The 142803-nt window shown below is 38.2% G+C and overlaps 9 protein-coding genes and 1 long non-coding RNA gene across 32 annotated transcripts; 4 read left to right on the top strand and 6 right to left on the bottom strand.

Moving 5' to 3' along the window:
- Positions 1–9471: 9471 nt before the first annotated feature.
- Positions 9472–10638, bottom strand: LOC103720142 (agamous-like MADS-box protein AGL80). The gene has a single exon (XM_008809719.2). It carries the CDS (start codon positions 10555–10557, stop codon positions 9766–9768), a length of 792 nt encoding a protein of 263 aa, XP_008807941.1. The 5' UTR covers positions 10558–10638; the 3' UTR covers positions 9472–9765.
- A 5060-nt stretch (positions 10639–15698) lies between these two features.
- LOC103720126 lies at positions 15699–28331 on the top strand. Of its 14 annotated transcripts, none has more exons than XR_005510699.1 (6): positions 15699–15972; positions 16279–16381; positions 16484–16494; positions 21686–22414; positions 23234–23292; positions 23413–23685. It is a non-coding gene; the product is annotated as an uncharacterized LOC103720126 (long non-coding RNA). The 14 variants fall into 14 exon arrangements; XR_005510693.1 differs by having other exon boundaries at positions 15700–15972; positions 16312–16381; XR_005510687.1 differs by having other exon boundaries at positions 15701–15972; positions 16316–16381.
- On the bottom strand, positions 28169–31243 carry LOC103720127 (auxin-responsive protein IAA31). Of its 2 annotated transcripts, none has more exons than XM_008809696.4 (4): positions 29690–31243; positions 28729–28940; positions 28524–28620; positions 28169–28418 (listed from the first exon to the last, which is right to left on the bottom strand). In XM_008809696.4, exons 1-4 carry the CDS (start codon positions 29899–29901, stop codon positions 28364–28366), a joined length of 576 nt encoding a protein of 191 aa, XP_008807918.2. In that variant the 5' UTR covers positions 29902–31243; the 3' UTR covers positions 28169–28363. The 2 variants fall into 2 exon arrangements, with proteins under 2 accessions (XP_008807918.2, XP_008807919.2); XM_008809697.4 differs by having other exon boundaries at positions 28729–28937; positions 29690–31242.
- Positions 31244–56503: 25260 nt separating this feature from the next.
- On the top strand, positions 56504–60639 carry LOC103720128 (transcription factor PHYTOCHROME INTERACTING FACTOR-LIKE 15-like). Of its 5 annotated transcripts, none has more exons than XM_008809700.4 (9): positions 56507–56800; positions 57162–57462; positions 57632–58802; positions 58888–58989; positions 59094–59159; positions 59257–59322; positions 59415–59930; positions 60084–60198; positions 60273–60639. In XM_008809700.4, exons 2-8 carry the CDS (start codon positions 57368–57370, stop codon positions 60102–60104), a joined length of 2037 nt encoding a protein of 678 aa, XP_008807922.2. In that variant the 5' UTR covers positions 56507–56800; positions 57162–57367; the 3' UTR covers positions 60105–60198; positions 60273–60639. The 5 variants fall into 5 exon arrangements, with proteins under 5 accessions (XP_026665428.2, XP_008807922.2, XP_008807921.2 ...); XM_008809699.4 differs by having other exon boundaries at positions 56980–57462; XM_026809626.2 differs by having other exon boundaries at positions 56507–57462.
- Positions 60640–63979: 3340 nt separating this feature from the next.
- Positions 63980–69128, bottom strand: LOC103720130 (A-kinase anchor protein 12-like). Of its 2 annotated transcripts, none has more exons than XM_026809625.2 (2): positions 69038–69128; positions 63980–66613 (listed from the first exon to the last, which is right to left on the bottom strand). In XM_026809625.2, the coding sequence occupies exons 1-2, from the start codon at positions 69104–69106 to the stop codon at positions 64421–64423; spliced, it is 2262 nt and encodes a 753-aa protein (XP_026665426.2). In that variant the 5' UTR covers positions 69107–69128; the 3' UTR covers positions 63980–64420. The 2 variants fall into 2 exon arrangements, with proteins under 2 accessions (XP_026665426.2, XP_008807927.2); XM_008809705.4 differs by lacking the exon at positions 69038–69128 and adding an exon at positions 68540–68900.
- Positions 69129–79839: 10711 nt separating this feature from the next.
- Positions 79840–83051, top strand: LOC103720133 (transcription factor HY5-like). The gene is made up of 4 exons (XM_008809709.4): positions 79840–80050; positions 80163–80343; positions 82518–82674; positions 82777–83051. The coding sequence occupies exons 1-4, from the start codon at positions 79975–79977 to the stop codon at positions 82846–82848; spliced, it is 486 nt and encodes a 161-aa protein (XP_008807931.2). The 5' UTR covers positions 79840–79974; the 3' UTR covers positions 82849–83051.
- Positions 83052–101242: 18191 nt separating this feature from the next.
- LOC103720134 (transcription factor MYB61-like) lies at positions 101243–103398 on the top strand. The gene is made up of 3 exons (XM_008809710.4): positions 101243–101793; positions 101902–102031; positions 102102–103398. The coding sequence occupies exons 1-3, from the start codon at positions 101661–101663 to the stop codon at positions 103066–103068; spliced, it is 1230 nt and encodes a 409-aa protein (XP_008807932.1). The 5' UTR covers positions 101243–101660; the 3' UTR covers positions 103069–103398.
- A 3307-nt stretch (positions 103399–106705) lies between these two features.
- Positions 106706–116592, bottom strand: LOC103720135 (pectin acetylesterase 12). The gene is made up of 12 exons (XM_008809711.4): positions 116231–116592; positions 114816–114898; positions 114505–114634; positions 114303–114376; positions 114015–114101; positions 113806–113930; positions 113521–113581; positions 113221–113274; positions 113057–113134; positions 112691–112796; positions 112461–112606; positions 106706–107065 (listed from the first exon to the last, which is right to left on the bottom strand). The coding sequence occupies exons 1-12, from the start codon at positions 116379–116381 to the stop codon at positions 106958–106960; spliced, it is 1203 nt and encodes a 400-aa protein (XP_008807933.1). The 5' UTR covers positions 116382–116592; the 3' UTR covers positions 106706–106957.
- A 2873-nt stretch (positions 116593–119465) lies between these two features.
- LOC103720137 (pectin acetylesterase 12-like) lies at positions 119466–127842 on the bottom strand. 4 transcript variants are annotated; one of them, XR_606082.4, is made up of 13 exons: positions 127506–127842; positions 126113–126195; positions 125803–125932; positions 125600–125673; positions 125312–125398; positions 125114–125238; positions 124928–124988; positions 124628–124681; positions 124464–124541; positions 124115–124217; positions 123885–124030; positions 122616–122816; positions 119466–120361 (listed from the first exon to the last, which is right to left on the bottom strand). XR_606082.4 is itself a non-coding variant. In XM_026809629.2 (13 exons), the coding sequence occupies exons 2-13, from the start codon at positions 127654–127656 to the stop codon at positions 120254–120256; spliced, it is 1200 nt and encodes a 399-aa protein (XP_026665430.1). In that variant the 5' UTR covers positions 127657–127708; positions 127765–127837; the 3' UTR covers positions 119637–120253. The 4 variants fall into 4 exon arrangements, 3 of the variants coding, with proteins under 3 accessions (XP_026665430.1, XP_017701426.1, XP_026665432.1); XM_026809629.2 differs by lacking the exon at positions 122616–122816 and having other exon boundaries at positions 119637–120361; positions 127506–127708; positions 127765–127837; XM_017845937.3 differs by lacking the exon at positions 122616–122816 and having other exon boundaries at positions 119637–120361; positions 124473–124541.
- Positions 127843–131083: 3241 nt separating this feature from the next.
- Positions 131084–136787, bottom strand: LOC120103825 (pectin acetylesterase 10-like). Its single transcript, XM_008809712.4, has 12 exons — positions 136498–136787; positions 135066–135148; positions 134757–134886; positions 134554–134627; positions 134261–134347; positions 134052–134176; positions 133771–133831; positions 133461–133514; positions 133292–133369; positions 132897–133002; positions 132667–132812; positions 131084–131483 (listed from the first exon to the last, which is right to left on the bottom strand). Exons 1-12 carry the CDS (start codon positions 136646–136648, stop codon positions 131376–131378), a joined length of 1203 nt encoding a protein of 400 aa, XP_008807934.3. The 5' UTR covers positions 136649–136787; the 3' UTR covers positions 131084–131375.
- Between the last annotated feature and the right edge of the window lie 6016 nt (positions 136788–142803).

Genomic DNA, 142803 nt, shown 5'->3' with positions numbered 1-142803 from the left:
CATTCTCCTTTTCTTTCCACAAGAAAGGTTCACATCATTTGGTCAATCCGATACAAAACCTACCTGAGAAGCTTAGAGACAGACATGCAGTAAGAAGAAAGAGCAGTCAACACAAGAATTGATAAAGGCGACCCTGCCCCTATAGAGCAATTGATTCATCCTTGCAAGCAGCTTCATGTTTCATCACTTCCAATTAACCAAAAAAAAAATAACCCATAGGATATAAACAAGTAGGGATCTTTTAAGCTCTAAATTAGGTCAAACTAGGTCTTCTCAAGTCACAAGCATGGTCAACAGAAGTAACGCTAGCAAGATATTGAAATCCATTCTAGGGAGATTTCAAAAGGCAGCATCACCATCACATTAATTGGAAAAAATGTGATTGAAGTCCTCGACATCCAATTGACAACCTAACAAACAAGAGATGGCATGCCTTGGTGATGAAGGAGTTCAAGGTACTAGAGTACAAGTCCTTGGCTGATGGTATCCTATAGGGAACCAAACCAACATGTCTTAGTCCAAAGAATGAATATGAGGGAAAGAAAGGAAACACCGGGAGATTTGTCTAGGGAGGGATGAACTAGAGGATAGAAACAATCGTTAGCATTTTTTTATACAAAGCGACTGTTCCAAAACTTAACTTGTGTTATTGCACTTGCCAATCCAAGCTTTTACTATTGCACCAAACAATGGCTCCTTTATGCCACAACCTTGAAGCTTGATGAACTCATGGTAAGCAACTCATAATTGTCCTAGTCACCTATAAAACTATATCTGGCCTGCCTCAATTAGCTCCACAAACTATCGTTGTCAAGAATAATGTTAGCTAAGACCTTATTCAACAAAGATAATCTCCATGCATTAACTTGTGGAAGATCAAACCTGCAACGAGATTCTTAGGTTGACAAACATCCTTCCAAGCTACTAAATGCACTCCTCTACCACCTAAATTTTTTCTTTTATTTAAGATCTCAATTTTTTCAAGATGTCGCCTAAAAGTTGGCAATGGTAGAGGCCGAAAAACATCCACCTCGCATGTAGTTGTAATAATTTTCCAAATATGTGAAGGAAAATGATGATGAATGAGAATGTGGTTGATCGATGTTTGTGTTGCAAGTGTGGAAAGGGTAGCCAATCCAATGGTCTATCATTTTTAGCATGCACTTTTCCTATCAAGCAATACAAAAATCTTGGTTTTTTTTTTTCAAATATTTTACACGACCAAAGACCATTGGAGTATAGATCATCCTACTATTGTTGAACAATTTGCAGAAAGGATTTCATAGAACACCAAAGGTTTTCCACTAGCTATCATTTGACTCAATGATCAGGTGGGCTTGCAAAGTTGGATTAGATCATGAAGAAGATTTTTCAAGATTTGTAGTTCTTGCATTTAAGTCATCCCAAGAGGAAGGGGCAATGTTGCATTCTATGTATTAGACCACTAGCTATCACCACATTGTAGCTACTGGTGGTAGATCACAAGCAGTAGACTTTGTATAAGGTGGGGAAGAGGGAAACCAAAGAGTGTTCACCCATCTAGTAGTCATGCCAGAATCAAATATTGTTGTCATTACCAGAAGCAAAGGAAATATCGAGCTTGACTGGGTCAAAGAGTTTAGCATACCTTCCCAAAACCAAGTGCAATTATAAACGAGGCTCTGATCGCTGAAATGTCTATTGGGCAGCAAAAGCTTCTTTACCCAAGGAAAAGGAGGTCAAAGGGTTGCCGGCCAACAATACCATAACTATGTATTCGATCTAATTTGAGATTTCATCTTCACTACGATGCCACAAATTATCTTTTCATCCATGAATTTTCATTTTAAACATATAGTAATATCTATAATTGTTGCATAGAGAATATGTTTATTAAGAACCTTGTTTGGATGTCCGAACTCCGAAGGCCCATACAACGGATCTCAAAGAGAGAGAAAACCAACCATGATGAGGAAAAATAGTGGAATCTAGGACATTGAAGAGCATACAATCCTTAAAATCTATGGTATGGCGGAATCCTTCTAAATGTTATCTCCATTAAAATTAGGCTAGGATTCTCCTTCCTTAGGTATGAAACCACCATTAGATCACCTATAGCATAGATCTCAATATTCTCCGAACTCTATCATTCATCCATTGGCATAGATCTCAAAGTGAGTAGCTGATGATCCAATAGCGCATTCGCCCAAAGGATGGTGAATACTTTTTTTGCGTGAAAGATATACCCATGTCCGATCTCTAATACCCTAATTTTAGAAAATCTACAAAATAGAGTTTCCTTAATTAGAAATTTTTATCTCCCGCACTAAATAGTCCGCCAAACTGTTTCCAGCCACCACCATATATAGAATATCTAGATGATTTAATGCATGAGTTGGGATCTTTTGTTGTGCTGTTTTGCACCACCAAAGGTTGTGCAATTTTGAATAGCCACCATGTCTTTCATCTTGGATGTAAATAGCCATGGCTCATTTCTCATATGCTTATATCTGGCACTAAGCATGAGGCAACTATTTAGAGCTATATAGCTCTCTGCGTCGCAAAACATGCACCATAAAGGATGCAAGATCTTTATCGCACATCCAAACATGCTCTAAAACCTAAGCTTTTCTCTTGTAGGCTGATATTTGTTTTCGATGCAAATAAAATATAAGTGCTATCTTTATAAGTCTCTTCCTCCAGCTCATAGGATATCTTCGCAAAACTTTGTTTTTCCACATCCAGAAGTTAAATATATTATTTTCCCATTCATGCTGCAACTTATCAGAGTTAAAAAAAAAACCCAAAATCTCAATTAGCTCCACGATTTATCGTTGTCAAGAACAACGTTAGCTGAGAACTTATTCAATGGAGATAATCTCCATGCATTAACTTGTGGAAGATCAAGCCTGTAACGAGATTTTTAGGTTGACAAACATCCTTTCAAGCTACTAAATGCACTCCACTACCACCTAAATTTTTTCTTTTATTTAAGATCTCAATTTTTCCAAGATGTCGCCTAAAGGTTGGCAATGGTAGAGGTCGAAAAACATCCACCTCGCATATAGTTGTAATAATTTTCCAAATATGTGAAGGAAAATGATGACGAAGGAGAATGTGGTTGATCGATGTTTGTGTTGCAAGTGTGGAAAGGGTAGCCAATCCAACGGTCTATCATTTTTATCATGCACTTTTTCTATCAAGCTATACAAAAATCTTGGTTTTTTTTCCAAATGTTTTACGCGACCAAAGACCATTGGAGTACAGATCATCCTACTATTGTTCAACAATTTGTAGAAAGGATTTCATGGCACACCAAAGATATTCCACTAGCTATCATTCGACTTGATCAGGTGGGCTTGCAAAGTTAGATTAGATCATGAAGAAGATTTTTTAGGATTTGTAGTTCTTGCATTTAAGTCATCCCAAGAGGAAGGGGCAATGTTGCATTCTATATATTAGACCACTAGCTATCACCACATTGTGGCTACTGGTGGTAGATCACAAGCAGTAGACTTTATATAAGGTAGGGAAAAGGGAAACCAAAGAGTATTCACCCATCCAGTAGTCATGCTAGAATCTATTATTGTTGTCATTACCAGAAGCAAAGGAAATATCGAGCCTGACTAGGTCAAGGAGTTTGACATACTTTCCCAAAACCAAGTGCAATTATAAACGGGGCTCTGATTGCTGAAATGTCTATTAGGCAGCAAAAGCTTCTTTACCCAAAGAAAAACATGTCAAAGGGTTGCCAGCCAACAATACCATAACTATATATTCGATCTAATTTGAGATTTCATCTTCACTATGATGCCACAAATTATCTTTTCATCCATGAATTTTCTTTTTAAACATATAGTAATATCTATAATTGTTGCATAGAGAATATGTTTATTAAGGACCTTGTTTGGATGTCCGAACACCGAAGGCCCATACAACGGATCTCAAAGAGAGAGAAAACCAACCATGATGAGGAAAAATAGTGAAATCTAGGACATTGAAGAGCATACAATCCCTAAAATTTATGGTATGCTGGAATCCTTCTAAATGTTATCTCCATTAAAATTAGGCTAGGATTCTCCTTCCTTAGGTATGAAACCACCATTGGATCACCTATAGCATAGATCTCAAAGTTCTCCGAACTCTATCATTCATCCATTGGCATAGATCTCAAAGCGAGTAGCTGATGATCCAATAGCGCGTTCGCCCAAAGAAAGGTGAATACTTTTTTTGCGCGAAAGATATACCCATGTCCGATCTCTAATACCCTAATTTTAGAAACTCTACAAAATAGAGTTTCCTTAATTAGAAATTTTTATCTCCCGCACTAAATAGTCCGCCAAACTGTTTCCAGCCACCACCATATATAGAATATCTAGATGATTTAATGCATGAGTTGGGATCTTTTGTTGGGCTGTTTTGCACCACCAAAGGTTGTGCAGTTCTGAATAGCCACCATGTCTTTCATCTCGGATGTAGATAGCCATGGCTCATTTCTCATATACTTATATTTGGCACTAAGCACGTGGCAACTTTTTAGAGCTGTATAGCTCTTTGCGTTGCAAAACGTGCACCATAAAGAGTGAAAGATCTTTATCGTACATCCAAACATGTTCTAAAACCTGAGCTTTTCTCTTGTAGGCTGATATTTGTTTCCGATGCAAATAAAATATAAGTGCTATCTTTATACGTCTCTTCCTCTAGCTCACAGGATATCTTCGCAAAACTTTGTTTTTCCGCATCGAGAAGTTAAATATATTATTTTCCCATTCATGCTGCAACTTATTAGAGTTAAAAAAAAAAATCCTAAAATCTCAATTAGCTCCACGAATTATCGTTGTCAAGAACAATGTTAGTTGAGAACTTATTCAATGGAGATAATCTCCATGCATTAACTTGTGGAAGATCAAGCCTGCAACGAGATTCTTAGGTTGACAAACATCCTTCCAAGCTACTAAATGCACTCCACTACTACCTAAATTTTTTCTTTTATTTAAGATCTCAATTTTTCCAAGATGTCGCCTAAAGGTTGGCAATGGTAGAGGTCGAAAAACATCCACCTCGCATATAGTTGTAATAATTTTCCAAATATGTGAAGGAAAATGATGATGAAGGAGAATGTGGTTGATCGATGTTTGTGTTGCAAGTGTGGAAAGGGTAGCAAATCCAACGGTCTATCATTTTTATCATGCACCTTTTCTATCAAGCTATACAAAAATCTTGGTTTTTTTTTCCAAATGTTTTACACGACCAAAGACCATTGGAGTACAGGTCATCCTACTATTGTTCAACAATTTGCAGAAAGGATTTCATGGCACACCAAAGATATTCCACTAGCTATCATTCGACTTGATCAGGTGGGCTTGCAAAGTTAGATTAGATTATGAAGAAGATTTTTTAGGATTTGTAGTTCTTGCATTTAAGTCATCCCAAGAGGAAGGGGCAATGTTGCATTCTATGTATTAGACCACTAGCTATCACCACATTGTAGCTACTGGTGGTAGATCACAAGCAGTAGACTTTGTATGAGGTAGGAAAAAGGGAAACCAAAGAGTGTTCACCCATCCAGTAGTCATGCCAGAATCTATTATTGTTGTCATTACCAGAAGCAAAGAAAATATCGAGCCTGACTAGGTCAAGGAATTTGACATACCTTCCCAAAACCAAGTGCAATTATAAACGGGGCTCTGATTGTTGAAATGTCTATTAGGAAGCAAAAGCTTCTTTACCCAAAGAAAAGCAGGTCAAAGGGTTGCCAGCCAACAATACCATAACTATATATTCGATCTAATTTGAGATTTCATCTTCACTATGATGCCACAAATTATCTTTTCATCCATGAATTTTCTTTTTAAACATATAGTAATATCTATAATTATTGCATGGAGAATATATTTATTAAGGACCTTGTTTGGATGTCCGAACTCCAAAGGCCCATACAATGGATCTCAAAGAGAGAGAAAACCGACCATGATAAGCAAAAATAGTGGAATCTGGGACATTGAAGATTATACAATCCCTAAAATCTATGATATATAATGGAATCCTTCTAAATGTGATCTCCATTAGAATGGGGTTAGGATTCTCCTTCCTTAGGTGTGAAACACTATTGGATCACCTATAGCATAGATCTCAAAGTTCTTCGAACTCTATCATTCATCCATTCGCATAGATCTCAAAGCGAGTAGCTGATGATCCAATAGCGCGTTCGCCCAAAGGAAGGTGAATATTTTTTTCGCGCGAAAGATATAACCATGTCCGATGTCTAATACCCTAATTTTAGAAACTCTACAAAACGGATTTTCCTTAATTAGAAATTTTTGTCTCCCGCACTAAATAGTCCGCCAAACTGTTTCCAGCCACCACCATATATAGAATATCTAGATGATTTAATGCATGAGTCTGGATCTTTTGTTGTGCTGTTTTGCACCACCAAAGGTAGTGCAATTTTGAATAGCCACCATGTCTTCCATCTCGGATGTAGATAGCCATGGCTCATTTCTCATATGCATATATCTGGCACTATGCATGAGGCAACTATTTAGAGCTATATAGCTCTCTGTGTCGCAAAACATGCACCATAAAGGATGCAAGATCTTTATCGCACATCCAAACATGCTCTAAAATCTGAACTTTTCTCTTGTAGGCTGATATTTGTTTCCGATGCAAATAAAATATAAGTGCTATCTTTATAGGTCTCTTCCTCCAGCTCACAGGATATGTTCGCAAAACTTTGTTTTCCACATCCAGAAGTTAAATATATTATTTTCCCATTGATGCTGCAACTTATCAGAGTTTAAAAAAAAATCTCAAAATCTCAATTAGCTCCACGAATTATTGTTGTCAAGAACAACGTTAGCTGAGAACTTATTCAATGGAGATAATCTCCATGCATTAACTTGTGGAAGATCAAGCCTGTAACGAGATTCTTAGGTTGACAATCATCCTTCCAAGCTACTAAATGCACTCCACTACCACCTAAATTTTTTCTTTTATTTAAGATCTCAATTTTTCCAAGATGTCGCCTAAAGGTTGGCAATGGTAGAGGTCGAAAAACATCCACCTCGCATATAGTTGTAATAATTTTCCAAATATGTGAAGGAAAATGATGATGAAAGAGAATGTGGTTGATCGATGTTTGTGTTGCAAGTGTGGAAAGGGTAGCCAATCCAACGGTCCATCATTTTTATCATGCACTTTTTCTATCAAGCTATACAAAAATCTTGGTTTTTTTTTCCAAATGTTTTACGCGACCAAAGACCATTGGAGTACAGATCATCCTACTATTGTTCAACAATTTGTAGAAAGGATTTCATGGAACACCAAAGATATTCCACTAGCTATCGTTCGACTTGATCAGGTGGGCTTGCAAAGTTAGATTAGATCATGAAGAAGATTTTTTAGGATTTGTAGTTCTTGCATTTAGGGCTCGTTTGGTTCGCGGGAAATATTTTCCCTCCTAGGAATATGATTCCTGGGAAACAAATTCCTAGGAAGAGAATGCCTAGGAAAGTACTTTTGGCATGTTTGGTTGATCATGGGAAAGTGACAAATTTCCAAAGTGCTTATGTTTGGTTGGCCATCCACTTTCTTAGGAAAGTTATGTATAATTCCTATTATGCCCTTAATAAAAAATAGGTTGTTAATGCCTCTTTAATGCTTCTTTAATGTTGAAGGGACTTTTGGGGAAAAAGTAAAAATTGAGTGATTTCCGCCTCATGGGAAAGTAACTTTCCCATGTTTCTTATGGGAAAGACTTTCCCATGAAATGTGGGAATCATATTCCCATGGGAATACAACTTTTCCTTCTCTCTCCTTTGAAAACTCCAACCAAACAAGAGGCATTTCATTACTTTCTCGTTGACCACACTTTTCCTCCTTCTTTTCCCGCGAACCAAACGAGCCCTTAAGTCATCCCAAGAGGAAGGGGCAATGTTGCATTCTATGTATTAGACCACTAACTATCACCACATTGTAGCTACTGGTGGTAGATCACAAGCAGTAGACTTTGTATAAGATAGGAAAAAAGGGAAACCAAAGAGTGTTCACCCATCCAGTAGTCATGCCAGAATCTATTATCGTTGTCATTACCAGAAGCCAGGAAATATCAAGTATGACTAGGTCAAGGAGTTTGACATACCTTCCCAAAACCAAGTGCAATTATAAACGGAGCTATGATTGCTGAAATGTCTATTAGGCAGCAAAAGCTTCTTTACCCAAAGAAAAGCATGTCAAAGGGTTGCCAGCCAACAATACCATAACTATATATTCGATCTAATTTGAGATTTCATCTTCACTACGATGCCACAAATTATCTTTTCATCTATGAATTTTCTTTTTAAACATATAGTAATATCTATAATTATTGCATAGAGAATATATTTATTAAGGACCTTGTTTGGATGTCCGAACTCCGAAGGCCCATACAATGGATCTCAAAGAGAGAGAAAACCAACCATGATAAGCAAAAATAGTGGAATCTAGGACATTGAAGATTATACAATCCCTAAAATCTATGATATATAATGAAATCCTTCTAAATGTGATCTCCATTAGAATGGGGTTAGGAATCTCCTTCCTTAGGTGTGAAACACTATTGGATCACCTATAGCATAGATCTCAAAGTTCTTCGAACTCTATTATTCATCCATTCGCATAGATCTCAAAGCGAGTAGCTCATGATTCAATAGCGCGTTCGCCCAAAGGAAGGTGAATATTTTTTTCGCGCGAAAGATATAACCATGTCCGATCTCTAATACCCTAATTTTAGAAACTCTACAAAACAGATTTTCCTTACTTAGAAATTTTTGTCTCCCGTACTAAATAGTCCGCCAAACTGTTTCCAGCCACCACCATATATAGAATATCTAGATGATTTAATGCATGAGTTGGGATCTTTTGTTGGGCTGTTTTGCACCACCAAAGGTTGTGCAGTTCTGAATAGCCACCATGTCTTTCATCTCAGATGTAGATTGCCATGGCTCATTTCTCATATACTTATATTTGGCACTAAGCACGATGCAACTATTTAGAGCTGTATAGCTCTCTGTGTTGCAAAACGTGCACCATAAAGAGTGAAAGATCTTTATGGCACATCCAAACATGTTCTAAAACTTGAGCTTTTCTCTTGTAGGCTGATATTTCTTTCCGATGCAAATAAAATATAAGTGCTATCTTTATAGGTCTCTTCCTCCAGCTCACAGAATATCTTCGCAAAACTTTGTTTTTCCGCATCGAGAAGGTAAATATATTATTTCCCCATTCATGCTGCAACTTATTAGAGTTAAAAAAAAAATTCCTAAAATCTCTTTCAAGTTATTTCCTGAAAAGAAGCTTTTTTTTTTTTTTCTAAAAGGAGATAGGATTGTTTTTGGTAAAACTAGCTATCTTGAATCTGGTACATTTTAGGAGACAAGCAGTGTATATGAAACAAAATAAACATCTTCAAAGTTCAACATCCAGAAAGGGATAACTTTATTACATTGAGAGAGCTCGACATGACAAAGAAAACTGCAACATTTGACGAGACATGGCTTTGATAAAGACATGCCACTCATAAAGACAGACACCAACAGAGAAAGAAAAAGGACGCATGCACTCGCAAGTACGAGCTAAACAAGGAGACACTCACAACAACAACGACTGTAACAACGACGATGGCGACGACGGCGACGACGACGACGAGAGACGACATAGATGAACTAGCACCGAAGATGAAGACACGACACAACCCAGGATATAAAGCAAACAACTGAGACCAGAACGAGCTACCAAGCAACCCCACACTCAGTTGAACGGGAAGGATGGGTCCGTCCATGGGCTGGTGTGGTCCACAGAAGCAGGTGGAGGAGGCTGATAAGGATCCATCGGCTGCGAAGCTTGGTAGAAGTCCTCAGGCCATGGACTCATCATATCCACGAACCAGTTCTGTCTTTGGAGGGCTTCCATGGCCTGCTCGACCGGAGTCTTCTCCATGGGCACGACCGGCCCGGTCGGAGCAACAGGAGGATAAGGAGGAGGAGGAGCAGTAGGAGGAGGAACCATGACCTGCGGTGGCAGTGCTGGCGGGGGGGCGGCGGCGGCGGCGGCTTGTTTGACAGCCAGCTTACTACTTATCTCATCCAGCTTATCGTAAATTTCTTTGATCTTCCTTTCAAGCATCCAGGAGACGCAGGTGGCTTCCTCGATGCCTAGGTTGTCGTAGCTCTGTCCCCTGAGCCCCTCGCGGATGAGCAGCTTCATCTCGATCTCTCTATTCTCGCGCTCCTGCTTGCGGAGCTGCTCCAACAGCTTCATGGCCCGCTGGCGGAGGAACCCTTCCTGATTGACCATCTTCCGCGTCTGTTCCATCTCGGGCATGCTCTTGAATCGCGCGATGACGCGGGCCGCCTCCGGGGGCGTCGGCCAGACCTCCGGCACGCGGTCATTCGGCCCGTACACGATGGCGCACGCTTCCACGCCGCACAAGATGCTGAGCTCCTGCACCTTCTTCAGCAATCCCTTTCGCCTCTTCTTCAGGGTGGCGCGGCGGGTGGCGTCGTTGGCGATCCAGGCGAGCTTCACCTTGTTACGGGCCATGGCTTCAGACAAGGAGAGCGAGCGAGCGAGCGAGAGAGAGAGGGTAAAGGGACCCAAAGAGAAATGTTAGGAATGTGATAATTTCTTTCCTCGTCGAAGGCTGTGGCCCTTCACTCCTGGCACCGGGGGTGTATTTATGCGCAAACCAAGGGGTGCAACGCCGTGATGGATATCCGGCCAGATGGACTGCACCATAATTTTGAAACTCATACCGGGGGCGAAGATTACGATCATTAAATTATGTAATTTCTGGACAATATTTCCGCATTAAATGATTCTTTTGTCGCCCTATATCCGTTTTAATGGATTTAAACCCCGTTCTATTCGGTTCTGCTTACGTGCTAAGCATCGTTTGGCTGCCTCCTGCTGTATTTTGCTGTTCGGACGAGGTGTCTGATCTCGCTTACATGTATGCTCTTGCGTACTGTGAGGGAGAACAGCTGTGCAAGGTGTGTCTGGACATGTATCGTCACGCAGATCAGACGGCCTCCAGGGGAAATCTTCGTTGGAGTCCCCAGTCAAAACCGGCTTTAAAGTTGGGAAAATGCATCCAGCCCTGGAAATCTGGCCTGCGGGAACGGATGGATACGCTCCGTATTTAGTTCTGCTATCTGGTCCCATTCAATGCATCCACCGTTCCAACCCGGCCGGGCCCCACCGGTTTCTTCTGCTGCATGTAATGGAGCCCACGACATACATGCATGCATGCAGCCCACAGTGTGCATGCATGCATTCGCATCATGTCATCATGCTTTGATGGCATACCATATTGACGTACGTGTGAGTGGGCGCATCTGTATATAGTAGTTCCCACGTGCCTTGCTGCTGTTAGGAAGTCGGGGTGATCACAACCATCCATGTAACGTACCAAGAGATTAAGGAGATGGATGCTGGTTGTAATTTGTACAGACTCAATTAGGTCAATCGAGACCGTTCGAGTCTGAATTTTCGGTTCAACTATATTTATATGTTTATCAATCATATTTAACAAATATAGATTTATCATATGAATTTACTTGTTACAATGTTGAATATTGTCCTATGCTACATAAAAGACAGTATCTATATGGTTATTATTGATTTGTTATTCTAAGAAACTTGTTTGCAAGAATATCAAGGAAGATTATTGTTCCCCTTGAACAACTAGTGCCGGTTTTGAATGTTTGGCTTAATCAATTTCTAATCTATAGTTTAGAGGGATTATAATCTTTAATTTTGTGTATTGTAATATAGGCTTAAATTGTTGAAATTGCACAAACCTGTAGAGGGGTATTGTCATCAATAGCTCATCATGATAATATTCGAGGAGAAAAAAAAAAAGATAGAAAAGCACCAACCCTTGAGATCAACATTGTGGCTACACTTCAATTCTGAAGCTTGTGGATAGACAGATCGATGATAATGCACCCTAAAGATTTGCACAACCGAGAGGGAGGGCACTAGTAGTCTATCCATCTCCTTAAGCTAGCCATTTATATACGGGATTTTAATTTTATTAAAGCAAAGTTCGCAATAGAATCCAAGCATGCAAAGGATTTTTTTTCCCATAGTGCGATTGGACCTGAAATCTTTTTACATATAATATGGTGGGTCGGGGCATGTTAAGAACACCCTTTTCTTTTCTTTTTTATTTTTTTAATATATATGTACGTATGTATATACGTATGCATGCATGTATGTATATCATATAAATAAATAAATATTCATCTCCATTATGAATAGCGATTGTATGACCAATCATTGTGGGCATAATGGTAGATATAGATTGGTTGGCGAATATAGTATTAGTTATTAGGATAAATGGAGGGAACAAGGATGGAAGAGAGTAGGGTTTTGACCGAGTTTGAGTTTGTTCCGATATTTTGTGTACGAGGTTAGCTTGCTAAGCTTCCTCTTTTGCATCCACGAAGCGAGCTCCTCTTGTAATGATATGGTAGTGAACCTCTGATCCATTTTATGTGCTCTATGAACAATGCAAAAATAGTCAATTTAAAGTCGTAAAGAGCACATACTTTTTTGAAACACTAGTAATTACTGCTCTTACCATTCTTCGAGCAGCACCCCCTCCATGGATCGATGTATGTATATATGTATGTATTTTGATGTTATGTCAAAGTGCTATAGTAACAGATTTTTCAATATGAATCACAAACAACCTTTATAGATATCAGACTGCAAATCTTCTAATTGCCTATTGGAGGGTATATATATGACCTACTTCATCAAGAAAATCTCTAATTATGCAAATATGGATAGTAAGAGAAGATGTTAACAATTTATTAAAAATGCCTTGGTAGAAGATAGCCTGTGCATGAGGAGATGTCTAAGATTCAAGTCTCGATTTATTTTATTTACCTATACCTGCGATAGCTATAAGGAACAATGGTAAAGATAGAAATAAATAGAAAACAAGGGAAAAAAAGAAAAAAAAATGATAGCACATCACTCCTTAATGAGAGATGTTACGATAAAAATCTGCCCATTGATCCCTAATGATGGTACACATCACTCTCTGCATTCATGTATAGTGAACATCAAAATAAAAACGAAACATGTCCCATGAGGGAGAGAAGACAGGATATAAATAGGTTTTCAGAGAGTGTGGATAAGAATAACTGGAAAATAGATAAAATCTTAAAGATAAACATGGAAAGCTTAGTGAAATAAGTAGGCATAATTTCTTTCTAGCATTTGCAATAGTATGTTAGTTGAGCAAAATATTTCAATAAATATTTACTTTAAAAGACTAATTGAAATTGATAAACCCATGCTTTATTATGATATAGAACAGGGGAGAAAAAAAATATAAAGCACTCTACACTCCCATCTATAACAATATATAGTACAAGTTTACCATGAAAGTGGGTAGTTCTAAATACACCCCCCCTATTGCTCAGGACACCCCCCAAAAATTAAAAAAAAAAATACCCAAACTAACCTTTAGTGTAATTACCATATTGCCCTTGAAATTTTCTCAGTACACCCCCCTTCCTCCTCCTCCGTTTCGTGCTCCGTTCGGCACTGGATCGCCGAACAAAATGCATCTGTTCGGCTGAACGGTGCCGAACAGAAGGCTTCTGTTCGGCGATCCAGTGCCGAACAGAAGGCTTCTGTTCGGCAACCCTCAACCGAACAGAATCCTTCTGTTCGGCGGAGGGGAGGGGAGGAGGGGTAGGAGGGTGGGGAGGAGGCGGCGGAGGGGGGAGGGGTAGTTGGAGGAGGGGGAGGTGGAGGAGGAGGAGGAGGAGGGGGAGGTGGAGGAGAAGGGGGTGGAGGAGGAGGCAAAGAAGGGGGAGAAGGCGGAGGGGGATGCAGAGTAAGAGGGGATGGGGATGGGGGGCGGAGGTAGAGGGGTGGAGGAGTAGGAGGAGGGAGGAGGGAGGAGGAGGAGGAGGCAGAGGCGGGGCGGAGGAGGAGGGGAGAGGGATGAGGGGGAGGCAGAGGTGGGCGGGAAGAGGGGGAGGGGGAGGAGGAGGATGAGGAGGGGGGAGGAGGAGGAGGCAGAGGCGGGGCGGAGGAGGAGGGGAGAGGGATGAGGGGGAGGCAGAGGTGGGCGGGAAGAGGGGGAGGGGGAGGAGGAGGATGAGGAGGGGGGAGGAGGAGGAGGCAGAGGCGGGGCGGAGGAGGAGGGGAGAGGGATGAGGGGGAGGCAGAGGTGGGCGGGAAGAGGGGGAGGGGGAGGAGGAGGATGAGGAGGGGGGAGGAGGAGGAGGCAGAGGCGGGGGTGGGGAGGTGGGGGGTGGGGAGGGTGGGGGTAATTTAGGAATTTTTAATTTTTTAGGGGTGTCCTTAGCAAATGGGGGGGGGGTGTAGAGAGTATTTAATTTTTTTTTAATTTTTGGGGGGTGTCCTGAGCAATAGGGGGGGTGTATTTAGAACTACCCCATGAAAGTGAATGTGCTACGTAATTAATTATGTATATATCCTTGCAGAAACAACTTATTACATATTTACTCTTCTAAAAATCACTATTTGCCTGTACAGAACTTTTAATTTTTAGCTAACATTATTAACAAATAAATATTTTAAATATAAAATTAGATCATTACCCATTTATATAAATATATATTTTTTAACACAAACTAAATCTTAATTTTTAATCATATTAATGTAAAAATTAATAATATCAAATCATACTCAAACTAGCTAGTTATTTGTTAATTTGAAAGCTAATATCGACAATGGTTTATAATAATTAGAAGGATAAGATATATGCAAATAACATTTTTTAGAGGGTAAATATATGATGAACCATATTTGCAAGGATATATTTTCCAAATATTCAAAAAAACTAGTCCACCATAATAGGAAACTATTACCAGTTTTTCTTGAACATATTGTACCTCGTTCCTTTTGACTGCATTTGATACAAAGTCTTTGATAATGGATATCATTGAATAATTCATCATTTATCTTGGAACAAGTAGCTTTTCTTTCATAGAATTTTGTACGGAAAATTAGAGAGCAAAAGACCGCAAACAATCTACATGTCCCATGTTTAACCTATGATCAGGCATTAATAATAATTTATATTTAATCTAGAGATATAGGGCTTATTCCTTGAAGGGTAAAAACCTTATTCAGAAATTTATATTTTTCTAGATAAATATTTTTCAGGTACCATTTAGGTAGAAAAATAATTTATCCATGATCTTTTATATGTTGAAAAAAAGCTTTGGAATTTATTACCCATATTCTTCTACATTACTATTTTTTCTGGATAAGTTGCTAAGATTTATTTATATTTTTTACAATACATTTTATTATATATATATATACATTATTATATATAATAATTATATTATATTATATTATATAATAATACTATATATTTCAATCTAAATAACATTTTATGATAATATATTATATATATGTCATATAATATATTATATTATAGTATAAAATATTATTCTATATATGTTATAATATATTACACTATAATATATTATTTAATAATATAATAATAATAATATATTATTATTATTATTATAGGGTTAGGAGTATTTTATATATTATTAAAGTAATTTCTATCTGTTTTTTTGGTTGAAAAGAAAATAATTTGTATCTGACGCTCTATCCTCTGTAGAGAGAAAATAATCTTTTTAACACGTACCATGAAACCCGCAAGCGATTATAATTAGTGGTTCACTTAGGGACGCGTAATCAATTTTGGTTTCGTAATAAAATTTCTCGTTCCTCCCTCGCTCCTGCGTCTCGACCCAAATCCGAACCCTTGCTCTTCTCAATCCTAGTCTCCGTCTATAATCCCTTCGTCTCATAATTCCTAATCCTATCAAAAACCCTGATCTCCTTCCCAAGTGAAAAACCTAGGCCAATTTGGAATGGGTACAGTGGAAAGCCGCGATCTTGGCGCTGTTCCTCGCTGTCGTGAGGCAGTCTTCCTCTCCGATTCTGGTGAGCTCTCGTTCGAACTATTCTACTGATTGACCAAAACTTGCAACTTTAGGAGTCGATTGGATTGACGTTCTTTCCAATGGATCTGAGTCGATTGGGCAGTCCAAATTAATTGTTTGATTTGTGGGTTTTTGTGTTCGAAACGTGGAAAATGATTCAAAAGTAGATTGGCATTTTTTCGTGGAAAGACGCCATGTGCGTTTTCTTTTGATGCTTTTTTTTTTTTTGTGATAGTTTCTTGATCTATCTGAGAACTAAGGGGATAGGATCACAGTTGTTTGAAAATTTAGAGTCTTTAATCTATAGGGTAAGTGAATAATTGGCATGACCTTTGTGAAGATAGGTCTTCAAGCTCTTCTTATTGCCATCAAATCACGTGGGAAAAGAGGGAAATTCAAACCCTAATCAGGTTTTATCTTCATTCTGAGTTTCTTGTTTTATTTTATTGTTGGCATTCAGAGTTACTTTCTCTTGTTTTTGATTTCTTGAGCAGTTTATTTTTGTTTTGCAGGAGCAATAATGGTTAGATACTTCTTATCCTTCTGGTTGTTTTTTTCCTGCTTTTTTTTTATAAAAAATTATGAAAACTAAACCTTCAGAAGCAATTTAGCCATTCTATTTTGGTCCCTCCCCTTTACGTAGAGTTTTCTCAAATCTCTGCTCTCTCAAATGTTGGACCAGCTTCTAACAACAGAGTATGCCACCTTACCCCTCCTTCTGTCTAGTCATGCTTATAAGTGGCATTTTCTTCTGCATGAATTATGAATGTCTAGATGAGATTATCTGATGTAATATAGAAATTTATACAATTTAGTCTCTAGGTTGGATTTTGGGTTTTCATAGATATGAATCTCAATGCCTCCCGAATCAAAATTTTAATATCATTGCTCTTCAGCTTTTTTGTTCCCCCCCCTAATGAGTCATTGTTCTTGTATGGATGAATGTGAAGATGCTATTATCAATTTATAGTCCCGCCATTTACAATCTAATATCTTCAATCTTGGTTTTTGGGTTTATATAGAAAACTCATTGCCAACTGATTCAAAAGTTCAGCTTGAATGTAATCAGTGTCATGTTTGCACTTGTCGAGTTTAGAGATTTGTTTTTTTTATCAGCTATGGTAAAAATTAATGAATTTGATGCTATAATTGATGTACCTTGGAAAAACAATGTATGCATGGCATGCTGTGGCGTCATGGACATGGGATGCATAAGACGAAACACTTGGGAGTTGTAGAATGATATTTGATGGATGTTCCCTGATTGTACAATCCTAGGTGATGACTGCCCATTAAGTAAGTTTGCATAGCAACTTTTGTTTTTGTTTACTACAACTGCTTGGTAATTAATGTTCACATTTTTTTGTTAAGTTATTGGTGGTTTTATGGCTATACTTAAGCCATATATGGCAGCTTTGATGTTGAACATCCCCGATCTCTACATTCTAGACATTTAATATAGTTTATTTAATGAATCAGAAGAATCTTAGAGTTAGAATAAGGGAAATATTGACTGCCATAGATAAGATAAAAACTAGTATTTTGTTATTTGAGTTTTTTCAAATAGTTATTCACTTATAGAAGTATATCTTAAGAACTATATAGCTGTACCATAAACATGTGAAAACTTTCATAGTCTCATAATAACCCTCTTTAGCATACCCCTATTAATGTTTTAAATATTTACAAATTTTTTAAACCTCTCTTAATGCCCCGAAACTTCCCAGTGCACAAAACTAAAGTAACAGGAGAGTCCGGAGGCACTGGTTAAAAATCTCAGGGCATCTCTAGATTTCTTCAAGCCTAATGCCTGGTCTTGATCATGTGCACTCGATAGGTTTTCAATAATGATAATTTCATGATTGAACAATTAAACACCTCATGTTCAACTAAAAATGCCATCAATCCTCATCTCCTTTTTGCTCCTTTCTCTCCCCTCTCTTGCTCCTGCTTTCTCTTTGTTCCCTCCTTTCCCCTGCTGAAGTGACATCATTAAATCATTCATCGTCTCCTATGCAATCAACACCATATTGGATGTTGAGGATGAGGACATGGGTCTCTGCAAATAATTGGATTGAAGAGCTCAAAACACCAGTAGTTGTCCCGTCCGCAATTTATTCTTACAGCTAAGGGTTGAGTGAATGTAGAATCTCACGCATTTATGATAGTCGACAACTAAGTATGGATGGCATGCTGTGGCTTGATGGACATGGGATGCACAAGATGAAACATGTGGGATTTGTAGAACGATATTTGATGGTTGTTGCCCTGATTGTAAATCCCCAGGTGATAATTGCCCATTAAGTAAGTTTATGTAGCAACTTTTGTTTTTGTTTACTACAATTGCTTGGTAATTAATGTTCACATTTATTTGTTAAGTTATTGGTGGTTTTATAGCTATTCTTAAGCCAGAGATGAGAGCTTTGATGTTGAACATCCCCGATCTCTACATTCTAGAAATTTAATATGGCTTTATGGACCAATCGGGGACTGGTACGGTTTAGCCAGTAAATTTGAGATGCCACTAATGGTTTAGCTTGAGGTCTATTAAACCCCTTCAATTTAAGCTGTTAAACCCCCGATTCATGCTATTGAGAGGTTAAGGCCTTGATTCATGCTTATTAAACACCCCTCCCCCCTCACACACCTGCTTGCGATGATTTTCCCTGCCTTCGCTCGCGATTTCAAGAGAGCACCCCTTCCCACCGCTCATGTAAACCCCCCTTGCCCCCCTATGGCCACTCGCGATAGTACCTCTACCTTTCTAGTAAACCCTTCATCCTTCCCATAGCCCCCCCCCCCCCCGGCCCTCTCTCTTGCTTCAAGAGTTAGGGTTAGTGTTTCCCTCAGCCCTTTCCCCATCCTCCCTTCTGCTCCCTCTCCCTCTTCCTCCCCCTCTCTCTTCCTCTCTCTTTTCTCCTCCCCCTCCCTCTTTGGCTCTCTCTCTGTCGGCACACCTTGGAACATCATGGTATGGAACCATATCGTGTCGAAATGGTCGTCGGTCGATATACCCTCCGGTATCGGTTCGGCAAACCTTGATTGAAATTCTTTATGCAAGATGAACCATTCAAAGGCATTTGCAAAGAATGTTTTCATTAATCAAAAATGAAAGTTTAAGGCTCGAAGATGATTAGATATCGTCCTAGTCTCCACCATAAACGACGTCGACTAGAAATTTTTGGATGTTGCTTTTAGGACTCCGTCGGCACCTTTTTGAGAAAACAAAGTTTTCAGGTCCTAGGGGGCAATGATTGTAAGACTGAAACTTAAAGGAAGTGATGGAAGGGCACCATTAGTTGTGGAGCATGCGACTTAATTTGACTCAATATGGGGAAACTTACCAAGTCCAAACATAGCTGACAAACTGAGGGCTCTTTCCTGACTCTATGGGTGGTGGTGCATGGTCATTCTTAGTTGGCGGTGTGATTGTCTAGCAAGCCAGAGTACGATTCTTTATATTAGCTTTATATGTTGAATCATAGTCTCCTGAACTGCAAGATTTCATTCTGTGGTTTCCAATAAATGATGCTATCAGATTCTTTATACTATGACAAAAGGTTGGGTAACAAAATATTATTTAATATAGCTGAAGCTATGATCGTAGCAAGGTTTGAGATTTCAGATTTGGAGCCAACCAGATCTGTGGATGTATAATTTCAGTAATCTTAGTGGTTTTGCAAGTCTCACTTTAAGTTATGGAGCTTCCGTCAAAAAATAAAGAAAAATTTTAAAAGGTGAAAATATGGAAGAAAATAAAAGAGGAAAAAGAATAATGTTGTTACTCAACATCTTAAAGTGTTTTATGTTACTTAGCTTCTTTATTTGTGTAATTCCAAAAATTCATCATGTTTCTTTCTTACTATAACTCATAAATATGCTGAATTTGGGTATTCCTTTTCTTTCATAATTTGAGATTAAGTGACTATTGATTTAAATGCATGCAGTTATCCAATGTTATATTTTTTTTTTTGCATATTTTGTGAAGTGCCTTATATCTAGTTCTTTATAATACTTTTTATAGCGTATTGTGTTAAGGGTTTTTCCCAAGGCCTTGACCTATCAAGTGCTATTTTTTTTGCTTATCTCCTCTTTAAGTCAAGAAAAAGAATGAAAATCATTAAAAATTGATACTATATAGCCTATGTATTTAAATAAAGAAAGAAATTACTCCAATGCGAAAATAGAAAAAGAATCTATGGCTATTCGATAAGTTTCGGAAAAAATGGTTGAAACCATTGAAATTGGAGCAAACACTGTTAGCTTCAGCTGAAACTGACTGACATCCAAAACTGAGAGGTTACTTTCAGTTTGTGTTTTGTCTAAACTTGTTTGATTCTTTGATATCAATTTGGCTACTATTCATTTATGCAATATAAGTGGAAAATGGATTACTGGAGATGATTACTGGAGACTACTTAAGTTTGTTAATTGTTATAGTTTCTTAGAAAGTTGTTAGTTATCCATCTAATCCTCAACACTTTACTCCTATACCTCTTGTCCTTTACTTTGATCATGGTATACATGCATCCCTTTGGTTGTCGTTCTGCCTTAAACTATGTTTTGCCAAGTAGGACTATAATTGCCCAGCTTGGTGCAAGTCTTTACCCTAAAAAGTTGCCTTATGTTCTCAAGAGGAAGATAGGTAAAAAAAAAAAGGAAAATGTATCCCGAATCCATATAAAAATACTATTCATGATAGTACTCATGCTAAATTCTCTGTAAGATGTCTTACATAATCAAGACTGCTATTCAACCAAGACTTGCCTTATAAAGTTACTGTGCGTCATCTTGCACGGGAAGTTAAATGAAATAGTCTCTATGTCATTAAATTTGTCATGACGGAACATAATTTCTATAGAGTACTCGAGTTATGGTGCATTTAGCTCTAGTAATTGCTATAAAAATCTACTATTTTGAGAAAGTCCTTTGGATTTGACAAATGTTGCACATTTGCCCAGTGCACCAACTACCCCATTTTTTCTCTTTTAATATGGTTGAAGTTGTCTTTCTTCCACTAAATCAATCCTTTGTTGTGCTGAAATGACCATCTAGTCCTTTTGTTTGCATTTTCTCATCACCTTCTCTTTTGCGAACCAATCCTTCAAAGTTAAAGGCCTTAAAGACATGCCAATGCTATTGGGTGTATGATATCTATCCTGCCCCTACTAAAATTCTTCAGGCTTTTTCCACGTATACCCTTCAAAATTTCTGATTTTGCATATTTGCCCTTGTAAATTTACACTTTGCATGATTGCCTTTTAAATGTGATTTTTTTCCATAAACGCAAAATACTGCCATTAGCTATTGTGTTGACCAAATTCACGGTTACATTTGTTTGACCATGGTTTAAACTTAAACTTATTTACATCATTACATATACGTCCTTTAAAAGAATTGCTCTTGGAAATCAGTTAATGCTCAAGAGTGCTGATGTCATTTCACCAGGAAATGGCTAATTTTAGCACTCGTGCAAATTGCAATTTTACATGGATGTACATAGAAAAGGGGAAGTTTTGAGGGATATAAATGCAAAGAAAAACACAAATCTTTGCCCTCTCTATACAATTCTTCATAGAAAGTCAAACATTTAACAACTTGTTGTGACTGAGCAATATAGATTCAGCTTGCTGCGTTAGCTACCTTATATAAAGTAAGCTGTGAGCCTTTCGCCTCTTTCTTGTCTCTAATTTTTGTATTATTTTTCTTCTCAGCATGCACTGAAGTGGGGATTGGGAAGAGGCACTGAACCCTATCAGGCCACCTTCGCCTCGAAGGGTTTCTGAAAACACTGATGCGAGGAGTTTTGGGGAGATTGCTAACTTTAACATTCTGGTCTCTCTGATGGGCCCAAATAATGGCCTAGAGTAGCATATGGACCCCTAGTATTTAAGCATGTGGCCCTTTTACCACTAAAGAGGCACTAATCCAATCTTTTAAAAGACAAAAACATTAATTCAAGTATTTAAATTTTCTGAGTGGGATATTGTGTATATATATATATATATATATATATATATATATATATATATATATATATATGTATCTTTGTGTGTTTGTGTGTATGTACAATATCTTTCTGCATGTCATATATGTAGAGCCATGTCCATGCATCCAAGTTTTCTCAGGTTGATGTGTCAGATAGTTCAAGATACACTTGAAACTGTTCCTGTGCCCTGGTAACACTGCTTATTCTTTCTATAATTTGTAACATAGTGCAAATATATTCAAAATCTATCTTTCTTGCAGTTTTTTAATGCAAGACAACTTGATGAATTAAGAATTTGGTGATCCGTGTGGAAAACAAGCATTACCATATCAGGCAGCACACCAATTTTGAAAAGCACTCAGTGATGGCTGCTAGAATAAGTACTAGAATTTACAGGAGTCAGTGACATATAGCAGCCTATTTACTGAAGCTGCACGTGCTCTTTCTTTTTGGGGTAAGCCATGCTTTTGTGATTCCATCTAGTATATGGATCTTGTATATTTTTTAAAGCTTTTCAGCTTAATGGTATAAAACAGAGTGCGGAAAAATGGTTGTTTTTCATTTCAGCCTGAATCAAAATCTAGCTTCATTATAAAGATATCTTTTTAAATGAAATTACTTAGGTAATTATACTTAAGTAATATCTTCGATAATAAGTAATATCTTTTTATCGAAGATCAACTATATACAACCCAAAGCATAGGTAATATTAATTATAACCAGACAATTAGTGTCAGCTGGTAGATATACCATGTCCAGACTGTTAGCTACTAGATTTTGTTTTATATATGTGTTTTAACAAATTATCCATATGGAAATATTATCAGATGCCTCTGCATCCATCATGATCGCCTGCTATTTGTTTGCTAAGAACTTGTATATCTTAGTACGTGGTGAAAGTTGCCTACAGTCTGGTGACTAGGCCTAAATTTGTAAAGCAGAGCTGGTGAGAGATCTACTGGGACTTGAATTCTGAGAACTACCAGTGGTGCTAGATTATTTCTATTTTAATTTTTATAGTTAGATCCGGTATGCATGATCAGTTTGATATTGATTTGTAAAGAGGGCATTGATTTTTTCCACAAGGACTTGTTTTGTTCTTTTTAGCAAAATCTGTTTGCTAGCATGCCTTCCAAATTCAGTTTGTTTTGGTGTATTTAGAGATGATTGCTATCTCAGATTGTTCCTAGAGTTTATTGGATTTTATTCTTCCATTTCGGGAGCTTAACCATTCATTCCATCTTCATTGCATACGCAAATGGGCCATTCACAGACTTCTTGGACACACTGTCCCAACTGCCGGTGGAAATGACAGTTTAAAGCATAAAAGATGTACTGTTCTTGTTGTTTCTCTTATTTAAGATTTCTTTTTGGTGCATTTAGAGTTTAATGCTATTTCTGATTGTTCTGATACTAGAGTTTATGAATACTTGTTGGATTTTATTTTTCCAGTTTGGAAGCCTGGAACCTTTCATTCCATCTTTTTGGTATTTTTGGCATGCTCAAATGGGTGAATTCAGAGACATCTCAGCCACGCTGTCCCATGTGCCAGAGGGATGACAGTTTAAAGCATAAAAGATGTACTGCTCTGAGCCCCTTGTCCTTATTAAACTTTCTTTTACTTAATTATTGTGAACCAGAAAATGATAGCATGTCTGCACCATATCTAGAGAGGATGAAGCTTGCAGGTTCTCATATATATTTTTTTCCTTCTGCTTTTGTTCACAGTTGGGTTAGGGAATAGAATTCTCATGTGATCCAGTGGAGGACTTAATACTCGGTTGGACTAGGAATGCATGACATTTCTAGGGCCAATAACCCCCTCTTTCAACCAAGGATGCCACTGTTCTTACCTCTGCTCTCCCAGTCCACATGCCCAGAGTGCAGATGAAAGAACAGGGTGAGCAGAGATATGAGAAATAAAAAAGAATCCATTTTTGAATAAACTTGCATTGGACATTATGTCACAGCAATAATGAGCTTGAAACTACAACAATAAGGGGAAAAAATCTCAGAAAACTCGAACAATCTCAAATCAAAATTCAGAACAACTACCACCTTAGGGGATGCGAGAACAGAACCTAGGAATAGATCCATTTAGAGAGTTACAGAGTGAGGAAGAATCCAGGCTCGATTGATGGACACTGTTATCATTATTCTCTGCCATCATCACTTCCTTCTATAAGAAAACCAGTTTTTAATTAGATAAGGAGACTACTGAACTTTAGTTTGGATGGTACACCTCTTACTGCTTAAGGCATGGGGCAGGGGTTCAATTGCAAAAGGCATTGGTCCTCCTTCTGGACGCTTGTTACTCAGTACCCCGGTTCTGTGAGCTTTTGGCTCGGCCTGCCAGGGGGCCTGGTTTTCAGCCTAGATGGGAGGGGGATGCAGGTATAGGTCCCCCGGAGGGGGGGGGGGTGGTTAGCTAAAAATAATGAGACATGAGGAAAAAAAAAAGGAAAAAATAGAATTAGTGCAAAAAACATTTAATAAAACAATAGATTATACACCAAATCTCATTTTTTCCTTCTTTTATCTTTGAAAAAGTTAGCCTACTTGTTAATGGCATAGATGGTGCGGATCATTCCAATCAGGTACCATAAAGAACATGAGTAAGAGGCAGATCCAGAACTCAACCTACCCTAAAAGATCAAGTTGTTGCATTAAAAAAAAATACAAATTCATTAGGTTATATTGGAAAAAACCTAATTTATTATCATTCTAAAGAATGTTAAAATTAGTGCTGCAAGTGGATGGGAATATATCGACTCTAATTGGCCTTGGGTTGAATTAGATGCAGATCCAGGGCCGGCCCGAGCCTTAGGCGACTGAGGCGGTCGCCTAAGGCCCCGGGCCAATGGAAGGCCCCGGGAGGCTGACCAAAAGGAAGCAAAGGCCCCATATAAACGGGATCAGGAGCTGGCTCTTCTCCCCTCCATCGGTGGAGAGTTTCCTGGCCTGCAGAGGGGCAATTTGGAAGTTGGGGACAGTAGTTTTGTTTTGGGTGGGGGGGGGGAGAGAGAGAGAGGAGGGATTTGGTTGGCTTGATAGACGCCTGAAGCCACTCTTACCTTTCATCCCTTCTCTTTTTTGGTTTTGGTCTTGGTTTTCCTTCCCTCACATTACTCCTGATCCAGCTGGGCCATCCGGAAGAAAGATGGGGGGATTGGAGATGGACGTCTTGGAGGGTGGAGATTCTTTTAGTTTTCTCCTCTCGGTTTCTTCTCCCCTCTTGGGTGGTAGAGAGAGAAAAGGAGGGAGGGGGTTGAATGGCTGCTGTGCCGTGATGTTGCAGTTGCTGCTTGGGTACTCACTTGAAGGGGAGATGGTGGAATGGGACTTTTATTAATTTGATGGAGTGAACTTCCCATAATGACCCTACTTTCTCTTATTGAGAGATTTCTTTATGGACAAATTCTTTTCTTACCTTGACCATGAAGTGCCATGGGATGACCTTTTCCTATCCGGCTCTTGCTTGACATGGTAAACAGTATTGCCAAGTATTATCTCAATTATTTAATCAGTTTCATGGCCCGTCATTTAGAATAATTACTTTTATGTGCTTCCATTCAAGAATTATATTAAATTGAAAAGGCTTCTTGTCTATCTTTGTTAGATTCATGGTTGAAATAGTGTACTTGATAGCTATCTATTTTCATATATTTTTTTAAGTATTTTATATTTATTAAAAAAATTATTATTAAAAAAAAAGGCCTCATTCATTGGATTCGCCTTAGGCCCCAGAATGTATTGAGCCGCCCCTGTGCAGATCCAATGCATTCCATATAGTTTTTTGGGTTTGGGCGGAGTGATCTGTGGACTGGTAGATCAGGTCCAATCTGATATTTGGTCATGCCATGCCTAATTCTGTGAGATCATTGCCCATGCCAATCACAGTTCAGGTGTTATTTCGTGACTCAAAGGTTGATTTTTGCATACAGGTAGGGTAAAGGTCCGGTTAGATGAGGGTCAGATCTGGCTGACCACATGCACCTTGTCAAAGATAAGGAAGAAGACTTAAAAATAATGCTCCAAACAGAATGGAAAAGAACTTAAAATTCTGTGGATTATATAAATCAAATAAATGGACATGCTAACCAACTGTGCAGCCAAACATGAAGTTGATGAACACCCAAGTGGGGCTAATTAGATAAATATGAAGTTGGCTGATCCTTGGTCCACCATTGCCTAAGGGCAGGGGGGGAGGGGTGAGAGAGAGAGAGAGAGAGAGAGGGGGGGGGGGGGGGTCCTTTATTTAGTACCTGTATCAAGGAGGATGACACATTTGCTATGGGAGAGTGGTAGGAGAAACTGATATGTTTGCTTCATTTTAACTCGAGAAAGTGGATGCGTCCCGATGCCAACATGCTATGGGTTGAAAGTTGAATCATAGGATTCCGAGTCCACATGTACAATTTGATTTGCACCACCTACTCCTTCACACGAGGGTGGGCAAGCTTTAAAATTAGAACCATTATAATGTTATGATGATGGTTATAATGGTTCTAGAGGGATTCTGCTACACTACATCTATATATTAATGTGTACAAGAAAAATCAAATTAAATTATTAGGATAGTTCACTTGCTAAGTTTTGATGATCTTCTTATGATAGCAAAACATGACCTGAATCGTCTCAAATGCCCGCTTAAATACTCCTAAGCTATGAGAAAAATGATAAGGCTCTAAATAGTTAAGCTGGTATTCCTAAACTCCACTTGTAAGAAGCTAATTTAATGCAATTTTACATGCATCAGTTGTGTGCGCTAATCATGTCAAGCTCTAGATGTAATTAGATGCAACCCCATGTGGCATATGAATAGAGCATGAGCCATAGTAAATCATTCTATGTTAATCTGGTTGGCATCATTAATTAAGGAGATTTCCTTGATGGCTTATAGTTGATCACTTTGCATGTATCATTCTTGACATTTTAGGGCTGGATTAAGGGACTAAAAGAGAAGTGGTGCCACTCCGTGTCTAATTACCACCTCTAAGTGATTATGTGAGGAGTGTTTCGACACCATTTGCTCAAAAATATGGAACCGTAGATGCATTCCACATCATCATCGTCGTCATCGTCATCTTTATCATTCAAATATAGCTTTTCCCTCAGATATGGGGTTGGTTATGGTGCACAGCTCATTGAAAAGATTCTTGTGGCTGTAAGAGCACTTTCAACCACTATATTTCCCCAAATATTCTTAAACTACCAAATGTAAGTTTGTGTTATTCCATTAACTTTGTAATTTAATTCCATCAATCCACTAGCCCATTCATAAGTATATTTGAGCACACTGCACAAAACTAGGGCTTATGTTCTTGACGTGCACTATCCTGTCTGTTGATTGTGCTTCCATGATCTCAGGTCAGATGGGGTTAGAATAGATAACTAAGGTATTATTACATTCAAGTTTTTGTGCGAAACAATGATGATACATTTTCTCTAGTTACATCCAACTTAGATATCAGATGTCAAAAGATTGAAGACAATGAAAGCAACCACCATCCATGTCTAGAATGAGTAATATATTTGTTAAGAAGAGGACCCACCAGGTGGATTGTAATCAATTTGAATATTTACTTGCATCCACCATTTGGCATATATCTAGGAAACACTAATTAAGCTATCCCACCAACATATTTAATAACCCTTTACATTGTTTCTGATATGCCTTCTTTCTGAGTCATTTGTCTTACGCAAGCATGATTCGTCCTCTTGTGATTAGACAATTATTTTAGCTCTTTGCTTAATCAAGCTTGACATGCTATAACTTGAGTAGGTATACTGCTTGGTTAGTTCTTTGGCCCTCATGTTGTGTCTCAAAGCTCATAAAATCAAGATCATTGAGTTTTCATGCGAGCAAGGGGCAGAAATGCTTAGATGGACAAAAGCTCCATTTACTCGACAAAGAGGCTCATGCAGTGACATGTTGGAGGAGGACCGCACCAATTTGCAAAGCAAAAGAACAGGGATGAAGAAAAGATAAGTACAACTTCTCCTGATTTTTCTTTGGTGGCTTTCTTTCCTTCATTTTGATCGGTCAGTTTAGGACCCATTCATAATTACATTCAAGGGGGTCGAAAACGGATAGCATATATTTACAAAGTAAAGGTGCAGGGAAAAAGAGAAGCGGCCAAGAAATGGTCAGTCTAGATTCACCTTAGATGACCACTTCTCGAGGGTAAGTTTTAACAACTTAAAATAGCTTCAGTGGCTTTCATTTATTTGGGAGCTTCTAAAAGGCGAGTTCTGATTTGTAGGAACTAAAAATAATGGGGCAGGAAAAATAAAACAGTTATAGAAGCTACATTCACTATGTATGTACATTTGAACCTTGAAATAGCTGCTATATAAGCTTCTTATCACTCTCTAGGTATAAAGGTTTGTGGGAGGAACACTAGCATTTATCTGGCTTGGCGATCTTCAATCTCTTGACATTGTTGAGGAATAGCCTGTACAACAGTATGTAAGCAAAGGTTAGGACAGATGCCAAAAAGGGTGCCCAATAGGGTTTGTTATTTGGGATGGAAAGAGGGACAAAATGATAGGAAGCTTACTCCCATGGAACATCTCCCACCATCATCCAGTCTCCTTCCATGTCTTCATATATTAGCTGATAGGTCCTTCTAGGAAACACTTGAGCAATTCCAGGGCCTGTATTAAGGGGAGTTATTAGAAAGGCAAGTTCAGGGCCACATTCATATCTCAATGGCATAAACGTTGGAGACTCAGCTGTTGGAAATATGTTTTGTCTGTGCTTACATGAAATGTTGGTCCTAAACATGCAACGTAGTGTTCTGATCAGGGAATCATAGCCGTCGAGTGCAATCAGATCCAACTTTCTGCCAACCGGAATTCCTTCCATGTGAACCTTGACAAAGAAACTTGCTGGGTGATGCCGAATTCTTCTGTCATTTGGTGTGCTCCGAAGGAGTCGTTCGGTCCGTGGTGGCCGATCGGAGTGTTGTTCCCTACTGCCCAGGAAGGGTAGGAACTAAAAAATTAGGTCATAAGTTTGAGTGGATGCTTCTCAAGTTTGTGGCTGAAACTTTGAAGTCAAGTAAAATGATGGTGTAGTAAATTGGAAGGACTTGCGAGAGAAGACAATAGGAGAAAACTGGGTGTGATCAATTGTAAAGAGAACTCGGGAGGGAGAGGAGGAGATGGCACGAGCATGTAGAAGATGTTAAGTAGACAGAATTAAGGAAAAAGTAAACTGAATGGATGACAAGATGACAAAGTGAGAGGCTGAAATGGATCATAAAAGAGCAATAGAGGTATATTTCAAGTTTTTGGAACAAGGAATGAACGACAGGTAACACGGTAAACTGAATCCAAATTGGCCTTTGCTTCCTTTCAGAAAAATAAGAGAGAAGGTAAAAAGGAGAAGAATAAGAGTCCTAACGGGCATGATAGAGAGATTCAAAGCAAGGGGAGAAAAGGAGAGGTTGCTTAAGGAGGGGTGAAGATATTTGTTGACATAATGAGTGGGGGAAAAATGAATGAAAAAGTTGAGATATCCTGTGGAAATGCATATAGAGAGGGAGAAAAATAAATGCTGAAGAACTCCCAATATCCGTGGTTAAAGAAGGGCAAACTTTACCTGAGATTTTAAATTATACTACGATGATCATACTTTCTAACATGAATGAATGAATAGAGAAGGAAAAGAGGACTTGAAGAAATATAGATGACAGATCTTTGTTGGTTTTGGTTCACGTACCTTGAACTGGAGGACGTCTGAGAATTGATCGATAAGCTAAGCCCAAGCTTTAATTCAGTTCTCAAATCTCCTGTACTTGATTGAGAGAGAGATGCGGTGGAAATACAAGCATGACTGCTGCTCTCTATGGAAGTAGGGGAATCGCCTTGGTCTCCCATTTCAGAGGAGGGAGGGAGAGAGAGAGAGAGAGAGAGAGAGAAGGCAAGGGACATGAGAGACTAGAAATTGGACAGGACGAAGCAGAACGACACAAGTTGTTGTCATTGATCAATAGGTAGTTGTCACCGCAGGACGGGTTCAGGGCGCTCAGTGCAATGGCTTTGGAGAGGATCGACAGGACCAAGCACTGAAAGGGAAATTGAAATGGACTCAATTGAATGACACCAAGGGTTAGAAGGCTTTATCATCATGATTGGTGGCCTCCTTGGCTCACCAAGGAATTTACCATTTTCCATCATCATGGATGTCTGCCCATTAAGTGAAGGCCAAAGAGCCTGTGACTCTGACCCTCCAACTACTGCTACTTCCCCAATTTATTCATTTTAGTACTGGGCCATCATCTTTGGTCGGCCAGAAGGCCATTTTTGCAAATTGGTTGCCCTCCCTCCAAGACCCAAAGCTAGCAAGATCATCACAAACAATGCATACTTTTCTTTGTTGAAGTTTAATGAATCGTATCCATATATTAGAAGAAAAACACATTGTAATGAGCGGGCTGTTCACTTTCTTCTTCTTTTTTTTAATAAAATTAGAAAATAACAAGTCTCGGAGTACTCTGGCTAATTTTTCTTTCTCGACTCGTAGAGTACATCCGGAGTGATAGGTCACATAAGAAGTCACTCAGTCTGCGGCCCCATTAGCCTTTGTGAATGCACGCCAAGCCTGAAAGGCCATAATATCACTCACCAGGGATGTCTCCCTCCATCACCATTCAGACCACACTGTATCCAGCTAATCACGGTGGTCGAGTTAACCTTCTCTATTCTCTATTGATCTATTTATCTTCCGCGTGCTTTCTTCACCTCTTGAAGAAAAACTCTTGTTGGAAATTTTGTACTTCCACCGTACTAGGATCAGACCAACAAGAGCAGCATGTTCGGAAATCGAGTACACCTTTCAGCAGAACCTAGCCAGACCGAGCTGTCGTTCTTGGAAAAGTAGTTGAAGTTTGTAGATGAAATGGAAACACTTGAATCTACAAGGCGGAAAATGCGGGGGATTAATGAAGACATGCAATCAAACCATGACTTCAAAAACTAAAAACCAAGAAGAATGAAACCAAACAACCCTTCTCAGACCGATCACCAACCTTCTGTTTCCACCGTCAAGTCCATGTCCGTCATAATTACTAGTTTCTTGGCTTACAAGTCCTCGTGCATCAGTGAGAACGTCCAACCACCTCCACAGAGGACCCCTCCAGTCCCGCCCTTCACAAAGTGACGGTTGCCCCAGTGATGGGATCCTTGAGAAGGATGTGCGTATCCGTACATATCCATTTCATTAAGGTTACGAAGTGAACTATAAAAACGGGAATAAAGTTAAAAGCATAGGAGCTTGCAATTGTTTTTTTTTTTTTTTTGGTACATCTCATACCAACCGCGCATGAGTACGTCTAGCCGTGTCAGAAAAAGAAGACAACTTAATAGAGGCGGATCAATAAAAGGTCTAAAAAAACTCGTCAGAATGATGAGCAGCATAAAAAGTGCCCCAGTCAGCAATTCTGTTCATCTTACGGTAAACATGGATGGCCTGAAAAGCATCACACTCTTTCACCAACCAGAGGGAACACAGGAGACCAGTGGGCAGAATACTGCTGTTGGAATAAATTATTCTTGATCCTTTTTAATCCAGTTACTCTGAAGAATAAATATAATAAGCCTACATTCTCTTCGGCTCAGAATTTATTCCTACTGCAGTTAGGTCTAAATATTGTCCGGTAGGAAAAATGGAATAATAAAATTAAAGGTGACTTGTATAAAGTTCTTTATGGTGCGGTAATAGCATTACTATTTTAATAAAAGATAAAGTACTAATTTGGAACCACATAACTGCAAATAAAAGCAGCAATGGCCTACCCGTACCATCCATGATAAAAGTTAAACGACACGGTAAAACGAATATTGAAAAATTTATCAGTATGGAATTTTAAAATTAATTAAAGAACAAATATAAAAGAATTAGAGAAAATTGTTGGCTGATTTATTCAGGTGAATAAAAGCATGTTCCGGACGAGCAAGTTTAACTTCTCAAACAACACATTGATAACCATACAGAATTAAATAAATAAATAAAAGGGGGAAGAAGAGGAAGCAGATAGATCGAGGAGATGAGAAGTTCATGGACATAATTTAGATAACGTAGTGAGATGACGGAGATGGGATCCTCGACTCTCTCGGCACAACCATGGGATTAAGTCTTTTTGTCGCATTTGGTTGGAAGGATAGGTAGAGAGAATAAGGGAATGCATCGGTTTTGTGATGGTTTGGATTTTATTATACGGACAAAATTGTCCTTCCATTTTTCAGTATGCTTAAGGAGTGATTAGGGCAGAATCGTAATCGGAGAGGAAAAGTTTCTTTTATCCGAATAAGATAATTTTTTCGGACTTATTCGAGTTAAACTTTTCCATGACATTTTTGATTATTTTTGGGATAGCATCCTCCTTGGGGGATAAGCCCTACTTATTCCTCTACCAAGCGCAGCCTATTACGATTTCAAGTTTAAGAGAAACTACCAAATGGCTTCTGATAATAAATCCAACCGACCCTCCGCTACTTCCAGTACTTCTTAATCCTCTTTTGCCCCAGTATTGTATTGATGGATGAAACTTTTTTCAATATGAAGAAATGGATGTGAGGATGAAGCCATGGTTCCTAGGCCTTTGCACTTGGGAATTAAGGATTCACGAGCAAAGAATCTTTGAGTCAAGGACATCAATAGTCCTCAGCTGCGGAAAAAGTAGGAGAGGGACTAATTAACATAAAAACTTATAAAGAAGAGGAATTTATCGTGTGTGTGCGCGTGCGCGCGCGTGTGAGAGAGAGAGAGAGATTATGAAGGCTGTCTTCCTCTCAATTGGTATATTCGGTGCGAAAAATGATCGATGTTCTTTCGCAACATCAACCATTGGATCGTACCTTGTACAGATCTCACAAGACTCTGAATTTTCTTTTTTATCTGCCTGTATAGATCTTGTAGCGCAGCTATTGCATGATCTAATGGTGCACAACATGAAAAAAATGAAGCAGATAAGAAACAGAAGCCAGGGGAATGTTGTGTCGGTGAGTCCAGAATGTGTCCTTCTCTCTATTAGCCAAAAGAGTATCCATGCGGAGCTCCAGATCTTGGGAGGAGGGCATCTTCAGAGCATACCTGGCTTACCATATTTGGTTGGAAATGAATGCTGGCATTTTTTAGGGTAGAAGGATGTCATCGAGGATAGTGGTTAACAGAGCTATATTACAGTCCGGGGAGGTTACTGCAGCCTCTGCGTTATTCACTGGTGAGATGGCCAGGGACATATGGGGCACTTTACTCGTTGTCACAACGCTCAGGTTCGCCCTCATTTCTTGGATTCCCCCACCCCTTGGTCATCTCAAAGTGAATTTCGATGGGAGCATGTTGGTGGATGGTGTATTTGGAGGGGTTGGATTTGTGTTCAGAGACTCGGATTGTGGCAGCAGGAGGTCAGCACACGATGAGACTTACAGTTGTTAGGGCAGAGCTTCGAGCTGCATGAAAGGGGTTGTCATTTGCGAGAAGGGTCCTCGGTGCCGAGTGGGTGCTTCTTAAAGGGGATTCCTCTATGGTGGTTAACTAGATTCGAGGTGTGGATAGATATGGAGATGACCATCCCCTCATTAGAGAGATTCGGAGACTGGCTCAGGATTTGGGTGGCTTTCAGGCAGCCTATGTATTTCAGGAGGTAAATAGGGCAGCAGACTGGGTCGCCTCCTTCGTCACCCAGCATTCCGGAGAGTTCCTTTGGATATCTATCGAAGATATTTCTTTCACTTTGTACTATTTACTTTCTCGTAATTTGGCAGGTGTCACGCCCCCGCCTGCGCGAGGCACGTGAGGCACCTAGTGCCCATGTGGGAGCCACATGAGGGGGACCGCGGGGCTCCCCTGCCAGATATTGTCCGGTTCTGGGGCTTCACGCAAGCGTCCTTCACCCCTCCCCGGTTTTGTTTTCCATCCAAAACGCGTCTGCAGGATTAGGAGACACCCGCCTCATATGCCCAGGCTCTGGAACGAGTCTTTCCGATGTGGGACTATTGGGCCTCACACCCTTCCCACCATCGGACAAAAGCCGTCCTCGGCTCTGATACCAAATGTTACGCCCCCGCCTCTGCGAGGCACGTGAGGGTCAGATTGGCTATCCCTATGCTGAAGGGGAATGCAGAGTTCTGGTGGACAGCCATTGAAGCTGCACTCGAGGGTGAGGATGAGCTACCGACATGGGAGGAATTCAAGAAGATATTTTATGACCAGTATTTTCCTGAGTCAATCAGAATATCTAAAGAAAATGAATTTTTATCTCTGAAGCAACCAAATGATATGACTGTGCTAGAATATGCTAACAAATTTACTGAGCTGGGTCGATTCTGTCCTCAGATGATAGAGGTTGAGAGAAGCAAGGCTAACAGATTTGAGCAGGGCTTGAGGGACAAAATTCGATCCCGGTTGTCAGTTCTGATTTTTACCAGCTACGGAGAGGCCCTGGAGAGAGCACTAAAGGTAGAAGCAGATCTAAAGAGGTCAGAGAAGGAAAGAGATGATCCAAAGAGATCCAGAATGATTGAAAATCATAATGTCAGGCCAGGGGACACTGAGGGTAATGCAAATAAGAAGAAGAGATTTGAGGCCTGTACCTACTGCAGCAAGCCTCATGGGGGGCCTTGTCTTAAGAAGATGGGAGTTTGTTTCACTTGTGGTCAGCATGGACATTTGGCACGGAACTGCCCAAATAAAAAGAAGAAGGACTCGGAACCTGTTGAATCCGGTGCTCGGCTTTTACATTGATTCAGCAGAATGCTAGTGCAAGTGATCAAGTAGTGACAGGTAATCATTCTAAAATAACTCTATACATGATTATGCTTAATTGATTCCTCTACTCCTATGTAACCATTAAGTTTCTACCTCTTTAGAATGCATATACGAGGAATCAAATCAGTCTTTAACTGTAAACATCTATCTTAAGAAAGTTATTTTATAGATGCTACGAAACTAGGGCTAATACAAATTGATATTGAGGTTTGAGCCTCCAAAGAGTTGACTAGATCAGAGTGCGCAGCGGAAATATGGTAGAATGTTAAATAAAAGACTAAGTATCTTCATTTGTTTAAGAATTAGGAAACGTCAAATTTCGAGGACGAAATTTTTATTAAGGAGGGGAGAATGTGATAACCGCCCCGTTCCAAGAGAAACAGAAGGAGGCCATTACACCATGGTACAGGTATTTGTAACGCCTGGTGGTGGACGGTTACAATCGTCCGCCTCCCTCAGCGATCGTGGACTACAAGAAGCTCCGTTCGGCTAGGCATTTCACCACTCTTTCCTCCTCCTCCACTGTCTGTCTCCCTCTCTCACGATTCTCCTCGTTTGTCAAGACCCGGTGTTAGACCCACGCCACCGGAGCAGAAGGCCGCATCGCCGGAGTAGGAGGCAGGCAACCACCTTCAGAGCAGGTAAAGCCCTTCTTTATAATTTATTTTTGTAGATCTAGCTTAGAGATTAAATCTAAACAAAAAAAAGAAAGAAAGAAAAAAAAAGGGGGCGTCGGCCGGGGCGGCCGTGAACAGCGTCGGCCACGGGTCACGGCGGCCGCAGGCCGTCAGCCGCGAGCACCAATTGCAGCTGCGGGCGCGGCCGCAAGGGCGGCCGGTGCCACTGACCGGCCAGGGAGCGCCGCCGGTTGTGGGTCGGGCCCTCTTCGGGTCCGTTCTCTCCTCCACGGGAGAAGAAAGAAGGGGAGGAAGAAAAAGAAGAAGAGAGGAAGAAGAAGAAAAATAAAATAAAATAGAAATACTTACCGGTGGTCGATCCACAGGCGCCGACCTCCGTCGCGGGTCGTCGGCCGTGGGACGCAGGACGCCGACGCGGCCACGGGCACGACCGCAGGCACAGCCGCAGGCGCGACTGTGGGCGCCGCAGGCCGGCCGCCGGGCATCGTCGGCCGTTGCCGTCCCTCCCGAGCCTCCTTGCCTCATGGGAGGAGAGGAGAAGAAGAGGGGGAGGAGATCGCGGTGGAAATGGAAGAAGAAAGGGAGAAGCTTCGGGAAGGAAGAAGAAAGGAGGAGAGAAGGAAAAGAAAAAGAAAAGAGAAGAAAAGAGAAAAAAAAATGGTGGGCCATAGTTGAACTTAAATGTGAAATTGGGTTATTGGATTCAAAGCCCAATAATCCAATTTCAAACTAGAAAACCCGAGGAAGAAAGGACCTCCATGGCCATGGGCCGAATTATTGAAGTAGGCCCGTAATCAGACTGGGCTCGGTCCGAGCCAAGTAGTTGTGAACTCGAAACTAATTGGGCTGAAGGGCACAAACCTTAATAGAAAGCTATTGGGTCCAAACCAGAAGATGAAATTGGCTTAGACTTATGCCAGAAACTGAATCAGACTTGAATTAAATATTGAATCAGGTCTGAACCAGAAGCTGACCTAGACCTGAACTAGGTTAGGGACCTAAGAATGAAATTGAGTTCTATAGTTGGGTTGTAAACGGATTAATTAAGAAAGAATGTAAATAAATGAAATTGAACATGCAATTAACAGGTAATTTGATGATGATGATGATAGGTAATTGAAGAATTGGCACCTAAACCTAGGAATTGGAAAGCAAATTGTAGTAAGTAACCCCGGCACCATCTTATTGATTTCCAATTTACTGTTTAATTGTAAGTATGGAATTATGAAATTGTATTTGATATGATATATTTGTTGGGATTTGTATCCTAAATGTCAATCGTCAGCATATTAATGATTGAATTTTGTAAATGAATTGACAAATTAATAAAGTATTATTTGGCATTATTCATCATTTCATCTTCAAATGAACTCTTATATGATGAAGTCCTTAGGACTTATGTTATGATAAAGGAGGATTTATCTTTGAGTCCTTAAACTTGTTCGCGACCAAATGATATGTTGTTACTAGGACGACAGCATTATCGAGATTAGGTCGTTGTGTGACATATACATTGGTTGTCCTCTTAACCAAGGAGTGTGGAGACACTGGTATGCCACACAGATGAAGTGTAGGAGTACATTTCACTGAACGTGACCAATTCCGGAACGCTCTACTGTCGAGAGATGTTTCGAGTGGATAAGGGTATAAGTTTGGCCCTCTGACCTGAGACCGCAACATGTGACTAGCAAGCAACTCACTGTACTTTGGTACCGGACTACCTGAATTTCTAATTCAGTGACGGAAGGTCACTGGGTGCAGTCAAGTACTTGCGTAGTCAGTTGTGAGTCAAGATGGAATTGACCCCTCCTGAAAACAGGAGATAATGTCTTGTGATTAATTTAGCAAAACCTTGGCCAGGGTAATCCCAGTGAGGAGTCACGGAATATCTAAAGTTAATCACATAATGGATGTACTAATTATAGGGTTGACAGTGAGCTCTAAGTCATCCTGGCATTAGGAGTCAAAGGGATTGAATTATACAGTAACCATAGTTCAGGGTTCCAGAATATTTGCTTCGCATATATTCGGCCTATCCGGACGTCAGGTACCATTGCTAGATGGTCACATCGATTAGTGTAGAGTTGTTCCTATACTACCGGCTTAGGTTCGAACCTATGAGGTCACACGCATAGAAGATTCCTGATTGATCAAGAAAGCTGATGAATGATTAAGAATCATTCATGAATAATTTGGTCAATTTGATTAGCAAAATATCTTATAAAATAATTAAAGTAATTATTGAAGGATTAATTAGTAATTAAATTACTAATAAACTCAATTTGATTGAGTAATTGTGCTAAGGATGAGCCAAATTGAATTGGATTCAAGTTTGGGCTCAATCAGGATTTTGACCTGATTGGATTAGGTTAGAACTAAAAAGGACTTAAGCTGATCAAATTAATTTTAAATTAATTTGTTCTTAATTGGGGATTGACCTAATTGGATTAGGTCCAACACAAAGTAATTAATTCAATTTGATTGAGTTTGCATGAGCCAAAATTGAATTGGATTCAATTTGAGCTCAATCAGGGTCTGACCTGATTAGATTGGGTTCAACCAAATTGCTTTGTTTTAATTCGGGTTTGACCAAATTTGATTAGGTGCAACCCAAGGGGATTAGGCTCAGATGATGTGGCAATTATTGGTGACATGGAATTGGATTTCATGAATTTTAAATAAACCAAAATTATTGCATGGCACATGGACCCATTGCTTGACACATGGCGACATTGTTTGTTATTTGAATTTAAATTCAAACATTAAGCAATGTGTTAAATGATTTTAATCACTCAAACCATCAGCCAAGGTGGCGTATGAGTTTTTGAATGGATTAAATTCGAATTTCAAGAGGTGATTTCGAAATTATGAAGTGTTTTACCTTGCCGCATGGATTTCAAATTCCTTCCCTCTTGCACATGTGTTTAAAATTTGAATTTAAATCAGATTTGGTTGAGATCTGATTTGGGTTGTTCCTATTTCTTTGCATGTGCCAACTAAAAGAGGTTTTCTGAAAATAAATTTCGAATTTTGAATGAAAATTCGGAGGCCATTAAAAGGGGTCAAACATGGGCACCAAAAACACATCCATTGCAGCCTTCTTCCTCACCCGCCTCCTCTTCCTCTTCTTCTCCATTTTAGATAGGGTTTTCAGGGTAAATATCTAGAAGATTCAAGATCAGATCTGAGTCCTCTACTTTCCTTACAAACCTCATCTCCATCTGCTTCAAGACGATTGATCAAGAGTTGATTGAATCCCGACGGGCAGATTTCAGCTTTCAAGTGTTCTGCAACTGCTAGCACTGTTGCGGAAGAAGATCCTTCAGGACTTCGCGTGTACTTCTCGTAGAGGCTATTCGTGTGCGTGGCTGCGAAGTCAAGAATCAGATTCACAACTTTCATCCATCATAAAAGGTACTAATCTAGCATTAATCATTTATTATGGTGTCAAGGTCTAGGTCCGATTCCCCGAGGTTTTACCCTCTTTTGGGGCTCCTCACGGAGATATCTCCAGAATCCATTCGATGGATATTCGGAGATTAATTGGAATAGAGTTCTTAAGTTTCAGATCTGATAGTTAATCATGCATAAAAGTTTTAGCATAATTGTTTAAACGATTCCGGCATAATCCTATGTGTTCTTAATGTGCTGATTTCTAGATTTGATCTTGTAAGCATGCATGAATTAAATTGTTTGATTCAATTTTCCGCTGTATTTTTGAAATTTTAAAAGAACTACGTGTGGCTTGATTCCCCTTGTGAAGGGGTACGTAAGCAACCCGATCAGGTTCAGCCATGGTTTTCAAAAAAAAAAAAAATTCAGCATGCTAAACACCGAAGAACCTAGGAAAAACTTTCATTGGTATCAGAGCCAGGTTTATGTTTAAACTTTTATGTTTTAATTCTTGCAATTAAATCTGAAATCATTAACATGTTTAGATTAGATCTAAAGTGCTTTTTATGATTGATTTAATTGCTGATTATGCATGATTAAGTAGATCTGAAATTTTGGATGCATATGATGCATGTTTGTGTTAGGATTAGTAACATGAATAAATCTGAAATCATAATATTGTTTAGATTAGATCTAAATAAAGTTTATAATTCATATGATCTCTGATTTTAATGAACAAATCAGATCTGAAAATAAAAGTGAAAAAACAAATACATAAGATATATGTTGTTTGTATTAATTCATGTTGTTATGTATATGTGATGCATGAACATAAAACATAATGACTTAAACATGAATTAAATCTGATTACATGTGATTAATTACAAAAACTCAGATCTGAAAATATGTTTTAAGAACTGAAAGATTGTAATTAATATGTAATTAAAAAGAAATATGCAATAATCAAAACTTTTATAAGTCTAAACTTAATTGAGAATTAAGTGTTATGAAATAGAATTGTAACTCAATTAATTGACATTGCATAATTCTTTGGGCATATGGGTTAGCTTGAATCAAGTTCTTAGGATTGGGTTAGACCTAAGGTTAGAATCAAACATGGTCTAATTAGAGTTAATTGATCAAATCTAATTAAGTAGTAACTAGATTAGGTCAAGAAAACTCTAGGTTAAATACAATAGTTGTAGATTGATCAATTCCATGTCTTTGATTAGACCAAGATGGAACTTGATTTAGGCTCAGAGGTGTAGCCCGAGTCATTTGAGTAATCAAATCGAAATTGATTAACCAGTCGGTGTCTAAGGTAAGTTTGGCAGTTTTGACCGGTGGTTTTTAATTGGGAGCTACTCGCACTGATTCGTCTTTGTCGAGTTAATGACATATCCCTTCCACCAATCTCACTTACCTGGCCGACATGGTCAATCACATTTTGATTGGATCACTTAATGATTCGAGTTAGCCCATGCCTTAAGGAAAATCAGTATGACTGATTTAGGTATCTCCTTAATCGGTTTGAGTCTAATCTGATTTGGTGAAGTCAGTAGGAGAAATTAGAGTAACCGAATCTTCTCATCTATCCTAATTATGAAATCCTCTAAAATTATTAGGTCCTTAAAATGAAATGGTTATGGGGATAACTAGGTCATAGCCTCCCATTAAGTTGGGTGATAATGGGTCCAATGTTTTGATAATTATTGGAGGCGCCACACGCCTGGTACTTATCAAGCATTGGAATTGTCATTCAATATATGATGAGTTAAGTGTACCTTCAATAGGTGGTCAGGTGAGCCGAGCCACACTCGGGCTTGGTCGTCTATTAGTTGATTAGACTTAACCCTATCATTTAATGGTTGGACCTGACTAGGGTATTCGATGGAGGCGCCACACGCCTGCCGGAAAACCTAGGGCAAAATTATCACTAGAAGTTGCTTGGTGAAGCAATTGGTTAAGAACCTACCAATAGGTGCATATGGATTGGCCGAGCTACACTCGGGCCTATATGTGATCTATTGGGTTCTAGTGCCCACTAAAGAATTATGAGTAATTTTTCGAATTAGAGGTAGAGGCTACCAATTTGTATAAAATAGTGGAAATACCTTTAGACTAAAGTTCAAGTCTATTGAGTTTAGTCAATTCATATACTAATAGCCAAATTTTTTTTATGCAGAAATGGCCACTAATTTGTCACTTCGCTCATTGTTGGACAATGACAAGTTGACTGGTCCAAATTTCAATAATTGGCATAGGAAACTGAAAATAGTGCTAGAGCATGAGAGGATCCTTTATGTGATAACGGATCAAGCACCTGAGCAGCCCGCTGCTAATGCATCAAGATCGGCCAGAGACACTTATCAGAAGTGGCTCAGTGACTGGATCACTGTTTGATGCATCATGTTGGCAGCAATGAGTGATGAGTTTAGTAGGCGTTTTGCGAATAAGCAGCCGGAAGATATCATTCAAGTGTTGAATGAATCATTCGGCGTTCCTGACGACGTTGAGAGGCACAAAACTAGTTGTGCCATCTTCAGCGCCCGAATAAAAGATGGGATCTTGGTAACTGATCATGTACTGTACATGATTGAGTTGATCGAGCGTCTAAGCTCTCTTGGCTTTCCCCTTCATGATCAATTGGGGAAGGATGCCATACTAAACTCATTGCCTGGATCATACCGTCCTTTTCTCACTCATTTTCGTATGACGAAACCTGTAGTGAATTATCACCAATTGTTGGGGTTACTACATACGTTTGAGAATGATCACAACTTCTTAAGAAGACTGTGAACTTAGTGGGAGGTTCATCCAAGGGTCGCTCCTTTAAGAAAGGAAAAAAGAAAAATAAAATCCAAAAGAAATAGGTGCACCATGCTCAGCCTAGTCAGAAAAAGAATAAAAAGGTTGATCAGAGAAAGGCGGAGTGCTTCTTATGCAAGAAGCAAGGACATTGGAAGAGGAACTGTCCTCTTTACATTGCATCCCTCGATCCGAACCGGCCTAAGAAAAGTGGGCAATCAGTTGCCAATCAAGGTACTTATATGATAACACCTTGCAATTTTTCTATTTGTGATAATTCGACCTGGGTATTGGATACCGATAGTCCTTTTAATATTTGCAATTCGTTGCAGGGGCTACAAGTCAGTAAGAGGTTTGAAGAAGGAGAAAGGTTCCTGAATGTTGGAGATGGAAGACCAATTCCAGTTCTAGCTTTAGGAATTCTTAAACTTAAATTCAGCTCTCATGTAAATGTCCTTAGTGATTGTCACTATTGTCCAAGTTTTCTATTGAATATCATTTCTGTAGGCCTTCTGGCCAAAAATGGTTATGAAATATCAATAAAAAAGGATTATTGCAATGTCATTTGGAATGGTGTTGTTGTAATGAATGGAATTCTGAGTAATGGCATTTACATTTTGTCACAGCCTGTTCATGTAATGTACAAATCCAATAAGCGTCCTAGAATAGATAATGTCATGGATGTCTACCTTTGGCATCATAGGTTAGGTCATATTAACAAGAACAGGATGAACAGGTTAAGTAAAGAGAGAATCCTCGATGTTAATGATTGCGAATCATTGACAACCTGTGAATCATGCCTTCTTGGTAAAATGACCAAATCACCTTTTACCGGAAAAGATGAACGAGCCAGTGATTTATTGACCCTTGTACATTCTGATGTATGTGGGCCAATGAGCACAGATGCTAGAGGTGGGTATTCATATTTTATTACGTTTACAGATGACCTTTCTAGGTATGGTTATGTCTATTTAATGAGACATAAATCTGAATCATTTGAAATGTTCAAATTATATCGTAATGAAGTAGAAAAACAAACTGGAAAGAGTATTAAAATTCTTCGATCAGATCGAGGAGGTGAATACCTCTCCAGTGAATTTTTGACATATCTAGGAGAAAATGGGATTCTCTCCCAATGGACTCCTCCTGGTACACCACAATATAATGGTGTGTCAGAAAGGAGAAATCGAACTCTGTTAGACCATGGTTCGATCCATGATGGGGTTTGCTAATCTGCCCATATCCTTTTGGAGATATGCTCTTGAGTCAGCCTGCTATATTCTAAATAAGGTTCCAAGTAAGTTTATAAATAAAACACCACATGAGATGTGGACTGGATGCAAGCCGATGCTCTCTCACCTTAGGATTTGGGGGTGTCCAGCATACGTCAAATGTTTGAAGACAGACAAACTTGAACCCAAGTCTGACAAATGTTTCTTTGTTGGTTACCCTAAAGAAACTAAAGGATATTACTTCTACTTTGCTGAAGAACAAAAGTTGTTCGTAAGCAATAGAGCAATTTTCTTAGAAAAGAAATTCCTTGGTGAAGGAACAAATAGCTCTAATGTTGAGCTTAGAGAAGTTCAACATGTAGAAGATCCGACACCATCTACTGAACCAGTTGAATTGGATTTGATTAGATCAGATCCAGAACTCATATTAGATGCACCATTAAGGCGATCGGGTAGAGTACCACGTCAGCCGGACAGATACTACGGTTTCTTAGTCCGGGATGGAGATCCTGTCGAACTTGATGAAAACGATGAGGATCCGATCACATATATGGATGCAATGTAGAGGTATGACTCTGATAAATGGCTTGGAGCCATGCAATCCGAAATGGAATCCATGAAGGTCAATGATGTTTGGACATTAGTTGACCCACCCGAAGAAATTAAATCCATAGGGTGTAAGTGGATATTCAAAAGAAAACGGGGCGCAGACGGAAAGGTAGAGACCTATAAAGCCCGTCTGGTTGCCAAGGGTTATCGTCAACGTTATGGTATTGACTATGACGAGACGTTTTCTCCTGTGGCAATGCTCAAGTCCATTTGGATTGTGCTTGCGATAGCAGCACATTTAGACTATGAAATCTGGCAAATGGATGTAAAGACCGCATTTCTAAATGGAGATTTAGAAGAGGAAGTATATATGATACAACCTGAAGGTTTTACATCTGCAGATGAGTCTAAAGTGTGCAAGCTTCAAAAATCCATTTATGGATTAAAGCAAGCTTTACGGAGTTGGAATATACGTTTTGATAAGGTAATCAAAACATATGGCTTCATTAAGAATGAAGAGGAACCTTGCATTTATAAATGGGCAAATGGTTCAGTTATTATATTCCTTATTTTGTATGTGGATGACATTCTTTTAATCGGGAATGACATTCCTGCATTACAAGGAATAAAGGTTTGGCTATCATCTCAATTTGCCATGAAGGATTTGGGAGAAGCATCTTACATCCTAGGGATGAAGATCTATAGAGATAGATCTAGAAGATTGCTTGGATTATCCCAATCCACATACATTGATACTATACTGAAGAGGTTCAGTATAATTAATTCCAAGAAAGGCTATCTTCCGATGGGCCATGGAATTAACCTCTCTAAAAGGGATTGTCCGACAACCCCTCAAGAAAGAGAGAGTATGGATAGAATTCCATATGCTTCGGCAGTGGGATCTATAATGTATGCCATGACATGTACTAGACCAGACGTGGCATACTCACTAGGAGTAGTGAGCAGATACCAGTCTGATCCAGGTAGCAACCACTGGAAGGTTGTAAAAACTATCCTTAAGTATTTGAGAAATACTAAAGATTAGTGGCTTGTCTATGGTGATTCTGACTTAAAACTTGATGGATATACTGATTCAAGTTTTCAGTCAGATCAAGATGATAGCAAGAGCGTGTCAGGATATATTTTCACTCTTAAGGGTGGGGCCATCTGCTGGAAGAGTTCCAAGCAGCATACAGTGACAGATTCTACATGTGAAGCAGAATATATCGCAGCATCTGATGCCGCCAAGGAAGCTGTATGGTTGCAGAAGTTCATCACCGAGCTTGGAGTGACACCCTCCATTGATGGTCCAGTGCCTGTATTTTGTGACAATACTGGGCCATAGCTCAAGCAAGAGAATCCAAAGCACATCAGCGGACCAAGCATATTCTACGTCGCTACCACCTGGTTCGAGAGATCATCGATCGAGGTGATATTGATCTTCAGAAGATTGACACAAAAGAAAATCTGGCTGACCCATTTACCAAAGTCCTCGGCATTAAAGAGTTCGACGAACACAAGTCGAAGATGGGTATTAGATACTGTGCCGATTGACAGTAGGCTAAGTGGGAGTTGTTGGGATTTGTATCCTAAATGTCAATCGTCAGCATATTGATGATTGAATTTTGTAAATGAATTGACAAATTAATAAAGTATTATTTGGCATTATTCATCATTTCATCTTCAAATGAACTCTTATATGATGAAGTCCTTAGGACTTATGTTATGATAAAGGAGGATTTATCTTTGAGTCCTTAAACTTGTTCGCGACCAAATGATATGTTGTTACTAGGACGACAGCATTATCGAGATTAGGTCGTTGTGTGATATATACGTTGGTTGTCCTCTTAACCAAGGAGTGTGGAGACACTGGTATGCCACACAGATGAAGTGTAGGAGTACATTTCACTGAACGTGACCAATTCCGGAACGCTCTACTGTCGAGAGATGTTTCGAGTGGATATGGGTATAAGTTTGGCCCTCTGACCTGAGACCGCAACCTGTGACTAGCAAGCAACTCACTGTACTTTGGTACCGGACTACCTGAATTTCTAATTCAGTGACGGAAGGTCACTGGGTGCAGTCAAATACTTGCGTAGTCAGTTGTGAGTCAACATGGAATTGACCCCTCCTGAAAACAGGAGATAATGTCTTGTGATTAATTTAGCAAAACCTTGGCCAGGGTAATCCCAGTGAGGAGTCACGGGATATCTAAAGTTAATCACATAATGGATGTACTAATTATAGGGTTGACAGTGAGCTCTAAGTCATCCTGGCATTAGGAGTCAAAGGGATTGAATTATACAGTAACCATAGTTCAGGGTTCCAGAATATTTGCTTCGCATATATTCGGCCTATCCGGACGTCAGGTACCATTGCTAGATGGTCACATCGATTAGTGTAAAAAATTGTTCCTATACTACCGGCTTAGGTTCGAACCTATGAGGTCACACGCATAGAAGATTCCTGATTGATCAAGAAAGCTGGTGAATGATTAAGAATCATTCAGGAATAATTTGGTCAATTTGATTGGCAAATTATCTTATAAAATAATTAAAGTAATTATTGAAGGATTAATTAGTAATTAAATTACTAATAAACTCAATTTGATTGAGTAATTGTGCTAAGGATGAGCCAAATTGAATTAGGATTCAAGTTTGGGCTCAATCAAGGATTTTGACCTGATTGGATTAGGTCAGAACCAAAAAGGAACTTAAGCTGATCAAATTAATTTTAAATTAATTTGGTTCTTAATTGGGGATTGACCTAATTGGAATTAGGTCCAACACAAAGTAATTAATTCAATTTGATTGAGTTTGCATGAGCCAAAATTGAATTGGATTCAATTTGAGCTCAATCAGGGTCTGACCTGATTAGATTGGGTTCAACCAAATTGCTTTGTTTTAATTCGGATTTGACCAAATTTGATTAGGTGCAACCCAAGGGGATTAGGCTCAGATGATGTGGCAATTATTGGTGACATGGAATTGGATTTCATGAATTTTAAATAAACCAAAATTATTGCATGGCACATGGACCCATTGCTTGACACATGGCGACATTGTTTGTTATTTGAATTTAAATTCAAACATTAAGCAATGTGTTAAATGATTTTAATCACTCAAACCATCAGCCAAGGTGGCGTCTGAGTTTTTGAATGGATTAAATTCGAATTTCAAGAGGTGATTTCGAAATTATGAAGTGTTTTACCTTGCCGCATGGATTTCAAATTCCTTCCCTCTTGCACATGTGTTTAAAATTTGAATTTAAATCAGATTTGGTTGAGATCTGATTTGGGTTGTTCCTATTCCTTTGCATGTGCCAACTAAAAGAGGTTTTCTGAAAAATAAATTTCGAATTTTGAATGAAAAATTCGGAGGCCATTAAAAGGGGTCAAACATGGGCACCAAAAACACATCCATTGCAGCCTTCTTCCTCACCCGCCTCCTCCTCCTCTTCTTCTCCATTTTAGATAGGGTTTTCAGGATGAATATCTAGAAGATTCAAGATCAGATCTGAGTCCTCTACTTCCTTACAAACCTCATCTCTATCTGCTTCAAGACGATTGATCAAGAGTTGATTGAATCCCGGCGGGCAGATTTCAGCTTTCAAGTGTTCTGCAGCTGCAAGCACTGTTGCGGAAGAAGATCCTTCAGGACTTCGCGTGTATTCTCGTAGAGGCCATTCGTGTGCGTGGCTGCGAAGTCAAGAATCAGATTCACAACTTTCATCCATCATAAAAGGTATTAATCTATCATTAATCATTTATTATGGTGTCAAGGTCTAGGTCCGATTCCTCGAGGTTTTACCCTCTTTTGGGGCTCCTCACGGAGATATCTCCGGAATCCATTCGATGGATATTCGGAGATTAATTGGAATAGAGTTCTTAAGTTTCAGATCTGATAGTTAATCATGCATAAAAGTTTTAGCATAATTGTTTAAACGATTCTGGCATAATCATATGTGTTCTTAATGTGCTGATTTCTAGATTTGATCTTGTAAGCATGCATGAATTAAATTGTTTGAATTCAATTTTCCGCTGTATTTTTGAAATTTTAAAAGAACTACGTGTGGCTTGATTCCCCTTGTGAAGGGTACGTAGGCAACCCGATCAGGTTCAGCCATGGTTTTCAAAAAAAAAAAAATTCAGCATGCTAAACACCGAAGAACCTAGGAAAAACTTTCAATATTTTCTCAAAATTAGGATCAAGTATATGATTGCATATGATTCATGAATATGATTAAAGAGCATCCTTCATGAATATTTAATATTGTATGAGTTATGAAATTATGATTATGTTAGACTGTATGAAAAATGATATTTGAGGCATGTTTATGCATTTTAAAATTATATGATGACATTTATCATTTTCCACCTATTTATGATGATTATGATTTATGAAAGAAAAAGAATAATGATTTATAAACTCTCAGATTGTTATGTACGGCCCTCGCCAGCGGGTTATAATAGCTCAGCATACGGCCCTCGCCAGCAGGTTATAGTAGCTTGGTGTAGACCCTGCCAACGGAAAATAATTGTTGGCAAAAGATTATGGCCCTCGCCAGCGGGTTATAGTAGCTCGGCATACGGCCCTCGCCAGCGGGTTATAATTGCTTGGCTTAGACCCTGCCAACGGGGAATAATAGTTGGTAAAAGATTATGGCCCTGTCACGGGTAATAATAGTGACCATAGCTGCACTATTATCTGAGAGCACGGATTTCAAAACATGAATCATGATAAGTACGGATTTCAAAGCATGAATTATGATAAGTACGGATTTCAAAGCATGAATTATGATAAGTACGGATTTCAAAGCATGAATAATGGCAAGAATTTTATGTGATGCATATTCATATTTATGAACTTTCATGGATAGAACATGGCATTGCTTTATGATCTGATTTGTATATATCATCTATAAAATGCTTTATTTTGCCATAACTGTTAGCTTCTTAAACACTGCATTGGCATAATTATGCTTAATCCAATAAGATAGTACTTGGTTACTTACTGAGATGTGTAGCTGATATCTTTTTATCTACTTTTTCTACAGAGGAATAAGACTACTAGGAGCAGGGAGCTTGGTGTTATTCAGGGTTGGGGTAACTGAAAATGATATGCAATAATCAAATTTTAGAAGCTCTGTACTGTTCCAACTTCATGAATAATGTTATGACATTAGTAAATGAAACTATTTATTTTTATTATGAAATTTTAAGTGGCTTCGTGTTATTGTGTGCATAAGATTGCAATAGCACGGCCGTGTCATGATCCGGATTTGGGGCGTGACATTTAGTGGTATCAGAGCCGAGGACGGCTCTTGTCCAATGGTGGGAAGGGTGTGAGGCCCAATAGTTCCACATCGGAAAGACTCGTTCCAGAGCCTGGGCATATGAGGCGGGTGTCTTCAAATCCTGCAGACGCGTTTTTGGGTGGAAAATAAAACCGGGGAGGGGTGAAGGACGCTTGCGTGAAGCTCCGGAACCGGACAATATCTGGCAGGGGAGCCCCGCGGTCCCCCCTCATGTGGCCCTCACGTGGGCACTGGGTGCCTCATGTGCTCCGCAGAAGCGGGGGCGTGACAGCAGGATGTATTCATTTTAGAGCTATATAATATGCCCTTGAAAAAGAAGAGAATGTTCCAACTAGGATCTCGGTTGATTCTGTGATTGGCGTTATCGAGCATTATTAGAAGTGGCTCCATCGATGGGGAGCTTAAAAATTTGATTCACATGTTGCAGACCAACTTTCTTACGGTTTTTTTTTTTTTTGCCCGGTCTTTTTTTTTCTTCGAAAAGCTAAAGTGATATTGCTATTTTGGTTTTTGAAATTTTCTAATAAATTTTTTAGACCTTTAGCAGCGCACATTTATTGCTTCAAGCCAAGCTTTTAAAACAAAACAAGAGATAGCATAACTTCCACACAAACTCCATCTACATATCAACTTCTATATAATATTTTTACTAATTTATAGACAACAACAAGGACAAAAAAGTCCTTAGCTTGCCAGTATGGTTTGTACTTGCATGAGCTCAGTTTTAGGAATCAAAGGAACCCAAGTAATCACCAAGACATGGAAATGGAGTTATCCAGTAGGGCATGAGCCGAGCCATGGAAAATTCCAAAAGCTGTAAGGATGTTGGGAGGGTACGTACAGTCTCTTCATGTTGGAACAAGCTATATTGGACTCGTTAGATCAAATAAAACAACGGCATGATGGTGTGACGTATAGGATCCGGGACATACAAGCAGCCTGAACCTACAAGGATAGCTGTGCCCTTTTTTATATTTAATTTTTTTTATAAATATTCTTCTAAATATCAAATTTTGTATAATTTTTTTTTAAAATTAATATTTACATATATATCTTCGATTTGCTATTCTAATTTTTTTCATTCTATATATTTACAAAATTAACGGTTTCAAATTAAAATGCATATTTACACCCGTCGGATGTGAGCCGCCGATGTACTTAAAAAAAAAAAAGGCTAACTATAAATAGATATTTGAGTACATGAAATGCATATTGGAGGACATGGATGCCTATAATTACATAAAAGAAAATATCGATAGTTGGAATTTTCGTCTGATAAATGTACTCACTTCTTTTATTCTTCTTTGAAGGGAATTGTCTCTATCATTTTCATTTAGTGAAATAAAAATAGTACATACAAATACAAGAGGCCTGTCTATGGGCTGGGTCGAGCCAGATGGGGCCTAGGCTTGAATCAAGCCGTTGTTCAAATCTCAGGTCTGGGCCTGTTCCGGATTGGCCCAGTCCCAGCACCATCCAGGACCTATTTATTTTTCATCAAATGAAAATATTTGGGTCCCTGTTTCTACGCCCGAGCCCTTTTTTCCAATAAAAAATTTGTTGAGGTTTCTGTTTTGCAAGTCCGAGCCCTTTCTTCCAATAAAAAATTTGTTTGAGGTTCCTGTTTGTAAGTCCGAGCCCTTTTTTATTGGGTCAGGTCTTCAGTCTGTCGGGCCGGCCTGGTCCATTGAGAAACCTACATACAATGTCCCTTAAGAGAGCAACTTATTTATATTGTGACCCGTCATATATAATATCATACATCAAATGGTACTTGCGGCTTTGACATCATTTTCCAGTCATACGTGTTTTAAGACAACTGCTTTGGGAGGAGCTTGTATGGTTCTGAGGATGTGCATGCCATATAGGTTTCAAAAGGTTTTTATCCTTAATCTGCTAAAATATTGGACGTAAGTCGAGCCACGTACCCTATCTTCTTGCATGTACGTTGAATTGTCCAGAGCATTAGAAGGAACATTGGATCTTTTTTTGGCCCTGTAACAGGAAGTAGAAAACCTATTAAATAAGGCAAGCAAGATGAGAAGGAGAGCAATCTAATGTTCCTCCCATCAGCTATACCAAGTAGCTTGTTTAAGTTTGAGACCTACTACTACTACGACGACGACGACTACTACTACGACTACTACTCACCTACACCGAATCCGCCTTCGAGTGCAAAAAATCCAAGGCCTGTACGTGGAGAAGATATATAGATCTGGATCTAGGATCGACAACCATGCAGGGACCGCTCTACTGCAACAATGAAAGAACCGGTGGTCCAAGAGCTCTCGGCATCTTCATTCCCACCGCGCCATGCTGAAGAAACCGCTGAAGCTCGAGACCAAGCTTGCCCGAAGCCATCTTCCACCGAAAGTAGCGCACTCCCATACGAGTTCTCACCTTCCAAACCCTACTGATGCAGTTGATAACGACATTGGAACCCAGCCCGCACCATCATGGTCCATGGAATGCTATTAAATAAATAAATAAAAAAAACCTCCCATCCCATAAAATGTCTACAAATCGGCCATGATCGATGCTAGAGCTATACTGCTAATTAGAGAGCAATTCGGCGGCAATCATTGGCTTCGGATTATGATCTGTGATGGGATTACTTTGTAGATAAAGTATGTATATAGAGAAGCCAACATAACAGCAGATTGGATGGCGTCATATGTGGCTAACCATTCTGAAAATACTCTTTAGGTGGAGGAGAGAGCTACCGGATGCATTTCGGGATCTATTATTTTTTTATTTTTTTTGGTTGCATTTGTATCCATAATATATGATATATTTGCGGTACCACGGCACCTTGGCAGGCAATCACGTGAGGGCCTTAACAGCACGTCAAGTGCACGTGTGTCACCCCCAGGTGTCGCATCAAGGGATTGGGACGGATTTGGTGGGGGCTCGCACGCATGACAGCTGCGTGCACCTTCCGGGACACGTCGTGGAGATGGCAAAGATCCGAGACACAGTGGGTGGGGGGAGTTGAATCCTGGATAACACTCCACTATCGAAGGTAGAGTTAAAGTAAAAGGGTAGACCCGTGCGAGCGATCTCGTAACCAAAGATTTCCCACATGCCGTGCCAACCACATCGCCCTCCTCTTTTATCTTCGAACTGTACGTAGTGGACGCAGGGCCTACATGAACAGCGTCGCTGAGCTTGTGGTTTAAGATGCACGAAGCAACCTACCAAACCCCTCCAAGTGGCGACCCGGCTTCAAGTCTTTTTTTCTTTTTTTTTTCCCCTCCATTTTTACTGTACCCATATAAAAAAAAACAATATAGATGGGTGCCATCTCATGCTTCAAGACATCTAGGCCATGATTAATGACAGGTGTGGCTTTTTAGATCAAGCATGTTTATAGAGAAGCTAATAGAACCGTGGATAGGGTAGCCTCGTATGTTGCCAGTTACTCCAAAAAAATCTACTGAGTTGGGAAGGAGTTGCTTAAAACGGTCTGAAACTTGCATTTCTTTAATTTTATTTAGATATATCCATACTAAAATACATTGCTGAGGTTGTGGTTTAAAACGACACGAAGCAACCTACCAAACCCCTCGAGTGATGACCAGGCTTAAAGTCCTCTCTGTTTTTTTTTTGCCTCCATTTTTACTATACCCATAATAAAAAAACTCTAGGTGGGTGCCACTCCATACTTCAAGACATTCAAATTATGATTAGTGGCGATATAGCTTTTCAAACCAAGCATATTTATAGAGAGGTTAACAGGGCTGCGGATTGGGTAACCTCGTATGTGGCCGGATTAATTTAAAGGAGTTTTGTGGGTTGGGGAGAGAAAATTACCTAAAACACCCCGAGACTTACTGTTTTTTGAATTTTTTGATGTATCCGTGCTAGAACTATATGAATCATCCATTTTAGCAAAAAAAAAAAATTATTGATAGAAAAATATTTTTATACATTATATACATTTTTTTTTCGAAACTTGGAGGTAAAGAATACCTAGATCCAACAATCTTTTTATTCCAGACTCTCTCTTAGAAAGCCAGTCAACTGTAGTAAAATGGGAAGTGCAGGGATAAGCCATGATTTTACTTCTGATTGACTTGGATTCAAACAAGCTGATCACCAGAAATTTTAATCACCATAAATTATTGGTTGCCTCTGTGGACTTGGAGATTTATCAAATGTTAAATAGTTCAAAATAAAATATATTTCTCATATTGTTATATGCCAATACAAGCCATTCATGGGGGGCATGTAGCAAGTGACATGCATTAGAACTGCATGTACAGGTGAAACTATTTACCAGCTTTATCATGTGGCATTGAATGAGCTGCCAGAGGCTTATGTAATAAAGATTTGAAAATAAAGGTAATGCTGGAAGTAGCATTGGGTTTATTTGTTATTGCTGTTTCTGAAAACAGGGGTTCATAGATTAATCAAGATGTAACATTCTAGAATCTGGCACAGCTTGGTTTCTTCATACTAAAAGAATTATGCTTCCTCAAATAAACATATAACTTGTTGAGGAGAAAACATATAAATCCATGCACTTAGTATATATAGCAGTGTGTAGTTTTATGACATCCTGCATATTGAGAACACCTAGGCCAAGGACATTTTAATGGATACCTTCCAAGAAGTTCCAAAAACTACACCCTGCTAACTATGATGATACCAAGCAAGGGGCAAGGAAGCAAAGTTCTAGAAGCCTAATAGTTGAAGCTTATCTTAGTACTTTTATCATCAGCTGCCAAACTTCCAGAATACTTGGTTGATTGTTCATCTGGAAAAGAAAAAATAAAAAAAATAAAAAAACTTTGCTGGATTTGTGTCAATGGTGTCTTTAGTGATTATAATACACATATGCACAACCAAACAAACAAACTTCCAACAATCCAGCCCCAGAGAGAACATAAAGGGGGTTAAAATAAGCCTGATCCTAATGGAAGTCAATCACCTTCTTAATCCACAATCATATTTTATATAATGAAAGTACCAGCACACACTGTAGCCCAGTTTGGAAATAGAATAAGGAGTCTAACCTTCAATGGCACATGTTGGCTTCGCTTGATATGAGATCATGAAATATTGTTGGCTTTAGGAGATCTGTTCTTCGTGTTGGTTGTGATGCTGTTTGATGTTAAACATCGGCTTTGCATGATCTGTTATAAGTATCTTTGGGTCTTATATTCTTATATTTATTTATGGCTCAATCTTACTTGATATGACAAAATAAAAAATAAAAATAAAAACTATGCATAAACCCCCAAAAAAAAGAGAAGCCGCGAATTTTTTTTGGAAAATGGTGGAGTTCTGCATCCATTCTTGATATCTATGAAAGATTTGTATTGTGAGAGTCGTATCTTCTCTCAGCCATTGTTTTTTTTTTTTCGTTTCTAATAAATTGATTGTCTCGAATAGTTTGTTAGTGGCAATGCTAATGTGATGCATGTTATTGAAACAATATGGTTTTCATCTTATGAAAAAAGGACTCGATAAGTTTAATCCCTTATTTAAAGGGGGTTATATCATTGTTGATTGGTGTATGTTGATGCAGGACAACTGCAGGAAGGAGAAAGAAGAGGGAGGAAGAAAAGAAGAGGAAAAAAAAGAAAAACCAGGCTTCTCACCTGGCTCTGGCCGTGGCTTCATTCGATCAAGTGCATGGCTTCTTATAGAAATAGAACCTATCAAAATTCCTTTTAATTTGAATTATTGGTGGCATTTGTTATCATAATTATGGATTTAAATATTAGTTGGCTGCTAAATAACTTGTTATCTCATTTAGGGATTGTCTTGTATAACTTACTATGTAGTGACTAAATTAGCTACGCTTTTTTATAGCACCGGTGGAAAAGAGTCGAGAAATCCTCTTTCTCTTGTAGTATACAGAATTCATCAAAAAATCAAAGTAAATCTGCCTAACTTGTTGTTGAAGTTATTAAAATTCAAGGTAATTTTCAGGTTTCTGGCTGCAGAGGAAGATGTTCTTGGAATATTGAAATGAATTCCTATTAGCCTTGTTTTCAGATATATGAAGTTAGCTGTTTGTTAAGTATGTAATATATTTTTTGGGAAAGGAAAGTTAAGTATGTAATATCTTTATCGTCTGGTGGACTGGATTGCTGAAAATACATGTATGCGCTTGTTCTTGAACTTCAAATTACTTATTAAATTTCTAATGAAGTTGCTATTCATGATTGTGAAATTGAAGGTGATGTGTAGTTTATAGTGAGAAACGAACATTTGTCCTATATTACAAAGGTCGAGCCCTAATTCTTTTTCGAGAAAATTGCTCATACCTTTAAATTCATTATGAACTTAATACTCATTTATTAATTGAAACCTGTTATGGAGCTTGGTATAAGATTTATGATTTTTAATTACTTGACAGTGATATACATGCCATAAAAGTTCTTAAATTTGTCGAGGATATTAATGTATTGCTTCATATACTCTAAGTTATGTGAAATACTAAATAAGATATACAATAATCATTCACCTTTTATCAAAGTTACTTGATACCAATATTTTTTCATGCAAACTCAGCGTAGGCCTCTAGGCATTATATAGTTTGTTCTAATTTGGGTTTACTTCTACTACCAATCCGATAACTCTTATAAGGCTGCTTTACATTTTTCATTATCTTGTCATGTTCACTTCAACAATATAGCAAACCATCCAAACCATATGATTTTAGCCTGATATCATTCAAAGAATATAAACAAAAATATTATCATATGACTAATCCATGTCCATCCTCTCAACCATTAATTTATAATATTATTATATGGTACCCATAAAACCTTATCGCGATTACATTTCTTAACTAAGTACTAGGACTTAGCAAAAGTCCTTGCAAAACATGCATTTGTTTTATTATTATTATTATTATTATTATTATTATTATTCAGCACCATTTTTATAATTTTTATTAAGTTTATTATTGCTTCTCCTAATTTGTCAGGATCACCTATGGCATGCCTCATGCTTTCTCACTCATCAAACTTGCACTGTTTTTATTTTATGTGCATCACACAAGCATTAGTAGCAGCCACTAACTTGCTCATGGTACTCATTTCGAAACAGCCATTTTTTTTTGTCCCAACAGCTCTCAACACTTTGTTCCAATTTATCTTCATTAATTTCTCATCATTGTTATTTTTATGTTCTATCATATTCAGAGATTATGTATGCTTGCATACAGGCTCTATACAAAAAAATAATATATATTAATATAGGATCATACTAATAATAAAAAATATTACTAATTAATACAAATTGTTATATAATTTTTAAAATTATTTTAATAAAATCATACTAATAAAAAATAATATAAATTAATATTAAATCGTGTTAATTAAAAAAAATATATTATGATGGTGCAGATTATTATTAATTTTTTAAATTATGCTGACAATAGCATTTTAAAGAAATCTGCTACACAACTTGCCCAATCCCATCAAAATCACCATCCCATTATTGAGAAAGGATCCAAAGAGTACTTTCAATACTCGGGTGATAATTACTAATACTCTAATAATTGCTATCACCCAAGTGACCATTTTGCCCTATTCCTACTGATCCTTTCTTATTTCAGAGCTATTTGCATCCATCGCAGATGGGTGAAAATTATTTCAGAAATTCTTATCCCGTTCCCAAACGGGGCTAGAACAGCCGTGATTTATTTGGATCCAAGACCGCACTCTCTCCTAAAAATAATTGCGCAGAGGGAGACAACAGAGGAGTATATTTATCAATTGTTTTCCTTTTACTGGTAACTTTTTATAGTGGTCAAATGCTCAGAATAAGGACAGTGAATCTTATCCTTTTATTCTAGAAAGTTCCAGTCGCCAGGAACAAGTTTAGGCCATGGGAAGGATAAGAACTCTGGTTGGTCCCTTAGCCGATCATTGCTGCCGGGAGGAAAAGGGAAGGAAAAGATGAGATCTTTAACCTTAGCATCAACTTTTTCTCTTGCCCCACTAAATTAATTTTCTTTGGATCCTGAGGATGAGCCCGAAGCTTGTGAGAAAAATTTGATCTTTTCTCGAAAGTCTGTGCGGAGACCATCTTGTTGTTCCAATTGAAGAGGAACTTCTGCTGAGAAAAAGCTGTGAAGGCATCAGGGAGTGGAGCGGGGGAAATGGGTACTCTGTTCCTTCTATGTTCCCTTTGGTGATTTCGTTGGGGGGGATTGGGAGACTCCTCCTCGAGGAAGAGCTGGATTTAGACTTTTTTGCTTGATGAGCTTTTGCCTTTACTGGTTTTATTGTGATAGAGATTACATCTTGGTTTGAATCTTTTTTTTTTTTTTTTTTTGCTTCAGTGGGTTGATTCCCTGTTGGAAAGTACCAAAAAGATTGGATTTTGATGCAATTTGGAGATTTCCCTAGGAAGAAGAAGATCTAGATTTCTATCTTTGTTTTTTATCAGTGTTCCAAGTCAGAAAAAATGATCTTTTTTTTTGGAAAGAAATATTGACTCTTGGTTGGAAATTCTCTGCATCAGCATATGTTCTCGCTGGAAAGCTTCAAGTGGCGTTACGTGGTTTTTAACTTTTCAGTGCTATTAGATTGGGTCTAATAGGCTGCGAGGAGAATTTAATCTTCTTCTTTGGGTAATCTAAGGAGCGAGCCGTAGATTTCAGCACTCTAGTTATAGTCCCAATCTGGCTCTGGAGTCTAACTGAAAAAGTTTCATGAGCTTTTGAAATCATGCCTCTCTCCCAATACCATCAGTATGCAACAAAGGATAAGCCGGAAGCGACACAATCAAGAGCGAACAATTGCTCGGCTGATCTATTCACCATGTAAGTGGGCTTGCCTTATTCTCTGTTCCCATTATTTGTTCTATCCTATCGGTTTTATTCTTTTTAATTCCTTTTTGTGAATCATTTAATTCTTCATGTAATGGCTTATTCTTAGTTTCACTCATTTATACTTGTTCTGAAACATTATGTTCATGGTTTGGGAATTAAGGCCTGATCACGAATTTGCTGAGCTACTGTGGGAGAATGGCCAGATTGTGATGCAGAGCCACTCCAGTAGGCCTAAGAAGAGCTCCTTACCCACCACCTTTTCTTCCCAGGCTGCTGGAGTTCGTGAGAAGGATGGAAGGGATGCCGGCAATCCGAGGGCTTCACGGTTTGACGCAATGGAACCAATGGTTAATGACTTCTCGCCTTCGGGACCTTCTGCTGATATTGGTATCGATGCTCAAGATGATGATATGGTCCCATGGATCAGTTTTCCCATTGAGGAACCACTCCCAAAGGATGCGCTCCAGAATGATTACTGCTCGGAGTTCTTGAATGAATTCCCAGGGGCCAATCTGAATTCTCCTTCTGCTTATAACAAGCGCACAGCTGCCGATGGAAGCAGCGGCTTAGGCCAAGATATCAGGAATTCACACAGTGCGGAACATGAGCATGCTTTGAAAGCATTTGCAGAGAGTTCGGAGCCTAGTAGGGTTAGGACTAGCCAATTGTTTCAATTCTCACAGCATTGCCAGAGTTCAGCTCCAAGTTCCAAATCAAGAGCTACAGACACTGGGATCGGTGATAGCACTAGAACTCATTTGCAGAACCAAAATCCTTCAAGTGCCAAGCCACCGCAGCTGAATGGCGGCATGCTGAATTTCTCCCATTTCTCAAGACCCGCTATGCTTGCTAAGGCCAATCTCCATGGTGTTGATGGAAAGAGAACCAATGAGAAGGCGTCTGCTCCCTTGAATATTAATACTGTGGAGTCAACGTTGATCGAGTCTGCTTGTGTTTTCGAGAGTGCTACAGGGGTTCAAGGCCAATCAGTTTCAGTTCCTCCCGGGATGGAGTTGCGGTCACCTGTCAAGCTTCCCCAAGAGGTGATTCCTGTCGAGCATTCAGAGGCTATTTGTCAACAAGATGCTTCAAGGAAGAATGATTCAAATATCCTTCATAACAATTGTAGTAAACCTGCCGATCAACCTGCTAGCTCAAGTGTCGCGGCAAGTGCGGCCTTAAGGCGGCACAAAACTGAAAAGGCTCCTGAAGTAGCTGTTGCATCCTCTTCTGTGTGTTCAGCTAATAGTGCAGGAGCAGCATCTAACGATCCTAAGCAGGGAGATAAGAGGAAAAGTCGTGAAGGAGAAGAATCAGGATACCAGAGTGAAGTAAGTTGGAGATAGAGAACCCTATGTAATTTCTTGCACAGGAGCTTCTTTCGACAAATTCTTTTGACTGATTGTTTCCATATAGGATTTTGAAGATGTGTCGGTGGACTTAAGAAAACCCGCAACCGGACGAGGGATGGGTGCAAAGAGAAGTCGCGCTGCAGAAGTACATAATTTATCAGAAAGAGTGAGTGCACATGACAACTTGTATTCTTAGCTTGAAATTGTTATCTTTTGATTTGAACTGGTAATTTAAATTCGCTATGTATAATTTTTGTTTCGTATCAACAGAGGCGAAGGGATAGGATCAATGAGAAAATGCGTGCACTACAAGAGCTTATACCCAATTGTAATAAGGTAACATACTTTTTTCTTAAGCCAGTATGATTGATGTTATCAATACAGTAGCTGACATGAAAGAGCTTGTGTCGTTTTAAATCACACAATTTTGAAGGCGGACAAAGCTTCAATGCTTGAAGAGGCCATTGAGTATCTTAAAACACTTCAGATGCAAGTTCAGGTAAATGCTTTGTGGTCATGCATGTTCTACTTCTTAGGTTTTTCTCAATGTGATCCGCTTGCTGAAAAATTTCCTTTCTTCTTCGAACACAGATCTTGTCCATGAGTAGCGGATTATGCATGCCTCCAATGTTGCTGCCTCATGGTATGCAACATATGCATGCACCAGCCATGGTTCGTTACTCGCCAATGGGTGTAGGGATGGGAATGGGTATCGGATTTGGCTATGGAATGGGAATGTATGACATAAATGGCTCCCCCAGTTGCCCGATGATCCCTATGCCACCAGTGCATGGACCGCAGTTCCCTTGCTCCTCAATTCCAGTGTCGCTGGGCTTGCATGGCATGCCTGGATCTGTCAACCATCAGATGTTTGGAGTCCCAGTTCAGGGTGGCCCTTTGTCGATTCCTCGGCCATCTCCATTTGGTTCTTTATCAGGGCCTTCTTTTACAGCAAACTCAGTGCCTGAGATTACAGTCCCAACAACTTGTCCAATTTCGGCTTCAGACACAGCGCCTACTGCAATTTCTGCAGATCAGCAGCAACAAAACATAGAAGCATTACATGGATCAGGCATCAATGACTCACAGATTCAGACTCCTGATCAGGTATGCACATTTTTCCTCAACCCACATTTTCTTGCAAAGTAATTGTACCATCTTTAATAGTTTAATGTCTTAGGTTCACAGCCTACTTAATCGATGTATCTTGTCAAATTTATCATACCCTCCCAATTAATTGATAGTGTTTCTTGCTGTCAGGCAGTGAAGAAACCATTTTAACGGACTGCTTTTGGTGAAAATGAGTAATAAAACACAGCATGCCAGGGAAAATGGACATCTCCACCATATCTCTGAAAATGGGATTGCACAAAAAGTGAGTTCAGAAATGTTTAGGTATTGGTAAGCACTTCAGTGAAGTACTATATCCTGACTTCTCTATCATTGCAGGCTACAGTGGACAAAAGCTTATGGACACTGCCTGATTGAGATGGGCATTGCTTGCAAAATTTCTATGAAAGATGCAACCCAACTGAAGTCTTCCACCATGTGGAAATTCACTTTTTGATACAAGACATTTCATGGTACCTAGAAGTAACCTTTCGGTTTTCAGTAGCAGGGTGGGCATAACGTGCAGAGTTTTGTAAATTGAGATTTGCGGGATCCATGCAGTGACCACGTGTCAGGGAGGATGAGCTTTCAGAGTGTACTATAGAAAGAGTTGTTTCCACCTCTGTAAGCATTTCTGACTTGATGTAACAACCTATAATCTTTCAATAAAGTAATTTTGCTTAGAGCTTTCGGTGCTTGATGTAAATTTTCTTGAATCACTTTCTAGAAATTCTTTTATTGGGTCTGTGAATCTGTGAATGATAAACCAATGATTGCATTTTATCCAGATGAATAACATAAACAGAAATACCCGTTAGCTGCTTTTAGTAGTTAAGAACGGTAAATTATAAGGTATGGCGAGTGATTATTATAGATCACATGCCACTTGTTGCAATGTATATATACCGTTGAAAAATGCATACAAATGCCGAACAATTTTTGATCTCTTCTTGATACATGGTTATTACAGTTTCACCCTAGATGTGCCATCCTGATAAATAGTAGCAATTTCAGTTTCATGCAGAGTCCTGAGGTTGAAGTATCGAGGGGTGATGAGAGAATATTAGGGACAGAGAGCAGGGACCAATTAAGAAATTGATTCCATTTTGAAGGATATAGATGAGATCCAGTGGTGGCGTTGGACCTGTGAACCTGACTACAAATAGATATGATCAGGTTTGTTGCTTATGTCTATGTTTTTTCGCCTTAAGGAAGGACAAATACATTTTAGCTGGATTGCTGGTGTTGGCTCACTTTTAAGAGGGGGGTCGATGAGTGTCGGAAAAAGCTGTTGCTTTTAATCTGATTGCAGCACCCTGTTTAAGTTGCTTATATTCACAGAGATCGTTCCCTTTCCTGAATGTACTTCAGTATGACATGCCAGTTTGATTTTGTTTTTCATTTTAAGTTACTTAATCGGTTTCCTTTGGCACATGCAATTCTCTTTTCTTTGGTTGTCACTGGGCTTTGAGATGGCCATTCAAGCATACCAATCGTAGCTTAAGAGCAATTCAGTGAGGCAGCTGGATAGTCTTGTCCTAAGCTGTTTGACTCTCGCCTTCTCTATAAATTCTGGTAATCATCAATCCATTTGCACCCACTTTTGCCGACTTCCCAGCTGCTGCTTTTGCTCCTTTTCAAACATAAGAGACATCCCATCCATCAAGTAGGATCAAGGATGCCTTTGTGGAATTGTGGGGTAGCATAGATGTGCATTGTGATGGTCATCGATAGGTGCAAACAAAAGTATGTTACCACAAATCAAGGCTAGTAAGCTTTAGGGAGATGTATAGAAGAAAAACTGATGAATGTTGGCCAGGTGATGGGTGTTATAATCATAAAAGTATTTGCTACTCCATAGGAATTGCATGGAGACTCAGTTCACCTTTGCAGGAGGTGAGGTATGATAGACTGCTGTGGCAGGGATGCGGATGAACAGAACTTGGATGGAAGTGCTGATTTAGGCCATGGGACGGTGGAAAACAGAAGAAGATAGATGAAGGCTCATCTAATTAAGAAATTTTTTCCTTGTTTAACTGATGTAAGAGGAATCTCTTTTGGAAATGATAAGAGAGGCTACTCTGAAAATGAAAAAAATTATATAGGCCTTGCATGCGGGTCCACTTGAGAAATGATCACTACACATGATGCAGTTGATTGCCTTGCCATCCATGTTGGTACCTAATGTATTTCTTACCTATTGCATAAATGTACTTCTGTCATCTCTCTGGAATTTGCCAATGACCTCATTAAATATGCAAAATAATATCAAAGAACGAGATTACATGCTATGTGCTAAATGTGCTCTGAAACTTAAAAGTAAATATACTCTTCAGAGCAGGTGCGTAATTTAAATATTCAAAGGGAAATGGCAGATGTGAAAATCTCTTTGGTTACTATTAAAGTTAGAATCTTATATAATGGTTGGCAAAGCATTAGGTCAATTTTTCAGGGCATAAGTGAGAGGAATATGTAGTTGGTGCTTAGTCATCTTCCCTTATTCTGTCCTATCTTTTCTGAACAGAATTGTAAGTCAATCTTTTAAATCACTGGTTCCTGTAATGAAGTCAAGCTCATCAATCATCTCACAGTTAAGTAAGCTCAGGTTGGTTACTTAAACTGCAGAAAGGAAATGGTCATGCAAACCTTATGATGCCCCTGTTACTTCAATATTGCTACTTCTCTAACACACCCAGGCATTAGCATTATATGCCTTATAAAATACTAATTCAATGTAGCCAACCATGGTTATCTCAGCCCCTTGGCACCCCTCTCCTCTATGGAGAGGTTCTATAATCGACTATAAATGGCGGCAACTCATCGAGTTTCTCAAAGATTTCCAAATAAATAAAATATAAATAGGAAATTAGTTATATTTCTTGCTTGTCAATTAAACAAAACATCCCAAACATTCTTTGTTCACAGAAATGCAGTAATTTTGCAGATATTTTATGGCTGGTGCAGATGCACTAGGGTTGTAAGCATACCTTGACCAAACTTTTAACATCCATACACAGCTAGTCAGCTGTCACTTCCAATTGTTCTAGCATCAATTATTAGCATAATTTTTGTATGTAATCTACTCGATCCACTATGGTGTTCTTAATCTACGTCGTCAAAGAAAATTCTACATGTATTTGTCTAAGATAAATTCTATCATAAAGTCTTTGTCGCCATTCTGGAGTCAGCAGTTGCCTCATCATACATCCTTCTGAAAGTTGACTTGGCCTGAATTTTACATTAAAATTTTCTCTAAATCTTTTATGTTTTAGCTACTTGAGCTTTTTCCTCTTTCCCATATTTAGAAATTATGCATTTCCTCTTGGCTCTAACAAAGCAATAATCCTCTGTTTCAAGAATTAAGTGTATCTGAAAGAATATAGGCTTCATTTTTATCAACTTGAATATATCTGAAAGAATATTAATGTATCTCCCCATCCCTTTTTCTCATTAAAAACAGAAGGATAAATTCCTAGACAAGCCGTGAGATCATATTATTATCTAATTTTTTGCTCTTCACTTTCCTTTGTTCTGATTTATACTTGGAGACAATTTGGCTCATGGTTATAGCATAATGTACAAGAACAATGAAAGAATAAATTTTATTCTATTGACAATAGCTATTAGCGGACGTCGTTCACATGCTCTTGCAGGTCTCCATAGAGGTATGGAACTGGAAAGTACCATCATCTGATACCATTTGCATATTGGAACCCAATTTCTTGTCTGACGGATTACTTGAGGATTACGTATATATTTCTAAAGGTAATGCTGACTAATGCATGTTGAAACATGCATGTGATAATGACATGAAAGTGGATATATCGACATACGAGGTTAACATGGAATTAACATCATTTCATGAACATTTTATACAATTGTTGGACGTTATTGCCTTCATGCTTGGGTCAGTGGACTTGCATTGATGCATTAACTTAGGAAACCAACATGCTCATGATTATATCACTGGAACACTCTCCCATTAACATGATGTTGAATTCAGGCATCTTTATCGTATCACCACAATGCAGTTGCATCACAATAAGTTACAAAATATATATCAAGTATACGTTGATTATTATTCATGAGACTGAACAATACACGCATAATCAACAAAAAGAATGTCTCGCCAGGTCTATAAACACAACCAAAATATAACCAAGCCACACAAAAGCACACCATCCCGAGAAATAAATAACACTACACTGAACTGATACTGTTCAATTCATCATTTCTACCATCAAGCCAAGAGGCACAATTTCAATAAATCTTTCCCTGCAAGTGTCATTGCCCCATTAGCTCAATCCTCCTAATTGCATTTCTGTTCATCCATTCACACACATATTTTCTCTCTCACTGGGCACCATGTGGAAGGCACACCAGCGCAGGCAGGATGTGGATGCAAGAATGACCTTTAGAACATATATGTTGCAAGAGCCTATAACAAATGACACAACCTTTTTAAACTGAAGAAACCTCCTGCTCTATTACTTCACTTCAATGTCATCGTTGGTTCCTGCTGACATGGTCTTTGAACTTGGTGATTTACCAAGGATCACCTTCTTTGCCTTGACAATCAAATGCTTCATCTTTGATAATATGCTACTTGAATGGTGTCGAGAAGCTTTACGAACGTCTTGTTTAGGGGCCTCCTTGTCTTGCTTTGTGACATCACCATCTTTGGAGGGCTCAACTATGTTTCCATCATCAGGTTTCCCAGTCTCTGCAATATCTTTTGCAAGTTCCTTATCCTTCTCAATCTCCTCAGAATCATCAACTGGTTCTGCAGCAGATGCAGAGATAACATTCTTTTCCTCCATATCATGCTCTTTAAAAGTTTCACCAAGAGTCTTCCTTGCACCTTCCAAAGCTTCATTCTTCTTTTCATTAATCGTTTCAGCACCTTTAGGAGATTTCTCTTTCTCATCTTTCTCCTGAACCATTTCGGTACCACCAGATGTTTTCTCCTCTGCTAATGAGACTCCAGAAATGTCACCAACAACATCGAATTCTTTGGAGGTCTCAACCAAAGTTGGCTCGTCACCTTCTAGAGTGTTATCCTTCTTATCTACCATTTCTGCAGCTATAGAAGATTTCTCATCTTTGGATGAGACGGCAGCAGCATCAGAACTTTCGGAGGTATCAATTGTTGTTGTCTTATCACTTTCCAAGCTCTCTTCCTTCTTCTCTGCCACAATTTCAAGAATTCCGGATACTTTTTCCTGAGATGAAAATTCAGCAACTTCAGAGGCAGCATCGAAATCCTTGGAGGTCTCTAACCCAGATAGCTTCTCATCTTTCAGACCCTCAACCTTTGTCTCTTCAAACACTGCAGCACCTTTAAAAGCCTTCTCTGCCTGGGATGGAGCCTCTGCAACTATGGAAGCAGCATCAAGATCTCTGGTGATTTCCTCTTTACCTTTTAAGTGTTCGTCCTTATCCTCAACCATATCAACACCTTCAGAGACCTTCCTTTCCTCGGAAGAGACTTCATAAATTTCAGTAGCTGCCTTGAGATCTTTGGAGGTACCTACCAAAGTTGGCTCATTACTTTCCAATCTATCATTCTTCTCCTCCTCAACCTTTTCAGTACTTCCAGAAACCTTCTCTCCATCATATGCAACTGCAGCAACTTCGCTAGCAGCATCAATATTACTTTTCTCACTTACATTTGGTTCTTCAGCTTCTGTAATCTTTTCTTGCTTTTGTTCTTCAACCTTAGCTTCTGGCTTCATGGAATCTTCAGTGATTTTGATAACTGAACTTTCATCGGCAGCGTCTACCAGTTCTATAGCAGCAGGAGGATTGGGCTTGCCAGCATCAACTGCAACTTCTTTCACCACCTCTTCGACTCTACCGCTCCCCATTTCTTCTTTTGCAGATTCCTCGACATCTCTACTAGCATTTAATTCTGCATCAGTCTTTTGGGGTGCATCAGTAGCCTCAAGAGCAACAGCTCCTTTTCCAGCTTCTTGAAGCTTCGCAACATCTGTTACCACTGCACTCAAATTTTCGAAGGCAACAGTCTCCTCAAAGTTCTTGTTTTCGTCTTGGGAATTCTTAGCACCTTCTTCAGTACCAAGGCTTTCAATGCCATCAGATGCAGGCGCTTTGGCAGTGGATACTATCGGTGGCTCCTTTTTTTTGTTTTCTTCTTCTGAAATTGAACTTGGAACAGTTGAAGGCTCTGTAACTTCACCTTTCGCTTTTTCAGTCACCGTTTCTGAAACTGCTGGCTTTTTTGATGCTTCTGATTCTGGTTCTTCAACTGAAGATTCCTCAAAATCCTCCTTTGGTTTTTCAACCACTTCACTTGGTGGCACAAGAGTATTAGATACATCTGGTTGATTCTCTAATTCTTCTTGGGTACATTCGGCTGCTGGTTCTGACGTAGCAGAGGTTTCAGCTTCCTTTTTAACATTGTCCACCCCTTCCACACCATGACCAACTAAATCATCTGAACCAGAAGCCTTGTCATTATCTTCTTCTTCCTTCACCTCAACTGCGGAATCAATCTTACCTTCTGGCTTTTCTTCTGATTCAATTAAAGCTGTTTCAGTATTTGTTGAATCCTCTACCTGGAAATTTGCTTCCTCATCCTTACCTTCAACTTTTTTTGGTTGGGAAACATTCTCTCCATCAGTATCTTTTGTATTGTTGACCTCTTCCTTCTCAACAATCTGCCAGTATACTAGTCAGGTACCAACCAAGAAATTTCCAGAAAAAGAGATTATTTATGCATCAAAGCAAGAGAATCTTGTATAAAACCAAAAAATGATAATTATGAAAAATCAATAAAAATGTATAATGGATATAGATTTTTCCTTTTTTTCTTACATTTTCTCAGAAATGGTGACAAGGGAAGCAGATAAACGCTTATGCATGCGCATGAAATGATCAGAAATAGAAAAGCAATTATATGGGTTTTGATTATCAAACTAATAATATTAATATACCTGTACAGAAAAAAAAAATTCTTTTTTTTAAAATAAAAGTAGAGAGTGAAAGAAACTTGAGCCAATTAGTATATGTGCATGAACATTAATGCTTTCTGGATGCATATGCACCTAAAGTAACTCGATTGGAAGTAATCAACAATGGATAAATAGTCATCTCAATATCCAACACAAACATGGAACAGTAAATTAGAACAAGTTTCTCAGGAGCTAATATATTGCTCGATCATCTGAAGGTTTTTGCCAATTGGAAAGAAACTAAGGTAGTTTGAAATTCAGCAATCTTCATTCTGTTTTCTTGAATTGATCATATTGAACTACTCTGTCTTGTTAGTATGACCATAGACCAAAAACTCTTGCTCCTGCCTAATTCAACATCTCGAATGGGCTTTCTACAATATCCTAATAACTGGTCTAAATAATATATAACTGATATTTTTTGTTAAGCGGATTGACAAACTCATTCTTTCTTAGGAAGATTTTAAGACCAAAAAGTATTGTTAAAATAAATCATTCCTTGAGGTATTTTACAAGGACCTGCTTTCCTCTCTATTCAGGTACATTAAAACTAGTTTGTATGTATGAGAAATTGAAATTAAATTCAACACAGGTTGAACCAATTTCCCATGAGCACAAGGTGCGACGAAGTCCAACTTAGGCTGCATCTATCTTCTAAGTTAAAACCTGTACCAGATTATCTGGTAGCTATATACGGACATCCATATTTCTGGCACTGCAAGTGAAAGAGAGAAGATAGTGCATGTCATGAATTTATCATTATGAGTGACAGAACCAAAGGAAAATAAGGCGTTCCAAATTTGAGGAATCCTTTTTCCCATGACAAGTGATGAGACTTGAAACATGATAGAAAAATGAAATTAATTTAATTGTTCAACATTTATCAGGTGGAACCAGTAAATTCTCCTCAAAATCATGGACAATTAAATTATTTCTATCCATGATAATATATGTACAGTGCTTGTATTTATATAAGTTTTAAGGAATAAGCGTACTGATTAATCTTGTGAATATAGAAGAAGCAGCATCTAAAAGCAAAATCTTAAGAGCCAATGCTCTCGTAATTACAAAACGCATACTCAATTTATTCAGAAACAGAAGGACCTTATTTTCATGATTCATGAAGACCAGAACAAGGGATGGACTAGTAGGAAGCCGGAGGAGAAAACAAGAAAAAGAAAGAGACTTTCTTAGCCCTCTAAGATCTTTATTTTAAAGCAAAACTCAGATGGCTCTTCTTTTACAAAATCTGCAGCACTGGCTGGAAAAGAAGAAGAAGAAGAAGAAGAAGACTGATCAAATTATCATATCAGTTTTGCTTACATCTGATCCCTCCACCATGATCCATGAATGCTAGAACTGGTTCTGCTGCCCAAAACAGTTTGCACACACAATATGAAGGGGAAAAGAACATGAAAAAGGCCTCACAACAGAAAATTTTTAGGTATATCTTGCTCCAAATTCCTAATCCTAGCAGGAGAGCCAAAAAAAAAAGAATATTTCCATTTTCAGTTTCATGAGTTCTTTTACAGTTGGCGGTAGCCAAGAAAGAGAAACACAAGATAGAAAGGAAATGAAAATAAAGAACTAGGAAAAAAGGAGAGAAAAAGGAGCGTTTTCTCTGTTACATACTTTGTCATCTGTTTGATCGTTTGACGAAGCCTCAGAAGCCATGGATTCGAGATCGGCCACCTCAGACCAGCTCTCCTTTAGCTTAGAGAGGAGGGAACAAGGAACGCAGGCAAAGAAGACAAGAAACAGAGCAGTGTCTTTTTGAAGGAGGAGGAAACAGAGCACTGTCACAGTGATGCAGCCCCCCACAAGCTAAATTTGGAAGAATACATGCTATGAGCTGGCATCAGCTCAGGCACATGCATGCTGATACCACCAACGAAGGAAAGCAAAGACCAGGAAAAAAAATTAATAAAGATTTCACAGAGACTTTCCCTTTTGGCCATCTGCACTCCCATGGTGTCCTCTTTTTCTATGGCATGTTCCAGAAAGAGAGAGAAAAAAAAAGGAATGTATGTATCTTTGAATGGAGTGTAATTATATGTACCAAAAAAAAAAAAAAAAATGCAAGCATTTATACTTTTTATACAGAATATGGCTGTGGGATGATCAGCTTACCAGCCTTTTCCAGGGTGTGATTCTGTGAATAGGTGTGGGGGGACCGAATGGCATGTGGGGATTGGGCATAGACTGCAGATATTGGAAATGAGGGGTCTCTAATCTCAGCAAAGCAACAGAGGAGCTTTCATTTTAAAAAGATGTTAATATTTAATCGTTTAACAATTTAACTTGTTTCGTCCTGTTCTAAATCCAATTTTGATTACCTGTTTAATAAATTGGTCAAGTTCGGATTGACAAATTGTCGATCTGATCCGACCGGTACACCCTAACTTTTTATGGCCTCTTAACACTATCTTTTCCAATTTCTCAGCATTTTTTCAAGTTTTAGTAAATGGTTATAAGAAGAAAATGATGTAATCTTCTAAGATATTGGGATTCCGTTATGCTTCTGGAGTTTGGTGGAATGATGATTTAACCAAGGGGTCATGCAACCTTGTAGGATATTGAAGCTCCAAAATCGCAATTCTTTTTCAGATTTTGTTGGAAGTGAGGAAGAAACAACTCATGAAACCTGATAAGACATTGAAATGCCAAAGTAGCTTTACGGTCCCACCTGCAAGCTGCAATGTCAGTTTACCAACTCTAAGTTGGCTTTTGATTGTCTCCAATACAAAAGGCATTGTCGGAAACCAAGTTTTCTCCTCCCGTTGAATGAACAAAGACTAGGATTCAGTAAAAATTAATTTGTCTGAAAAATCTCTGCTCCCCACCTTCTGATTTGTCTGAAAACTCCCTTTTTCTCCTTACATTCTTATAACTTAATGGTAGCTGTCGCCCATAGAGGTATAACAGAAATAGTTTAAGCAATCTAGGTGACAATTTCGACAATTAGGTAAAGCTTACATATTTCAAAGAATCGAAAAGAAAAAAATCTCAAACATCCTTAAACGGCATGAAAAGTTTTTAGAAATGGTGAAGCTTTTAATTCAGACAGAAAGAAAAATCTGTCCTCTTTTATCATTTATAAATATGGCCCTGTTAATGGTGTATTCCTGCTAGGATACAGAAGCTTAAAGTGATAATAAAACCACCATCCATTGTTTTAAAGCTTAGGCAGATCCATATAGAAGATGACTCAGGTGGGCCTTCACCACTATCCATTGCTTATTCAGGGATGGGTGAGGTCACATCCTGTGACTAAACACTTCGTGCTGTCAATTATTAGATCCCTTTCATATTACTCAAATTTAAATATGTATAAAAATATGTTAGATGTATGGGAATATTATGATGCCACATATCACCAATGTTTTGATCAAGACATTTTCAAAAATCTAGCAAGAAATTAGAATTTACGTCAAACCTTTGCTTATTTAGTACAGAATGAACTGTGATAAGTTTTTGTTTGGCATGAAAAGCCATCTGGGGGGCCTGGTGGCTGCCCTCTATTTACAATCCCAAGAGTTGTTTAATATTTCATTACTCCAGGTATTTCATGAGAGCTTGACATCGATAGATGATAGCATTATTTTAATTGGACAAAGGTTGGTATGGTGGTTCTGCTTCAGCACAGTTCATGGACTGTTCACTGTGGTGCATCGCCATTTGTGTAGTTAGTTAATCATGGTCTGGTGCAGTTTAGCACTTTTTAAGCCAAGAATAAACAATTGCATGCTATCGAACTACCTTGGTACGACCTGGACATGCTATAGATAGTATCAAAATAGATCCGACTTATGATCCATACGCACTAGAGATACTGAAGCATGGGCCTTTTTGAAACTGACCATCAACCGGTTGTAGTATTCGTGATTGAATTTAAACTTTAGTTAGCCGAGCGAGAAAGCCAGGACTTCAATGAGGATCTTCATGAACATGTATTCTGTTCCATATTAGTTATGCGCTGGATCGATCTTAGATACTTATACAGAATTATGGAATCCAAATATTACTTTCTGGCTCGTCTTTTTGGATGAGGCCCTGAATTGATGCATTATCATCAGAAGGAAAAAATGATGACTCAGACGCATTCCTCACCTTAACCAATCTTGAAAGATCATTATAGTCCAGTCTTAATAGCCAAATTCTCGATGATGCAGAGTCTCTTCTCCTTTTTTTTTTTTTTTTTTTTTTTCCTGCCCCAAAAGAAAGATGGGAAACCCATAAAAAAAGTCATTAAGTAAATGAATCACATCGAAAGCCTCAATCCTACACCAATGTAAGAAAACTATCTTAATTATAGAAATGGTCTTGAATTTGTTGATTCAAAGGGTGCATCATTGGTCGATGCTGGGCAACAGATCATAATTAAGTGCATGCAGCTCTTGGACGGAGAATCTTTGAACAATGCGGCATGATCCCTTTCCACATGCAATGAAAAATCATAAAGGTGATGGGGTACAGAATGGGTACAAGGGCACATGTTAGGATCACTCATCCCATTTCCAAGCCACTTGCCATATCTTGGGTCCCCACAAAGGGATGAAGGAGCTCCTGATATCTTTCAGCTGCATTCAAGCCTGGTGGAGATGAGAAATTGCCGAATTGGCAGTGCCACCAAAAAAAAAAAAAAAAAAAAGAGTGTTGGATTGGTCTGAGCTGGAATGACAGAACTAAGTAGCTTATCATGAAGTCTAAGGGATGTGTAGATGTTATACGAGCACGATCGCTCTTAAAATTGTAATAATATAATATTTTATTCAAAATAACTAGTCGAAAAATATTATTTGAATTTTTTGATTTTGTATAAGTATCCAAGATCTATCCAGCGAATAATAAATGTAGGACTAAACACACGCTGGCATGGGTTTTCATAAAAATTACCTCATAATGACGATTATTATGACAAATTGACCATCTCGAAGTGCTTGCTTCTTGGCCTTTCCTTCTAAGGTTTTAGCTAGATCCAATACTATACCGATCCGGCAAGCTATACAGTCATCTTCAGTCGCAAAATAGTGCAATTTATTTAAGGAAAAAAAACATCAGGAAATTTTTTTTTGGGAATATCAAGATGATTTTTAGAAGTGTTCTGCCCTAATTTGGAACCGCATGTTGATAGATAGCTCACTAACTTTTGCGGATAATTGAAAATATTTTAGAAATAATCAAGAATTCTTGAGAATTCTCGAAACATTCGCATATCTATTACTCTCTAACTTATTATTTCTTTTCTTGCAATTTATGTTGGAAAAATCAAATGCGCACGCGGCCATTCTCGGGCCGCATGCACAATAGCCAGCGGGCGCTTGCGGCACCCTCTGCGGTTTTCCCCCGCATAATTACTGCAGACACTTCCGCAAAAATGACCAAAAAGCCCCTGACCAGTACCCCTACATATACACCTCAATTTCATCCTATTCGGGACACGAAAAATTAGAAAAAAGTATCAAAAAAATTCTGGAGAAAAGTTCTTCCTCTTAGCCACTTCTTATTTTTATTTTTGCAATTATATTCAATTTATTTTATTCTTTTTATTTCATTCTTCGCTGGATCTGCAAATCTGATCGGATTCGATTTGGCTTCTTTCGAGACGTACCGAAAAAGAAGTTTATGATCATCATATCTCTAAGGAGGATTGCCGGAAGACCCGTATGTGGGAGCAAATACTTCTTTAGGACAGTATCTATGCGCTTCGACATGCCTTAAATCAGACTATTTTCTTTTACTTTTGTTTTAAATTTAATGTTAGTGGATCTGTAGGATTTGTAATTTTATGATTTGAATTTATTAAATGAATAAATTTATTTTGTGCTAGAATAGATTTTCTTTGTGATAAAATAGATTTATTTTGATGCTGAATAATATACATATATATATTATTTCTTTTAAGATTTTCTATTAATTATAATTATTAGATTTATTTGCTTATTTAGGTGATATATTGCTAACAATCTAGAGGTTTGAATCGACTTTTTTGTCCAACTACAAGCGCTTCATGAATATGGATATAGATGTCTAAATCTGCTTGGCCTCCATGTATCTCCTCCTCATCTCATATTTCCTCTTTGCTGTTTTCTGCGGCTCACTGCACTGCAACCTGCCATCTGTTACCTTTATAAGAAGCAATAGAATGGTTGGCATCAAGATTGCATCTCTTGTTGCTTACCTACCATTCTTAATTCAGTGATGCTCAAAGTGTTCTTCTAAATTCATCCAACCACCAACCAAATCATTGGTTGGTTACATTCTAGGACTGCTAGCTATTTGTGGTGTTCAACTTTTCAACCACTTCAGTGTGATATAAATAAATATTACCTTGTCTTAGCTTCTCAGGGGTGGGGGTCAGATCAGGCCGGTCTCTGAATCAGGCTTCAGAGCAACCTTGAATTTTATTTAGACTCTACAATCCGAACTCGAACCCTTCATGCTAGATCCAAAACCTAAGCCGAAGCCGACCCCAGCTCGATAGGCCTTGGGCTAGCTCGGTCCCATGTCCAACCTTAGTAGAGACTTGCTGATTCACTAGAAAGTTTTAGCAGTACAAGAAATGTATACCTAGTCTTGTTATATGAATTTGATTTAGGGTTAATTATTTAAACCAGTAACTTCAATAAGTAAAGATAAACTACATGGCCCAATCTGACCAGATGATATATCATCCAGTGATATCATGTGTTCAAACACTAGAATTGGTGAATTAGCTTATGGGGTTATCTCACGGAGAGGATTGATTTTTTAGGCAATGAAAATATAAGCTCTCATCGATAATAATGGTATATTTTTATTTTTTAAGATGCACATCTTTTATATGGAGGTGTCTGTTAAATGGTATTTGTAGTTAGTAAAAACTAGTTATTTATATTAATGTTCAAAATCATCCATATTCCTACCTCTTTGTAACTAAAAGATGACGATTGCAGCCATATCCATCTACTTAGCAAATAGAAGTTCTGGATTTGAGTCATGAATGTGCACTTTTAAGATTTATCAGACAGTCAAAGTCAGTCAGCCATTAGTAATCACACTATCTTCATCTTCCTAAGCTATGCTTACATCAAATAGTTATTTCCTCGGCATTCAGATATTTAATTATTTGTGGAAAAACTAGTGATAGGCATGTGTGCTGCAAAATGTGAATCCTTTTGTGGTTAAGGATTCTTTTCATTGTTTATATACTTTTGCCATCAAAAATGATGATTAACAGATTAAAACTCCATAGAGGTATTTCTGTGAGAGAAAAAACGTGAAATTTGTGTTCCACTGGTAATTAAAATAAAAAAGGAAACAAAATAAGATCTTCTCAATCTGATTAGATTCATCCACATTCATGCCACCAATTACAGCGTTATGGACAATATATACTACAGAGAGGGAAGGAAAGGAGGAGGAAAGAAATCTGAAAGTGATATATAAACTAGATCTTTTTTCCAGTATTTATCTCAAGGCTCTCAGCAGGCTTTGTGGACGGCGAAGACCGCCTCGAGATTCGGGGGGATGAAAAACTTCTGGCCGCCGACCGGTGGAGCGCCGCCCGGTACCGGACTCCTCCTCGGCTTCCTCGGCGCTGGCGGGCACGCCACCGCGTCCGGTATTCGGTACTCCGCCGCCGTCGGCGTCGTGCACCCCTCCTCCACCACCTCCGCCGCGTTGGCCACCACTACCGCCACCTCTCGCCCCATCACAACACCGAGATCTGATGTCAAAATCCAAAGCAGAGCCGAAAATTTGGGAGGAGAAGAATTCGGGAAGGGAGAGAGGTGAAAAGAGGAGAGATCTGGACCGTTGGGTCTCGGGCAGGGAGCGGAGAGGGAGGAGAAGGGGGAGGGGGAGGGGGTTTGAATTTACAGTAGAGGGGATTGCCCCCCGAAGTTGACCTGTTGACCCAGAGTCAAAGATAAAAAAAAAGACACGGAAGTGAGGACGGATTCCGTTGTTTCCTGTGAGCTTCCTCTCGTCCTCCCGACCTGATGGCAAAACATGGAAGGAGAGCACGGCTCTTGCTTTGACTTGTCCTGTCGGCCGTTGACTCCTTGGGAGAGCGTTCATTGGTGGGGAGTAGGTCAGAATGACTCGGAAGACCGGGCACCGACACCAGATTTTATTTTTTACTCATGGCCACCGGGGAGAATGAGATGAATAAATTCCTCTTTCCTTTTAATTCTAGTTCAACTTGCACGACAGAGAGATATGTTCAAGTAATGCACACGAGGATTCTGATGAAAACCCCCAGACGAGATCCGGATAACATTTGAAAACCAGACCGGATAACTGATGAGCTTAGAGACTGGTCTGACCATAGTCGGCCAAAAGGACCAAAGGCAAATAAGCATGTGCACAAGCCTGAACTAGTGCTTATGCATGGAATTAATACCAATAGCAACGCGCAGGACCAGCCCGCATGCCAGAATTCATTCCACCAGAATAAAAAGCCACTTTGTTTTCATTTTTTTATCCATCTGAATGTATGATCCGTTCAATTCGGTTCGAACGTAGAAAGTTGCTGCCACTTTCAATTTTACTAGCAAAACTTTAGTGTTACGTGTGATTCATGAATCTCTCCTCGTGTAACACATTGCGTTTGCATTAAATATAGTCACCTGACAGCCATAATGACAAGGCACAGTTGCACATACGGATGTCCTTCTAGTATTTTTACATTTGCATGCTTAAAAAGAGATGAGTCATACAAATGTGTGTCAAATTCCTTTACTTTTGCATGCTAAAAAATAACATATCGTACAAATATATATCAAACTATTTTTATTTTTAAGAGTTGTATGAAAGGTATTAATTGTGTTCCTTATCTATTTAAGCAATGCAATCATGGGCATGGTGGCATAAGTTCAATATAGAAATGGGCTCAGCCCAGGATGATCTTCAAAATTTGTTAAAAGGGACTTGGCCTTATAGAATTTAGGCCCCGTTTGGTAAAACTTTTGGTCTAGCCATCCAAAAATACTTTTAGAAGGAACTGAGGTATTTAATAAAAAAATCAAAAAATTATTTTATCTTTACTAGAAAGCTAAAATAGCTCTTTAGGAAAAGCTCCAAAATGGAGCTTTTTTAGAAAAACACTTTTAGCATGCGTCGAAAAACTATTTTAATTTATATTTTTTTTTGAACCAAAATACCCATAATAAATATTATAATTACAAGAAATGACTCTTTATATTATAAAAATCTGCAGAAGATCCAACAAGAAAAACAAAAAACCCAAAAATTAGTTCCTACAAATATTATATTAGTAAAATATTAATATATAATTATAATAATTATAATATTTTATATCTTTATTATTGTATTATATCATAAATATTATATTATATTACATTATATCATAATACATTGATATGTTATATTATATAATATCAAATTATATTATATTATTATACTATAGTATACAATATTATATTACTATATTATAATAATATTATATTACATTATAGTAATATAATGCTATATCATATATTTATGTATTAATACATATTATATTTTATTATGCTATGTTGTATAATACTATGCAATGTTCTTTATAGTCATTTTGTCATACCAAAAGTACTTTCTCAATTTATTTACCAAATACATATTAAAATTCTACAATACTTTATAAATATAATTACCAAATAGCAAATAACTTTTTATAAAAGATTTACTTTAAAAAACTATATTTTTAAAATCTTTACTGCTAACAGCTCTGCCAAATAGTGCCTCAGGCTACAAATTAGCTTGTCTACAACCTTACAGATTTTCTACGAGGGATCATAGATCTAACACTAATAATTTATTTTGAGTTCATCCAACAAACGAGAATTAGCTGGAATTATCATCCAACCATGCAAAATTAGGATGAGCGCGCGCGGGAGTAGAAGAATAAGCAAGATTGGGCTACTCAAGGATGCCTACAAGTAGGAAATAACATGTGATACACAACTGCTAAGATAATCACAACAAGACCCATGCAATACCTCTTCCTATACCAAATGAAAATCAAAGTTTTCTAGAATTACAAAATGTAAATTATTTTTTTTCACAAAATGTTTGGAAGCAAAGAATAAAAACTTTAGATTTAAACTAGAATTAGGAATAAAGAACGAAGAAAATAAGAAGGTAATATAAGTTAGGATAAGTAGTTGGATTCATTTTTGATGAACCAATCCCCTCGATTCGACTAGAGTTGCACCAATATTCACTTAGGCTTCCAAAATATCCAACAACGTTACACTAAATTTGCAAACGATCTTCCGAAGTCGCACCTAAAGAAGATGATGCCTTCAAGTCGTATGAAGGTTGCGGCACCAAAGCGAGGCAGAGGCACACTGCCCAAAACGACACTCAAGGAGAGCTTTAGAATTCAGCAATATTCATTAGGATTAAAAAGAAGATAATACAATAGTATTTTAGGACTATTCATTAAGAGAAACTCATAGGATTCATTAACCAAGACCCAAAGAACGTACAAAAGAAGGCTTCTATTTCTTACACGTTAGTGTTGTATGAATCACCCATTCTAGCCACAAAAAAAAAAAAAAAAAAAAAAAAAAGAAGGCTCCTATAAACAAAATCTTTATCTTAGGGATGAACTGAATACTGAAAAATAATCGAAGGTAATTTAGCTATTGCTAGTTGAGCACGGATGACATCCTAACTACTATCCAAAGACTTCTAGAATAATTTAGACTCAAAAAGCAATTGATTGTAGGGTTTCAACGGTTCAATCTATATCAATAATGGACTTGCCATTGTCTATATCCTGAGGATGGTAGATTTCGGCCATTAATTTATAGCCTCAGAATACGCCTATAAAATTTCAGTTTTGTACTCATAACTTTGTCATCTAATCTTCAATTTATGCAATTAAACTTGTGCTGAATTTCATACAAAATTTTTATCTATGCTATTTTTGGTAAATTTTTAAATTTATTGTTCTTTATAATACTTTCTAACATTGCATATATTTAAGCTCCTTGGGTATATGTGAGTCAAAGTGCCTCCTCATATTCACACCAAGGTATCAACTTAGGCTCCTTGACGGTTGCTATCGATATTCTGATATTTCTACTTTGATCTTGGCGTGACTTGAAATAGGGCTTCTCTAGTCTGCATAATCACATCATCCATCCATCTTTAACAACAATACATTAAGGCATGTCATCAAATAAGATAACTTTAGGAGGCCAGTGCTATGATAGATTTCATCATGCATATGATATTTTAATTAGCATTTGGAATACCAGTATGTGCTTTTGATTTCTACTTCTTTTAAGACTCAACTCTAATAATGGTAAAATTTAGCTAAGGTTTTTAACTCTAACAAGGATGGAGTACATATAGGATAAGGCTAGCCGCCTTTGAATTTCCATCTATTTTGATGATTGGCAATTAGCGATCAGCTAGCATTTGTGAGTGATATATGGAATAAACACTTAATTGTCATTGAGATCCATCCCTTCGAGTTACATATGTCAAAAACTTTCTTTAGGTTTGCTTTTTATTCTGTAAGCTTCTGTGCTGCTACAGCCCACGGCCTTTGTTATTATTCTTGTGACAACTCAGGACTTCACCCAAAATGACTAACTGAAAGGTATTATTTGGATTTCTTGATCCTATATAAGTACCCAAAAGATATTCTACCCAGCGAATGACCGATGTGAGACTAAACACACGCCCGCACGGGTCCTCACATACTTCCCCCGTTCAATCCCTGACGTCATCGTCAGGCTAAGGGTCCAAATTAGGGATGGCAATCGGGTCAGATCAGACATAAACAGATCGGGTCAGATATAGGTCGGGTCAAAAAAATAGACCTGAATCCGACTTATTTATTAAACAGGTCAGGAATTACAATCTGAATCTGACCTGTTTAATAAATAGGTCACCTGACTCGACCCGTTTAAGGAAAGGGAAGGGTGGGAGAATGGGAGGGGAAGAGACTCCAGAGAGAGAGAGAGAGAGAGAGAGAGAGAGAGAGAGGTGGGAGGGTAAAGGAAAAAAAAAAGTTACCTGCTCATCTTCCCCAATCGGCCTCCCTCCTCGCGGCTACGCCCGAGCCGCCACCCTGCACCGCCCGCGGCCTCCGCCTTGTTGCATCGCCACCGAAGCTTCACCGGTCGAGCCACCGCCTTGAGATTTGTCGCGACCGATGCTGTGCCGCCGTTGCAGCACCACACTGAGCCGCCACCGCTGAGCACCGCCACCTCCATCGAGCGCCACCACTTTTGCCGCTCCACCGCTCAGATCCAATGCCCCCTCATCTTCCTAATCGGACGCTCCACCGCCTTATCCGAGCTGCTCGCCGCCCTCACTTCTCCGCTTGCCCGTTTTCCTAACTGCTATAAGATAATTAATAAATGCAAAATTCTAAAAACTATGATATTAAGTAATAAATACAGAATTATGAAGGCTATCACATTAATTAATGTATTTAAATTCTTTACATATACTAGAATTCTTTTTTGCATATATACCTTTCTAAATATACAAAATTGCATGAATATCCTTATAAAGTTGACATTTGCTTGTATACCCTTATAAATATTTCTATTTGCATATCTACCTAGTAAGGATATTTTGGTCATTTTAATTTAAAACCATTAATTTTTTAACGGCATTAGATGACATAGGTACATATGCAAAAGTAGGGATTAAAAAAAAAAAGAATAGAATAGCAAAATAAGTGTTTTACGAAAGTATACATGTAAATATCAATTTTAAAAGGGTATTCATGCAAAATTCGATATTTAAGGGAGTACCAAAAATAAAACTTGCTCTTACGGGACCTCCAAATTATAATTTATTAAATTAGGGACCAACAATTAATTTTAGCAATACGAAAGTGGCTCTCCGCGCGCCAACGTGGTCTCCTGTCTCTCACCAGTCTCTTCTTCTCTCTTTGCGTACTTTCGACGAAGCCTCGAAGCCGTGCCCAAAGAAACCGCAATGGAGAGCGCCACGTTTCTCCCCTCCCCTCCATTCCCTTCACCAAACCCTAACCCTAACTCTCTCCCCTTCTCACCCCCTCGCCTTCGCCCTCCATCCCTCGATCGCGGCCCGCGATGTCTCTCCCCGACGCCGCCACCACCGCCGCTTCCCAGAGGAATCCCCAACCGCCCTCGCCGGAGGACAAGCCAGGTGATCCGCACCCCCCCTTTCTCTCTTCTCTCTCTCTCTCTCGTCCCCTTAGGGTTAGGTTTTCGGTTCTCTTGGGCTTGCGATTTCATCTTTTCTTCTTCGCCTTGAGTAGAGGAGAGCGACGACGACTTGTTCACGGTGCCCGACGTGGAGTCGGGCCCGAGCAGCTCGGGAGCAACGGCGGCGGCGGCGGAGATCCTGCAGAGCACCAGCAGCGGCGGCGGCGGGTCTGGGCCCTCCAAGAGCCGCCGGGGCCGGAATCCAGCGGACCGGGAGTACCGAAGGCTGAAGAGGTTCTCTCCCTCCTCGCTTCTCTACACTTTCTTGCTTTTAATTTGTCGTTTCGTGAGAAGCGTTATCATATGATTCTTCGTCCAAAACTATCTTTTGATGTGCAAATGTGATTCAAGAAAACACAATAATTAGTGCGATTGATAAAGTTTGTTCCTTCCGTCCATTTCACGGAAGATCTATTGGTAATTCTGCTTCACCTGGAAAAACAAAACTGTTCTTGAATTAGACTTCGCTGCTGTATATTTGACTCGAGTCTCATCTTCAATCATTGATATGGAACATTGGATTTGGGCCCAGAAATGCCTGGTTACTCACTTATAGTCATCTTAAAGTTCTAGCATCTGTTTTTATCTGTTACAGTGGCACAAAATGGCTTAATATGATAAAATAATGATATCGTGAATATATAACTTTCAGCTAACATTTAAAATTACACCAACTGAAAAGTTTAATGTAAACTCGATTTTTAATTATTGGAAAGGTGATGATGCCAAATAAATGCTACTGTGATAACTATACACATTATTTCATTTGGTCGTAACACAACAAAATTGGGCCGGGTAGGGTTATAATATTAGAGAAGCTGCAGGCAAAAATATAATGCAAATCAGAGAGATTTCCCCCTAGAGTCTAATTATTTAAAGATTAAAAAATCTCAGCTTAGTTATGCTTTGAACTTTTTTGAATTCATCACTATCATGTTTTAGAACATTTCGAGGCAATAAATTGAATAGTCAATTATTCTCCCCCATCTTCTTACACTTGATATTCAACTTCATCTTTCATTTTGTTCTTCTGTCTTGTACTAGACTGTCATAGTAAATGGAAAATGTTGGAAGACTACCATTTTCTTCAAAGATTCAACCCTTAAATGCTCAATGGTATCCTATGGATCCCTAAATGAACAGCTGGAAAAATGTCGGACTTTGAAATGTTATTGATAAAAAAATTGCAATAATAGGCACTCTTTCTATACACTAAACTCCCGATCCTATGGTTCAAACTCCAATACTTAACCTAGACAAAATATACAGCAAGACACTTCATGATCAACTTAATACATTAGCACAACTTGGACAACTTATGGATGCTCCCATATTGGAAGAAAAGTCCCATTTAGCTAAAATAGTTATAAAATATAAACTTATCAAGAATAACTACTTCTTTAGATCTTAGTTTAACAATTGACTGCTAAATGCCCTCCCTTTTTTCTTCTTAATTTCCTTGAAACAAGTGCCATCGATACTTCAAATATTGCAGAGATCATTGAGACCTCACTAATGATATGCAATACTAGCTTTCCTCACTTAATCCTTGGGAAGTTATGGTCATCAAAAGTTACACTCGGAATATGCAAGCATGCCTGCTTGCACTACATGGGGCTTGTATTGGTTAATGTGTGATGAGAGGTGTCTCTCCACCATCGAGCCAATCAGCCACCGATATGAATAGAAGAGCAGAGGCTAGCTATAAATCCTCTTGAAGTACTACTAATTTAAAGATAATATAAATTCTTTATAGAATGGTATGAGAAAGTCCAAGGGTTACAATTAATATTTCATATACTTGTGGAGTTCAAATTCTTACTTTCTGAACTTTGATTATCTTGGATTCATTTTGCAGAACTTATGGTTGTTGATTAGGATAAAATATAGCTATTCAGCCGATGTCTGTGCATGTGGTGATACTATAGAAACTACACATCACTGAAAAAAGTGTCCTACAACACATGGATGATATCAGTAGAACCATATGAAGGATTGTCTTGAGTGGATATTTCTTGGAGATTGCCAAAAGTAGGAAATATGAGAATGGTCTATTAAAGGTCCCATGGGTCAGTTTTTACACAATTTATTAAAATTTTAGCAGTATTATCTTTGAATTTTAACGTAATGCCATCTTATTAATGATGGGCATACTTTTGAAAGTTCTCCATACCCTGGCCTGTTTACTCGGACATATATATTATTTAAAATGCTTTTCTGAGCCATTTGTTTCTTGTTTTGGTATTCTGACCACATCTGATGCTATCATGCAAGCTAATATAGTAGCATGTGAGAGCTCAGCTGGTGAATAATGCCTAGTGGTTTGATTAGTTGTGTCTGATGCTTCCATTGTTCATTGAATTTATTTGTCTCTTATGATTAAGTTTTTTATTATAAAAAAAAAACAGGTTGCTTAGGAACAGGGTTTCTGCTCAGCAAGCTAGAGAAAGAAAGAAGGTTTATGTGAATGACCTAGAATCCAGAGCCAAAGAGTTGCACGACAAAAATTTGAAGTTAGAAGAAAAAATTTCAACTTTGATCAACGAGAACACTATGCTTAGGAAGGTATATCCAAGATATTATTTTCCCCTGATCAATAAGTTTCTATAAAATGGGTCACCTGTAGCTTCAGTTTTGATCTTTGTCTATTTTTATTCTTTTCTGCAGGTTCTTATGAACACCAGGCCTAAAGTTGATGAAGGTATTGAGCCACAAAATGATGTGCCAGGCAACAGTTAGCAATTAGGATATCCAAGTTACTGTTTCACGAATTATTGTAAGAGAAGAAGTGAATATATCAAAACTATACATTGGGAGTTTGTCATATCTTGATGTGGAACTAGACTTGTTTGCTATGTTTATGATTACTTAACCATGTCTTCCTTGACATTGTTCCGCTTTTTCCAATTTGTCAGAGTTCTTTGTAAACTCTGTTTGCTTACCATTGTTTTAATTCTTTTGGAGCCACCCAATCTTTCAGCCTTAATAAACTTGCATATATCACTTCTTTTGCATAATTTGGTGCCAATCCATCATATTACCTTTTCATTAAAAAGCTGAATCTTGCAGCAGCAATATGGACATATCTAAGTTTTTTTATTGCTAGAATCATCACCATATTTCCTTTTTATCTGTTGAACTCTTTCAGACTCTGTGTAATAAGATAACTGAAAAATTACATTTGGTACTTTTAAATTCTGATGCAAGTTCTACATCATTAACGAGGGCCTGCTTGGAGTTGCTCTTGAAAGCAACTTCAAAGATACGAGATGGCTCATTATTAATTGCTATACGTATATTGCTATGTACGTGGATGTAAGTTGATGTATTATAAATACTAGGTTTATGCATACTATATGCAGTTATATGTGAGGCGTTGCAGCCTATCTTAACCATGTTCGATGTATATGTGCACTTGGTAGTGGTCCCGTTTCAGCATCATCAGGCTCTTTATCACTTCCTGAAAATACAAAGTATCAAAGCAAGCATTGATCATCATGGGCAAGATACCATATCTTAGTTGCCGTCTTATGAAAATTGGATTTATCTGACACCGATCACCATTATTGGATGTGACTCTTGTCACATGCTCTTCTTGATGACAGTTTACCTGCTTTTCTCGAATGCCCATCTCCATAGTCTGACAGTTATTTGACATGTGGTGACAAGGTCTTACCAGGTCTAGTTGAACCTCAGAACTGGAGGGATTTTTCTCATTCTCTTTTGTGAGGTCTTGGCTTTATTATCAAATTGTAGAAGTGGAGTCATCCCCTGTTATCCTTTATGCATACTTTCACCTCAAATTACAGTGAGGTGGACTCTTCGAGGCCAGTTGATCCTTCCCAAAAGGTTGTCGAGGTTTTCGTTGCTCCCTTCGCACAAACCAAGGATTTTGCTCTCCAGTTACTAATTAAATCCTTTGTTTTGAGTTCTCTTCATTACCTACTGTTCCCTAGTTGCTTGTTATATATCTGGTTTTGATCCAGCATGCATCTTTCTGTTTGATTGGTTGTGCCTCATTCCTTGCATTTGGCTGGTTTGGGTTTTGGCCCCCTATACTATCTTTTCTTAGGTTTTTAGTCAATTTGTGTCATTTCATCATACATCTTCCTCCACTTGGTTACCTTGATATCTTTTGTTAATTACTTAGATTTCTCTCATCTCTGAGCTGGTGTTATTTCTAGTTTACTCTTGTACCTGAACTTCAGGGCATTTCAGGTATTGGGTTCCCTTTGTTATAAGCTTTGAAAATCCCTTTCGTGTATTAGAAGCCTTCTGCTCTCTTGCATCTTGCCTTGATTACTATTGATAACCTTTTATGACACCTATGGAATTTTGTGAAAGAGCTCCAAAAAGCTTGTAAGTTAACTGGAACAAAAATGATAAAAAAATATGGAAGGTTGGTATTATTCTATTGAATGGATTGATCATCTCTTCCCGGATAATCAACAAAAAATATTTTCATGAAAAAATATAGAGTAAAATCAGATATTTAAGAATTTGTGATCATACATATCATGGCTTGCTGGTGATTCTGGAGATGAGCTGTCATATCTCCATGAAAATTTGGTGAAGAATATGTAGAACAATTAAATGTCACACAAGGAGGATGCTGGAATGTGGAAGGAAGCTTTTAGTCAGATGCTTTGTTTCTTCATAAACATTTAGTGGAAAGTATGAAACTGATTAATAAAATGATTAAGATATGTAGATTGAGCATTTGAGAGAAGTAATGTGGAAATATAGGGTGTACATTCGTGAGGTGGGTATGCCTTCGGTTTCAATGTTTAAATCAGAATACCCATGGGTCATTCTCTATTGGTGCATAACATGCTAAATGTAAAATGTGTGACCAAAGGCCTTATAGAAGTTCGTAAGTGGGGAGGTCATACTTATTATATTTGTCTTTCACGGTGTGTTGTATGTATCAGCTGATAAATTTTTTTTTTGTCCTGAATGGACATTGTAACATATATTTCTACTTTTTTCCATCTGCTTTTTGTGAGCTCTTACACATTAAAGCATCTGGCTTCTAGTTTCATGATGCATTTATAGAATTTGTTAATTTCGCATCCTCACTCTATGGAGCATGCGAGTGGTTTGAACTCATGTAACATCTTGATTTTTTGAAATGAAAACTAATCTGCTTTTTATAATATTAGCTGTATAACAAATAAAGCATGAGTTAGATGCATTTATCTAGTAACTTATTGTGCTGTATAAAAACTAATAGCTCTTTGAAAGATAATTTGGCAGATTTCTGTCCTTCAGAGTCATATTACTGAAACATCTATGTTAATTTCAGCTTTTAATAGGAGGCTTTGTACGGATGATCTGTTGTTTTATCTACTTCAAAAGAATCGTTCTCTAACCACTCACGAGTATCCTGGATAATTGACGCCTCATCACTAAATTCTCTTGTTTCTTTGTTTCTCTCTGGAGATAGCTATGGTATTTAGGTTGGTACATTCTTGATACATGTTGTATTTCAGTTCAATTTCTTTCAATAATTTAATATTACCTATAAAATTTCAAAACATTATGGATTTTCAAATCCCAATCTACATCTCTCTCTATTTAAGAAGTTCATAAAATAGTTGGAAGGCCAAAAAGAGGTTGCTTGATAGCTTAATAATTAATAAATTATCTAGACATGTCTATGCATGGATTTCTTTTTAAGACCGGAAAATCTACCCCAACAATCTCCTCATTTCTGTCCTCTCATAATATGCACAATTGAATTAAGTCAACTCTTGCCATGATTCCTCAATTTATCAGGTCTGGGACAGTTACCATAATTTGTAAGATACTTGCTCTTGGGTTTCATCATCACTCTTTGCTAGATTCATGCAAATTCTAGTCATCCAGGGTAGATCAATTGGTTTAATTTTTGCTTTTCTGCATGTTAGTAGTCTGTGGCATCGTTGTTGTTATTATTGTTGTCATTGTCACTGTCCTGTACTACATGATGTATGTTTTTCATGCTTGTACATCTCTATGGATTGGATGTTGATGTATGCGTAGAGTTTAACTAGGCAACATGATTTATATTAAGATTGGTTGGATACAACCTCTGTGTAGAACATAGCTCATTCCTCTTTCATGACTTCATTCTTTACACTAGTTCTCCAATAAATTAAGATGCATATGCCATGACAGGCTGAGTTCACTTGTTTTATCCATGTCTTCCCATGATGGTTGTACTTGCTGTTGCTACCTGGTAAAATATATTTATAATTCAGAGCAAAATTATACTGCAACGGGCAAAGATTCTCGTAGCTACATCAACTTTTCCAGTGTTTTGTGGGTGTGCATGATGTGAGTGGCAAAAACTGGCCTATTGCACGGTGATCATCAAAATCTAGCAAGAGTTACGGTTGCTATATTAGAAGAACAAGGATTGCGATAAGGCTGCTTTCCTTTTCATTTTGTTGGCTTTTTATATTTTGGAAAACATTGATAAATTCCATATTGTTCGGATACTTTAACTGAGAGTAGGAAGCCTCATCACAACCATTTCAGATCGGCTTTTTGAAATGCCATATATTTGTTCCTTCATTATTACAGCTGTCAGCAAACTTGGCATTCTTAAACACCTTTATTACCTGGTCTTGGGACCAACTTCCATGGTTTTAGATCTCATTTTCTTTTGTTACTGGACTTAAAACAAATCTTGATTGTTTGCAGAGAATTACTAGGCAGTTGGCTGATCTTCAAGCTCCCTCTGTTTTTCTAGGTAAATATATCTTTGTAGGAACAGTTCATTTTCTAGGTGCCTTTCTTGTAGAATTTTATGAATGAATTTTTATATCCTCATCCCAAATGACTGTGTTTGATGTTATGTTCAGTATGATATCTTCAAGATTAGAAACCAACACATCATATGATATCTTCACATCCTGGACAATTTGCTTCGTAGTTCATCTTTCTTCTTAGTTGCTAAATGAACCCATAAGCTCGGGGCACTGTTGTCGGAACACCTTATTTGACTAGCAATCAGTCATATGCTTTCGTTTCAATCTTCAAGACACATACCTAGTTTTCATTGAGGCTGCTTATTGATTGCATCTGTTTTTCATTGATTTGCTGATGTTAGATTCCTTATCAAGTTCCTGGACATCCATTGTTTGAGCGTGTTGTTGGTGGTGAACTGTAAAGCTTGTCTTGGCATTGACAGATGTAAGTTATGGAATGCCAAAGGGATACCCACCTGATAGTGCTAGGAAGATTCAACTAGTAATTTTGATGTTTAGGGCCTCTAGACTTTTCAATAATGATGCAACGGCGCCACTTATGGATTGATTTGATTCTTCGCTATGGCAGGTCATAATTTAGTGCTTTTGTATGGAACTCCTCAATACAATTTTACCTGACGTTATATCTTACATGTGTTTGCAAGATTCGCTTGACTCCTCTCTCTTTATGTTTTTTTTTTTTAATGATCCTGTGACCAGTTATCGACCTACTCATATCCTGATGTGTTTCGTAAGCCAATAATTTTATCTCCTCATTCTTCCTAGAGGGCTTCATATCTCAATTGCAAGGGTATCTCTTTTGTTGCCTCATTTGTATGAAGGCTTTTCGACTGTATACTGAAGAACTTTAGCTAGAATTTTGTCTAGGTGCCTTTTGATTCGATCAGACACCCTTCTTTGTCATAACCTGTTGGCGTGATATGGCTGGTTTGTTGACATGACATTTCTAGGAAGTCTTTTGGACAATAAGAATGTAACAGAAATTATGAAATCATTGAGCTTTATATTTATCACTGAACCAGGGATCCAAGCTTAGTCAATGACGCAAGGTGTGAGGAAAGCTACCACTTTCCAATAAACAAAAGGAGAAATCTAATTACTTGAAGATGGAGTAGGTAAAGATGGAATAGGGGAGTGGGGGGACAAAGCAGCACTTTAACAAGTTTTAGATAATTGGTGATTAGTTCCTTCTTGTTAAGGTCAATTGTCATTATTACTTGGCCCTCCACCAACATCCTTTTCCTGAATGAAAAGTTAAACCACTTTATCTTTTTCTCTCTTATTGCATGTGACCGACCAAGTTGGACTAGCTTTAGTCTGGTAGTCAATTGTCTTTAGGAGACTGCAGTTGTTTTTATGCAGTTATAATCATCATGAAGTTCTGGAAAAGTATTATTACACACTTACAATTCATATATTCATTCAAATTTTGCGGATGCTGTTAGAAAGGCTGCGCTGGATGAACTTCTGTGCAGATGACAAATACTTCCAGCTGAAAATGTTGAATCAGCATAGTGGAAGGGGATTCAAAGTGCACATCATATTAGTTATCAAGAAAATATTTGATCATAATTTCTTGATCAGCCAATTCACTCGGTAAATAGTTTCTGAATGATCGAACTGAGAGTATTCTTATACAATAGCTAATAAGTTTTATTTCTGTTTCAAATTATTGTAACCGGTAACCGATACCATTTTGATGGGACAAACATTGCTTGATTTTGCATGCTATTTGCTGTAAGTTATTTTGCAGTTCTTTCAGATATAAATTTCATGCACCTACTTTCTTGGCTCTTCTTCCCACCCAAATTGGTCTTAAATTCTCAATATCATCTTAAAATCTTGGAATTCATTGCTTTAGAGCTTTAGGCTACAACCATGAATGGTTGGCGAATATGGGGCTGCTGCCACCATGTGATTGGAAGCTTCTGCCTTCCCCAAGCAAGGACATTACAGCTCTGATTCAGTCATTTAGACCAATGAAATGATCGTTATCAAGTGACCGTTGCTTGTTATTGTCAATAGCTGTCTTCTTAAAGAGTGGGTCCTTATTCTTGTGCTTAGGGGAACGATGATTAGATTAATGACATGAACACCCGCCTTCCAATATTCTCACATCCATCTTATCGTCTTACACTTTTTTTTGCGTTCATGAATTCGAACGATAGGAACTGAGCACAGCATCCTATAGATGTCTCTTGGTTTCTTAGTTTTCTATTCATTTAACTATGATAACATTTGATGAAGATATCTTCTTAACCCGGAAGAGTTAAGCAGTCATCGATGCTCTCATTACTGTCTTGCAGCCCTCTCTTACAATTTCACCACAACTTCTTCTAAGTAGATTCGATCAATATTCTTTACTTTTCTTCTGAGTCGTACTTATTAGTTTCATAATATGGAAACATGTGTTTGATTCCCAGGTCTTTTATTATATCAGTAAATTGGTTTGGTGCTTGCATGCCGGAAGATACCATTCCCATGACAAATGGGCCACCATCGACAATTTCTTCATCATTTGATGGTTCCATCCGGATTAAAGTGACCACTTGTTGTTTCTTAATCACAAAGGTCCCATCACTCCTTCATGTGGGAGACCAGATTAATCCATCTTTTTATTGCTATACTAACGTTAACGATTTCAAATGTACATCCAAAGTCTTCCTTCCAGTTTCTATTGCCTTGCAAGCAATTAACAAATGGTGTGGTCATCTTCTCCCCACCGACATCCGCTGAAGTAGACATCGATGGCTAACATACTTACAAGGAGCGTTGTACAAGTTCCAGAGTCATTCCTACCTCCATGTTTGGTCTACATCCTTAATGAGCTAGAATTCCTCTTCTTTTTCTGTGTCTCAGGGGCGAGCATTGAATATTTAACTAACTAGTACTGCAGAGAACAAACTATGGTGCTGCATATGGTGACCAAGATATTAATGGGGTTATTGCAAGGGAAATCCTTGGGACGGTCTTCTTTGTATGTGAAAAAAAAAAAAAAAACTTAGGCACCGTTTGGATCGAGTATATGTTTCTGGGATAAAAAAAAGTTAAATCGGAAGTATTAATTTATTCCAATATAAATAGGTATGAAATTTGGCTATGGTGATTGGCTAGGTTCAGAAAGGCATCGGCGGCATAGATGGTGTCACCTCTTGCTTCGAGACATTCGAACCATAGTTAGTGGCAGCTTGGCATAAAAAGCTGGTTTACGGAGAGGCTAACCATGCTGCGAACTACAAAGCCTCTTATGTGTAACCAATCACTTGAAAGGTGCCCTATGCATTGGAAAGAGGGAGCTACCTATTTTATGTTAGGGTGAAAATGGTGTTATACCTGGCCCCGAGGATTTTTTTATGAGACCGGACAAATATACCCTTCAAATCCTATTATACTATGATATTACATTATAGATTATAGTATAATATCTAATATAATATTATGATATCATATAGTATTATATTGTACGTGGATGCAGGCACTCCGTGATTCCAAGAAAGGAAGGAAGCGTTCCCCATCTCCTAGACCGGAAAAGATGCGGCTACTTTCCGCCACCTCCTCTTGCCCTTGTTACGCAGGGCACTCAACCATATGTTTAATAAGTAGCCATTCCTACGGTTAAGGTGGGTGAACCATAAAGTGCCTGTTACTTGTTCATTAGCTTTTTGCCAAACTAAAGAAATATAAATTATGGCTGGACAGATTGAAAGCATGTAACGTCTAAAGATGGAATCTTAGGGGATCCAAAGAAAGTAGAGATTGTAATGGAGTGGAGCAATCAAAATAATATTTTTGATATTGCCGCAAATTTTTGAATTTGGTAGGTTATTATAGAAGATTTGTTGATGGATTCTCAAATATAGCGATGCCCTTAGCCCATTTAGCTCAGAAGACAGTCAATTTTGAATGGTCTGCAAACATGCCAGCAAAGTTTTCAAGAACTAAAGAAATGGTTAACATACTTTCTGGTGGTGGTGGTGGTGTTTCACTACTTACGTTAATGGCGATTCTAAGAAATATTCTAGTTATATTTTGATGCATCATGGCAAACCCGTAATTTATGCTTCCATGCAATTAAAATTTTATGGCCAAAATTTTGATCTCTTTTGAATTTCCTTCTTGAAGTACTGCATTGTAAGATAAGATTATAATATTTAATTTATTATATGATATTATATAATAATAATAATAATACTATTCACTATCTTATATTAATATAATACAATATGATTAATATAATAAAATATTACAATATAGATTATTGTAACCATAGAGGCAGTATGTGTCACCTCCTATTTAATACAAGGATAAGAGGAAGGCACAAAACTAGGTTGTACCTAGGTTTAAAGTTAGGCCAGTGTTACTTAAATACAACTTAAGCTTGGTTTAATAGACCAAATAATCATGATAACCTATCCCATCCGACAGCTAAAGGTGTCTGGGAGTTAACCCTACATAAACCACATTTATCCCCCCTTTCAAATGGTGTACTAATGAACTGGGTTGGATTTCTCTCTGTTAAATATAGGAAAAAGAAAATGGGGGATTCTCTTCACACGTGGCATATCGGCCAGGAATCAAATTAAGACCTAATCACGGAGGTAGGAGCTCTAACCTCATGATTGATATTTTTATTTTTTTTTAAATTTATTCACTTTTTGGTAAATAAAAATGCTTCAGGCCTATTTGGATAATCCCATGCAATCCAACTTCATGACAAGATGGACAGGCAAGGCCCATCTTAAGTTATTCATAAAAAAAAATTTCAGAGCAGGCCGGCCCAAATCCTGTAAAGAAAAAATAATCTCAATAAGTTTTTTTTCCACCCTACACAAATGGACCGAAAGAGATCCAATTGATAATATTAGACATAATCGGCGCACATTATATAGTAAATATATGTTGATATCTACAAGATTTTTAACTCAATTCTATAGAAATATCCAAATAGACTTTTCTCCGATCTTCCATCCTCGTTTTCCCTCCTGGCCAAAGCTAGGTTAGCAGTCCATATAACCCAACCTTATCTCATTAAGACGGTAGTGGATTTTTTTTCTTTTTGCTGATAGGAATGGCGGATCTTTTTCACGGGCAGCCGATTTCGATCTGTTCGTGAGCATTGAGATTCGCGCATTTGGCCGCTGGATATGGCTTGAGATGCTGGAACAGGATACAAGCGGTGCTGGTCGAGGTCGTCCGCACCGCCTCCGTCCGACAAGCCGCCGCCTCGAGGCCCGCTGTCGGTCCGTTGACCTGGTGTCCCTGGCATTCGTACGATGCCCCGTCAGCATCATCATCACGAGAAGATTCCCGGCGGGCGTCCCTTCGGACCACGCGTCGAAAGGTCAGAGCAATAGAGCGAAACGCACGCCATCTCTTTGGGACCACGCACCCGGGGGACTGTGAACAGGGGATGCGCAGGACAGCTGTCGGGAAGCAAAACCGACACGGATGGCATCCGTATCTCACGTGCGGACGTGTAAGCCTGAGACGTACGCTTACCGTGGGACGTCGTAAGTGTGACCTGGCGAGTTTGCAGCTTGACAAATCCTGCATAGATTGTGTAAAACTCTGCATCGAGAGACGCCCTGTTTTGCCTTGAAGAAAAAGTTGGTGGCCTTCAGCCGCCTCCTCATCCATTGCAAATTATTGGAGGCCTTGTAGTTGTAGGTCTCTGTGTGCGTGTAAGCATCTCTTATTGACTTACTTTCTCCTTTTTCAATTGAAACAACTTAAAATTTAAAAAATAAAGAGTAAAAAAGAAAGATTGCAGGGGTAGATTCATGAAGAATCTTTAAAGGTTGATCTAGATCGATGTAGTCACCTTTTGGCTTTTACAAAAGTGGCTTAGCTTCCCCGCCATTCACTGTGTCGAGAAAAAGTTGGCGGGGGGAAAAGGATATCGGTTTGATCTGCCATCCACCGTCCATATCCGTGTGGTACAGGTAACATGCATGTGACTACTATACCTTTGAGAATGCTATGCATGATTGGAAGAGAAGGGCAGGCGAACAATCCAGCACATGCGTAGAAAGTTGTGCATACGGCCTTGGAACTAAGCCTTCGCCTATCACATTATGCATGGCGTCACGCTTTCGTGTCGTTATGGATGCGGTTCATGTCCAAACAAGCAGGATTTCTTTACATAGGCAAGGTGGGACCATGTATCTGTGCTCCACCCTCTCATTTTTGCTGTGGGGGATAAAATGGCTTGCCATATGTTTCTATCATTTCTAGGGCACTGTCGGTTAGGGTTTGGGTTGTATCTTTTGTGCGAAAAAATGATTGATCCTTTTTTGCAACACCGACCATAGGACCGCACCCCGCACAAATCTCAAACCACTGTGAAGTGATCGTTGCATGATCTGACGGTGGATTTGCATAAAGAAAGACGAAACTTTAATTTCTTTGTGTATAAGATACAACCCTTGCCCGAAAGTGAATCTAAGTAAAATCAAAAGGCTAGAAATATCGCCTTTTTCTTAGTTAGGAACAATTAATGCCCTGTAGCATACAACCTGTGAAATTAATCCATATTACCAGTCCTAGAGCCACCATTAGAAACTCTACTTTTAGGGGCCGCTTTAGAAAATTTCATATGGTGGGACCATATTACATTTTGTGTTAAAAAAGAAATAAAATCATTGAAGATGTCTAATTATAGTTGCCGTACATGGGTGCTTAGACATTTTATAAGGAGAAAGATGGACCGTACTTTTAGTTTTCTTCTAGTAGAATGCATGTTATTTTTCTAAAAAGCATTAATGCACATTTTCTCCGCATCCTAAGCAAAATGCTCTTAAAGATAATTTATTTTGAAATTACTAATATTTTTATGTACTGTCAAATCCAGCATCTCATTCAAAAAGAATAGTCAAAAGATATTATTTGGATCCTTGGCTCTATATAAATATCCAAGGTCTACCCAATGTATAGTCAATATAGGACTAGATATATATCTGCACGGATCTTAACATACTCCTTCCATCGAAGCCTTAGCGTGCACCATTGTGCTAAGAGTCCAAACCCATTCAACTCTAATCATAAATACCATAATCAGTTTGTGGTCTGTCCAAATGGATCCATGCTATAGGATTCTCTAGTCCACATAAGTCATGGATCAAATTCACTCCGATACCATTTGTCATAGACCAGGACCATATCCCAAAAGTCTAGATGGATGGTATAATTTGGGTTTCTTAGCTTTGTATAAGTATTCAAGATCTATCATGTGTATAACCAATGCGAGATTAAACATGTACCTCCACTCGCATGTACATGCAAGTTACAATAGCTTGTCAATTACCTTGTTCTGAATTTGAAAAAGGCTATGAGAAACTGATATATCAGTTCCATGACATCCAATTGCTATTGTGAACAAGATTGTGACAGGTGTAGCAAGATGTCACTTCATAGCACCAACCATTTGCGGCTCATGAAGAAAGAAGAATGTCTGAGGTTTTCTGTCGACGGGAGGAGATGAGGGGATTATTTAACAACCACATATCGTAAACGGAGGTGGCCAAACGTATGACCCCTTCCATGGCTTTTAAAGCCTTCATTATTGGTAGGGCACCTTATCCCTAAGGGTCCATCCCTGACCACAATCCATGTCAAGGCCTATTAGTAGATGAAACTTGTAATGGCTTACCAAATCTTTTGATCTATTATTGTGTTCAAATGGCATGCATTAGGTTAATTAATCTCTTAACATATACTAAAAAGGAGCAATCATTTGGGTTCATAACATGTGGTTAACAAATGCATGTTCTATATTTGACTTGATTGCGAGATCATGTGCTTTCATATGGAGAATATTGCAGGCGGAAATTTTATGAATTGAAAGGTTTGTTATGCTCTTGATTTATGAGACTTTATACTTAATATATACTCATACCTAGGCATATTGTTGAAGTCAAGGGATGCCTCATGATACTTGAATAAGGAGATACTTGTTTAGAGGTTTTCAATGTTGTGGATATTGGGAAGAAGCATGGAAATGAGATGTCCAGTTCATGCTTGGTTGTCCTGATTCCAAGCACATCCTGGATGGAATATTTGCGCTTGTAAGCCTTCACAAGCAAGAGGAATTATATCTTTAGAAGGCTTCCTCTTCTTCCCCTTCAAAGTTCATTATAGCTTTACCAAGTACACCTTGAGAAGTCATCTCTGGAAATAACAATTAGAGCAAAATAATGTAGGCAATTGCACATGACATCTACCAAGAAATTAAAAAGACGAAAACGATAGATATACGATTAAAAAAAAGGGGGTTATTGTTCCGGTTCTGCCATCGAAGGAGTTGATTGGCAAGTTTCCACTGCATCCGCAGCCTACTGCACTCCGTTATGTATACATCGTCCTACAGAGATCGATGATGTTGCCACTCTTTGCACGAACACTGGCAACAACTTGAAAGATCTTTTCCAACTTTTATCATCTGAGGAAAATTATTAGGTGGATCCGATTCATTGTAGATCTAAAATGAAATTATTTTATTTTCTTTTTTTTTTTGTGTGTGTGTAATTTAGGCTCACGGTGGACCTGATCTACCTAATTATTTCTCGTCATCTGGGGCCGTGCATTTAAGGTCGTGCAGCTTCCACGTTCTCGGTGTACGTTACTAATGCAATAATTATGCTTAAACAATGATATCAGTAGATTTAACTCCACTAACTAACTTTCTCAGAATATTATGCTAAAAGTTTTGGGCCCAACTGTGGTAAAACGTCCCTTTCAGTCAGAGGTAAAGAGCTTGCTCTTAAAAAATATCTCTCGAAAAGATGAAGCACTATTGCTTACAAGTTTCAAAAGACCGTTCAGTTTGTGGGCCAATCTCACCATACAATTGGCAAATTCCGATTTGACCAATGTGTGTTTCCACGAGCCAATAATGAAGAAACCAACGAAACAGGACAGTGATTTGAAAACCTTTTTTCCTTTTTTATCGTTCTCTGTCGGTGGCAGTATCCAAGGTAAATTTAAATTCCAGTAAGTTGCCAAGGGTCCTGTCCCTGTATGGCTTGAAATACCTGAAATCTACTAAGAGAGGTCCGTCAAATATGTGCACCATAATCCTCATGTAACCATGATTTCATTATTTTCTAATCACAATTTAAGTAGACTAAAAGTTTCATGATGTTAAGAACACGCTTCGGTTCTAAAAAATGACTGTAGGATTCTTTAGAAAAACTTCATTTGGTTCTTTCTTTTAATTTTTGATGAAGAGAGAGGTTTTTTTTTTGATGAAGAGAGAGGCAAAGCTATCTGGTCTTTATTAGGAAAAAAAAACAAAAATTAATTATAAAGAATTTGCATAAATAATAAAAAAAATTTATAAAAGATAGTGGTTTGTAAGTAGACCGATTAAATTATTCAACAAGATGAACAATCTTATAAGTAATTTGTGATCTGAAGAATCTCTAGATCTTCAATGTGCAAGTTTGTAAGCTCTGTACCCCGGTCACTCCTCCTCCACACTATTAACACTATTATGTGAAAAAATCATTATTAAAGGGATAAAATTGATTTATATGTATATGACTGCTAAAAATCCATCAGAGCTATCTCTAGGCCTGCTGCAACTGTGTGTCATGAGATTTCACAACAAAGGGGAAGATGACATGCAGAAGCAAGGAAAGACTAATGCTACTTATACAATCATAACCTTAATAATAACCATCTAAATAATGCTCAAGTAAGTCAGGAGACGTTCAAAATTGAGTCATCATCATATTGATGCAAAAATCGTCCAGTCAGCAAGTTGGCTTTGCTAGATATGATCAGAAAATAGAGGAGGATTGAGAACATATGTAGATCCCTTACCATTGTGTTAATTCAGTCAGCAAGTTAATTCCAAACACATGAATCAATGATGCAAAAAACTAAGTAAGATCATAAATTTAACCGAGACAGCTACAAAATCTCTAGCAGACAGACAGATGACATAGTTTGGGGTGGTGAGAAGGATATCAACAATACTGTAAATGGTGATATTGTTTGTATCAGATGGTGATGACAATTCGGTTGCGGTAAACATCATGGAGATTCGATGACAAAGTCAGTGAGAATACTGAATTTTTGGGAGGGATTAATGAACTTGCTGGAAAGTCCGTGAACCTTGAATGGTCCCTCAAAGTGATTGATTCACTTGGTATATGTAATGCCAACCAGTCAATTACCACCGAGCTGTGCTCAAACTCATACTCGTCTTAATCAAAGAGATGTTGAGGACAACCATTCTTAGGAACCTGAGCAAGAACCATGCAATCATGATGGTCGCCGCATGTTACGCTCCAGGGCAGTTTGTGAGAGGCTAGATGCATGAAAGCCATGCTAGCTTCCCTTTTGCATAATGAGTCAACCCAGCCCAGCCGACACTTTTTAACGGATTTACCGATGCAGAAAAGTGTTGCGAGTTTGATTCCCGACGCTTTCTAAAACGTTGCAAAAGCGTCAGCAATGCTACTATGGAATTTTATGACGCTTTTGGTTTGCATCGTGAGTTATAACAAATGATGCTTATAAAAGTTATTAATCGCCGATGCTTCTACACAGCGTCGTATATTAGCTACAATCACCCCCTAAGCTGGGATCAAATCATTGATGGGTTCTTCTCTACATGATGATTTGCTAATGTGAGTACTAATTAGCATGCTATCAAGCTGATGAATATAGTTTCCATGCTAATTCTCCACATAGTTGCGGAGAGAGAGAGAGAGAGAGAGAGAGAGAGAGAGAGAGAGAGAGAGAGAGAGAGAGAGAGAGATTTCATTGGCCTCCCACCAAAGGTTAGCTTACATTTTGACCAAGTCAACAGATCTGTGATATAGTCAAAACCATTCTGGTCAACAAGACTTAGTCCTACTGGTTGGTATCCTCTCCAAGAGCATATTTTTATCATTGTATTTCTTAAACAATACAAATATGCGCACAGGCCATTAGGCTTGACTCTGACAATTGTTTGGATAGGTTTGGGAATCTTTGGCTCCTACTATTAAACTTAGTTGCCTGTTTGGTATGTAAGTTTGGCTCAGTATTCATCAATCTGAACTTGAGCCTAGAAGGAAGACCTGGGTTATAATAGAGCCGACCTCAAGCTTTGCTTAATTAAAATTTCCCCCTCTGACTAGGCCTATCTCAAGTGAAGGATGTCCCATTAGTGAAATTACCATTATATATTTATATGCTTTCTTTTTGGTAAGCATATATTTGTATGTTTGAAAGTTTTACAATATACAAAAGCAACATGGGCATTTTAGTCTTTTTAATCAAATGCTGGGTGGACCTTATCCTGTGTTCCTACTATTCATACTAGGTTTGTATGATCCGTCCATTTTTAAATAATAAAAAAAATATAGCTCCCTTATAATTTTAGTCCTTTTAAGGACTTTTCTATAATTTTTAAAAACAAAAGATTTTTCCTAAGCCTAGGATAAAACTTAAGGGCGACGAAGATGGTGGTGATGAACGAGACAAGCTGCAACCTCAAAAGGGCTTTGGCTCTGTAACCTTCCAAACACCTTATCACCCACACCACATCGAAAGCATCCAAATTTCTCTTCATCTCATGTGCTTTTTAGTTTAGCTTCTCTTTTATTGGCCTTTTTTTTTCCTCCCTTTCTTTTTATGTTATAATTTTGATGTTAATGTAACATATTTGATTTTATTTAATTTTAGCTCTCCCACCCTCACTATTTGCGGTTGTAATGTCATGTTATTATAGCACCAAAAGTTATTAAAAATTATATTTATTTTTAGTTTTTTATAATTTATTTATCTATAATTTTAATCTATTTCTATATAAAATAATTAATAATTAGTATATTTATTATGTCATTTTGATATCACAGTGAAACTCGGGCTGACTAGACTGACGGTTGAGCCGTTGGCCCAGTTCCTGTTCTGGTTCAATCAACAGCCCACTTTTTACAACATTGCGCTCGTACCCTGGTGCGACGCATCGTCACTGTGGACCGCACGATCGACACCCGGGGCGGGGCCCAAACTTTTTCCAAACCATCTAATGGGCAAATCCCTCTACAGGGATCAAAACCTCCTACCCGAACCGTTCGTTCAGGGGGTCCCACTTTTGTACCCCCTGATAGTGAGCTTTGAGGGGCCGTGGATCCATCAGCTTCATGGGTGTCCATCTGGGCCTAATCAATATGGGCCATTCAGCTTCATGGGTATGAATGGTGGTGGATCCATCACTTCGGTCGGCAGCCTGTGATTGATGTGAATTGGTGGCTGTGATCACTAGAATGTTTTTTTTTTTTGTACATCCGCTGCTTACACTAATCTCACATGAGCACAACTAACTGAATCCATAGAAAGAAAACTACTACACAGTGGTGGAGAGACAGAAGCGCATCGAATCTAAAAGATTTCTCTAGAATATTGGGCATTAAATGAGGCGACTCAATCATCAACTCTGTTAGCCTTCCAAAATACATGCACAATTCGAAAAGCACAACACTTGTTCAGCATCAGCCGGATATTGCCTAGAAGTAGATATAATTTATCAGCATAATTTTACAAATATACATCACATCTGATTGGATACAAATTTATTCAATTTTTAAATTAATTGTTTGGTTTATGCAGTAATTGGTTCAGGCCATGACAGCTATACGATAGAATGCTATTTTAACATCTTCTACTAATTTAAAATTGGTTTATGGGGGGTTTATGGGATTTTTTTATTCCGGGAATATTTGATCTCTTGTAATATTGGACTTTAATATGGAAAATTTTGTCAAGGATTTTGGACAGCTGATGGTTGTGGGGGCCCGCAACAAAGCTGGAAACAGCGAGGATATGGAGCGCTAAAAGCTATTAAAGAAATGGCTTTTCCGAAGAAGGGGCCCAAGGGAATAGAAATCACACAAAAAGATGGTCAGGATCAGCATTATAATATGCTTGTTGTCAAAAAAATTTCCACCCCCTTTGTCTAATTCGGAATTACTTTTTGGGTCACATGAACCCAACCATGGCACTGTGCGTATCTTAATCATTGATGACAAATGAAATTAACTATAAAGATACTTTGTAGATCTTGGGTTATTTTAATCCCCATGCATCGCATCCATGCCCATTTGATGATTTTGGTAGATATTGGTGTCAGTTTTAAAACATAAAATAAAATAAAATCCAAATAATTTCATCGAATATGGGGATAGCTGAAGGGCTTAGCAACAAGAGGAATAAAGCTGGCTAGTGCTATAGTGGAAATAACTAGAAAACTTTCCGAGCAAATTAACTAGAAAGCTTTAGTTGATGAAAATTAGTCGGAAATCATTACTATGATTTTTCAGCTTTTCTTGTAATTCTACGTACGAAAGCTTAAAATCTTGAGAAGAAACCTAAAACCGAATCATAAGATACGGAGTTATACGACACTTAAAATAAATTACTTCATACGAGCACACACAATGTTTCATTTCTCCTCGACGAGAAAATTTTTCTATTCTTGCCGTTACTTGTTTGAAGTGCAATGCTTTAGGAAAAGGCAAAAAAAATCATTTTCATCCGTACTAGAATGATATGAAAGCTAAAACACCGAGGAATGCGCGCTAAAAAGTCATTTTCACTAGTCCCCTTCTCATTCTAATTTCAGAAAAGAAATAGAAATGCCCCGATGCTTCAAAATCTAATCTCAAGTCTCCTCCAATTCAAGTGTATCGAGATCATTCTGATTTCTATTTTAATTCATTCCGATTTGGATTCCGATTTCGCACCAAAAATATTCTAGTTCCATTAATGATTATGTACGTTAAATGCTTTGTTGCTTAATTCTTCCCTCTTTTTGGTAGAAAACTGCTTGATGCTTTAAGTAGTCCTGTTCTGAGTTACAGACTTGTTCCGCAGCTACATACGTTCACTTTCTTCAGAGAGAAGGCATGATACAGTGGTCCATGCTCTCCAATTGCTAAATACCAAGTTCTTCAGGCAGTTTCCAAGAGAAACAACGTGTCTTTTTGGAATAGAGGAAGAAACCCGCTGCTGTAAAAGATGTATGGAAGTATTTTGTTCTTTCCAACCAATGATGAGCCTTTCCGAAGTGATCATGGGTTTAGGGATCTGCCCAAAAAGCAATGGCGGTCCTGTTCTCTGACACAAGAATATCTAGGGAACTCAAATGGGTACCAGAGTTTCCTTCGGACCTTCCCTTGCGGACAGGATACTACTGCTGTATTTGCAAACGTTATTGTGAACTTAAACTAGATCCATTCCTGATTCATTTTTTAAAATTTCTGGTCATCTCTATACTGAATTGAATTGCTTCAGAAAAAAAAATGTTGCTTTTACTTGCATTAACGCTCAAGTCATTGGGACCAAATCCTCTTTAGGCTTCTTCATTAATCTATGAGAGCAGATGCCCCACAACCACTGTAGGTGCAAACATTTATTACAGTGCTTGATGAGACATACATTTTAGATGATCAATCCCCATATCCCCACCTTAAAAAGTAGTAGTAAAAAATGAGGGCAAAGAAATTTAAAAAAAAGGAAAAAAACCTTAAAGACAATCACACCCACTTGATTGTGACCTCTCTCTCCCCCTCTCTCTGGCTCAGCCTTCTCCTCTTAATTCAATTCCTCCTCTCTATTGCCACTTCATTATCTGAGCCTCCACACAATCTCTTTCCCATACAGCACCCGGCACCTCTCAGAGATCAAAACCCAGTCCTGATACACACAAACTACCTCCTCGAGCTGATAATTCGGAGGGATCCAATACCAAGCTCTCTGCTGCTGTGAAGGCCTCGGTGGCATTGCGCTTGTGTCTCGCTCGAAATGGGAAGACATTCCTGCTGCTACAAGCAGAAGCTAAGGAAAGGCCTCTGGTCCCCAGAGGAGGATGAGAAGCTCCTCAAGCACATCACCAAGTATGGCCATGGCTGCTGGAGCTCTGTGCCCAAGCTAGCAGGTAACTCAACCTCTTTGGCCCATCAAATCCGAAAACAAGAAATGCATCACAAAAACATAATGAATACAGACCGCTCTCTGAATTCTAAGAGAGAATTATGCTTCTCAGGTCTTCAAAGGTGTGGAAAGAGCTGCAGATTGAGGTGGATAAACTATCTGAGGCCTGATCTCAAGAGAGGCTCATTCTCACAGCAGGAGGAGGACCTCATCATCGAACTCCATGCAGTCCTTGGCAACAGGTACCGATTGCTGCATCTCCTAGAATTCGATCTATAGGGGGCTCATGCGTATATCTTTCCTCCCTTTCAGATGGTCTCAAATTGCAGCGCAGCTGCCGGGGAGAACGGACAACGAGATCAAGAACCTGTGGAACTCCTGCATCAAGAAGAAGCTGAGGCAGAGAGGCATCGATCCCAACACCCACAAGCCGCTTTCCGAGACCGAAGGCGGAGAAGATAAGGTCCCGGCGAACGAGGACAAGACTGCCGGATCCAGCGAGCTGAAGCTCCTTGCCCCTCCCTCCGGGAACTTGAACTCGGTAGTTCCTGAGCTTGCTCCTCCATTGATGTCGATGGTGGACGGGTCGAACTCGGAGAATTTGGTAGCATCCACAAAAGATTTCTTTCTATACCGGTTCGCCGCAGGCCATGAGAGCTCCTCCGGCTGCCAACCCACCAATTCGATGGACTACTTGCCCCCCCGGAATTCAGTTTACAGTCCCAGCTCATCGATGGACCAAAATCCGCCTCTCTGGTTCAACCAGAACGCCAGGCTGCTCGACATGAATCCCGAGTTGACTTGCAACATGATGATGTCTGCTGCTCTTCCGTCGGTCTCGAGGTCAACTGTCTCGACCTCCATGGGTCTAAAGCCCACAGCTCGCATGGCAGCAGACAACTCTCTCCCCGGATTCCACTGCTTGGAGGCCGGCAACTCCAGCAACAACAGCGCAAGCAGCGGGAACAGTGGTGGCGGAATCGAGCCGCAGAGCAACAATTCTATCTATGAAAGCAGCATCTTCCAATGGCCGGAGTTGGTGCCGAACAGACAAGCTGAAATCCAACTCGGAGGTGAACCAGAGGACCTCAAATGGTCTGAGTACCTTAACGGCACCATCCCTTTGTCCGCGGATATCCAAAACCAAACTCAACTTCTCAATGGAGCTGTCAAGGAAGAGAACCAATTTCCGATTGATGGGTTGAGTTCATGGCTGCAACCTCCTGAATTATTCGGTAAGGACTTCCAGAGAATTTCCACGGTTTTCAAACAAATTTAAATTACGAGTACACGTAACAGTCCTTGTGGAGCCTCCGATTCACATACAGAAGGAGTCCTTTTCACAGAGTTTCAACTTAGAAAGGCTGCTTCTAATAGTAACTTTACAATGCGCGCACCATAAAATTTTTCTCATGTAAATAGGCCTCATGATACGAAAACCTTTAGTCTTTGTTGATCTTTGGATAGTCGTGGGAAGAAGTGCAGAATAAAGCCTGTTTCAGTGTATGTTTGTTTTTGTTTTTCATCTAATTTCATTATTTTGGAACTCACATATTGCTATTATCTCATGTAAACAATCGTATCTCTGCTTTGGTTTACTCCACTCTTATTCCATTCTCTTTTCTTACCATTAATGGCATCATTTTCAATGAAAAAATATACAGTATTTCCTATCAAAAGCTCTCGAAGAACTCATTAGAACTTGTGAGAACTCGTACGGACATATGTTTAGTTCTACATCGATTATTTACTGGATAGATCTTGAGTACTTATACAGGATTAAGAAACCCAAATAATATCTTCTGACTATTTTTTTTTGGATGAGGTCCTGAGTTGTTACAGAAGTCAACATAAGTTGCCATGAATACTAATGCACACTGTCTGTTTTTGGGCATGAGTTGTAGCTGTCCGCGTCTAGTTTACTCATCTGATAGCTACTCAGATGGTCTCAAATTCAATTGGAAGGCTTTAGAAGCAGCAAACTGAGATCGGTTGGTTCTGTATTGCCAAGCAAGGCAGCACACTTCTCACAGGAGAAAAGAAAGCAAATCTCCTGAAAGAAAACAAGGATTTATTCAATTCACCTACTAATCAAAGGCTAATGACTCTCAGCCTCCTATTAAACATGATGGTTCCCCCTATCTCTAGGCAATATATTAAGATCCACATTGGTCTAGAAAGATTTCTCCTATTCAACTTTTTTTTTCCCTTTGCAGAAGATAAAACCTTTTCATTAGAACATTATTTTCTGTGTGCGCGTATCTTGGTTCGGTTGCTGAGGGAAAGAGTGGAGAGGCATGATAGAAATTGATGTGTTTTCCACTTGCATGATCGATGCTTGGGAAAAGCAAAAGAAGAAAATTATTTAAATAACAGAGGAGAGAGGGGTCGATTTCCATCATCTTTACCTCTCAAGGTTCATTTCAAATTTCATATCCTTCCTTTTGTTTTCCCCCCCTCCTATACAAGCAGAAGTGTCATCACCAGCTAAAACTTTCTTGACGAGGTAGGATTGACAGGGATGGGACACCATCACACGCTAATGTGCGTTAATCAATTGAACGAGACACCCATTCATTAAATGGAAATTTAAAACATGAACTTCAGAAATAACAGATGAAGTAATGATAAAATATTTGATGATGGCATGGTAAAGAAGAAAAAGTGAACATCGAGCGAGCACAACCATGGTGGGGACATGCTATATGGAACAGCTATGGCTGCTTTGCTGTATAAACAGGTTTCTTCAGCTCATTTAATTTATGCTGGTCTTCTTGTCTATTCCAATGCATGCGAACCATGTTGGTAGATTCTTTTTGTTAAGCGACAAAAAAAACAGTAGACCAAAAGAATCTAAATACAACGAACCATTTGATTTGAATTGGAAACAGGATAAGAACATCTAAGAAAGTTCAGTGCAAGCCTCTTTCAAGGGGATGAGGCAAGCCTAAAGGACGCTACCAGTTTGACTGCAAAGTACCCGCAGGCACAGGTGAAACATGAGCGGATTGTTTATGCAGCACTGGCTGCATAACTGCATGAAGGCCACGAGAGCTCAAAGAAAAGGTTATCCTACTGAACAGAATATGGATGAGAGATGAAAATTCAGTAGGTTTCCTGAGCTGAATTTAGCTTGGCATAACTTTATCTGATAGCTTATTTGTGATATTGAAGAATACTGAAACCGGAAATTACAGGCACTGCTACCTTCATCCATTGAAATTCTTGGAAGCACAGGTCGAAGTAGAATTGCCATCCAATGAGCTATCATTAGGCACAAACTCAAGCAGGGGAGGCAAAAGAAACATGCAGATGTTAATGTCATGCTAAGTTGCGAACCCAAGTTACTCAATTCATCTTTTTCGGCACAAACTGGCACAAGACAGACAACTGGCTTACGATGGAAAATGGTAACAAGGGCCCTCCCTGGGAATCAAAGATAGATCATAGAAAATTAAAAAACCATATGTATCATACTCAGGTCTACATGTTTTATTCCCTCATCTGCTAATTGTTTTTAAGGAGAAGAAAAGGACACTCGTAAACATACTCTGATATTCATATAAATGGAAGAAGGCAAAAGATGAAAAGCTCTAATTAACGTCAAGTAGAAGCAGGTCATACTAAGAGGCCCTCCTTGTTTGGCAGATTAAGTGGCCATAATCTAATATGAGTGGGGGAGATTCAATACAAGCATCAAGCAAGGACCACCCCAGGGAGAATGACATCATATTATTAGGAGAAATTGAGAAACTCAGATGGGCCTCTAGGAGTAAATCTGTACACCTCTTGTGTTGTGGCACTGTTGCCACTAAGCTCTGTCTCCCTGTTACAAGTTTATTGAATCTTTCACCTGAGAAAGTAAAAATAAAAATATTGAATTATGGCCTCTAATTCATAAATTGGCTATACCTTTCTCTGATATGAGAGTAATTTTACGACAAACAGGTACAAAGATAGGACATCCCGCAACAAGAACACTTGGCGAAAAACAGTGGCAGGACAATAGTCACCAAATAACAAGGATTATATTTAGGAAATTGAAGTCAGGCAGATTACCTTTGGACTGAGACGCATTTGTTTCTTATTAACTTCTCCCTAAAAATATTTCAGCCCATTTTTAGTTGCAAACATAGTTCTCTATTTCAGTTAATAGACGTGCTGCTGGGGTGATGCGCCACCAATAGCATCAGAAATTGACAATATAAATCCTAACACTATATAAAAGCAGCTATCTTTCCCAAGTTTCCAATTCCCATAATAACCTTCATTAGATTTCTTCTTAGATGCCTGAAACATGCTAAACTTATATGGGGAAGGATCCTAAGATTGCTGGTCTCATAAGTAGACATAAAGAAGTCCAAAAGAGAGTTGTCGAAGAGAAAAATTCCCTTTTGAGTTGCGATTTTCATGATTCGATGCATAAGAAGAGTCCTACATCCTCAAAATTGCAGATTAATAGTCATTTCTGGGTTATAGCAAAACAAAAGCTAATCTACATGAGGAACGTAGTATACCAAATAAATCTTAAACAATTTCATAATGAAAGCAAATTGGCAGTCAGTTCATGCATCTTTAAAATATATCATATAGTTGCAATCATTAGTTGTTGCAACGTGCATCAACATGTGCATTATAACTAGTATACTCCTAAGCATATCATATTATTCCTTGCTTTAATGTTTGAAAGGAAGCATTGAAAAAATTAAGGGATGATTTTGCATGCATACAGAAACTTCTAGGGAAAGCTGGGACCAGGATAAACTTTTCTGAGCAATGGTAATGGGGCAAACTTACTTGCCAGAAATTTTCTTGTCTTCCTCATATATCTTACCATGATTCTTTATGATTTTCCTGATTGATCACTCCATAGAGTGAGAATAGTAAAACTGCCAAGATGCTCAAATACATTCACCTTGATCAAACTTAAATGGTTATCAAGAAGGAAAACAACAAAATCTTTCTTACAACTACCAGAATTCTATAACCTTTCCTCTTTGAATATAATCAGGAAAGAATATATGTTGGACAGTGGAAGAGCCAGCATGTCACTTGCACAAGCAGAATTCTGTTTTTGCTTCTGCTTTGTTATTCTTTGACCTTATTATGAATATGCAGCTACAACAAATTACAATCGGAAAAATATTTTGATAATAATTGAATAAATCTTAACGAGATACAAGATTATGGCATGTCTTGTCGCAAGGATATGGGCAGTCTATTTCCCTGACTTGAGCTCGATCAAAGTACCAGTCACCAACAGACTTTGCAATCCCCTGCACATGAACAGCCAATGTAAAGATAATGGGTGAGATGAGGAAACATCTGTGAAACGGAAATGGAGAAAGAATTCTGGTTTCATAGACCAAGTAGCTAAGAACATGCTGATGTAGAAGGCTAAACAGCAAACATTCCCATCTCAATTACTTTTTCACAAAATCAAGAGACTCTAGATATAAAAATATAAAAATTTGTATCTGAAAGCAACAGATATAGCAGCAATCACATCTCAGTCTTTCCCAAGCAAGCATTCATTGCTGTACACATCTGCTTCTGTTTAATTTCTACGTGTTTAAAATGCTGATTTGATCATTCTCAGTAAAAGATCTAGGAATTTTGGAATTTCAGCTCCTCTATTTTTTGGCATGTCCTTAAAAAGAAGAAATGAAGAGATTTAAGACATTAATGCAGTGCAGAGGGAGGAACAACCCCAGGGCTGCCCAAAGGGGCAAAGGAAAGACCAATGCCTAAAGTTTAAGCCAGATTATGAAACCACATTTCAAAATCGACACTGACTCCTCCGATTGACAACGAAAGAACAATCTCTTTCTTTTTAATTCCTTTCCTCCTTGGTGAGACAAGAGAATTTCTTGTTTTTCGCTAGTGGAATGGGAAAAAAAGGATCAAAAAAGGGGAAGGTTGCACTACTTTTTTGGCTACCAAAAACTAAGCACCTTACGATACATCAACCGAGATCTCTAATTTCAATCTGTGTCAGCATAGCTTTGAATAGTCACAGAAGATATTAGCATTTAACTAGTCTCCCCTTTAAGATGAGAATCTACCTCATTTCTTTGGGTTGTTCGTATGTCGACTAATTTTTGGATCTTTCTAAGAAACTAAGGGGAAGAAAAAAATCTATTAGATAATCGTACAGCATCAGCCTTGACACTCAGACATTGCCATGGATAAGCAGGACAAGGACAATCCCATGAATTGAAATTTGTTTCGGATTCTTCTAACCATATTTAAGACGAGCATCACTTTTGTTACGCATTTTTACTATCGGACTACTATACTAGTCCAAATATGATTAATATTTTCTTATTAGTCTTGGTACTCTTTATTTATTAGGCACATTGTTAGGCTTAGGGTCTACCGACCCGGGCCGAATCACCCGGTTCAGGCAGTACCGAGCCAACCTGGTGCAAAACCGGATCGGTTCGGCAATTCTATTCGGTTCTAGCTGGAGCGGCTATTGAGCCAGCTGAAACGGGTCAGTTCGGTACCAACTCGGTGCAAACCAGCCGGTTCGTACCAAGTCAACCCGGTTTCGAACCGGATTGGGCATGAAATTATTGCCACTACCACCTGATGCCTTCTACATTGAGAAGGCCCAAGAAGGCCTTCCCAATGCACCCAAAAAATACACAAACAACACTAATTCAGGCTATTAAAAAAAAGATCCTGGGCTAAATAAGGTGTGCTTCCTCTTTTCTATCTCCTTTTTTTCTTTTTTTTTTTATGGAAGGCTTGAAAAAATAGCTCAAAAATTACAAAATAAGAGAAGATCATGCCAAAAATTTTGATTTGGGCTTGAATTTTTTTGTATGTTGTAGATCTATGGATGATGTACACGCTAGCATAAAAAATTTTAATATTTAAATTATACATAATTTTTAAAATTAAAAATATAATTTTAGATTAAAAAGGATAATTTTTTCAAAATAAATAAAAAATAAAAAATGTAAAAAAATTAGAAACGTATTTGAAGGCAAGAACTTTTAAGAAAAAGGCTTCCCTAAATTTTCGTGGCATCCGGATCGGGATACCCCGGCACGAAGACCGGCCCCTCTTTTCGGTAATGACTTGCCGCGGGAAAACTACTCTCCATAAAAATTTGGTGTCCATTTATTCAAGTTTTGATGTGATCATGCGCACAGTAGCCTAAGCCTAAATTTGAAAAAAAATGAGAAAAAAGTAGCCTTTGATGCATGCCCGAAGGCCCAAAAAAAATATATGTAGCATTCATTGTTGGGTTCTATATGAATCTGAGCTGAAATTAATTTTTTTAAATATTAATATTTAAAAATTATTTTTAAATTCGAAAATAATATAAAATATAAAAATTATACCAAAAATTAGAAAAAATTAGTAGTTCGTATTACATAATTCAGAAGTAATTTCTGAGGTATAAATCAATTTTTTGAACTTTATGATATTTAAACATATTTTTAAATTTAAAGATTATTTAAAATATACAAATAAATAAAAAATTAGGGTTATGTATTCGATAAATCCGATGTATTTTTTAAGATAAAAAAATTATCTTCATCGTAAATTAATTTTTTTATTTTTAAATAATTGATAAACTAACGTACTTGATAACCTGGAATGGAGCCATCAAGAAAAGAGGAGTTTAAAAAATCATAGGTAAATGCTCTCGAGCCGACACTATTGAATGTGCAACTGATACAACATAGAGTTCAAGGAAGGAAGGTTAACCAGATTGAAGCAGTATTTAATTGGTGGTTACCCTGATATATCTATATGCTGGAAATGCCCACAAGAGGTTTAACAGTTGATGAAGAAGCACTTCACTAATTTCAGAGCAGTAAAGAAGAGAGTTGCTACGAAGAAAATGGAGGTAGACCGTCGAGCGGCAGAGCTAGGGCTGGCCCAAGCCTTAGATGATCGAGGTGGTCGCCTAAGGCCTCGGCCCAAAGGAAGGCCTCCGGGAGAGTTGCTCCAGCGTAGGTTCGTAACTCTGCCTAACCCTACGAACCAAGCATCCAGGCATCCAGGCGTGGCACCGTGGCCAACGGGGTTATGGCTTACGGCCTACGGGACAAGACGTCTTAGCCGTCCCCCATCCATAGATCGTCTTCTTAGTTCTCCAGCGTGGCCCGTCTTCTCCATCCGACCATCCGACGTAGTCACCAGATCCAGAATCCCATATAATCAGAGTCCAAGGCCCTCTAAAGTTCTAAACTCTTCATCTCTTCTTCTTCGGTTCTTGAATAACTGAGTTCCTTCCTGATCCTCGGTTCCTAAGTTCCTCCATCCTCGGTAGTCGGTCCTCCTTAGTTCTTCCGGGTTCCGACTTCCGTCCGTCGCCGGTTCGCCCGTTCGCCGTCCTTGGTTCTCATAGTCTCACTTCGCCCGTTCGCCACTGGCCCACTCGCCATCATCCTCATCGGGCCGGCACTCTGCACTCGGCCGAAGAAAGTGACGAGGGATCAGGGAGGCGGCGTCGCCGGCATCTCTTCTCCAGTTCTCCTTCTCGGTCCTCCGCCCTCTCCAGGTGAGCTTCCGACTTCCGGTTTCCTTTTTTTTTTTGACTTCAGTCTTCCAACCAAGGGGTAAGGGGCAAGGGGCAAGGGTCCGGGCCCCTGGGGACTCCGGAATCTAGTAGTTTTATTTATTTTTTTTGCTGCCGAGAAGCGGAGAAGGATTTTTTTTTTTTTATATAAGTTTTGGAGGAAGGGGATTTCTTTATCAGTTTATTGGGTAACTCCTAGGCTAGTTCTGCAAAATGGTGCATTCAGGGTTCACAAAAGAGTCAGATTCATACACGGAATAGGCACAAGCCAGGCCTAATCCTACAACTCGACCTGCTTTAGGATAGGGCAAAATTTTTTATCTATGTATCTGGAAATTGATTTGGATTATTTGACTCAACAACACAAAGAAGACCACCTCTAATTCTCAAGGGCTGGAGTATTTTGTTATATACTACTCAGTTTTCGAAGACTTTTATCGAAATAGAATTGCCAGTTGGCCCAGTTCAACCTACTACAGTGCTGCTTAAACCTCTTGGTAGATATTATTAGAGGCTTTGATTTGAATCCTAGCTGAGAAGTATGTACTTGAGTTTTTGATCCTATCTGCCGACAGACTTGGATTTTGATTAAGCAAATTGCTTGCCAATTGAACATTTCTCTTGTTTAAGAAACAAATTAACTATCTTCATTTTGGATTCAAATAAAGATGATGGTGGGATTTAAATGAATTTTTAAAGTATTTTACACTTATTAATTTTTTTTTATTTTTTTTAAAAAGGCCTCCTTTAGTGAGTCCGCCTTAGGCCTCCAAATACATTGGGCTACCCCTAGACAGAACCACCTTTCTATTACTCCAAAGAGTCAGAGGAGGCATCCGCTCTAGATGACAAGGAGGCAAGATCCAGGCTAACATGCCAGCGAGCCAGATGATCAGTGGCAGTAGGATGAGGTGGCCAGGTATAGGGCTCAATTTGGGCCCTTGTATTACGAGTCGGGCTCCGGTTCTACAAGCAGCAGGCTAGATCTAGAGTTCAGAAGGACCACCTCAGTCAGGAAGGCCATCAACAGAGGCGGTGGCCGGATTGCATCTATATTGGAGACTTTCGGTAGTAGAAAAAAGTCATCCAAAGATATTCCACCGGCAGCAGCAATCCATGATTTAGATCCACATGCTTTTTCTAACATAGATTTGAAGCTATTGAATCCTAGTTCCACTTTAGCCACATTCCAGTGAATGTGGCAGACAATACGTACTACAACGCTGCTTGGTTAGAGGGGTGGGTTAATATAAATCCTAACTATACTGATGATTCGGATATCTACGAGAGGCATCACCACTCGATCCGATTTTAGATATCGATTGTATGTTGAACTTTAAATGTATGTAACTGATTGTATTATTTTTAATTTTTACATTACTACTTGATTAGAGGATATTTTATATTGTTCATTTTATAATTTGTATCAATTTAAAGTAATAAAATGCATCATATAGGTTAAACTAGGATCATAGAAACATCAAAAAATATAAAAAAAATCAAATTAGACTTAAATTTATTGAAAAAGATCAAAAAGAATGATTACCAATTAATTTTTTTTGAGAACTCAAAAAAAAAAGGTGAACAGTACTGGGCGTCGACCGGTACGGGTTCCGGTACCGGTTCGGCGTACCTTGGTTAGGCTATATATTGATGTGCATATTGGTGACTATATACAATATACAGAGATTTCATCTTCTACCTTTGTGCTAATATGGTATCAGAGCAATCTAACACTGAACACTAAATAGTAGGTACCTATCAAGAAAAACCTAGTTATGAAGTTACAGCCACTTTAAATTCTGATGTTGAAAATCTTTTGCAAAGGATTTAGGTATTCTAGGAAAAGAGCCCACTCAACATGACCAATAAAAGAAAAAAAATGAGAAAATCTGTATATGGTTGAACTTATTACTCCATCTCCTACTCAGTAGATAGTATCATAGGCTACCATGAAATTTATCTCTAACACCGAAAATAAGGAGATAGTTCGAAAACAAGGAGATAGTTAGCATGTTTAATTTTTTCAAATCTTTATCAAATGCATGGAAATAATTTTTAACATTTTAGCATTTTACTATATAACTAATTTATCTCTAACCAGAAATGAATACCAAATATGGCCGTACCTTGTCTTGGATAGTTGGAGAGTTATCTCCATACCATGTATCCTGTTTCTCTGATTGGCAATGAGCAAAACATGAATTAATAAATAGTCCATTTTGCTTGGAATTTGAGAACCCTTTTGTGGCGTCAAGCATTTGGTTCCTGAATCCTGAACAACAACATGTATGGATTACATGTTAGAACGGAACATTCCAGATTAAACCAAGCAGTGACAAAGAACCCAAATAGGTACCTTGCAGAAACTTTATTTGATCATCATTGCACTTCAAATAATTATATTTGCATGCTTGCCAATGACCTTTAGGATCAGCATTCTTGGTGGCTAAACTTTGTCGAACCTGATGACGTAATGAAGGTGGAAAAACAACTTGATAGAATGGAAGCAAACAATTTCTCAAAACAAAAAGAAAGAAAAAATAATGGAAGCAGTCAATCTAGCTATTCCTATATTTTCGTAAGTCCATATTGATAAATCCAAAAGAAAATTTAATTTAATAGAGCCCCACTAGGAATTGCAGTCAAAACAAAATCTGCCATTGGTCTGTGAAACAACTTGCTATAAAAATGGCCCGTACTATAGGCTAAAGCTGGAATATACCTGCCATACATCATATGCTGCATTCAGAAGAAAAGTTGGGGTCTGAATAATGCTCAATAAATTCTGTGGAAAGAAGCACTGCAAAAAAAAAGGGAAAAAAGTTTTGATCACATTATTTCTTAGTAGTTCTGTAGGAACATCTTTAGTGGGGAAACCAAGATTACCGAAGTTGCGTCCATCTTGGCAGTACAAGTTCCTGGCAAGTTCTTGGCCACTCCCTTTCATGAGTAGGAAATAAAGTTGTCAGCATAATGCGCTCATAAGCAGATTCTTGCTACCCATATAGATAAAAACAAGCACAGAGTGCCAATATGAAAGTCATTGTTAAGCGCAGAGCACATTTCCAATTATCAACAAATTATATTAAGCATAGTTTATTGAATGGAAGATCCACATTAGTATCTCTTTTATCTACTCCTATCATCCTTGAACATATAAAATGAGAGTAATGATGATGAGATTACCTGCATAGTTACTACACCTTCATAGAAGGATCTTAGAGTGCGCCCACCAGCTACATCAGTACTGCAATGCATATAGAAACAAATAAATATAGCAGACATTCAAACAAATATTAGTAAAAGTTATGTTGGATCATTTATCAATTTATAGCATATCACTAAAGTGTCCGTTCACATAATTACGGAAGATTGCAATGTCATTCAGAAAAAGATAGAATAAAGTAAATAAAATATTTCCTGGCAACCAATGAAAATTTGTTTTATAATAAGCAAAAAGGTGAGTCATACACATCAAGGAACAATCCAGCATCAGCTAGGCACTTGACTTTAGTGTTTGCTGGAAGTAGTGCCCAAAACTCATCACAGTGTAGTATGGAAGCCAGACCCCCAGCAGAGCATCCAGTAAGAAAGGCCTGGAAACATCAATTATATAAAATCCGGAATTAATTTGAAATCATATCCAAAATAACATATAGGAGTAAGATTAAAAGAAAAACCTGCTCTGCTGAATGCATTCCTTTTGACATCAGGTCTTCCATTGCAGCTGAAAAGATACGTTGTCCTCGAAAATAAAGGCCAGCAGCCTATATATACAGCCCAAACAATTTAAAACTATCGGTATATATATGTATCTGATCATTATTTCATAGGAATCAATTTGGCTGAAATTAAAATGTATCATCATAGAGGACTAGTCACACCATTATGAGTCTATTGACTGTGGATACTACATTGTAGTTCCCAGCAAAGAGCTTGTAATGAAATTTAGAAGTGATCCCACTAACCTCATTATAGCCTTCACCTGCAAATGATGCACCATCACAATAGCGAATTCTAACTCTGTTCCAGTTGTAGAAGTCTGGAAACATTATAACCAAAATGGACATGACATTGAGTCCAAGATTCGACCAACCACCAATAGTTTATTTCCACAGGTAGAAAAGCTACATTTCTAAACAAAAAGCAAGGGCTTTTGATAACAATTACCTGGATTTTCTTCGGGTTTGTTGCTCAATATTCCAGTAAATGGTATCTGTTTCTCCATGTAGTTTGATGAACCACGACGAGTTGTTTTGCGGTATACACATGTGCTGATATCATTGCACCAGCCTCCCCCCTAAATGTATTCAAAAATAGAAATTGAGCAAAAGTTAAATGTATCTACAGCTCGTAGTTGCATCATCTGGGTGTATAATCAGTGTGCCCTCTACTACTAGCATGCTGCAGGTCACATGGATTAAAATTTGTAACTTTTTAACTGCAAGTCCTTTTTAACTTTGTAACTGTAATTCATTCACCTCTAGTTCAACAAGCCAATTGTTTGCTCCTGAACCAGACCCTGGATGCAGGTGGTAAGCACTTGGTGTTCCATCCAAACAGACTGCACACACCGAAGAAGACAATTGATCAACAAGTAATTATCTGTTTCACCCAAGCTGCTCGCTCGAGGTTAACTTGAAAACCACTAGGAGAGATAAAAGAAGTGGATAGCACCAAAAAGAAAAAAAAAAATCTTTAGACTGTGTTTCCTGAATTCTAACCCTTAAGACTGTACAAAAGAAGAAAGATACAGGCTTAATTTAAAATCTAGGATCTGGTTAGATTGCTGTCTTATCAGCTCATTCCACATTAAAGTGAAAAAGAAAGTGATGTTTCAGTGGTCGTTTTCTCACAAACCATTAATACTTCGTGCTCAAATAGAAATGCTCTGTTTTCTGATTAACTTGGAACAGCATATTTTTACTTATATTTTTTCCCGTTAGGAGATTCAGATTTAATAAACAAGACAACATTCAAACTAGTTATGGATTATAAAATTGCAAAGCATTATTGAATTGCTTTCCTTGCAATAATTTCTTGGCTGAATACAGTAACAGATTAATATGGTATTTCAGCTAAAAAGGATCTTGAGAAAACGAAGACCCCGTGGTGAGAGGCCTTGTTGGGAAAATCTAGCTTGAACTAAATTTACAAGTTAGGAAGAGATACTATTGGAGCTCTGGTGACATAGGAAATGATAAAACCAGTAGCCCTAACCACACCGCGGAACAGAAGCAGAACCATGAAGAGGAGAAATGTGTCTCTGAAAAACATTACATGGCCAAGCAAAACGAATCTCGCGATCTAGCATGGCAGGTAGGAACAATAAACTTGCTTATATTAAAAAAAATGAAAATATTTGTGGATGCATGTGTATATATTTATAGATCAAGGAACCCAAATTGTGGACCATAAAAGATAACTTAGAAAAAGAATGTCTTTCCAAGAAAAAAAAGGAAAGAAAGAAAAATCATATCGAAAGATAGACATGATGGAAATCATGGGGGAGCAGCAAATTGACCTGTTCAAACACAAGCAGACAGAAATAACAGAAAGGCAGCCATAATGCCTCCAACAAGTCAAATGAGCATTAAAAATTTAAGGATGTATGTACTGGCTAATTATTTTTAAAGCTTAAAAGAAATTAACAGGAGCAGAACACAGATCAAACCACTAAGAGATGTAAAGAGCAGCATATCCAATAACTGAATATACAACAATGCAATTTCTCGAACATCATAAACAATAATAACATGAAAGACAGTCTACAGTTTTAATGATTGCATATCAGCAAATCATTCATGGGAAATATTTAGAAAAAAAGAACAGCAGAATTTATACCAAACAAAACAGGGACACATAGGAGGAGTGTGGGAGGCAGCAAAGACCGTACCAGCCCCATTTTCGGTAGCAGATCGAATGAGGGTCAGATCTACAAGGAGAGGCTGAGGGGCACTCCCATTAACTCCATCCAAGTAGTCATAGCCCTGAACGCGCCTCACCACAACCAGCACAAGTAGCCCAACAACCCAGAGAGCCTTCATGGGTTATTGGATTCTCTCCTCCCCTCTCTCTCCCTCCTCCTCCTCCTGGTTCTGTAGGCACGGAAGAAGGGAAATGAAAGAACAGGGGAAGAGACCGAAGGCCGGCTATGTATAGGAGAGAGTCTCAGAGGCAGGAAAAGAGAGAAGGTATCCGACCAAAAACATAGAATGAAAATATTAAAAAAAAAATAATGCAGTCCTTTCAGGAAATTTAGATACAGTGAGTAAAATGTGCCGCAAACAAAGGTAACCATTCTCTCCAAAAATGAAAAATATAGATAAAAGAGGACACGGGTTTCCTGGCGTTATTCGTTTCTTATTTCCATAAAGTGGGCCCCATATTGAACGCAGTAATTGAACGCGAGGATTTAAATGTTTTCCTTAAATGACGTTGAAACGGCGGATCTCGCCCGCTCTTCTGTACAGGGAGCCGATGGATGATTTCGGAAAGAAGATCTTTATCCTTTAATGCAATAAGACTTCTTACCTCCTTTGGCTCCTGGGGACCGTGCGGAGATCGAAGATAAGTTCGAGGGATCTGGGAAAGAGATTTTGTGTGCGGGAACGAGTTCTATGTTGGGCATAGGTGGAACGCATTTGTGAAAGAGAAAAATTACTTAAGCAGCAAATGGTTGTGATGGAATTTTCTTTTCATATACATGCACGAACGCATTTTAACGGAGATGGCCTTTTAGGGAAAATAAATTTTTTATTACTACTTATAAGCAAAGGTTGGATTGAGCAATAAATGTAATACAATTATTAGCAGTGTGCTGCAAACGCCAACCTAAATACGAGTAAATACTCCAAACTAGAATTGCAACGTCAAAATAAAAAGGCAAAGCTTCATTAGGCGGAGTTTTTGGAGCGCCTCCTTTCTGGCTTTTCAAAGACACTTTTAGATAAAATAAATGTGTTTGGTAAAAAAATTGAAAAGTTATTTTAGCTTTGGCAGAAAGCTAAAACAACTTTTTTTTTTTTTTGGAAAAGCTCCATCTCCAAAAAAAATATTTTTAAGCCCCTGGAAAAGTTATTTTGAGTTATAAATTTTTTTCTTTTTGGACTATAATACCAATGATAAAATATAACAATTACAGAAAATAATATTAATATAGAATTATAATAATTATAATATTTTATATATTTATTATTATGTTGTACTATAAATATAATATTACATTACATTATATCATAATACATTGATGTATTATATTATATAATATCAAATTATGCTATATTATTATGCTATAGTACACAATATATTATATTACTATATTATAATAGTATTATATTATATAACAGTAATATTATACTATATTATATATTTATGTATTAATATATATTATATTTTATTATGCTCTGTTGTATAATACTATGTAATATTTTTTATGGTCATTTTGTCATATCAAATGTACTTTCTCAGTCTGTTCACTAAATATATTAAAGTCTCACATCATTTTAGAAATGTAATTACCAAACAGCAAATAGCTTTTTATAAAAACTCTACTTCAAAAAGTTCTACTTCCAAAAGCTCTACTGCCAACAGCTCAACCAAATGAGGCCTAAGTCCATTTCTAATTTTTTTTTTTAATGAAAGATTAGACTAAGGTTAATGGCTTTTATTAAGAGTCAATCTTTTCCTGATCAACCCGGAGTTGATTGGGAATAATTTCTTGATGTGATGACAGATAATTAAATATGATGAAGAAGAGGCTCTTAAGTGTCTTCCTAGTCGAGTAGTTTTTGAAATAGCACCACATCACATGAAAGAGCAAAGATGTTCACGTAGTTGACTTTAAAAACGTTCATGGCTGTCGTTATCTTGGTCCGGAATTATTCTCAAGTCCACTCCACCGACCTTAGGATGTTGGATTTGAGAGATCAGTTTCACCACCCTCTGGACGCTGCAGTGTCGGTCAACTAGGATTTGCCAATATTTCTCAGCGTTAAAAAGGTGGGTCCAGAGACCAAATTAATCACCACCACCGGATGCATGTTTTTCTCCCGTATCTATTAGTGAACTGGGTTGGATTCTCTCTATTGAATTGAGGGAAAAAAATAAAACAAAAACCAAAGTTAATATTCGTTATAAGACGATCATACGAAATGAAGAAAACACAATAGCATTGACTTTTAAATAAATAATTTTTGTTGCTTGGAAATGATATTAAAACCATTACTAGATCTGAAACCACACTACACCAACCCCACTATCACTCCGAGCAAAAAGCACTATCCTAGATTGATTCTGCTTTACTTACAGTTCGATGGAGGGCCGTTTGAAACATTGCTTTCTGCGCGTGCGTATCTTGGTTCGGTTGCTGAGATGGAGGTCATCTTGAGGTTGCCAAGGGAAAGAGTGGAGAGGCATGATAGAAACTGATGCGTTTTCCACTTGCATGATCGATGCTTGGGAAAAGCAAAAGAAAAAAATTATTTAAAGAATAGGAGAGAGAGGGGTCGATTTCTATTCGTCTTTGCCTCTCAAGGTTCATTTCAAATTTCATATCCTTCCCCCTTTTTTTCCCCTCCTTCCCCTCTCATACAAGCAGAAGTGCCATCACCAGCTAAAACTTTCTTGACGAGGTAGGATTGACAAGATTTTTTATGAGAATAGTGATTGATCATTTTCTAGAATGAGAATAGTTGTAACAACTCAGGATCTCACCCAAAATGGCTAGCTACAGGGTATTATTTGGATTTCTTGATCCTTTATAAGTATCCAAAATCTACTCAACGAATAACTGATATGAAACTAAACACATGCTTACACGGATCTTCACATACTTCTCATGTTTAAGCTCTAACGTGCTTATCAGACTAAAAGTTTAAATTTATTCAAATCTAATCACAAACACCACGATCAGTCTATGATCAGTCTAAACAGAACCGTGTTGTAGTGTCTCCTAGTCCACATAGGTTATAAGCTGGATCTGCTTTGATACCATTTATAACAACTCAAAATTTCATCCAAAATGGCTAGCCAGAAGGTATTATTTGAATTTCTTGATCCTGTATAAGTACCCATGATCTATCCACCGCATAACCGATATGAGACTAAATATATGCCCGCATGGATCCTCACAATAGTAACCCTGCCAAGATGCTCAAATACATTCATCTTGACCAAACTTAAATGGTCATCAAGAATGCATCAAAATCTTTCTTACTACAACTATCACACTTCTATAACCTTTCCTCTTTGAATATAGTCAATAAAGGATATATGTTGGATGGTGGAAGAGCCAGCATGTCACTTGCACAAGCAGAATTTTATTTTTGCTTCTGCTTTGTTTTTTTTTTTTTTGTTGTTGTACCGGCATCTCGCGACATTCAAATGTGAGTACGCCTCGAAGAATCCAAATACAAAACATGGCCAATCCCCACGGAATGAAGTCAGTGCCATTCGAAGAGAAGGCTTCGGAATGATGTGCTACGAAAGAGGTGACTCAGTCGCCGCACTGTTCGCATTGCGGAATACATGTACGACCCCAAATGAGTCGAGACTCCCCAACAGGTGGCAGACATTCCAGACTAGTGGGTGTAGATCTGGCCCGGCATGCCCACCCCTAATCCACTCAAAACTGTGGCCGAATCGCCCTCCAACAGAATACGCTGAGCCCCTATGTGCACTTTGGTATGAACGAGGCCGTCCCACACTGCGCGCAGCTCCGCCACTTGGACATACTCATCAAAAATGCGACGCTCCCCTGTCGCAATCAGCCTGAGCTAATGATCTCAAATCACAAAACCCACACCACATCTACCACCGTCCTCTGAAATACTATTTTGTTATTCTTTGACCTTATTATGAATATGCAGTTACAACAAATTACAATCAGACTAATATTTTGATAATAATTGAATAAATCTTAACAAGATACAGGATTATGGCATGTCTTGTCACAAGGATATGGGCAGTCTATTGCCTTGACTTCAGCTCGATCAAAGTACCAGTCACCAACAGATTTTGCAATCCCCTGCACATGAACAGCCAATGTAAAGATAATAGGTGAGATAAGGAAACCTCTGTCAAACAGAAATGGAGAAAGAATTCTGGTTTCATAGATGAAGTAGCTAAGAACATGCTGATGTAGAAGGCTAAACAGAAAACTTTTCCATCTCATTTATTTTTTCACAAGATCAAGAGAATCTAAATACAAAAAAATCAAAATTTATATCTAAAGGCAACAGATGTAGGAGCAGTCACATCTCAGTCTTTCCTAAGCAAGCATTCATTGGTGTACACATCTGCTTCCGTTTAATTCTACGTGTTTAAAATGCTGATTTGATCCAGAAGAATGATCATTCTGAGTAAAAGATCTAGGAATTTTTGGAATTTCAGCTCCTCCATTTTTTGGCATGTCCTTAAAAAGAAGCAATGAAGAGATTTAAGTCATTAATGCAGGAAAAAAGGGGAAGATTGCACTATTTTTTTGGCTACCAAAAACTAAGTACCTTACGATGCACTAACCGAGATCTCTTATTTCAATCTGTGTCAGCATAGCTTTGAATGATCACAGGAGATATTAGCAGTTATGTAACTAGCCTCCCCTTTAAGATGAGAACTATTCGGTTTTGGCCGGAATCGGTCGGTTCGGTGCCAACTCGGTGTGAACCTGCTGGTTTGTATAGAATCAACCCGATTTTGAACCAGATTGGGTATGGCATTATTGCCACTGGCACCTGATGCCTTTTATATTGAAAAGGCCCGAGAAGGCCTTTCCAAGGCCTTTCCAACACAAATTGAAAGCGGCTCCACCGCTTTTTCTTTCTAAAAAATTCACAAACAACACCGATTCAAGCTATCAGAAAAAAGATCTAAGGCTAAATAAGGTGTGTTTTCTCTCTCCTCTCCTTTTCTCCTTTTTTATGGAGAGCTTGAAGAAATAACTCAAAAATTGCAAAATAAAAAAGATCATATTAAAATTTTTGATTTGGGCTTTTTTTTTATATATTGTAGATCTATAGATGATGTACACGCTGACATAAAAAATTTTAATTTTTGGAATATATATAATTTTTTAAAATTAAAAAAAATAGATTAAAAAAATAATTTTTAAAAAATAAATAAAAAATATAAAAATTAGAAACACATTTAGAGGCATAAAAGCTACTCTCCATAAAAATTTAGTATCCATTCATTCAAGTTTTGATGTGATAATGCACACAGTGGCCTAGACCTAAATTTGAAAAAAAATTAAGAAATAAGTAGCCTTTGATGCATACCCGAGGACCTATAAAAATATATGTCGCATCTATTATTTGGTTCTACATGGATCTGATCTAAAATTATTTTTTTAAATAATAATATTTAAAAATTATTTTTAAATTTAAAAAATATAAAATATATAAATAATACCAAAAAATAGATAAAATTAGTAGTATATATTACATAATTCAGAAGTAATTTTTGAGGTATAAATCATATTTTTTGAATTTATGATATTTAAACATTTTTCAATTTAAAAAAAATTAAAAATATATAAATAAATAAATAAAGAAAAATTAAGGTTATGAATTAGTTAAATCTGATGTATTTTTTAAAGTAAAAAAATTAACTTCGTCAGAAATTATCTTTTTATTTTTAAATAGTTGATAAATTGATGTACTTGATAAACTTGGAATGGAGCCATCACGAAAAAAAAGATCCGGAGCATGACATTGGCTGAAATCATGGGCAAATGCTCTCAGGCCGACACCATTGAAAGTGCAATTGGTGCAACATAGAGTTCAAGGAAGGAGGGGTAACTAGATTCAAACAGTACTTAGCTGGTGGTTATTCCGACGTATCTATGTACTAGAAATACCCATAAAAAGTTCGACAGCTGATAAAGAAGCACTTTGCTAATTTCAGAACAGCGAAGATAAGGGTTGCCAAGAAGAAGACGGAGGTGGATCGCTGACCGGCAGAACCAGCTTCCTATCACTCCAGAAGTCAAAGGATGCGTCTGCTCTAAATGAAAAAGCATATATTTAGGTTGCCATGCAGGCGAGCCCGAATGATCAGTGGCACCTGAATGAGGTAGCTAGGCATAAGACTCGATTTGGATCCTCGTCTACGAGTCGAGCTCCGATTCTGCGAGTAGCAGTTCAGGAGGACCACCTCAGTCGGAAGGCCGTCAGCAGAAACAATGGCCGGATTACATCTATGCTGAAGGCTTTTGGTAGCAGAAAGAAGTCATCCAAAGATATTCCACCACTAACAACAATCCATAATTTAAATCCACATACCTTCCTCAACAGAGATTCGAAGTAGCAGAGGGTTGACTCAATGCTGAAAAAGGATAAGAAGAAAGATATGTGGCGAGCTATTGGATCCTGATTCCACTTCAGTTATATCCCAGGGAATGTAGCAGACAATATGTACTACAATGCCGCTTGGTTAGAGGAGTGGGCTGATGTACCTCCTAACTATGCTGATAATCCGGATATCTGCGAAAGACATCGCCATTGGACCCAATTTTAGATGTCGTTACATATGTTGGACATTAAATGTATGTAATTGATTGTATTATTTTTAAATTTTTACGTCACTACTTGATTTAAAGATATTTTATGTTGATTATTTTATGATTTGTATCATTTTAAAGCGCAATAAGATGCATCATCTAGGTTAAACTGAGATCATAAAAATATCAAAAAAAATTAAATTAGACTTAAATTTATTGAAAAAGTTTAAAAAGAATGATTACCAATTAAATTTTTGAGAACTAAAAAAAATAGGTGTGCCGATCGGTGAACTGGCACGTCCTACTGGTTTAGTACGGTACCGAACCGTACCGAGCATCGACCGATACAGGTCTTAGTACCGGTTTGGTGTACCTTGGTTAGGCTATATATTATGTGCATATTGGTGACTATATGTACAAGAGCCAAAAGTCTGACCTTCTTAATCTCTTATTTCCGTCTTTTAGAAAGCTGAAAAGTTGAGTTATGGCACACCCTACCAGTTCAGTACAGTACCGAACTGTACCGAGCGCCAACATATACGGGTCTCGATACCAGTTCGGCGTACCTTGGTTAGGCTATATATTATGTGCATATTGGTGACTATATACAATATACAGAGATTTCATCTTCTACCTTTTGTGTTAATATGGTATCGGAGCAATCTAACACTAATCTCTAAATAGTAGGCTCCTATCAAGAAAAACCTAGTTATGAAGTTACAGCCACTTTAAATTCTGATGTTGAAAATCTTTTACAAAGGATTTAGGTATTCTAGGAAAAGTGCCCACTCAACATGACCAATAAAAAGAAAAAAAAATGAGAAAAATCTGTACATGGTTGAACTTATTACTCCATCCCCCACTTAATAGATAGTATCATAGTCTACCATGAAATTTATCTCTGACACCGAAAATAAGGAGATAGTTCGAAAACAAGGAGATAGTTAGCATGTTTAATTTTCTCAAATCTTTATCAAATGCATGGAAATAATTTTTAACATTTTAGCATTTTACTATATAACTAAGTTATCTCTACCAAATATGGTCGTACCTTGTTTTGGATAGTTGGAGAGTTATCTCCATACCATGTATCCTGTGTCTCTGATTGGCAATGAGCAAAACATGAATTAATAAATAGTCCATTTTGCTTGGAATTAGAGAACCCTTTTGTGGCGTCAAGCATTTGGTTCCTCAATCCTGAACAACAACATGCATGAATTACATGTTAGAACAGAACATTGCATATTAAACCAAGTAGTGACAAAGAACCCAAATAGGTACCTTGCAGAAAATTTATTTGATCTTCATTGCACTCTGAATAATTATATTTGCATGCTTTCCAATAACCTTTAGGATCAGCATTCTCGGAGGTTAAACTTCGAATCTGATGACGTAATGAAGGTGGAAAAACAACTTGTTAGAATGGAAGCAAAAAAATTCTCAAAATAAAAAGAAAGAAAAAAAGACTGGAAGAAAGCAATCTGGCTATTCCTATATTTTCGTAAGTCCAGAAGAAAATTTAATTTAATAGAGCCCCACCAGAATAGCAGTCAAAACAAAATCTGCCATTGGTCTGTGAAACAACTTGCTATAAAAATGACCCGTACTACAAGTTAAAGCTGAAATATACCTGACATACATCATATGCTGCATTCAGAAGAAAAGTTGGGGTCTGAATAATGCTCAATAAATTCTGTGGAAAGAAGCACTGCAAAAAAAAAGGGAAAAAAGTTTTGATCACACTATTTCTTAGTAGTTCTGTAGGAACATCTTTAGTGGGGAAACCAAGATTACCGAAGTTGCGTCCATCTTGGCAGTACAAGATCCTGGCAAGTTCTTGGCCACTCCCTTTCATGAGTAGGGAATAAAGATGTCAGCATAATGCGCTCATAAGCAGATTCTTGCTACCCATACAGATAAAAACGAGCACACAGTGCCAATATGAAAGTCATTGTTAAGCGCAGAGCCCATTTTCAATTATCATCATATTATATTAAGCATAGTTTATCGAATGGAAGATCCACTTTAGTATCTCTTTTATCTACTCCTATCATCCTTGAACATATAAAATGAGAGTAATGATGATGAGATTACCTGCATAGTTACTACACCTTCATAGAAGGATCTTAGAGAGCGCACACCAGCTACATCAGTACTGCAATGCATATAGAAACAAATAAATATAGCAGACATTCAAACAAATATTAGTAAAAGTTAGGCTGGATCATTTATCAATTTATAGAAAATTTGTTTTATAATAAGCAAAAAGGTGAGTCATACACATCAAGGAACAATCCAGCATCAGCTAGGCACTTGACATTAGTGTTTCCTGGAAGTAATGCCCGAAACTCATCACAGTGTAGTATGGAAGCCAGACCCCCAGCAGAGCATCCAGTAAGGAAGGCCTGGAAACACCAATTATATAAAATCCGGAATTAATTTGAAATCATGTCCAAAATCACATACTAAAAGAAAAACCTGCTCGGCTGAATGCATTCCTTTTGACATCAGGTCTTCCATTGCAGCTGAAAAGATACGTTGTCCTCGAAAATAAAGGCCAGCAGCCTATATATACAGCCCAAACAATTTATAACTATCGGTATATATATGTATCTGATCATTACTTCATAGGAATCGATTTGGCTGAAATTAAAATGCATAATCATAGAAGACTAGTCACATCATTATGAGTCTATTGACTGTGGATACTACATTGTAGTTCCTAGCAAAGAAATTGTAATGAAATTTAGAAGTGATCCCACTAACCTCATTATAGCCTTCACCTGCAAATGATGCACCATCACAATAGCAAATTCTAACTCTGTTCCAGTTGTAGAAGTCTGGAAGCATTATAACCAAAATGGAGATGACATTGAGTCCAAGATTCGACCAACCACCAACAGTTTATTTCCTCATGTAGAAAAGCTACAGTACTAAACAAAAAAGCAAGGGCTTTGGATAACAATTACCAGGATTTTCTTCGGGTTTGTTGCTCAATATTCCAGTAAATGGTATCTGTTTCTCCATGTAGTTTGATGAACCACGACTAGTTGTTTTGCGGTATACGCATGAACTGATATCATTGCACCAGCCTCCCCCCTAATGTTTTCAAAAATTGAATTTGAGCAAAAGTTAAATGTATCTACAGCTCGTAGTTGCATCAACTGGGTGTATAATCAGTGTGACCTCTACTACTAGCATGCTACAGGTCACATGGATTAAAATTTGTGACTTTTTAACTGCAAGTCCTTTTTAACTTTGTAACTGTAATTCATTCACCTCTAGTTCAACGAGCCAACTGTTTGCTCCTGATCCAGACCCTGGATGCAGGTGGTAAGCACCTGGCGTTCCATCCAAACAGACTGCACACACCAAAGAAGACAATTGATCAACGAGTAATTATCTGTTTCACCCAAGCTACTCGCTCGAGGTTAACTTGAAAACCACTAGGAGAGATAAAAGAAGTGGATAGCACCAAAAGAAAAAAAAAAACTTTAGACCGTGTTTCCTGAATTCTTACCCTTAAGACTGTACAAAAGAACAAAGATACAGGCTTAATTTAATATATAGGATCTGGTTAGATTGCTGTCTTATCAGTTCATTCCACATTAAAGTGAAGAAGAAAGTGATGATTTGGAGGTCGTTTTCTCACAAACCATTAATACTAACAAAATATTTTTGCTTATATTTTTTTCCCGCTAGGAGATTCAGATTTAATAAAGTAAGACAACATTCAAACTAGTTATGGATTATAAAATCGCAAGGAGTTATTGAATTGCTTTCCTTGCAAAAATTTCTTGCCTGAATACGGTATCAGATTAATATGGTATTTCAGCTAAAAAGGATCTTGAGAAAACGAAGACCCCGTGGTGAGAGGCATTGTTGGGAAAATCTAGCTTGAACTAAATTTACAAGTTAGGAAGAGAAACCATTGGAGCTCTGGTGACATAGGAAATGATAAAACCAGTAGCCCTAACCACACCACGGAACAGAAGCAGAACCATGAAGAGGAGAAATGTGTCTCTGAAAAACATTACATGGCCAAGCAAAAGGAATCTCGCGATCCAGCATGGAAGGTGGGAAGAAAAAACTTGATTATATTAAAAAAAAATGAAAATATCTATGGATGCATGTATATATATTTACAGATCAAGGAACCCAAATTGTGGACCATAAAAGATAACTTTAGAAAAAGGATGTCTTTCCAAGGAAAAAAAACAAGGAAAGAAAGAAAATTCATATTGAAAGACAGACATGATGGAAATCATGGGGGAGCAGCAAATTGACCTGTTCAAACACAAGCAAACAGACATAACAGAAAGGCAGTCATAATGACCCCAACAAGTCAAATGAGCATTAAAAATTTAAGGATATATGTACCGGCTACTTATTTTTAAAGCTTAAAAGAAATTAACAGCAGCAGAACACAGATCAAACCACTAAGAGATATAAAGAGCAGCATATCCAATAACTGAATATACAACAATGCAATTTCTTGAACATCATAAACAATAATAACATGAAAGACAGTTTACAGTTTAAATAATTACAAAAGGAAAGTGCATGTCAGCAAGTCATTCATGGGAAATGTTTAGAAAAAAAGAACAGCAGAATTTATACCAAACAAAACAGGGACACATAGGAGGAGTATGGGAGGCAGCAAAGACCGTACCAGCCCCATTTTCGGTAGCAGATCGAATGAGGGTCAGATCTACAAGGAGAGGCTGAGGGGCACTCCCATTAACTCCATCCAAGTAGTCATAGCCCTGAACGCACCTCACAACAACCAGCACAAGTAGCCCAACAACCCGGAAAGCCTTCATGGGTTATTGGATTCTCTCCTCCCCTCTCTCCCTCCTCCTCGTCCTCCTGGTTCTGTAGGCACGGAAGAAAGGGAAATGAAAGAGCAGGGGAGGGTCAGATTGTTTCACCTCGGAGACAGGACAGTCCAGAAGAGACAGAAGGCCGGCTATGTATAGGATAGAGTGTCACAGGTTGGAAAAGAGAGAACGTATCCGACCAAAAATATAGAATGAAAATATATAAAAAAAAATTGTGCAGTCCTTTCAAGAAATTTAGATACAGTGAGGAAAATGTGCAGAAAACAAAGGTTACCTACCATTCCTTCCAAAAATGAAAAATATAGATAAAAGAGGACTGATATGCGTGCCTTCGGATGGGAGGACGCGGGTTTCCTGGCGTTTTTCGTTTCTTGTTTCCAGAAAGTGGGCCCCAGATTGAGTGCAGTAATTGAACGCGAGGATTTAAGTGTTTTCCTTAAGTGGTGTTGATACGGCGGATCGGCCGCCCTTCTGTACGGGGAGCTGATGGATGATTTCGGAAAGAAGGTCTTTATCCTTTAATGCAACGAGACTTCTTACCTTCATTGGCTCCTGGGGACCGTTTGGAGATCCAAGATAAGATCGAGGGATCTAGGAAAGAGGTTGTGCGTGCAGGAGCGAGTTCTATGTTGGGCATACGTGGAACGCATGGTGAAAGAGAAAAATTACTCACGCGGCAAATGGTTGTGATGGAAATTTTTTTCATATACATACATACTGATGGAAGGCAAAATGGATTGTCCTACTCCAGCATGGAATCATCCAATTCTTACCGTGCAGGCTAGGCCTCAGCCCCACTAAAAGTCAAGCCGACCTCGGGCCCTGCCGAAAGCCGAGCCGACCTCGACAAGAGGCCAGGCCGATCTCACCAAGCATATGCCGTGGCCTCCAAGCATGCCACGCCTACCAGGAGTCATACCATGCTATACCTACCAAAGGCCATACCCAGCCACACCATGCCATGCACAAGGACTGTCCAAACCATGTGCCTCAAGTAAGCTTTGGCCTTGACCGCGAGCCCTGGCCTATGCCACCTGGCCAAGACCATCTTCTCCCATGATGAGGATGGACCATAATCTGCCACATCATGACGTGCACAAGGACTGCCCAAATCGTGTGCCTTAAAGGAGCCCTGGCCTTGGCCACACGCCACTTGGCCAAGACCATTTCCTCCCATGATAATGATGGAGCATACCGCAGCCACTTGGGCACCATTGTAAGGACTATAAATAAGCCATATCAAAAACACTTAGGAACCTGTTTTCCAAAAAAATTGTTTGATCAACTCTAACTTAACCATCGGGAGGCCTTTGCCGGAATCCCTGATCAAGACTTTGTGCAGGTACCTCGGAGTGTAGGAGGTGGCCCCCCTTTTTTTATCTCAGTCGGCATCTTCTCGGCTTCCTCCGGCGTGGTCACCCTCAGGCCAAATTTCAACCCCAACACATACATAAACACATTTTAACGGAGGCAGCCTACTAAGGAAAATAAATGTTGTATTACTATTTATAAGTAAAGGTTGGATTGAGCAATAAATGTAATACATTTATTAGCAGTGTGCTGCAAATACCAACCTAAATACGAGAAAATACTCCAAACTAGAATTCCAATGTCAAAACCAGAAGCCAAGTTTCCATTTGGCGGAGCTTTTAGAAGGTGACCCTCCAAAGATACTTTTAGATGAAATAAGTGTGTTTGATAAAAAATCGGAAAGATATTTTAGCTTCGCCAGAAAACTAAAACAGCTTTTGGGGAGAAGCTCCATCTCCAGAAAAGTACTTTTAGGCTCTGTCGGAAAGCTGTTTTGAGTTATAAAAATTTTTCTTGTTAGACCAAAATACCCATGATAAAATATAACAATTACAGAAAATAATAATATTAATATATTATGATAATAATTATAATATTTTATATATTTATTATTGTATTATACTATAAATAGTATATTATATTATATTATATCATATTATATTATATTATATTATATTAAATTATGCTATATTATTATGCTGTAGTATATAATATTATATTACTAGTCCAGGCAGTTGACTCTTTAAAAACGTTCATGGCTGTCGTTATCTTATTATATTATTATGGGATTATTCTCAAGTCCACTCCACCGGCCTTAGGATGTTGGATTTGAGAGACCAGTTTCCCCACCCTCTGGACACTGCACTGTCGGTCAACTAGGATTTGCCAATATTTCTCAGCGTTAAAAAGGTGGGTCCAGAGACCAAATTAATCACCACCACCGGACGCATGTTTTTCTCCCGTATCGTGTGGGCTAGGACTTTCACATGCGTATCTATTAGTGAACTGGGTTGGATTTCTCTCTATCGAATTGAAGAAAAAAAATAAAAAAAAAAAACCAAAATTAATATTCGTTATAAGACGATCATACGAAATGATGAAAACACAATATCATTGAATTTTAAATAAATAATTTTTGTTGCTTGGAAATGATATTAAAACTTTTATTAGGTCCGAAACCACAGTACACCAACCCCACTATCACTCCGAGCAAAAAGCACCATCCTAGATTGATTCTGCTTTACTTACAGTTCGATGGAGGGCCATTTGAAACATTGCTTTCTGCGCGTGCGTATCTTGGTTCGGTTGCTGAGATGGAGGTCATCTTGAGGTTGCCAAGGGAAAGAGTGGAGAGGCATGATAGAAACTGATGTGTTTTCCACTTGCATGATCGATGCTTGGGAAAAGCAAAAGAAGAAAATTATTTAAAGAATAGGAGAGAGAGGGGTCGATTTCTATCGTCTTTGCCTCTCAAGGTTCATTTCAAATTTCATATCCTTCCCTCTTTTTTTCCCTCCTATACAAGCAGAAGTGCCATCACCAGCTAAAACTTTCTTGACGAGGTAGGATTGACAGAAATATTCTTGTCTCCCTTCCTAGTATATCCTACCAAGATTCTTTATAATTTTCCTGATTGATCATTCCCTAGAATGAGAATAGTTATAACAACTCAGGATCTCACCCAAAATGATTAGCCGGAAAGTATTATTTTGATTTCTTGATCTTATATAAATATCCAAAAACTATCCAGCAAATAATCGACATGGAGCTAAACACACGTCCGCACGGATCCTCACATACTCCTTCTGTTTAAACCCTGACATCCTCATTAGGCTAAGAGTTTAAATTCATTCAAATCTAATCTAAACACCACAATCGGCCTGCGGTCGGCCTGAATAGAATCGTACTGCAGTGTCCCTAGTCCACATAGATTATAGATTGGGTCCGCTCTGATACTATTTATAACAACTCAGGATTTCATCCAAAATGGCTAGCCGGAAGGTATTATTTGAATTTCTTGATCCTGTATAAGTATCCAAGATCTATCCACCGAATAACCGATATAGGACTAAATACACGCCCGCACGGATCCTCACAATAGTAAACCTATCAAGATGCTTAAATACATTCATCTTGACCAAACTTAAATGGTCATCAAGAAGGAATACAACAAAATCTTTCTTACTACAACAACTATCAGAATTCTATAACCTTTCCTCTTTGAATATAATCAGGAAAGAATATATGCTGGACAGTGGAAGAGCCAGCATGCCACTTGCACAAGCAGAATTCTGTTTTTGCTTCTGCTGTGTTATTCTTTGACCTTATTATGAATATGCAGCTACAACAAATTACAATCAGACTAATATTTTGATAATAATTGAATAAACTTAACGAGATACAAGATTATGGCATGTCTTGTCACAAGGATATGGGCAGTCTATTGCCTTGACTTCAGCTCGATCAAAGTACCAGTCACCAACAGATTTTGCAATCCCCTGCACATGAACAGCCAATGTAAATATATTGGGTGTGATGAGGACTCTTAACATCTGTGAAACAGAAATGGAGAAAGAATTAATTCTTGTTTTGTAGATGAAGTAGCTAAGAACATGTTGACGTCGAAGGTTACAAAGCATAGTTTTCCATCTTATTTACTTGTTTACAAGATCAAGAGATTCTAAATACCAAAATATCAAAATTTATATTCAAAAGCAACAGATCTAGTAGCAGTCGCATCTCAATCTTTCCCAAGCAAGCTTTCATTGGTGTACACATCTGCTTATGTTTAATTTGTACATGTTTAAAATGTTGATTTGATCAGGAGGATGATCACTCTGAGTAAAAGATCTAGGAATTTTTGGAATTTCAGCTCCTCCAATTTTTACCATGTCCTTAAAAAGAAGAAATGCAGAGATTTAAGATATTAATGCAGAAAAAAAGGGAAATGTTACTCCACTTTTTTGGCTACCAATACCTAAGTAAGCTCCTTATGATACTCTAACCAAGCTCTCCAATTACAATTAGTCTCACAATAGCCTTGAACAGTCACAGCACATATTACCAGCCATAAAACTAGTCTCCCCTTTAAGATGAGAATCTTCCTCATTTCTTTGGGTTGTTTGCATGTCAACTAATTAACATTTGGATCTTTCAAAGAAACTAAGGGGAACAAAATGATCTATTCGACAATTGTATAGCATCAGCCTTGCCCCTTAGACATTGCCATGGATAAACAGAACTATGGCAGTTCCATGAATTGAAATTTGTTTTGGATTCTTCTAACCATATTTAAGACAAGCATCACTTAGATCACTAAATAGTAGGCTCCTATCAAGAAAAACCTAATTATGAAGTTTCAGCTGCATTATATTCTGATCTTGAAATTCTTCTGCAAAGGATTGATGTATTCTAGGAAAAGGGCACACTTAACATGACAAATAAAAAGAAAAAAAAGTGAGAAAATGTACAAGTGGTTGAACTTATTTCTCCATCTCCCACTTTATAAATAGTACCATAGGCTACTATGAAATTTATCTCTCTCACTGAAAATAAGGAGGTAGTTAGCATGTTTATTTCTTAAATCTCTATCACATGCATGGAAATAGTTTTAACATGTTAGAATTTTAGTGTACAACTAAGTTATCTCTAACCAGAAACGGATACCCAATATGGTCATACCTTTTCTTCTATAGTTGGAGAGTTATCTGCATACCACGTATCCCGCCTCTCCGATTGGCAATGAGCAAAACATGAATTAATAAATAACCCATTTTGCTTGCATTTTGAGAACCCATTCGTGGCATGAAGCATTTGGTTCCTGAAGTCTGAGCGATAACATGTATGAATTACATGTTAGCAAGGAACATTGCAGATTAAACCAAGAAGTGACAAAAAACCCAAATAGGTACCTTGCAGAAACTTTATTTGATCTTCATTGCACTTCAAATAATTAAATTTGCATGCTTGCCAATGACCTTCAGGATCAGCATTCTTGGTGGCTAAACTTTCTTGAATCTGATGATGTAAGAAAGGTGGAAAAACAACATGTTGGAACAGAAGCAAACAATTTCTCAAAATAAAAGGAATGAAAAAAGAATGGAAGAAAGCAATCTAGCTATTCCTATATTTTCATAAGTCCAAATTGATAAGTCCAAGAGAAAATTTAACTTAATTTCATTAGAAAAAAAATAAACAAACATATGGAGCCCCACTAGAATTGCAGTCAAAACAAAATCTGCCATTGGTCTGTGAAACAACTTGCTATTAAAAATGACCCATACTACAGGCTAAAGCTGGAAGATACCTGCCATACATCATATGCTGTATTCAAAAGAAAAGTTGGGGTCTGAATAATGCCCAATAAATTCTGTGGAAAGAAACACTGCAAAACAAAAAAAACAGAGAAAAAAGTTTTGATCACACTGTTTCTTAACAGTTCTGTATGAACATCTTTAGTGGAGAAACAAGATTACCGAAGTTGCATTCATCTTGGCAGTACATTTTCCTGGCAAGTTCTTGGCCACTCCCTTTCATAAGTAGGGAATAAATATGTCAGCATATTGCGCTCATAAACAAATTCTTGCTAACCATAAAGATGGCGACCCATAAAAGCATGCACACAGTGCCAATATGAAAGTCATTGTTAAGTGCAGAGCACATTTTCGATTATCATCATATTATATTAAGCATAGTTTATTGAATGGAAGATTCACTTTAGTATCTCTTTTATCTACTCTTATCATCCTTGAACATATAAAATAAGAGTAATGATGATGAGATTACCTGTATAGTTACTACACCTTCATAGAAGGATCTTAGAGTGTGCCCACCAGCTACATCAGTACTGCAATGCATATGGAAACAAATAAATATAGCAGACATTCAAACAAATATTAGTAAATGTTAGGCTAGATCGTTTATCAATTTATTACATATCACAGAATTGTCCATTCATATAATTACGGTAGATTGCATAGTCATTCAGAAAGAGATAGAATAAAGTTAAAAAAATATGTCTTGGTGAACAATGAAGATTTGTTTTATAATAAGCAAAAGATTCATACGCATCAAGAAACAATCCAGCATCAGCTAGGCACTTGACTTTAGTGTTTCCTGGAAATAATGCCCGAAACTCATCACAGTGTAGTATGGAAGCTAGACCCCCAGCAGAGCATCCAGTAAGAAGGACCTGGAAACATCAATTACCAAAAATCAGGAATGCATTTGAAATCATGTTCAAAATCACATATAAGAGTAAGATTAAAAGAAAAACCTGCTTGGCTGAATGCATTCCTTTTGACATCAGGTCTTCCATTGCCGCCGAAAAGATACGTTGTCCTCGAAAATAAAGGCCAGCAGCCTATATATACAGCCCAAAACAATTTATAACCATCGGTATTATGATGTATCTGATCATTTACTTCATAGGAATTGTTTTGGCTGAAATTAAAATATATAATCATAGAAGACTGGTCGCACCATTATGAGTCTATTGGCTGTGGATACTAATATATTGTAGTTCCTAGCAAAGAACTTGCAGTGAAATTTAGAAATGATCCCACTAACCTTGTTATAGCCTTCACCTGCAAATGATGCACCATCACAGTAGCGAATTCTAACTCTGTTCCAGTTGTAGAAGTCTGGAAGCATTATAACCAAAATGGACATGACATTGAGTCAGAGATTCGACGAACCACCAATAGTTTATTTCCTCAAGCAGAAAAGCTGCAGTACTAAATGAAAAGGCAAGGGTTTTGGTTAAAAATTACCTGGATTTTCTTCAGGTTTGTTGCTCAATATTCCAGTAAACGGTATCTGTTTCTCCATGTAGTTTGATGAACCACGACGAGTTGGTTTGCGGAACACACAGGTCCTGATATTATTGCACCAGCCTCCCCCCTAATGTATTCAAAAATAGCATTTGAGCAAAAGCTAATGAATGCTCGGCTCTTAGGTGCATCATGTCGGTGTTTAATCAGTGTGACCTCTACTACTAGCATGCCACAGGTCACAGGAATTAAAATTTGTAACTTTTCAACTGCAAGTTTTTTTTAACTTTTTAACTGTAATTCATTCACCTCTAGTTCAACGAGCCAACTGTTTGCTCCTGATCCAGAACCCGGATGCAGGTGGTAAGCACCTGGTGTTCCATCCAAACAGACTGCACCAAAAAAAAAAAGGGACAATTGATCAACAAGTAATTATCTGTTTCCTCCAAGCTGCTCGCTCGAGGTTATCTTCAAAACCACTAGGAGAGATAAAAGAAGAAGATAGCTTAAAAAAAAAAAAAAACTTTAGACCCTATTTACTGAATTCTAACCCTATAGACGGTTACAAAGAAGAAAGATACGGGCACTAACATCTAGTGGATCTGGCTAGATTGCTGTCTTATCAGCTCATTCCACATTAAAGTCAACGAAGAAAGTGATGTTTTGGTGGTGGTTTTCTCACAAACCATTAATACTTTGTGCTCAAACAGAGAGGTTCTATTTTCTGATAAACTTAGAACATCATATTTTTATTTATATTTTTTCCCGTTAGGAGATTCTGATTTAATAAACAAGACAACATTAAACTTGTTATGGATTATGAAATTGCAAGCAGTTATGGAATTGTTTTCCTTGCAATGATTTCTTGCTTGAATACAGGATCAGATTACTATGGTATTTCAGCTAAAAAGGATCTTGAGAAAACGAAGATCCCCTGGTGAGGAGCATTGTTGGGAAAATTTTGCTTGAACTAAATTTCCAAGTTAGGAGGAGATATCATTGGAGCGCTGGTAACATAGGAAATGATAAATCCCCAAAAAGACATAGGAAATGATAACAACAGTAACCATAACCACACCATGCAACAGAAACAGAACCATGAAGAGGAGAAATATGTCTCTGAAAATCATTTACATTGCCACACAAAAGGAATCTCGCGATCTAGCATGGCAGGTAGGAACAATATACTTGATTATATTAAATAAAATGAAAATGTTCGTGTATACATGCGTGCATATTTAAGATCAAGAAACCCAAATTATGGACCATAAAGGATAACTTAGAAAAAGAAGGTCTTTCCAAGAAAAAAAAGCGAAAGAAAGAAAAATCATATCAAAAGATAGACATGATGGAAGTCATGGGGGAGCAGCAAATTGACCTCTTCAAACACAGGCAAACAGAAATAACGGAAAGGCAGTCATAATGACTCCAACAAGTCAAATGAGCATTAAAAGTTTATAGATATGCGCACCAGAAAATTATTTTTAAAATTTAAAATTAACAGCAGCAGAACATAGATCAAACAAACAAGAGACGTAAAGAGCAGCATATCAAATAATTGAATATACGCAGTGCAATTTCTAGATGATCATAAATAATAAGAACATAAAAGACAGTTTACAGTTTTAATGATTGCATATCAGCAAATCATTCATGGGAAATATTTAGAAGAAAGAACAGCAGAACTTAAACCAAACAAAACAGGCACGCATAGGAGTGTGGAAGGCAGCAGAGATCGTACCAGCCCCCTTTTCAGCAGCAGATCGAATGAGAGTGAGATCTACAAGGAGAGGCTGAGTGGCATTCCCATTAACTCCATCCAAGTAGTGATAGCCCTGAACGCACCTCACCACAACCAGCCCAAGTAGCCCAACAACCCAGAGAGCCTTCATGGGTTATTGGATTCTCTCCTCCCCTCTCTTCCTCCTCCTCCTGGTTCTAAGGCACTGAAGAACGGAAATGGAAGAACAGGGGAGGGACTGGTTATCTTAGCTCGGAGATGGGACACTCCAGAAGAGACAGAAGGCCGGCTATTTATAGGCCGGCTATTCATCCTTCCAACCAAAAATGAAATATATATAAGAAGACGACTGCTGTCTTCGGGTGCGCTGACCCGTGTTTCAGAGGGCTCGGGTTTATCTTTCGTGCGAAACAAAGATTCACCTTACTTCCTTGAGATTAAACATTCTTCCTCGAGAAATATACAGCCCCCTTTGCTTATTTAGATGATATATTATTAACAATCTAAAAAACGTATTTTGTTTATTTTTTTTATTAGTAATATATAATTCAGTAAATTATTTTAAAAAATAATAATTTGTTTAACCTCCAAAGGGTTTATCATACCTCCATTTGGACTTCTCAAGGAGTAATTTTCAGATCCCATTCAAACGAAAAAAATTAGAAATTGGTTAATATATAATAATTAATTCATTGAATTGACTTATTAGATCTCAGTCAATTATTCTAATAAGATAATAAATCATATAATTCATTGAATTGACCAATTAGATCTCAATTACAATAATTGATTTACTACCATAAAATTAGTAATCAATTATTCTAATAAGGTAATAAATTTTATAATTCATTGAATTGATATTTTAGATCTCAATTATAATAATTGATTTGCTGGCACAAAATTAGTAATCAATTATTCTAATAAGATAATAAATCTTATAATTCATTGAATTGACATTTTAGATCTCAATTACAATAATTGATTTCTTGGCACAAAATTAATAATCAATTATTCTAATAAGACAATAAATCAATTCTAATTTATAATTCATTGAATTGACATATTAAATTTCAATTACAATAATTGTCTAGCTAGCACTAAATTAATAATTAATTATTACTAATTTGAAAAGTTCAAACAAAAAAGCTTGTCAAAAAGGCATATGTGCCTAAGAAAGGCTGGTACTTAAGTGAGCCTAGTGCTCCACCACCGATCTGGAGCTGATCTGGCTATTATTTTTTGAATATATCAACTAGACATTCAAAATTCAATACAAATTTTAGTGCAATCTTTTAACATAAACTTTTTGCCTTCATTCAGGTTTCTGTCTCTTTTCTATAACCTTGAACCTATGGCCTCTAACAGTAGTGACCACCTTAGTGCCAAATCTAAAAAATTTGATGGCCACAACTTTAGAAGATGGCAGAACCAAATGCGGTTCTAGCTCACCACATTAGAATTGTCTTAGCCATAGGTGAGAGCACGTCTGAAGTTGATAATGGGTACAACCCAACTACTTCGCGACCTGCTACTCGCCAAAACCAAAACCCAAATCGGAGTTCATCCTCCTCCCACACTGAAACTTCTGCTTCCACCAGCACACCCTCTAGGACTCCTGAGATAGACTATCATTGCATTCATAGAATCTTAGGTGCCCTTTCTGAGAGGCTGTATGACATCTATTACACAGCCAAGAGCGCCAAAAAACTCTAGGACACCCTAGATAGTAAATATGGTTTTGATGATGCTGGGGTAAAGAAGTTCAAGGCCTCCGACTTCAATAACTTTAGGATGGTGGACTCAAAGCCTATGAATGACCAAATCCGTTACTTTGAAATCCCGATCCACCAGCTTAGGGCTAATAGGACCAATTTGGATGAATCATTCCAGGTAGGCCCTGAGCCATACCCAAGGAGGTCTCACGCTAACCCAAGTCTTGAACTCCATTAGAATTGAAGAGCAACATAGGCTCAGGAGTAAAACCTCTACTGGATACAAAAATAATGCTTATAATGTAGAAGCCCTACCTAAAAAAAATCAGAACCGATGCTTCAAAAATAAGCATTACAAAAAGAAACCCTACAACCCTAGAAATCCTAACCACCATAATGGAAAATCTATCCAATCCCAGGAGCAGAAGAAGAAGAAAGAGGAAAGTGGTGTTCGTTTTCATTATGTGTGTAGTCGGACCAACCATTTGGCTCCCCAGTGCTTCTATAAGAAGACTGCACCTCTTCAATCCAAGAAGAAATGTCCACACATAACCAGTTTTCAAGTCAACATGGTGACTTCTGGCGTTGGCTCCTCTAAGACAGCTTTCAGGTCTGTTTCTTTCACTCCTGAAGTTAACATGACTTTATAAGCACTTGATTGGTGGATTGACACCGGAGCTGGTATTTATATTTGTTCGAATCGCTCCTGATTTTCTTCTTACTAGGTCTCAAGTGGAGGAGCTATGATCATGACAAACAGCTCGGAGGCGCGTGTACTAGGAGTGGGATGTGTAGACTTAAAGCTTACTTCTGGAAAGTCTTGTCCCTGCACGGCGTCCGACATGTTCCAGTTGTTAGGAAAAACCTAATTAGTGGTTCCTTGCTTGTCCAGCAAGGCTATCGTCTTATTTTTAAGTCCAATAAAATTTAATTTCTCATGGTATAATGTTTATTAAAAAAGGATTCCTAAGTGAAGGATTGTTTAAGTTGAATGTAATAGTTCCTTCGATAAATGAAAATTCTTTGATCATTAATATAGAACCTCCTTCTATTTGGCATGGTAGATTAGGTCATGTAAAATATAATACAATTAAGCAACTAATGAACCTAAATTTAATACCAAAATGTGATCTTAAGAACCATAAGAAATGTAAAATCTGTGTAGAAGCCAAACTCCCTAGAAAGCCTTTTAAATCTGTTAATAGGGATTCAGATATATTAGAGATGATCCATAATGATGTTTGTGACTCTGGTAAAACTTCTAGGGGAGGTAACAGATACTTTGTGACCTTTATAGATGATCTGTCCAAGTTCTGTTACATCTACCTAATTAAAATCAAGGATGAGGTGCTCAGCAAATTTAAGATTTTTAAGATCGAAGCTGAGAACCAACAGAAAAAGAAAATTAAAATTCTTATATCAGATCGGGGAGGTGAATATACATCTAATGATATAACTCAATTTTGTGAAGATCATGGAATCATTCATGAAGTAACTGCTCCCTATTCTTCCCAATCAAATGGAGTAGCAGAAAGGAAGAATAAAACTTTAATGGATATGGTTAACTCCATGCTTATAAGCTTAGGAGTACCAAAAAATTTATGGGGGGAAGCTCTAGTTTCAGCCTGTTATATCCTCAATAGAATTCCCTCCAAAAATAATGATCTAACCCCATATGAAGTTTGGAAAAATAGAAAACCTAATCTTAGCTATTTGAAAGTGTGGAGGGGGCTTGGCAAAAGTAAAAATACCTGATTTTAAGAGAAAGAAAATAGGGCCCAAAATAGTGGATGCCATATTCATAGGATATGCAGCCAATAGTAATGCCAATAAATTTCTGGTGATTAATTCAGAAGAAAGTGATATTAGTAACAACACATCATAGAAGCCAGAGATGTAACATATTTTGAAGACACCTTTTCACTTAGGAACTCCTATCCTTCAAAGCCTATGTGCTCAAATCATAGGCTCATTAGGATTCCTAGCAAACTACACCAAGCTAAACATAGCATATGCTATAAATAGACTTAGTAGATATACTACTAATCCAAATAGACTTCGCAAAATCACCGTGAGCGCATCCGCGGAAGGCGCGGACGCATCCGCAAAAAGACCAAAACGCCCCTCTAAATACCCTTTGATTTCATCTCTTTCGGGACACGAAAAATTAGAAAAAAAATACCAGAAAAATTTTAGAGAAAAGTTCTTCCTCTTAGCCACTTCTGATTTTTATTTTTGCAATTCTATTCGATTTATTTTATTCTTTTTATTTCGTTCTTTGATGGATCTGCAAGTTCGATCGGATTCGATTTGGCTTCTTCCGAGACGTACCGAAGAAGAAGTTTAGGGTCGTCGTATCTCTGAGGAGGATTGGCGAAAGACCCATACGTGGGGGCAAACACTTTTTTGGGATAGCGTCTACGTGCTTCGACCTGCCTTTAATCAGGCTATTTTCTCTAACTTTTATTTTTAATTTAATATTTGTAGATCTGTAGGATTTGTAATTTTGTGGTTTAAATTTATTAAATAAATAGATTTATTTTGTGCTAGAATAAATTTTTTTGTGATAAAATAGATTTATTTTGATGCCGAAGAAAAAAATATATATTATTTCTTTTAAGAATTTCTATTAATTGTGATTATAGATTTATTTGCTTATTTAGGTGATATATTGTTAACAGTAGATATAGAGTACTTACATTACTAGTCCACAGGACTGCTCTAGAATACCGAGCAATAAATGAGGTGATCCAGTCTATCGCCTATTTGCCTCCCGAAATGTATAAACTGCCTGGAAGGAGTCCAAGTCTTCATTAGTTAGCAGATGTCAAACAGCAACGGGTGCCCACTCCCATACCGGTCCTCTCTCCGTATTCAGTTAATCACCGTAGTCGTCCCCCTCAAGATACATGCTGCCAGCACCAAGCATATGCCTCACAAAAGTGATGCCCTCCCAAGCTGCCCAAAGCTCAGCCCCAATGGTGGTCATGCCAGAAGAGCGAGCATCATTCCATGCTGCAATCAACCTAGAGTCATGGTCCCTAATCACAAAGCCGACTCCACCGCTGACCGCTGACACCATTGGCGGAGGCATTACCGTCGAAGTTCACCTTAAGATGGCCGGAGAGTGGGGGCACCCAAGTGAAAAAAGATAAATCTGGATGCTGCTGCAGCAAAGTGGGTGTCCTAGATATCCCTAGCCATCCCAGATGAAATCATAGTGGTAGTCATGGTGATCTCGGCAACATGTCGAAGAGCTCTATCCACAACTATCCTCACATGCGCCCTCCTACCCTCGAAGAGGCTGGCGCTCCTGTCCAACCAGATATGGTAGGCTAGTAAGCGCAATAGATGGCTTGCGCGGCAGTACTCGGTCTTCGCAAGGAGTTCTTCAAGAAACAAAAAAAGGCCTCAACTCACACTCTAGCCTGCTACACAGGAAAGGAAGCATGTCACGCCCCCGCCTACGCAGAGCACGTGAGGCACCCAGTGCCCACGTGGGGGCCACATGAGGGGGGAACACGGGACTCCCCTGCCAAATATTGTCCGGTTTCGAGACTTCAACCAGGCATCCTTCACCCCTCCTCGGTTTTATTTTTCACCCAAAACGCGTCTGCAGGATTTGAAGACATCTGCCTCTTATGCCCAGGCTTTGGAACGAGTCTTTCCGATGTGGGGCTATTGGGCCTCACACCTTTTTCACCATCGGACAAGAGTCGTCCTCGGCTCTGATACCAAATGTCACACCCCCGCCTACGCGGAGCACGTGAGGCACCCAGTTCCTACGTGGGGGCCACATGAGGGGGGAACACGGATTTCTCCTACCAGATATTGTCCAGTTCCGGGACTTCACGCAAGCGTCCTTCACCCCTCCCCGGTTTTGTTTTTCACCCAAAACGCGTCTGCAGGATTTGGAGACATCCGTCTCATATGCCCAGGCTTTAGAATGAGTCTTTCCGATGTGGGACTATTGGGCCTCACAGCATACCTCCAGATCTGAGTTGTTCGGAGGCACTCGAGGAGAACATGGCTGATAGACTTCTCAGCCTCTGGGCAAGTCTCGCACATCGGTGAAAGCCGAACTCCTCTCCTAGCTAGCACCTTGCTGGTCGGCAGGCAGCCCCCAGGTGCTATTTGTTTCTTTTTTACACCAAGTGGTCCCAGATCGAGTGCAGTAATTGAACGTGAGGATTTAAGAGTTTTCCTTAAATGGTGTTGAAACGGTAGATCTTGCCCGCTCTTCTGTACCAGGAGCTGATGGATGATTTCGGAAAGAAGATCTTTATCCTTTAATGCAATAAGACTTCTTACCTCCTTTGGCTCGTGGGGACCGTTTGGAGATCGAAGATAAGTTCGGGGGATCTAGGAAAGAGATCTTGTCGGCAGGAACGAGTTCTATGTTGGGCATACGTGGAATGCATGTGTGAAAGAGAAAACTTACTTAAGCAGCGAATGGTTGTGATGGAAATTCTTTTCATCTACATCCACAAAAACATTTTAAAGGAGATGCATGGCTTTTTAGGGAAAATAAATTTTGTTTTACTATTTATAAGCAAAGGTTAGATTGAGCAATAAATGTAACACATTTATTAGC

Source organism: Phoenix dactylifera, chromosome 1 (genome assembly GCF_009389715.1).
Source record: "Phoenix dactylifera cultivar Barhee BC4 chromosome 1, palm_55x_up_171113_PBpolish2nd_filt_p, whole genome shotgun sequence".
NCBI lineage: Eukaryota > Viridiplantae > Streptophyta > Magnoliopsida > Arecales > Arecaceae > Phoenix > Phoenix dactylifera.
This window is presented reverse-complemented; position numbering and strand designations above follow the sequence as displayed.

What these genes read in the sequence shown, in the direction of transcription:
- LOC103720130 (XM_026809625.2), bottom strand. Translation starts at nt 69,106, where the DNA reads ATGCCCAATCCCCACATGCCATTCGGTCCCCCCACACCTATTCACAGA. An exon ending in TCACACCCTGGAAAAGGCTG is followed by an intron (nt 66,614 to 69,037) that starts GTAAGCTGATCA and finishes GTATACTGGCAG; the next exon opens with ATTGTTGAGAAGGAAGAGGT.
- LOC103720137 (XM_026809629.2), bottom strand. Translation starts at nt 127,656, where the DNA reads ATGAAGGCTTTCCGGGTTGTTGGGCTACTTGTGCTGGTTGTTGTGAGG. An exon ending in CAAACCCGAAGAAAATCCTG is followed by an intron (nt 125,674 to 125,802) that starts GTAATTGTTATC and finishes TAATGCTTCCAG; the next exon opens with ACTTCTACAACTGGAACAGA. An exon ending in AAGGTGTAGTAACTATGCAG is followed by an intron (nt 124,682 to 124,927) that starts GTAATCTCATCA and finishes TACTCATGAAAG; the next exon opens with GGAGTGGCCAAGAACTTGCC.
- LOC103720134 (XM_008809710.4), top strand. Translation starts at nt 101,661, where the DNA reads ATGGGAAGACATTCCTGCTGCTACAAGCAGAAGCTAAGGAAAGGCCTC. An exon ending in CTCTGTGCCCAAGCTAGCAG is followed by an intron (nt 101,794 to 101,901) that starts GTAACTCAACCT and finishes TATGCTTCTCAG; the next exon opens with GTCTTCAAAGGTGTGGAAAG. An exon ending in CATGCAGTCCTTGGCAACAG is followed by an intron (nt 102,032 to 102,101) that starts GTACCGATTGCT and finishes CCTCCCTTTCAG; the next exon opens with ATGGTCTCAAATTGCAGCGC.
- LOC103720133 (XM_008809709.4), top strand. Translation starts at nt 79,975, where the DNA reads ATGTCTCTCCCCGACGCCGCCACCACCGCCGCTTCCCAGAGGAATCCC. An exon ending in CTCGCCGGAGGACAAGCCAG is followed by an intron (nt 80,051 to 80,162) that starts GTGATCCGCACC and finishes CGCCTTGAGTAG; the next exon opens with AGGAGAGCGACGACGACTTG. An exon ending in AGAACACTATGCTTAGGAAG is followed by an intron (nt 82,675 to 82,776) that starts GTATATCCAAGA and finishes TCTTTTCTGCAG; the next exon opens with GTTCTTATGAACACCAGGCC.
- LOC103720127 (XM_008809696.4), bottom strand. Translation starts at nt 29,901, where the DNA reads ATGTCCCTTGCCTTCTCTCTCTCTCTCTCTCTCTCTCTCCCTCCCTCC. An exon ending in GTTTAGGACCAACATTTCAT is followed by an intron (nt 28,621 to 28,728) that starts GTAAGCACAGAC and finishes CCCTTAATACAG; the next exon opens with GCCCTGGAATTGCTCAAGTG. An exon ending in GTGGGAGATGTTCCATGGGA is followed by an intron (nt 28,419 to 28,523) that starts GTAAGCTTCCTA and finishes ACTGTTGTACAG; the next exon opens with GCTATTCCTCAACAATGTCA.
- LOC120103825 (XM_008809712.4), bottom strand. Translation starts at nt 136,648, where the DNA reads ATGAAGGCTCTCTGGGTTGTTGGGCTACTTGGGCTGGTTGTGGTGAGG. An exon ending in TGCTGCTGAAAAGGGGGCTG is followed by an intron (nt 135,149 to 136,497) that starts GTACGATCTCTG and finishes TTTTTGGTGCAG; the next exon opens with TCTGTTTGGATGGAACACCA. An exon ending in TCAAATAAAGTTTCTGCAAG is followed by an intron (nt 132,813 to 132,896) that starts GTACCTATTTGG and finishes GTTATCGCTCAG; the next exon opens with ACTTCAGGAACCAAATGCTT.
- LOC103720128 (XM_008809700.4), top strand. Translation starts at nt 57,368, where the DNA reads ATGCCTCTCTCCCAATACCATCAGTATGCAACAAAGGATAAGCCGGAA. An exon ending in CACTTCAGATGCAAGTTCAG is followed by an intron (nt 59,323 to 59,414) that starts GTAAATGCTTTG and finishes CTTCGAACACAG; the next exon opens with ATCTTGTCCATGAGTAGCGG. An exon ending in AGATTCAGACTCCTGATCAG is followed by an intron (nt 59,931 to 60,083) that starts GTATGCACATTT and finishes TCTTGCTGTCAG; the next exon opens with GCAGTGAAGAAACCATTTTA.
- LOC103720135 (XM_008809711.4), bottom strand. Translation starts at nt 116,381, where the DNA reads ATGAAGGCTCTCTGGGTTGTTGGGCTACTTGTGCTGGTTGTGGTGAGG. An exon ending in CAAACCCGAAGAAAATCCAG is followed by an intron (nt 114,377 to 114,504) that starts GTAATTGTTATC and finishes TAATGTTTCCAG; the next exon opens with ACTTCTACAACTGGAACAGA. An exon ending in CAGCATATGATGTATGGCAG is followed by an intron (nt 112,797 to 113,056) that starts GTATATTCCAGC and finishes TTACGTCATCAG; the next exon opens with GTTCGACAAAGTTTAGCCAC.
- LOC103720142 (XM_008809719.2), bottom strand. Translation starts at nt 10,557, where the DNA reads ATGGCCCGTAACAAGGTGAAGCTCGCCTGGATCGCCAACGACGCCACC.